We start from the raw sequence: 144179 nt of genomic DNA on the forward strand, positions 1-144179 counted from the left end.
GATGAAAGGAACCCCATTCCTCCTGTAAAACACGGAGGTGGATCGCTGATGTTTTGGGGATGTGTGAGCTACAAAGGCACAGGAATCTTGGTCAAAGTTGAAGGAAAGATGAAAGCAGCGTGTTATCAGCAAATACTGGAGGCAAATTTGCAATCATCAGCCTGGAAGCTGTGAATGGGACGTACTTGGATGTTCGAACGTGACAACGATCCAAAACACAAGGACAAGTCGACCTGTCATTGGCTAAAGCAGAGCAAAGTGAAGGCTCTGGAGTGGCCATCTCAGTCTCCTGACCTCAATGTCATTGAGCCATTATGGGGAGATCTCAAGCGTGCAGTTCATGCTAGAAAGCCCAGGAATTTACAGGAACTGGAGGCTTTTTGCCAAGAAGAGTGGGCAGCTTTACCATCTGATAAAATAAAGAACCTCATCCACAACTACCACAAAAGACTTCAAGCTGTCATTGATGTTAGAGGGGGCAATACACAGTATTAAGAAATGGGGTATGTAAACTTTTGATCAGGGTCATTTGGATGTTTTGGGTTGTCATTACGATTTAAAAAGAGAAAACACAGTAGTTTGACAATAAATGGCTTCACATAGCCACTAACCATGAGTGGAAAAAAAGTTTTGTTCAGCTAGGAATGAACCTTAGCCAGTGGGTGAAGAATAATACAGTAAAATAGACTCATATTATTTTCTCTCACCAGAAACTGAACAATTCCTCTTAGCTGCTGAATTTAAAGGACATTTTTTACCACATTTGACTAAATTAAACTATTAATATGGACATACAGGTTATAGTCAGCTGAAATCAGTCCTCCCTATGTGTCTCATATCAGCAGCGTTGTCGCTGAGAAATCCTCTTTTATCACTTTATATAAGTGACCTCTTCCAGGCTCTGGGGTGGATGGTGCCTGGATATAATTCTGCCCCCAGACCCCCAGAGCTTACTTTAAATATAAGGGGCAGTTACCAGTGTGATATGACATGGCTACAACTGTTACCAGTTTGATGTGTAATGGTTACCACTGTTACCAGTGTGATGTGTAAAGGCTGCTCTCTGCTTTCCTGATCAATAACACATCTGCAGGTTCCTCTCAGCTTCTATCTCACAGGCAGACAAGGCTGCAATATTGTTGCAATAGAGCAAAGCTGAGAGAGAAGCAAAAATGTGTAAGATGACAAATTTGATTTCTCCTGTGGTGGTAGTTACTTTTCTCATACAGGGAACGCCTCCTTCATGAAAAATAAGCTCTGGGGGCAGAGTTATCTCCAGGCACCTTCTGCCTCGGAGCCTGAAAGCGGTCACTTATATAAAGTGATAAAAGATGATTTATCAGCAACCGCACAGCTGATATGAGTCATACAGGGAGGGCTGTTTTTAGCATTCCATAGCCAGCATTCCCATATTAATACACTGCTCAAAAAAAAGGGAACACTTAAACAACAGAATATATCTCCAAGTAAATCAAACTCCAGTGGAATCAAACTGTCCACTTAGGAAGCAACACTGATTGACAATCAATTTCACATGCTGTTGTGCAAGTGGAATAGACAACAGATGGAAATTGTTGGCAATTATCAAGACACACTCAATAAAGGAGTGGTTCTGCATGTGGGGACCACAGACCACATCTCAGTACCAATGCTTTCTGGCTGATGTTTTGGTCACTTTTGAATGTTGGTTGTGCTTTCAGAATCGTGGTAGCATGAGACAGACTCTAAAACCCACACAAGTGGCTCAGGTAGTGCAGGTCATCCAGGATGGCACATCAATGCGAGCTGTGGCAAGAAGGTTTGCTGTGTCTGTCATCGTAGTGTCCAGAAGCTGGAAGCGCTACTAGGAGACAGGACAGTACACCAGGAGATGTGGAGGGGGCCATAGGAGGACAACAACCCAGCAGCAGGACCTCTACCTTCACCTTTGTGCAAGGAGGAACAGGAGGAGCACTGCTAGAGCCCTGCAAAATGACCTCTAGCAAGCCAAAAATGTGCATGTGTTTGCACAAACGGTTAGAAACCGACTCCATGAGAATGGTCTGAGGGCCCGACGTCCACAGATGGGGTTGTGCTCACAGCCCAACATCATGCAGGACGCTTAGCATTTGCCACAGAACACCAGGATTGGCAAATTCGCCACTGGCGCCCTGTGGTCTTCACAGATGAAAGCAGGTTCACACTGAGCAAATGTGACAGATGTGACAGAGTCTGGCGATGCAGTGGAGAGCGATCTGCTGCCTGCAAGATCCTTCAGCATGACTGGTTTGGCAGTGGGTCAGTAATGGTGTTGGGTGGCATTTCTTTGGAGGGCCGCACAGCCCTGCATGTGCTCGCCAGAGGTAGCCTGACTGCCATTAGGTACCGAGATGAGACCCTCAGACCCCTTGTGAGACCATATGCTGGTGCGGTTGGCCCTGGGTTCTTCCTAATGCAGGACAATGCCAGACCTCATGTGGCTGGAGTGTGTCAGAAGTTCCTGCAAGATGAAGGCATTGAAGCTATGGACTGGCCCACCTGTTCCCCAGACCTGAATCGGATTGAGCATATCTGGGACATCATGTCTCGCTCCATTCACCAACGTCACATTGCACCACAGACTGTCCAGGAGTTGGTGGATGCATTAGTCCAGGTCTGGGAGGAGATCCCTCAGGAGTCCATCCGCCGCCTCAACAGGAGCATGCCCATGCGTTGTAAAGTAGGGAGGTCATACAAGCAAGTGGATGCCACACACTATACTGAGCCTCATTTTGATGTGTTTTAACCCCTTCATGACTCAGCCTATTTTGACCTTAATGACCTGGCCATTTTTTGCAATTCTGATCAGTGTCCCTTTATGAGGTAATAACTTAGGAATGCTTCAACGGATCCTAGCCATTCTGAGAATGTTTTTTCATGACATTTTGGGCTTCATGTTAGTGGTAAATTTAGGTCAATAATTTTTGAGTTTATTTGTGAAAAAAATCAGAAATTTGGAGAAAAAGTAGAAAATTCCACAATTTTCCAATTTTTAGTTTTTATTCTGTTCAACCAGAAAGTTATGGGACACAAAATAGTTAATAAATAACATTTTCCACATGTCTACTTTACATCAGCACAATTTTGGAAACAAATTTTTTTTTCGTTAGGAAGTGTGGTGTAGTGACCACTCTGTCCACTAGGGGGCGCTGTGTGGGTGTCCCAGGACAGGCATATAAGCATTTCCAGTGTCCTGATAGGTGTAGGATGCTGAATGATTGTAATGTATCTCAAGGTGGGTGGCCTTGAGATGAAGTCTTGTGTATGTGTGCAGTGTGATTTCTATAAGTGTGTTCTAGAAGTGTGAAGATTAATTTAAGAATTAAAACCAGAAGGATGTATACAGACTGTGCCCTGCTACCTGCCACCATCGCACTCTAACAAGCATCTCTATTCTTCCGACAGGTATGTCCATCCACCAAGCTCTCCTGCTCTCCTGCTGTCTGTCTATGAAGGGCACACAGTGCATCACCCAGCTTTGCACATAGACTTGCCTCTGCACCTAGCATTCACATGGTATGTCCATCCACCCAGCTCTCCTGCTCTGTCCATCCACCCAGCTCTCCTGCTCTCCTGCTGTCTGTCTATGAAGGGCACACAGTGCATCACCCAGATTTGCACATAGACTTGCCTCTGCACCTAGCATTCACATGGTATGTCCATCCACCCAGCTCTCCTGCTCTGTCCATCCACCCAGCTCTCCTGCTCTCCTGCTGTCTGTCTATGAAGGGCACACAGTGCATCACCCAGATTTGCACATAGACTTGCCTCTGCACCTAGCATTCACATGGTATGTACATCCACCCAGCTCTCCTGCTCTCCTGCTGTCTGTCTATGAAGGGCACACAGTGCATCACCCAGCTTTGCACATAGACTTGCCTCTGCACCTAGCATTCACATTGTATGTCCATCCACCCAGCTCTCCTGCTCTCCTGCTGTCTGTCTATGAAGGGCACACAGTGCATCACCCAGATTTGCACATAGACTTGCCTCTGCACCTAGCATTCACATGGTATGTCCATCCACCCAGCTCTCCTGCTCTCCTGCTGTCTATGAAGGGCACACAGTGCATCACCCAGCTTTGCACATAGACTTGCCTCTGCACCTAGCATTCACATGGTATGTCCATCCACCCAGCTCTCCTGCTCTCCTGCTGTCTATGAAGGGCACACAGTGCATCACCCAGATTTGCACATAGACTTGCCTCTGCACCTAGCATTCACATGGTATGCCTTTCAGCTAACCCCAGCTTACCCCAGTGTTATTTATGACCTTGTTTGCTCTGGCTTGACCATATGCATCTGGTCCACTCTTAATTGTCTGACCAAGAAGAGTAGAGACCACTCCTCTCTGCTTCACACCTGACTGCACTTAGTTGTACATATATTGCAGAGCACAAGTCTGCATAAAGACTTCAGTCTGCAGTGTGATTTCTATAAGTGTGTTCTAGAAGTGTGAAGATTAATTTAAGAATTAAAACCAGAATTGAACCAGAAGGGAACTGAAGGTAACTGTACACAGTCACTGTAAACAATGTTTCTGTTTGTTTTCACCCCTATAATCCTTCACTTTCTGCTAATTCCCCTAATCCCTACTCCTAGTAAGGAACTGTTCATCTCTTCTTCAATCCTCCCCATCCACCTCACCTCCACCTCAAAACTGTTCCTTACCATACAATCCTCTGTCTCCAAACACAGACAGCACCCTCATTCCCTCTCCTGTTCCCACCTGCTAACACTTTCTCTGCTCCTTCTCACTGCTGGTGATATCTCCCCAAATCCTGGTCCTCCTCACCACATTCCCACAGTCATTTCTACCTCCCATCCACGCTCTATCACAACCTTCCGTAACCTCTCCAACCTTATACCCATTCACCCAGCCCCCGCTTCCCCAGTCCCACTAACAGGAGCTCTGTGGAACGCTCGCTCTGTCTGCAACAAGCTTTCCTACATCCATGATCTTTTTGTTACTACCAAACTTTCCTTCCTCGCCATCACCGAAACCTGGCTCACCCCTTCTGACACAGCCTCTCCTTCTGCACTTTCATATGGTGGCTTCCACCTTTCTCACACCCCCCGCCCCAGCAGCAAACATGGCGGAGGAGTTGGTTTTCTCCTGTCAGATACCTGCTCCTTCACCCCAATCCCACTGCCACCCTCTGTTACCCTCCCTTCCTTTGAGGTGCACTCTGTGCGCATCTACTCCCCCTCCAACCTCCAACTGGCTGTCATCTACCGCCCCCCAGGGCCAGCCACCACCTTCTTTGACCACTTCACCACCTGGTTAATTCATTTCCTTTCCGCGGACATCCCTACTATCATCATGGGCGACTTCAACATCCCCATTGACACTTCCCTCTCAGCTGCCACTAAACTCCTATCTCTCACTTCCTCCTTCGGCCTCACTCAATGGTCTTCTACAGCCACCCACAAAGATGGCCACACACTGGACCTCATCTTCACCCGCCTCTGCTCCCTATCTTACCTCTCTAACTCACCTCTTCCTCTCTCTGACCACAACCTTCTCACATTCTCTTCCCTCTTCACTCCATGTCTACAATCCCCACCCCACAAACTTTCACACCCTCGCAGAAATCTTAAACACCTTGACCTACACTCATTCTCTGAATCCCTTCTCCCTCTCACAGATATAAGTTCGTTACACAATGCGGATGACGCTGCCGCTCTATATAACACCACAATAGCTGTAGCTTTGGAATCCGCTGCCCCACTTACACATACCAAAGCTCGCAAAATCAACAGACAGCCCTGGCACACCAGCCTGACCAAAGAGCTGAGGCGAGCTTCCAGGGCTGCTGAGCGCAGATGGAAAAGATCCCACTCCAACGAGCACTTCATCGCATTCAAACAGTCCCTCACTACTTTCAAGACCACACCCACCACAGCTAAACAAACCTACTTCTCATCTCTCATATCCTCCCTGTCTCACAACCCTAAACAGTTATTCAACACCTTCAATTCTTTCCTCCGCCCCCCAGCACCTCCTCCCTCCCCACTCATCTCAGCTGAAGACTTTGCCTCATTTTTCAAGCAGAAGATTGATAACATCAGATAAAGTTTTGGTCAACAACCCCCAGAACCCTTCCTCCCGACTTCCCAGCCCTCCACCTTCAAAACCAACTTCTCCACCATTACAGAAGATCGACTCTCCACTCTACTCTCAAGATCACATCTCACCACCTGTGCACTCGACCCGATCCCATCCCACTTCATACCAAACCTCACCACAGTCTTCATCCCAACCCTAACCCATCTCTTCAACCTATCACTAACAACTGGTGTTTTCCCCTCAAGCTTTAAACATGCCTCCATCACACCTATCCTCAAAAAGCCCTCTCTTGACCCATCCTCTGTATCTAGCTATCGCCGTATATCACTTCTCCCCTACACCTCCAAGCTACTGGAACAACACGTCTACCTTGAACTGTCCTCCCATCTCTCTTCTTGCTCCCTCTTCGACCGCTTACAATGTGGCTTCCGGTCACACCACTCCACTGAAACTGCCCTTACTAAGGTCACCAATGACCTCTTAACCGCCAAGAGCAAGCGACACTACTCTGTCCTCCTCCTCCTGGACCTGTCGGCTGCCTTTGACACAGTGGACCATTCCCTATTATTACAGACCCTCTCATCCCTCGGCATCACAGACTTGGCCCTATCTTGGATCTCATCATACCTAACAGACCGGACATTCAGCGTCTCCCACTCACACACCACCTCCTCACCTCGCCCCCTATCTGTCGGAGTCCCACAAGGTTCAGTCCTTGGGCCCCTGCTGTTCTCTATTTACACCTTTGGCCTGGGACAGCTCATAGAATCTCGTGGCTTTCAGTATCATCTCTGCGCTGATGACACACAGATCTACATCTCTGGACCAGATATCACCTCCCTACTAACCAGAATCCCTCAATGTCTGTCCACTATTCCATCCTTCTTCTCCGCTAGATTTCTGAAACTCAACATGGACAAAACAGAATTCATCATCTTTCCCCCATCTCACGTGACCCCCCCTACGAACCTATCAATTACAGTAAATGACTGCCCACTCTCCCCAGTCCCACAAGCTCGCTGCCTCGGAGTAATCCTTGACGCTAATCTCTCCTTAAAACCACATATCCAAGCCCTTTCCACTTCCTGCCAACTTCAACGCAAAAATATTTCACGAATCCGTTCATTCCTCACCCAAGAATCTGCAAAAACCCTAGTCCATGCCCTCATCATCTCTCGCCTTGACTACTGCAACCTCCTGCTCTGTGGCCTCCCCTCAAACACTCTCGCACCCCTCCAATCTATTCTAAACTCTGCTGCCCGACTAATCCACCTGTCCCCCCGCTATTCCCCAGCTTCTCCCCTCTGTCAATCCCTTCACTGGCTCCCAATTGCCCAGAGACTGCATTACAAAACCCTAACCATGACATACAAAGCCATCCACAACCTGTCTCCTCCATACATCTGTGACCTCGTCTCCCGGTACTTTCCTGCACGCAACCTCTGATCCTGACAAGATCTCCTTCTCTACTCCCCTCTTATCTCCTCTTCCCACAATCGCATACAAGATTTCTCTCGCGCATCACCCCTACTCTGGAACTCTCTACCACAACATATCAGACTCTCACCTACCATCGAAACCTTCAAAAAGAGCCTGAAGACCCACCTCTTCCGACAAGCCTACAACTTGCAGTAACCACCGATCGACCAAACCGCTGCACGACCAGCTCTACCCTCGCCTACTGTATTATCACCCATCCCTTGTAGATTGTGAGCCCTCACGGGCAGGGTCCTCTCTCCTCCTGTACCAGTTATGATTTGTATTGTTTAAGATTATTGTACTTGTTTTTATGTATACCCCTCTTTACATGTAAAGCGCCATGGAATAAATGGCGCTATAACAATAAATAATAATAATAAATAATAATAATAATGTGTTGATCAGCAGTGATACTGCTGAGGTTTCGTGCCAATGGGTTAGGGAGAGCCACCTACAAATCCACCCAGGGATGTGGCTAGAATGCCATAGTAAAGAATGTATGAATGCTTGCAGTACCTGTGATGATGTCATAGCCATGTGACCCGGTGAGCGTGGCTACGGACCATATAAGGTGAACAGGGTAGGTCACATGAGTGAATGCTGGGACCCAGTTGGTCCATATGAAAGGTCTCGTCTGGGCTGAAGACCGACTGAAGGAAGAGAGGTCTGCCTTCCTGTACACATGGGACATGTGTGTGAGAGTTCCCTGGAGGGAATGAATGTCTGCACTGAGAAGCAGCCTTTAGGTAAACCCGGACAGGGGATATAACTCTGAGACTAGAGAGCCTGTGTACTGAACATTGCACAACCTGTGTGACCACAGGATAAGCAGAGTGAACCTCTGTAATGGACGCTATGCTGTTTATATGAACTTTCTGTTGCTGTTCCTGGTTGATGATGCCTAATAAACTGCATGGACTGTTGGAGTTATGTTAAGAAACCTGTGCCGGATGTGATTTATTGGCAGCAAAGCGAGTGTCCCCTATCTGAATAACAAGCGCTACCTTACAGGAAGTTATAAGGGTTAAAAGTTGACCAGCGATTTCTCATTTTTACAACAAAATTTACAAAACCATTTTTTTTAGGGACCACATCACATTTGAACTCAGTTTGGGTCTATATGCCTGAAAATACCCAAAAGTGACACCATTCTAAAAACTGCACCCCTCAAGGTGATCAAAACCACATTCCTGAAGTCTATTAAACCTTCAGGTGTTTCACAGCAGCAGAAGCAACATGAAAGGAAAAAATGAACATTTAACTTTTTAGTCACAAAAATTATCTTTTAGCATCAATTTTTTATTTTCACAAGGGTAAAATGAGAAACTGGACCCCAAAAGTTGCTGTCCAATTTGTCCTGAGTACGCTGAAACCCCATATGTAGGGGGTAACCACTGATTGAGTGCATGGCAGGGCTCGGAAGGGAAGGAGCGCCATTTAACTTTTTGAATGGAAAATTAGTTCCAATCGTTAGCGTACATCATGTCGCGTTTGGAGAGCCCCTGTGTGCCTAAACTTTGGAGCTCGCCACAAGTGACCCCATTTTGGAAACTAGACCCCCAAGGAACCTATCTAGATGCATAGTGAGCACTTTGAACCCCCAGGTGCTTCACAGAAGTTTATAACTCACAAACGTGAAAATAAAAAATAATTTGTTATCATCAAAAAATGATTTTTTAGCCCGCAATTTTTTATTTTCACAAGGGTAACAGGAGAAATTGGACCACAAAAGTTGTTGTCTAGTTTGTCCTGAGCACGCTTATACCTCATATGTGGGAGAAAACTACTGTTTGGGCACACGTTGGGGCTCGGAAGGGAGGGAGCACTGTTTGACTTTTTGAACGCAAAATTGGCTGGACAATGGTGGCGCCATGTTGCGTTTGGAGAGCCCTTGATGTGCTTAAAGAGTGGAAACCCCTCAATTCTAACTCCAACCCTAACACCAACACACCCCTAACCACAACCCTAACCCCAACACACCCCTAACCCTAATCGCAACCCTAACCATAGCCCTAACCACAAGCCTAACCCTAATCCCAACCCTAACCCTAATCTTAACCCTAATCCCAACCCTAACCCTAATTCCAACCCTCACCCTAACTCTAATTCCAACCCCAACCCTAATTCCAACCTAAACCCTAATTCAAACCCCAACCCTAATTCCAACCTTAACCCTAAATCTAACCCTAACCCTAATTCCAACCCTAACCCTTAATTCTAACTGTTATGAATGGGTCACCGAGGAGGATGGCAGGATCAGGCTAAGCCACCAGAAAACCAGAGAGGTTGTAACTTAGCGGATTGCAGACCCCTAATCCTATCAGCACAACTAGCAGTAGCCGTAGAGCGTGCCTACGATGCCCTAGATGCCTCGGCATAGCTGGAGAACTAACTAAGCCTAAACCCAGAAAGGTGAAATCTAAACTGCCCTGGAGCAGATCCCCAAAGGAATAGACAGCCCCCAAACATATATTGTCTGTGAGACAAGATGAGACACAAACACAGGCAAAGAACAGACTGAGCAAACGGTGGGGTCCAAGCTGTCTAGACAGGACAGGACAGAAAAGATACTGTCTGCAATCATGCACAAAACCCTAAAAAAAATCCAACACATCTGATATACAAAAAACCTGAGGCCACACGACCTCACCCCCGCTAGATCAGCACTCTGGTATGAACTGGAAGCAAAGCAAAAGATACTAACATAACAGGAGACTGAACAAACTGACACAAGCTGTAACATATGAGAGGGGCCAAGCGCTGCCCCCAGCAGGGAGTACGCTGACCCCTAGCAGCAAAGCAGAAAACAAAAAAAGGCACAACCAGATTAGATGCAAAGGATTAGCAAAAGAATCACTTAACTGAACCATGCAGATCAGGCAGGAGACAAAAGAACTCCAAATGCACAAGGAGGAAATCACCAGCAACCACCAAGGGAAGCCTGCTCAATTATATGCTCCCAGCTAGTAATCCCAGATTCCCAATTATCGTCGTCAGTTGGCAAACTTCCATCAACCTGGCCAGCTCCAATACTCCCAGTAACACCCAGAGGGAGCAGAGGGAGCTCCCACTCAGAAGTCTGAGCAAGGGAATTCACAACACCTAACCCTAATTCCAACCCTAAACTTAATTCTAACCCTAATTCTAGCCCTAACCCTAGTGGAAAAATAAAAATAAATATATTCTCTTTATTTCATTATTTTCCATACCTATGGGGTGATAAAGGGGGGTTTATTTACTATTTTTTTTATTTTGATCACTGTGATATGGTCTATCACAGTGATCAAAATGTACCTGGAATGAATGAATGAATCTGCCAGCCGGAAGATTTGGCAGGCGAACTGCGCATGCAACCAACATTTTGGAAGATGGCGGCGCCCATGGGGGAAGATGGAGGGACACGGGGACTCGGGAGGTATTGGGGAGGGGGAAAGATCAGACCATGGGGGGAGCGGAGGACATGACGGAGGGAAGGAAAGACTGACGGTGGCAGATCACCGCTGTCAGTCATGGGGGCAGCAGATCGCGCTCTCCTGCCATGGCCGATGATATTGCAGCATCAGCCATGGCTGGATTGTAATATTTCATCAAGTTTCAATGGTGAAATATTACAATTGCTCTGATTGTCTGTTTCACTTTCAACAGCCAATCAGAGCGCTCGTAGCCATGGGGGGGGCAAAGCCACCCCCACTGGGCTGGAGTACAAGTCCACCTGTACCTGCGGGTTGGGTGACCTTTCAGTGACCCCATCACCCGACCCGCAGGAACACGATCCCACCATGACGCATATGCTGTGTCACAGGTCGGAATGGCACAGGTTTTCATGATGCATGTGCTGCGTCGCAGGTCAGAAAGGGGTTAAGGACATTACATTCCACTTTAATTTTGTGTGTGACTCCAAATCCAGGCCTCCATTGGTTATTAAATTTGATTTCCATTGATGATTTTTGTGTGATTTTGTTGTCAGCACATTCAACTTTGTACAGAACAAAGTATTCAATGAGAATATTTAATTCATTCAGATCTAGGATGTGTGATTTGAGTAGTGTTCTCTTTATTTTTTTGAGCAGTGTAGTTTAGATAGGTCAAATGTGGTGACAGATTCCCTTTAAAACCCCAGCTCTGCCGACATGCTCTGCCTTACTCCATTTTGGCACCATGATGAGGACATTGGTTGTGTATCCACTTACTCCCTGATCCCCTTTAGTTCCTTACTTACTGGGCTCTGCATACCCTTGCACTAACCTCCCCTAAGATATTTATATCTGCACTGTTATTAACACCTTGATTTATATATAGGGACAATTAGGTATTTAAGCCTAGTGTGCTGCTTATTAGATGTATGTGATTAGGTAATGTGGGTTGTATATTATTAGGTAATCGTGGGTTTGAATGTGTGGTATTGTTGTGATATTACTGTATTAGTGTTGCAGTGTCAATATATGTGTGTGTATATATATATTTGTAGTCACCAGCTTGGGGATTAATATATATCATGTAAGGGACAGTCAAGGAGCCCCTGGTCATGGGTCACCATACAGCAGGGTCGTGACATTAGGGGGCGCCCTAGCTTGCCCTATTCTCTGTGATACTTCTGAAGGTGAAGATGTCGGGCCGCCACCTTTTCCTTATCTCCTGAGTTAGCCCTCCATCTGTTCTCTTCTCCCACCCAGGGAAGAGGGGCATTACTGTACACCGCAGAATACCAACCCAACAAACAAAGGCAACACAAACAAGGTGTAACAGAACACACCAGGCATACACAACATTCACTCACATATAACATAGGAATGCACCTGGGAGTGGAGGAAGGGGAATAAACCAAAGTATAGAAGGGAATTACCACACTTACAAACCACAGAAGAGTCACAGATAACTCTTCCAGAACTCCTCATATGAACTCCTCTCTTCTTAAGTCATGCAGCAAATGCTATCTCTGACAAGGATTTGAATCAGGAGCCAGATTATAAGGGGAACAGGAATGGCTAACTGAGCTCAGCTGAGAGCTCAGGGTTTTCCAACATGACCAATTAACCCCTGTTCTGCCAAAAGGAATAAACACCATTAAAATGAAGGAGAAGTGCTTCTTCTCAGAGCAGGAATAGGTGCAATCAGACACCGCAATCTTCTGGGTACTCTCTGTTGCAGAAATCCCATGAGAGTTGGAGGCAAGTAGCACATAGTAACAATAAGTAATGAGCTGGTTTTGGTACACCCATAGTGTGGCCATGATCGGCTGCATTGTTACGCTTCCACAATTTGTGTCTTGGGGACTGTCTTATTTTGGAATAGACAATGCTCATTCCTAGAGTAAATGCTGCCCCATGTGTGCGTGTATTTACACTGATACTGGCAGTATCGGAAGTCCACACACAGAGTGACTGGTATTCTTCCTGGATCCTCTTTGCTGATGCTGCTTGTACTCTAAGATGTGTAAGAAGCAGTGTCCACAGAGAACCATGTAGTAGAAAGCGCAGTCACTCTGTGACACAGTCAATATCAGTGAGCATGCACACACACGGTGGGCAGCGTTTGCTGTAGAAGTTAGCTCTCTCGATCCAAAACAAGGGCAGTCTTCAAGATGCAAACTGAGGCGTGCAATGGTGCACCAGTCTCATGGCCAAGCCTTGGATGAACCAAAGTGCCCTCATTTGCATATTGATTAAAAGTTATTTTACAGAAACACAGTGCCAGTAACAGCTCCAGTGCTAGTATGATTCTTATAAGAATGAAGCCCCCTATATCATTATATATTTTGTGCAAAATGCATTTTGGAGGTGGGAAACTCCCATTAACTATGGTCTATGATGCTGCTGAAAATCATATACTTGAACAGCTGTTAATTAACAGAGCTATGGGCTTGTATTAATGATGTGCTAGTTGGACCATTTTGGGTTGAGTATGGACTCCAAACAAACTCCCAAATCTGTCAGTTTTAGAAGACCCTTTTTTCAAGCAGCCTTTGAAGAAAACATGATTTTTGATGCAGGACAATGCTCCATCACATACATTGAAGTTCTCCACTGCTCCACAGTAAAGGCTTAAAGATGAAAGAATAATGACATGAACCCTTCCTCACATGACCTAAACCCTATTGAGAACTTGTGGACCCTTCTTAACCCCTTAATGTCCAATGACGGACACAGTCCATCATCAGACATCTCCCCTGCTTTGATGAGGGCTCCGGCGCTGAGCCCGCATCAAAGCCGGGACATGTCAGCTGTTATGAACAGCTGACATGTGCCCGCAATAGACGCGAGCAGAATCGCCATCTGCCCGCGACTATTAACTAGTTAAATCCCGCTGTCAAAGCTGACAGCGGGCATTTAAATAGCATTTCCAGCCACTGGGCCGGAAATGACCTCATCGCCGACCCCCGTCACGTGATCGAGGGTCGGCGTCATGTTGCCTGGACAACCAGAGGTCTCTATGAGACCTCTGTGGTTGTTCCAGGCATATGGCTTTCAGCGCCACCTGGTGGTTGGCGCTGAAAGCACAGCAGTAAATCTGCTACATATGGGCAATCTGCTCATCACCCATATGCAGCAGAGCCGATCGGGTTGCGCATGCTTCTAGCCTCCTATAGAGGCTACTGAAGCATGCCAAAAGTAAAAGAAAAATGTTTAAAAATAAAAAAAAAATTAAACAAACCTAAAAGTTCAAATCACCCCCCTTTCGCCCCAATCAAAATAAAACAGTAAAAAAAAAATCCACATACACATATTAGGTATCGCCGCATTCAGAAACGCCCGATCTATCAATAAAAGAAAAGCATTAACCCCGATCGCTAATTGGCGTAGCGAGAAAAAAATTAAAAACGCCAGAATTACCTTTTTTTGGTCGCCAAGACATTGCATTAAAATGCAATAACGGGCGATCAAAAGAACGAATCTGCACAAATGTGGTATCATTAAAAATGTCAGCCCGGCACGGAAATAATAAGCCCTCACCCGACCCCAGATCATGAAAAGTGGAGACGCTACGGGTCTCGGAAAATTGCGCAATTTTTTTTTTTTAAGCAAATTTTGGAATTTTTTTTCACCACTTAGATAAAAGAGGACATAGACATGTTTGGTGTCTATGAACTCACAATGACCTGGAGAATCATAATGGCAGGTCAGATTTAGCATCTAGTGAACCTAGCAAAAAAGCCAAGCAAAAAACAAGTGTGGGATTGCACTTTTTTTGCAATTTCACCGCACTTGGAATTTTTTTCCCATTTTCGAGTACACGACTTGGTAAAACCAATGGTGTCATTTAAAAATACAACTCGTCCCGCAAAAAATAAGCCCTCACATGGCCATATAGACGGAAAAATAAAAAAGTTATGGCTCTGGAAAGAAGGGGAGGGAAAAGTGAAAATGCAAAACCAAAAATACCCCTGGTCGTTAAGGGGTTAGGCAGGTTTCACATTTGCGTTTAGGGCCGCAGCGTCGGCCTGCGCACGGCCGCCGCTAAGCCCCACCCCCTGCTGCGCCTCCTCCGGTAGCTACGCCTCTGGGCGCATGACGCTACATGAGTCATGCGTCCCCTATCTTTATCACTGAGGACGCAGGCCGTGCGCAGTATGCGTTTGGCGGCGCCTGCGTCCTTTTGACGGTGCACCGAGCGCAACCAAATTGCAACAGGTTGCGTTTGGCACTGGTCGGCGCACCGTCAAAAGGACGCAGGCGCCGCCAAACGCATACTGCGCACGGCCTGCGTCCTCAGTGATAAAGATAGGGGACGCATGATGCATGCAGCGTCATGCGTCCAGGGGCGGAGCTACCGGAGGAGGCACGGCAGGGGGTGGGGCTTAGCGGGGCCATGCACAGGCCGACGCTGCGGCCCTAAACGCAAATGTGAAACCGGCCTTAACTGGGAGATTTGCAGTGATGGCAAACAGTCGCCTCTCTGAACAGTAGCTGTGAGGCTGTGGTTGATGATGCTCAAAAAGTCGATCGTAAACAGAAGAAGAAACTGAGACTCCATGGATACAAGGCTTATGACTGTTACTGAAAAGAAATGTGACTATATTGGTCATGGATATATATTTTTTAAAATGTCAGAAATGTATTTTTGTATATTTTGAGTTGTTTGGTCATTATTCTCAATTTAATATTAAAAGAAACAATTATATTGAACATTTCAGTTCACTGCATTTTCAATATAGTTGGGACTGCGGGATCTCTTTCCAAACATCTGTGATCGGGACACCTTTTCCATTAAACTGTATAGCTACAACAGCGTATACATTGGAGAATGCTCTTGCTTTATATGCCAACAGTGCCCCACAGGCATGGTGCAAATCGAGCCAAAAATATTTAACAATGGTGATTCTGATATAAATCATATGGACATAGAAGGCAATAATTATATCAGATTGAGATGACTCATTCTCTGGCGTCATCCTTCATATTCCACTATACACCATCAGGAATACTTTGCTGTCAGCTCTGCAGGGACAGTATAATCATGCATTATTGTACCATATTGTTGTCTCCGATAATCCCTTTGTCAGGCGCACTAATTACTCTCAAAGTATAGTATAATGTTTTAATAATTATGATTCTAAACTGTGAGTTAACAGTTAAGGCCCTTTTACATTTAGCGATGCACCAGCGATCCGACCAGCGATCCGACCCGGTCAGGATCGCTGGTGCATCGCTAAATGATCGCTAGTAAGCTTTCATACAGAAAGATCTCACAGCGAAGCAGCAGCGACGCAGCGCACGATACTTACCATTCACACACAGAGATCCTGCGTCCTCCCGCCCGCGTCCACGCGTCGCTCGTCGTCACAGCAGGAAGTCTCAGCAGGAAGCGCCCGACGAGAAATGGAGCCGGACATTCTCGCGCGATCAGCGATGGACAGCGGGGGAGCCGGTCGCTGGTAAGTATCACACATAGCGATATCGCTAGCAATATCGCTATAACGTCACAAAACCAGTGACGTTTTAGCGATATTGCTAGCGATATCGCTTAGTGTAAAACCCCCTTTACACTCAGTTTCTGTCAGCTTTGGTAATGACTTCAGTCCTTCAGAAACAGATAAATTGCTCCTTATATTTTAATACCAGCGAATCATTAAAAGACAATCAAATGTAATTGCATTATGGGAGCATATTACAGATATTTTACCTGTAGCGCTCACACCCCTAACATCTGGTTAAGGCACAATTGGAGGAACTGTACCACCAGCAGTGTAATGATAGAACAAATGAGTGACACGCTGGTCGTCTAATTGCCTAGAAGAAGTCAATCACTAACAATCCATATTTCCTGTATTCATAATAGATGTCAAACCTATAATATAACCAAGCAGGAAGTCATGTCTGATCTTTACAAGTGTTATTCTGTTCAACCTGTGTGCCATTTTCAAGTATCAGAAAAATACTGCATACTTTGACAATTTTGGCTGTATGACTGGATGGTAAGTTGCCATGATACAACAGTGAATCTAAAGCTTTTAAAATGTGCTCCATAACTGTGTTAGGTATAGAGATGAGCAAATTAATTTTATGCAAATCGAATTTCTGCCAAATTTTTAGGAGTTTGCGAAACCCATAAAATTTGTGTATTGCCTAAAGTGGTTGTTACTATTTTAAATATTAGGCCGGCGTCACACTAGAGAGAAATACGGACGAGTGAGAGGAGCTAAAACCACGCATTGCACACGGACCAATGATTCTCTATGGGGCAGCTCCCAATTGTCAGCGTACTACGGCCGAAATATGCCAATGCAAGTCTATGAGTGCGCAAAAAATACGCATTACACACGGACCACACTTGTGACTTGTGAGAAATACGCAAGACTTCTCCAGGTGACAGGAAATGGGCCAATCCATTATCAGGAAGCTTAGGCATTCTAATTAGCTCAAATAGCGCTCCAGACATACCGGAAGAACGCCTCCACGGAGTCCAGCAGCATGTCTCCACACATCATTGTGGAGATGTTAATCGTTTTGGTCCAGGAAAGGCCCGAAATTTGGGATCAAAGGGATGCACATTATTCCAACTGGGCCAGAAAAGAGGAGGCATGGAGGCGCGTCTGTGGGCAGATGTTTGCTGACTTTGTGTAACGTCCACGTGAGGAGCAGCAACAAATGAGTAAGTTTGCGCCTTTTTTATCAATCATCTTAAATGCCAGAACTAAGATTTTTCCAAATTAGCCCCTAAAATCCTGTACTGTGTATGTAGTTATCATTGTTTAAATTAGACCCTAATAGGCCACATGACTATGTGAAATTTTTAGAAAGTTCCTTTTCACAATTCACCAAAGTAATTTTAAATTTTTTGTTGACATTGCAGTTGAGGATGTGATGAGACGCTGAAGCAGCATCCGCGACCAGTACCGACGGGAACGACAACAGCAGGCCAGGAGTGGGGCTGCAGCACTGACCAAGTGCAAATACATCTATTTTGACCGCCTGGCTATTTTGGCTCCTATTATGGATCTCAGACCGTAAGTTCAAACATCACACCACATTACACATATGCTATTTAGGGTCAGATCTCCAAACTTTTTCTATTTTGCTTACGTTTTGTAACCGAACAGAGAGGGAGACAGGGTTGGATTCTGAGGCCTTGTGGCGTCCACCCGGGCGGCACTGTTATCATTCAGTGCGGTAAGCAACTGTCTGCTGCACCCTGTGATTGTTAACAGGGCACAACATTCCTTAAGGGTCTACCCCTAGCACCGCAGTAGAGGTTCTGTGCGCCAGTAGGTCTAGAGGGACTCCATCCCCGTGTCCTTGGGGCCGAGTCATGTGACCACTTCACTAGCACTTTTTCCTACGTTATAGCGGTCCTGTGAAGTTAACAGGTTCCAGCATTTGTTGCAGTGGCTCTGTGAGGTAACAGAGTTTGCTCCTCTGCACACAAGGTCAGTGGTTAACCCACCAGGGTGCAGTTAGTACACCACCATTACCGAGCAGCAGTTTACCATCTCTGCACGGTGGACCCCGGGTTGCGATTGTAGTTTTTATATTTAATATTTAGTGCAATCCGCAACCCTAACACGGTCACTGACTAAGAGAATTATTTTGAAAACAAATCATCTACATACATTCTGTAGCTGAGGAATACATACCGTAACGTAAGGAGAAGGCGCTCCTCAGCAGAGATACATTTGCGCATCCTGGTGTCCTGGAAGGTGATCCCTGGGCGCACTGTTTCCAACAAAACATCAAAGGTGGAAATGCTCAACCGACAATAGAGGAAAAACTTGTCAGGATATGTCCGAAGAGATGCATAAAGTGAAAATGGCCTTTATTGAGGCGTTGTCTCAAATGCGGATGCACCCACATTCATCTTCTCCTCCCCGGATTCACAACCACTGGGTATGGCTGGCCAAAGCGGCGGGACAAAACCCAGTTGTACAGAACACGGTCAGTTGTGGTGAACTGAAGTGTGTCTGACATGTTTGCAAACAACCACCAAAACACCAACACAAGCACAGCACCAAAATGGGCAGATTGGAGGCTGGCACCCGTTGTAGAGGCAATAAATAGGGTTGCTGATGGTGATTTCAATTATGTTCAGGCCTCAAAACCGTTAAATGTCCATTTTACAAGGTTGTGAGAAAAATACGCCATACGGATCAAATACGGATTACTTACGGATGCTTACATGCACAGAATATGAGGCCACACCTTGATAACGGATGACATACAGATCACTGTTCAGGGAATATTTCTGCGAATTACGACTGTACAATATGGTCCGCATTTTTATACGTTAAGTGTGACTCCAGCCTTATAGAAGAATACCTCAGCCATAGAAGGCTGACATAAACTCAGGTACAGTCGGGGCAGATTTCACTATTATGCCTGCCTGGAAGCTATCACATCACATAGGACAGCGTAGTAGTTTAGTGCTTAGTGGGTAGCAGTAGCACTGCAGCCTTGCAGCTCTGGAGTCCTAGGTTCTTCTGCAAGGAGTTTGTTTGTTCTCCCGTATTTGCGTGGATTTCTTCTGGGTACTCTGGTTTCTTTCCACACTCCAAAGACATACTGATAGGAAATTTAGAATATGGGGACAGAGGGACAGTGAAGATGATATCTGTAATGTATATCACAGATAATTAGGAAGGATAGCCTCTATAAAAGGAGAAGCAAGGAATGCAGCAGCCATTTTGTTTGAATCTGGATAGTGAGAGGACATCACAGTTCATAGCTTTGCCATCAAGATAGGGAACAAAAACCATAAAACACTGAACAAATTACAGATACTGTCAGTGTGTGTTATAACACAATAGTGAAGATTAATGTTTGAATAAATGAGAATAATAAAGAGATTCAATTGATAGAAAATGAGACATAGGAAAGAAAGCTGACAGTGATTGATCAGCATGGTTATAGTGCTGCTGCATTTCAATTGCACATTTTTTAATTCATGCAGAAGCAGGAGACCATTATTGCTGAAAGAAAACAAAACATTTAACCCCTTCACAACCTGCATTGTACTAGTACTGCGCATGTCGTGTCCCTACCATTAATGTGGGCTTCGGCACTAAGTCCATATTTTCCCGGCACATGTCAGCTGTTTTGGGACCCCTAACAGCAGCGGGTAGAATTGTGATCTACCTGTGGATGATAACCCGTTAAATGCCGCTGTCATTCGCTCACAGAGGCATTTATAGGATTATGCCAGAAGCGTGTCACTAATCCCACCCGTCACATGTTCGCGGGTCACGAATGGGTCGGCATGACAACCAGAGGTCTCCAGCAGACCTCTATGCGTGTCAATGCTGGATCAACGGGCGGCGCTCATAGCAAGTGAGCATTTCTGCTACATACAGGTGATTTGATCGGTTCCATGACAATTGTGTACAAGATAATTGTGTACGGACAATTGTGTACAGAAAATTGTGTACAGGCCAATTGTGTCCAAGGCCAATTGTGTACAAGGACAATTGTGTACAGGGCAATCGCCTTGTACACAATTGCCTTGTACACAATTGTCATTGTACACAATTGGCCTGTACACAATTGTCTGTACACAATAGTCCGTACACAATTATCTTGTACACAATTGTCCTGTCACCGATTTGATCATCGTCTGTGTGTAGCAGAGGCGATCAGGTTATCGCAGCTTCTAGTCTCCCATAGAGACTATTGAAGCATGCAAAATGTAAAGAAAAATAAATTTTTAAAAATATTAAAAAAAACAAAATAAAAGTTCAAATAACCCCCCTTTCGCCCCATTCAAAATTAAACAATTAAAAAATATTTGGTATCACCACGTTCATAATTGCCTGATCTATCAAGCTATTACAAGAATTAATCTGATTGGTAAACAGCGTAACAAAAAAAAGTAAAAAAAAGCCCAAATTACGTTTTTTTGGACGCCGCAAAATTGCATAAAAATGCAAAAGATTGTATCTACACTAAAATTGCATCATTAAAAACATCAGCTTGGCGTGCAAAAAATAAGCCCTCTTCCAGCCCCAGATCATGTAAAAATGGAGACACTACGGGTCTTGTAAAATGACCCAATTTTTATTTTTTTTTATCAAACTTTGAATTTTTTTTTTCACTATTTAAAAAAACCAAAAACCTATAGCTATTTGGTATCTACTAACTCGTAAAGACCTGTGAAATCATAATGATAAGTTAGTTTTAGCATTTGGTGAACACGGTAAAAAAAATCCAAAAAACAGAAGCTTCACACTTCTGTAGACCTCAAGCAGCATGGATTCTGTGCCTTTCCGCTCTTCTCCAGACTCTGGGGCCTTGAATTCTAAGGTCTAGTGTGAAGTATCCACAATCAATGATGGTTTCCGGAGCCATGTCATCTGCTGGTGTAGGTCCACTGTGTTTTATCAAGACCAAAGTCAGAGCAGCCGTCTACCAGGAAATTTTAGAGCACTTCATGCTTCCCTCTGCCGACAAGCTTTTTGGAGATGGAGATTTAATTCTCAGCAGGACTTGGCACCTGTACACACTGCCAAAAGTATCAATACCTGGTTTACAAACAACAGGATCACTGTGCTTGATTGGCTAGCAAACTCATCTGACCTTAACCCCATATAGAATCTATGGGATATTGTCAAGAAGAAGATGAGAGACACCAAACCCAACAATGCAGACAAGCTGAAAGCTGCTATCAAAGCAACCTGGGCTTACATAACACCTCAGCAGTGCCACAGGCTGATCACCTCCATGCCACACTGCATTGATGCAGTAATTGATGCCAAAGGATCCCCGACCAAGTATTGAGTGCATTTACTGAACATACATTTCAGTAGGCCAACATTTCGGATTTTAAAATAATTTTTCAAGCTGGTGTTATAAAGTATTCTAATTTACTGAGATAATGACTTTTGGGTTTTCATTGGTTTTCATTGGCTGTAAGCCATAATCATCAACATTAACAGAAATAAACACTTGAAATAGATCTCTCTGTTTGTAATGACTCTATAATATATGAGTTTCACTTTTTATATAGAACTGAAATAAATTAGCTTTTTGATGATATTATAATTTTGTGAGATGCACCTTTTATTAGTCAAATTTGCTGTACGAGCACCATACCAATACTGTGAACTGTGGCCGCTGATGTATTTTTGTGCATATACCTTGCATTTCTTGATTAGTCCTTTTTGGAAAAGAGGGAATTGTGCTTTAAAAAATAAGTGTGTGACTGTCTGCTTCACAAAGTGTAGCAAACTACTGACTTTTTGCACACCTAATTTATTAGTGAAAGTGGAAGTACAAACACGCCATAATAATTCTGTGGCCTGCTACCGCTGTTGTTTTTTGGACTTATGTTTACCTAGAATTTCTTAGTTGGCCCTTTTTTGGGGTGGGGAAAATCGTCATTCAAAACAGTGAAAAAAGATGATTCTAATGTAGTAAAAAAGTGTGCTAAAAATGGCAATGGTTATAGATGGGATATTGTAAAAGACAAAAATCTCCATGCCATTGTATTTGGCAATAGTGTGAGAGTTGCAACAAGCAGCAGCGCCACCACTATTGGCACCAGGCTTCTAGACAATAGCAAAACCAAAGAAATGAGACAAAACCCAAGATAGAAACAAAACGAGCATATATGTAAGTAATAAATTACACACAAGACCAAAGCAATGCTAATCATCTTATATAAGTATAGGGTTGGTGATAATGATATACTGTATATGTGCATGGAAAAGAATGGCAGACCATTCAGGTCAGTGCAATAGAACCGAGAGAGGAAAATCCGACTAAGTGGTCAAAAGGGAATAATACCAAGGCATAGATGGAAAAATAAAACTTCTTTATTGGGACAAATTGGTGGGAGGGTGGCACTAGCAACAAGAAAAAGTGAATAAGAAATGATAAGGCTGGTTTCACATTAGCGTTTTTTAGCGCAGCGTATCATGCGCGTCCATGCGCATGCGTCATGCGCACCTATGTTTAACATGTCATGCGCATGGTCTAGCATTTGCACGCGTTCCATTTTCGTGCGCATGCTTTTTTTAAGGTGTGTGCCTAGGCGTGCCAGACGCAACCTGTTGCATTTTTGGGTCCGTCCAACGGCATTAAAAAGCTCATGCGCACACTTGCGCACGGAATGCGACAACATAACGCATTACAGTCTATGGGAACGCAGGCGTGTGCATGGACATGCGCACACCTGCATTACAAAACGCATGCGTTTTAAGAGTTAACATGGCTAGAAACTGGTTAAAACGCATGCGCCTAAAAACAGCAAATGCATGCAAAACGCATGATGCGTTTTTTGCATGCGTTTCTATTGCGCACGAAGAGCTGCGCTAAAAAACGCTAATGTGAAAGTAGCCTAAGATACAGTAAAATTAGAGACAAATTAATTGCAATCCACTCAAGATACACACCAAAAACAGGCCAAATGCTCGAAAAACAAACATTTAAATGAGTATAGGGACATTCATGATGGTCATGGTAGATACAATGCATATATCTGAATAATGGTAGGATCAATGTAATATAGTGTGCAAAAGCAAAATATATAAGAAAAGATCAAAAGGCACAGAGCTGTGTAACAGCAGTGTGGGATAATTACTGTAATATGCTGAGACACAACATGAGGTGTGCAGGTAATACAGTATGTGGAATATAAGAATACACAAATGTCAGCAGGACATACTGAAAAATCTATGCATGAACGGGAAAGCTATCACAAGTACTATATGGTACAATCATGATAGGAGTACAAGTGATACACAGTGCCCCTGCAGAAAAAAAAGAGAAAAGGAGGGCTCATATTACCTGCTGTAAGTAAATAGGACTTTTAAATAACAGCGTACTTAGCAAACACTATTTTTAAGCAAAAAAGCGTAAAAGCCAACCCACCGTGACTAGGTGTACCCCAGTCGGGATGGTCCTATCCTCTAGTATTAAAATCTCACCTTATGTCACATGACCTCAATGTAGATGGATGCCGATCCGGACCGAGGCCGGACTGTTCAGCCATGGTAAGCTATAAAAATGAAATGCCTAGCTTAAAAAGGGGGCCACATCCCTGTTTGTACAATGTGCAAGAAACTAAAGCAAAATCAAAGAAATGAGTGGGAACATATATGCAACGTATAAGAGTATGCTCACAGTGTGGTCATTTATCAGACAAAACATAAAATAAACAAAATAAGCATATACCCTGCTTTAAGTAGATAAACAGTAATAATACATATGTAATGCAGGTTATCTGAATGCAATACCGGAGACAACGGGGGGGGGATCAACAATCTACTTTTACTATATTCAGGACTAAATGCTGGAAAGATTATTATCACAGAAAAATCGTACAAGAGCAATATTCACAGTAACATTTACAGGCAAAACACAATTATATGCATAGAGATATATTGGTTAGTACATTACAAGAGATATGTCCTCAAGATAAGTTCGGGGTCTACAGTCCATCCTTGGTCTGACCGGGAAGAGGGCAAAAGCTGTATTTCTCAGGAACAGTCTCTAGGGCACCCTTGCTGTTTTCCAGGCACTGGCAAAGTCTAATAATGCTTTCTGGGCCTTTTTAGAATCATTCAGCCCCCGTCTCATCTGTAGCCTCCCCCTGCCCACAATCAGTGCCGTTAGTCTGTGCAGAAAGCAACGGCCCTGCTCGCTCACGCTCACCAAGTGAGTGGAAAGGTGCACAACCAAGGAGGAGAGGCAAGGTAGGCAAACAGCAGAGGTAGAGGTACGCTGTCAATTTCATGACACCATCCCAGCATCCAGGACCTGATGACTGGGTATTTTTGACAAGGAGGGAAAAGTTTTTAAAGATGGTCAAGAAATACCTTGCCGACCAAACCAGAGTACTTCCTAATTACTCTGCAACATTCAACTTTTGGGTCTCAAAGCTGGACACCCGGCATGAGCTGTCCCTCTGTGCCTTGGAGGTGTTGTGCTGCCCTGCTTCTAGTGTCTTGTCAGAGCAGGTTTTTAGTACCGCTGGGGGGGTCATAACAGACTTGTGCTTTGGCCTGTCAACAGAGAATGCTGACAGGCTCACTCTGATAAAAATGAAGAAAGCCTGGATTAACACCCACTTTTCCACACCACCAGATGACAGTACCACATAAAGGGTATGTGCACACATTGCGGATTCCTGTGCGGATTTTTCCACACAGAATCTGCAGAATCCACAGGTAAAATGACCTACGTTTTACCTGCGGATTTACTGCAGAATTATTGAGGATTTTCTGCGGTTGTTATGCGGATTTGGGCTGCGTTTTTACACCTGCAGATTCCTATAGTGGAATGGGTGTAAAAACGCTGCGGAATCCGCACAAAGAATTGACATGCTGTGGAAAATAAATCACTGCGTTTCTGCACGGAATTTTGTGCAGCCTATGCACATTGGTTTTTGTTTTGCATAGGCTAAAATGGTACTGTACACCGCATGAGAATCTGCAGTGGATCCACAGGGCCAAATCTGCTGTGGATCCGCACACAAATCCGCGACGTGTGCACATACCCAAAGTGTTTTTAATGTTCAATATTTGAATGAGGCCCTCCATTTGTTGCCTTCAAGGGTGTATGGATGACCCTCATTATTTTTGTCTAGCTTTCTACTGTGCAGAGCCTTTTATGAGTGTATACATACCACAACTACACTTTATTCTCAACATTTTAATAAGGCGCTGCAGTTGGTGCCTTCAAGGGTGTATGGATGATCCTGCTTGTAATTTTTGGCAGGCTTTGCACTTAGTGCATAGCCTTTATTAGTCTAGGAGTACCACTACATGACAATTTGCACATAATATGTATGAGGCCCACCTTTATGTCTAATACAGGGTGTATCTGAGTCCCTCTTCCATCTGAATTTTGTCAGTTCTTGCTTCCTTCATAAATTACACTGACATTTCTATAAAAATTTTATAAAAGATTAATGCAAATTTAATAAAAACTAATAAAAAAAAATCAATTTTTGTTTACTTAAATTATTATTCTTTTTAAATCATTTTTAAATTTTGCCTTATATACAAGTCATTATACAGGAGAGAATGTTTCTTAACATTTTTTTTCCTGTAGACTAAAATTTCTAGTTGATTTTAAATGTTTTATTGTCAGTTCTTAAAGTAAAGTAAAAGTATGAAACCATTGTTCTCCGCAGCGATCTGGGAGTCAGAGATGCTTACAGGGGTCTTCCACATGCTTTTCTCCTTCCATTCACCATTCCCCCCTATTTCAACATTTTCACTGCTCTCCAGACCTCCTTGTAGGTCTGCTGGAAAAATACTCGGATTTCCCTTTGACTCAAATTGTAGTCGTTACTTGAAACAAGTTCCGAGAATTAGGAATTGCTTGGTTGGAGTAACAAGCATCCTAGCATTTTAGTGCTAGCTCGTCTCTAATAAGCAGTAATTCTAAAGTTCGGGACTTTCTGATATAATCCACAAGTAGCATCTCTAATTGTGCACCTGTACTGCCACAAACACTAGCAGAAGGCAAAAAGCCCCATAAACTGGTTTATTAGCGGATTCACAAATATGTTTACTATAAATAATAAAGCTTGACCTCTTTTTACAAGCAGCAGTGAACTATGAGGTCTGTTTCCTCATACAAAGAAATATCACCTATTTTTCTCCCCATAAATGTAATGTTACTAATTGAAATCACTTTTGCATGCAGCTAGGAGATAGATGATTGAATCTCTCAGCAGGATCATTTTTCAATGTACATATTTATTTATTTAAATTCCCAGCAGGAGCGCCGTTGTCGTGTGTTTTATCCTTGAAGTGTGCACTTCCATTCTTATTCAATCTTCAGCCTTCCATTAGTGTCAAAAAGAATAAATTAGTTAATCAACATTCTTGTCTGTTTTTAACTAAGATTGCCATAATTAGCTTTCCTGAAATGATTGAATAATGACAGTAAAATACATGACATTAGATTAACTCTTCTGGTGTTGATGCCTTTTTTTATTGCTTCTTACACCATATTTGGCTGCACATAAATATTGTGTATAATGGCGCTGCATCAGCTCTACATGAACTTCATGGCGATCGTTATAGATTGTGCTTTGATTAATGGATGCTGATAGTTCAAAAGGCTGTCGGCCGTTCTTTATTCAGGAGAGCTCATGACTAAAGATGAGCGAACTGTAAAGTTCGGGGTTTGCACTGGACACCTAGTGTCCGGTGCTGAACCCCGAACACGGACTTCTAATGGAAGTCCGTTTTATAGTTCGGGTCAAGAGAGAGACCCACACAGAGCGAGAGAGAGAGAGATTTTAATTTTCCAGCTCCAAAGTTTGGTTCCCCTTTGATTTCAATGGGGTTCAGGTTCAGGCTCAATTTCGGGTGCACTTCTAGTAACCGAACCGAACTTTGACATAACGTTCGGTTGGTCAGAAAATTCGGTCGGTAAAGTTCGGTTGGTGAGAACCTGAACTTCCATGGGTCCGCTCATCCTCACTCCTGCCTGACAGTTCGGGCCGGTAACATGGTTGTGTGGCTAGCTCTAATTGTGCTTTCTACCATGCTGATAGCAAAGATAAATTTGCCTCTGCAGCATTGAAGAAGTGCCATGGATCCAGACAGCTTCATAGCAAAACTTTCAAGCTTGAAAGCAAAGAACATGCAATCACATGCTCCTTGCCTATAAAACCAATCACCTCTGATACACTGCACTGACCAGTAAACTAGGCAATCAACAGTAGACTATAAAGTAAAATTTCCCTCCATTTTTGAGAAAGGAGAGGATTTTTAATAGACAGTAGAGTGTAAAGTTGCTTTGTTTTACCAGCACTTTGCAGTTTTATTCATATATGCTGCGCTCTGAAAAAGGAAATACTTGATTCTTAAAATTCTATTCATGAAAACGTAACATACATTATGTCTTCTGAGGTAAATTATTGCAGAGGCCAAAATATGCAGAATCTGCTACATGCAACATGTTTCTTAGATTCATTAGATTTAAAACTTTAACTTCTTTAGGCAGGGAGACGAGCTTTGATGTACCTATATGTCCAAGGTGCAGGCTACGGCGCTTTTGCCCCATTCAAAATTAAAAAAATAAATAAAAATACAATTGTTGGGTATCTCTGCGTTCAGAAATGTCTCATCTATCAAAATATAAAATAAATTAAATAACGTAAAGAGAAAAAAATCAAACTGCCAAAATTCCTTTTTTTTGGTTGCCACAACATTAAAATAAAATGCAATAACAGGCAATCAAAACATCGCATCTACCTCAAAATGATATCAATAAAAACGTCAGCTCGGGACAGGAAAAATTCGCCCTCACCTAGCCCCAGATCACGAAAAATGGAAATTCTACAGGCCTCTGAAAATGGCGCCTTTTTTTTTTTTTTACAAACTTTTGATTTTCTTTCCCCACATAAATAAACAAGAACCTATACATGCAAAACCTATAAAAAACAAAATGAGCAAAAACCCTACTCTAAATAAATAAGTTTAAAACAAAAGTGCATTTAAATAACACAGAGTTCTTAGTAATGCTGTTTTTAATCAAAAATAGCATAAAAGCCATCCCACAATCGAAAAGGGGACTCTGATCAGTTAATGCAGTCCGTTTAACGGATTGCGTTACACCGCGGCATAACGCGATGTAACGCAATCTGTTAACGCAGCCATTCACTCCCATTAACGGGCGCATCACTAACGCATGCCATAATCATTCTTTGATGGACCCTCAGACGCGGTCTGCAGCGTCCGAGGGTCCTTCACCGCTAGCGCAGATGAAACATCTGCGCTAGCGGTACAGCAAAACACGATAGCGCTATGCTATAGCGTTAACGTAGTCCGTCAACGCTATTCATTGAACGGACTGCATGAATGCAGTATGAACCAGGCCTTATGGTAAATTTAATGCTGTCAAAAGTACAATTCGCCCAGCAAAAAACAAGCCCCCAATTGGCTATATTGACATAAAAATAGAAATGTTATGACTCTAGGAACAAGGGGAGCAAAAAACGAAAACACAAAAACAAAAAATCACAGGGTGGTGGAGGGGTTAAGGCTAGAGTCACACAACATTACAGAAAATTGAGTCTGATTATCATCCCGAAAAGTGGGACGATTCCTTTCACACTTGTTATCCATGTGCAGTATCACGCACAGTCCGTATCCAATACGATTTTTTACTCAGCAACTATTAATCATTTACAGTTTCCTGTATTAAAGAATTGTAATGTATCCATAAAAATTGAATGCTACGTTGTTGCCCCATATGGCATCTGATTTTTTTATCACACCTATAGAGTTGAATGGGCGAATCTCATCCAATTTTTGGAGGAAAATCGTGCGTGCTTCAATTTTTTTTCACATGCAGATTCAGTCAGTGAAAAAAATTGTTCATCCGCACTGCCTTACTGAATAACATTTGTGCGAGTGCGATCTTTTTTTTTACTGATAACACTCAAATGTTATCAGTTATCAGGTATCAGTTATCAGGTATCAGACATCAGGTATCAGGTATGAAAATCAGGTATCAGTTTTCAGGTATCAGACATCAGGTATCAGGTATGAAAATCAGGTATCAGTTATCAGGTATCAGTTATCAGGTATCAGACATCAGGTATCAGTTATCAGGTATCAGTCATCAGGTATCAGTTATCAGTTATCAGGTATCAGTTATCAGGTATCAGACATCAGGTATCAGGTATGAGAATCAGGTATCAGACAGAGTATTTCTGATGTATGATTTTGATATATGATCATGTCCTAAAATGGACACTGTACAAATGGAAAATTTGTTGTGTGCATTGAGGTGTGATGAGGATTGTGTACTTACTTTAAAAAGAAAGCTGGACTGAAAACCCAAGAGGTTTACAGTTCCCTGTGATAAAGCTGTAGTTTGACCTTAGTATACTATTAGCAGGTAGCAATATACACATGTATATGTGGGATATCTGTCTTTGCTTTCGCTATGCTACATCCATCAGTGTCACACCTACCTGTCGAACATTGTATGAAAAGAGCCACTGTACTTTAAAATACATAGTTATTCTACAGTATTTGTGATCATTGAGTACCAATATAGCATCTGTTTCATGGGGCTTTTACCACACACTAGATCAAAGGTGGGCATTTTTAACATAGTAACATAGTTATTAAGGTTGAAGGGAGACTTTAAGTCCATCTAGTTCAACCCATATCCTATCCTAACTTGCCCTAACATGTTGATCCAGAGGAAGGCAAAAAAACCCCATGTGGCAACAGTAAGCTTCACATTGGGGAAAAAAATTCCTTCCCGACTCCACATACGGCAATCAGACTAGCTCCCTGGATCAACGCAATATTAAGGAGACTAGTGTATATACCCTGTAATATTATACTTTTCAAGAAAGGCATCCAGTCCCTTCTTAAATTTTAGTAGTGAATCACTCATTACAACATCATATGGCAGAGAGTTCCATAGTCTCACTGCTCTTACAGTAAAGAATCTGCGTCTGTGAGTATGCTTAAACCTTCTTTCCTCCAGACGTAGAGGATGCCCCCTTGTCCCCGTCATAGGTCTAAGAGTAAAAAGATCATTAGAAAGGTCTTTGTATTGTCCCCACATATATTTATACATTGTAATAAGATCACCCCTAAGCCTTCGATTCTCCAAACTAAATAACCCCAAGTGTAATAACCTGTCTTGGTATTGCAGACCCCCTAGTTCCCTAATAACCTTGGTCGCTCTTCTCTCCACCCGCTCCAGTTCAGCTATGTCTTTCTTATACACCGGAGACCAGAACTGTACACAGTATTCTAAGTGTGGTCGCACTAGTGACTTATATAGAGGTAAAATTATGTTTTCCTCATGAGCATCTATACCTCTTTTAATGCATCCCATTATTTTATTTGCCTTTGCAGCAGCTGCTTGACTCTGGCCACTAAATGTGAGTTTGTCGTCCACTCATACACCCAGGTCTTTTTCAGTGACTGTTTTGCCCAGTGTTTTACAATTAAGCACATAATTATACAACTTGTTCGTTCTACCCAAGTGCATGACCTTACATTTATCCCCATTAAAGCTCATTTGCCATTTATCAGCCCAAGCTTCTAGTTTACATAAATCCTCCTGTAATATAAAATTGTCCTCCTCTGTATTAATTACCCTGCAGAGTTTAGTGTCATCTGCAAATATTGAAATTCTACTCTCTATGCCCCCTACAGGGTCATTAATAAATATGTTAAAAAGAAGCGGGCCCAAAACTGACCCCTGTGGTACCCCACTGCTAACCGTGACCCAGTCCGAGTGTGCTCCATTAATAACCACCCTTTGTTTCCTATCCCTGAGCCAGCTCTTAACCCACCTACACATATTTTCCCCTATCCCCATTGTTCTCATTTTATGTATCAACCTTTTGTGTGGCACCGTATCAAAAGCTTTTGAAAAGTCCATGTACACCACGTCCACTGCATTCCCTTGGTCCAGTCCGGAACTTACCTTTTCATAAAAGCTTATCAGATTAGTCTGACAGGAACGGTCTCTTGTAAACCCATGTTGATATTGGGTCATAAGGTTATTCTTCTCCAGATACTCCAGTATAGTATCTCTTAGAAAACCCTCCAGGATTTTACCCACAGTTGAGGTTAAACTTACTGGCCTATAATTTCCAAGTTCAGTTTTTGTCCCCTTTTTGAATATTGGCACCACATTTGCTATACGCCAGTCCTGTGGTACAGACCCTGTTATTATGGAATCTTTAAAGATTAAAAATAGTGGTCTATCTATGACTGTGCTTAATTCCTGCAGTACTCGGGGGTGTATCCCATCCGGGCCCGGGGATTTGTCAATTTTAGTGATTTGTAGACGCCGCCGTACTTCCTGCTGGGTTAAGCAGGTGACATTTAATGGAGAATTTTTATCCCTGATCATGTTATCCGTCATGGGATTTTCTTGTGTAAATACTGTTGAAAAAAAGTTATTTAGCATATTGGCTTTTTCCTCATCCTCATCCACCATTTCACCCAGACTATTTTTAAGGGGACCAACACTATCATTTTTTAGCTTCTTACTATTTATGTAGTTAAAGAATATTTTGGGATTATTTTTACTTTCTCTGGTAATGAGTCTCTCTGTCTCAATCTTTGCTGTCTTGATTTGCTTTTTACAGAATTTATTTAATCTTCTGTATTTATTTAATGCCTCATCACTACCTACTTGCTTTAATTCTCTAAATGCTTTATTTTTATCTCTTATTGCGCCCCTTACAGCTCTATTTAGCCATAGTGGTTTCCTCCTATTTCTCGCATGTTTATTCCCATACGGTATATATTGTGCACAGGTCCTATTCAGGATGCTAATAAACGTCTCCCATTTTCTTTGTGTATTTTTGTCTCAGGATATCGTCCCAGTTAATTGCACCAAGTTCATTTCTCATCCGTTGGAAATTTGCCTTCCTGAAGTTTAGTGTCCTTGTAACCCCTCTACTACACATCTTATTAAAGGATACATGAAAACTTATTAATTTGTGATCACTAGAGTTGAGCGATACCGTCCGATACTTCAAAGTATCGGATCGGAATGGATCGGCCGATCTTTAAAAAAAGTATCGGTATCGCCGATTCCGATACCGGAAGTCCCATTCAAGTCTATGGGACTTCCGGTATCGGAATAAGAAAAACCCTGTTTTTGCCTTGTACAGCCTCTCTGGGGTCTGTACGGGCCTTTCGGGGGGCTGTGCCGGCCTGCCAGGGGGTCTGTGCAGGCTCCGGTGGTCTGTGCCGGCCTGCCGGGGGGCTGTGCCGGCCTGCCGGTGGTCTGTGCAGGCTCCGGTGGGCTGTGCCGGCCTGCCGGGGGGCTGTGCCGGCCTGCCGGTGGTCTGTGCAGGCTACGGGGGGCTGTGCCGGCCTGCCGGGGGGCTGTGCCGGCCTGCCGGGGGGCTGTGCAGGCTTCGGGGGTCTGTGCAGGCATCGTCCGATGGGACTACAAGTCCCATCGGGCGATGCCTGCTACCATGACAGTGATTGACACATTAGCCAATGATGGGACAGTAGTAGTCCCATCATCCGGCTAATGTGTTAAATGTTAAAAAAAAAAAATACTACATACATACTACATGCTACATACATACTACATGCTACATACATACTACATGCTACATACATACTACATATATACTACATGCATGCTACATACATACTACATGCTACATACATACTACATATATACTACATACATACTACATACATGCTACATACATGCTACATACATAAACCAGGGGAAGAGTCTTGAGGAGATCATTTGCATATTCCCAGTGCCTTCTGGGATAAGTTAAGAGTCTCCGCGAGCTCAACGATCACTGGGTTTTGGCCGTTGCAGCTGAAAAGAGGAAATTGGAAAAACCGCGCGCCGATAGGCGCGCGAAATTTGGCTCATCTTTCATCGTTTTTAAGAAATCTCAAGATGGGAGAGGCCAGGAGCCATTTGGTGAGCTGCATTTCTTGCTACATGTTCACAGATTTACCAGTGGAAAAGCCAAACTTCACATGCCACAAATGCAAGCTTGTGTCCCTGTTGGAGGAAAAGTTGCAAAATCTCGAAGAGAGGTTAGCTACGTTGAAGATCATTAAGGAAGGTGAAGAGTTCTTGGACAGAGCAGAATTATCTCTTCATGTTACAGAAAGAGAAGAAATTCGAAGTGCACCTGAAGAAACAGAGGAATGGAGACATGTGACCCAGAGAAGCAGGAGGATCAGGAGGCAGTCAGCACCCATACTGCTCAGGAACCAGTACCAGGCTCTCACGCAGGAAAACGATGAAGAAATACATCAGGATAAGACTTTGCCAACAAACAGCAACCTTGTACGCCCTCAGAGTCCTCCTGGATGGAGAAAGAAAAATGTTGTGAAGAAGAAACGGAGAGTGGTGGTCATGGGGGATTCCCTGCTGAGAGGAACAGAGGCCACTATCTGCAGACCGGATATAACTACAAGAGAAATGTGCTGTCTTCCAGGTGCAAAAATTAAAGATGTGTCTGACAGGATATCAGGACTCTTCAGACCTACAGATGACTACCCATTCCTGCTACTACATGTGGGGACAAATGACACCGCAAGAAACGACCTGGAAATCATCTGCAGAGACTTTGAAGACTTAGGCAAGAAAGTGAATGAACTGGGAGCGCAGGTGGTCTTCTCTTCCATCCTCCCAGTGGATGGCCATGGAACAAGGAGGTGGAATAAGATTCTGCAGGTGAACAACTGGCTACGTCGATGGTGCCGTCAGCAACGATTTGGATTTCTGGATCACGGAGTGAACTACTTATACGATGGACTACTTGCTAGAGATGGGGTGCACCTTACGAAGACTGGAAAGCATGTATTTGGAAGTCGCCTTGCTACACTTGTAAGGAGAGCTTTAAACTAGAACAACATGGGAAGGGAAGCAAAAGACCAGAAAAAGCCATACACCTGACAAATGCTATTGAGAACTCTGCTATTAGAAGTGGAAAGGAAGAACAAAGACGAAAGAATCTAATTAATAAAAATAATGGAGAAAGAGAAACCAATCACAAACTAAAATGTTTCTATACTAATGCACAAAGCATGGGCAACAAACAAGGAGAATTGGAACTACTAACACAGGAACAGAAATATGATGTAATTGGAATCACTGAAACTTGGTGGGACAATACACATGATTGGAATACAAGACTAGAAGGATACAACTTATTTGCAAGAAATAGACTTGATAAACGAGGAGGGGGTGTCGCATTGTATGTTCGAAACGCGTATATCTGCACAGAGATTGAAGCTTCAGAGACTGGGAGTTCTGTGGAAACTGTTTGGGTAAGAATACAAGGACAGAACAATGGAAAGGACACCATTGTAGGCATTTACTACAGGCCGCCTGTGCAAGCCGAAGATATAGATGAACTCTTTATGCATCAGATGGCCAAGTTCTCCAAAAAATATGACATAGTTGTCATGGGAGATTTCAACTATCCAGACATTTGTTGGGAATCTCTCTCAGGCAAAACTAACAGGTCAAGGAAATTCTTATCCTCTCTTGCTGACAACTTTATCTTCCAAAAGGTAAGGGAGAAAACAAGGGGAACTGCTACCTTGGATCTAATCCTTATAAACAGGGAGGAAATGGTTGAGGAGGTAAAAGTGGCTGGGACCCTAGGAGGTAGCGACCATGCTATTTTAGAATTTTGGATTACTAGAGGTGGAAGACCTGTGAAGACTCAGACGTCAAGGTTAGATTTCAGAAAGGCAGATTTTAAGGGATTCAGAAAGAGAATTGGAGGGATCCAATGGCTGGATATCCTTAAAGACAAAAATGTCCAGGAAGGATGGGAAATCTTGAAAAATGAAATTCTCAAAGCACAGTTGTTAACAATTCCGAAAAGAGGGAAGAATAGGAAGCATTTAAGGAAACCAGGATGGATGAACACAGAACTTAAGCACATGCTAAAAAGGAAGAAAAAAATGTTTATAAAATGGAAAGAGGGAGGCATATCTAAAGAAGAATATAATGCTGTCTGCAGAACCTGCAGGGCACAAATCAGATTAGCTAAAGCTGAAAATGAACTGAGGCTTGCAAGAGATGTCAAAAGCAATAATAAAGGATTTTGGGGATATGTCAAAAGTAAAAGAAAAGTCAAAGATGCTATAGGATTTTTACAGGATGAAAATGATGAAATGGTAAGACAGGATGTTGAGAAGGCTGAACTTTTAAATTCCTATTTTGCATCTGTTTTCTCTCAGAAAGGAAATGCAACATCAACTGTTATTCACTGTCCTATTAAGGGAATAGAAGAATCCAGGATATCTATAAACAGAAAGATAGTGAGGAAACACTTAGCTAACCTAAATGAATTCAAGTCTCCAGGTCCAGATGAATTACACCCCAGAGTACTGAAGGAGATAGCAGAAGAAATTTTTGAACCCCTCTCCATAATCTTTGAAAATTCTTGGAGAACAGGAGAAGTGCCAGAAGACTGGAGAAGAGCAAATGTTGTTCCTATCTTCAAAAAGGGGAAGAAGGTGGACCCAGGCAACTATAGGCCGGTGAGTCTGACTTCTATACCAGGAAAGATCTTTGAACAAATTATTAAACAACATGTATGTCAATACCTGGATAAGAATGAAGTGATTAAACAGAGTCAGCATGGGTTTGTAACTAATAAGTCATGTCAGACTAACTTAATTTCCTTCTATGACGGTATCACTGATTGGGTGGATCAAGGAAATGCTGTAGATATAGTATATCTTGACTTCAGCAAAGCATTTGACAAAGTCTCTCATACAATCCTTATTGAAAAAATGACTAAGTATGGAATGGACAAGGCAACTGTTAGGTGGATTCATAACTGGCTTAGTGATCGGACCCAAAGAGTGGTCGTAAATGGCTGCACATCCAGTTGGAAGAATGTCTCAAGTGGGGTACCACAGGGCTCTGTCCTGGGCCCTGTATTGTTCAACATCTTTATCAACGATTTAGATGAAGGAATTGAGGGTAAACTGATTAAATTTGCTGATGACACAAAGCTAGGAGGGATAGCTAATACTAGAGAAGAGAGAGAGAGGATTCAAAAAGATTTAAATAAACTGGAGAAGTGGGCAGCAACTAACAGAATGGTTTTTAACAGGGAGAAATGCAAAGTACTACATCTGGGCAATAAAAATGAAAAAAGCATATATAGAATGGGAGGAATAGGGCTAAGTGACAGCACATGTGAAAAAGACTTGGGTATACTAATAGATCACAGACTGAATATGAGTCAACAGTGTGATGCAGCAGCAAAAAAGGCAAATGCAATTCTAGGATGTATTAACAGAAGCATACAGTCTAGATCACGTGAAGTCATTATTTCCCTCTACTCCTCTTTGGTCAGACCTCATCTGGAATATTGTGTCCAGTTTTGGGCACCACATTTTAAAAAAGACATCAACAAACTGGAGCAAGTTCAGAAAAGAGCGACCAGAATGGTGACCGGTCTGCAAACCCTGTCTTATGAGGAAAGGTTGCAGGATTTGGGAATGTTTAGTTTGCAAAAGAGAAGACTGAGAGGAGACTTAATAGCTGTCTACAAATATCTAAAGGGATGTCACATTGTAGAAGGATCAACTTTATTCTCATTTGCACAAGGAAAGACTAGAAGCAATGGGATGAAACTGAATGGGAAGAGACACAGATTAGATATTAGAAAAAACTTTTTGACAGTTAGAGTGACCAATGAGTGGAACAGGCTGCCACGAGAAGTGGTGAGTTCTCCTTCAATGGAAGTCTTCAAACAGAGGCTGGCCAGACATCTGACTGGGATGATTTAGCGAATCCTGCTTTGAGCAGGGGGTTGGACCAGATGGCCCAGGAGGTCCCTTCCAACTCTACGATTCTATGATTCTATGATTCTATGATACTGCATGCTACATACATACTACATACATACTGCATGCTACATACATACTACATACATACTACATGCATGCTACATGCATGCTACATGCATGCTACATACATACTACATGCTACATACATACCACATACATACTACATACATACTACATGCATGCTACATACATACTACATACATACTACATGCATGCTACATACATACTACATGCATGCTACATACATACTACATGCTACATACATACCACATACATACTACATACATACTACATACATACTACATGCTACATACATACTACATATATACTACATGCATGCTACATACATACTACATGCTACATACATACCACATACATACTACATACATGCTACATACATACTACATATATACTACATGCATGCTACATACATACTGCATGCTACATGCATGCTACATACATACTACATGCTACATACATACCACATATATACTACATACATACAATACATTCATACAATACATACATAGACATACAGTACATATAACATAGAGTAACATACTTACCAATACTTGTCACATTGTTCCCCGAAGCCATTGTCTTTTCCGGAATAAATATTAACATAACAAACCACAAAAATACTCACCCACGATCCGAAGCAGTCCACGAGTGTGTCCCACGACGATCTTGGGTAGAGAACGGCAGCATCAGATGATGCTGCCGTTCTCTACGGGCTGCAGGAATCCAATGACGGAAGGTAGGTATCCTTCCGCACTGTATTCCTCCGCCACTTAAAAAAAAAAAAAGTCCCTAGTCTCACTTTATGCCATTGCTGCGTGGGAAATTCCCACACAGCAATGGCATAAAGTGAGACTAGGGACTTTTTTTTTTTTAAGTGGCGGAGGAATACAGTGCGGAAGGATACCTACCTTCCGTCATTGGATTCCTGCAGCCCGTAGAGAACGGCAGCAACAGCTGATGCTGCAGTTCTCTACCCAAGATCGTCGTGGGACACACTCGTGGACTGCTTCGGATCGTGGGTGAGTATTTTTGTGGTTTGTTATGTTAATATTTATTCCGGAAAAGACAATGGCTTTGGGGAACAATGTGACAAGTATTGGTAAGTATGTTACTCTATGTTATATGTACTGTATGTCTATGTATGTATTGTATGAATGTATTGTATGTATGTAGTATATATGTGGTATGTATGTAGCATGTAGTATGTATGTAGTATGTATGTAGCATGCATGTAGCATGCAGTATGTATGTAGCATGCATGTAGTATATATGTAGTATGTATGTAGCATGTAGTATGTATGTAGTATGTATGTAGTATGTATGTAGTATGTATGTAGTATGTATGTGGTATGTATGTAGCATGTAGTATGTATGTAGCATGCATGTAGTATATATGTAGTATGTATGTAGCATGTAGTATGTATGTAGTATGTATGTAGTATGTATGTGGTATGTATGTAGCATGTAGTATGTATGTAGCATGCATGTAGCATGCATGTAGTATGTATGTAGCATGCATGTAGTATATATGTAGTATGTATGTAGCATGTAGTATGTATGTAGTATGTATGTGGTATGTATGTAGCATGTAGTATGTATGTAGCATGCATGTAGCATGCATGTAGTATGTATGTAGCATGCATGTAGTATGTATGTATGTAGTATGTATGTAGCATGCATGTAGTATGTATGTAGTATGTATGTAACATGCAGTATGTATGTAGCATGTATGTAGCATGTATGTAGTATATATGTAGTATGTATGTAGCATGTAGTATGTATGTAGCATGCATGTAGTATATATGTAGTATGTATGTAGCATGTAGTATGTATGTAGTATGTATGTAGCATGTAGTATGTATGTAGCATGCATGTAGTATATATGTAGTATGTATGTAGCATGTAGTATGTATGTAGCATGCATGTAGTATATATGTAGTATGTATGTAGCATGTAGTATGTATGTAGCATGCATGTAGTATATATGTAGTATGTATGTAGCATGTAGTATGTATGTAGTTTTTTTTTTTTTTTTAACATTTAACACATTAGCCGGATGATGGGACTACTACTGTCCCATCATTGGCTAATGTGTCAATCACTGTCATGGTAGCAGGCATCGCCCGATGGGACTTGTAGTCCCATCGGACGATGCTTGCACAGACCCCCGGACATCAGCACAGCCCCCCGGCAGGCCGGCACAGCCCCCCGGCAGGCCGGTACAGACCCCCACAGGGTGCACAGACCACCGGCAGGCCGGCACAGCCCCCCGGCAGGCCGGTACAGACCCCCACAGGGTGCACAGACCACCGGCAGGCCGGCACAGCCCCCCGGCAGGCCGGTACAGACCCCCACAGGGTGCACAGACCACCGGCAGGCTGGCACAGCCCCCCGGCAGGCCGGTACCGACCCCGGGCAGTCCACACAGCCCCCCGGCAGGCCGGCAGAGACCCCCGGAAGGCCCGAAATGACGGCGCATCATGATGCGCACACACCGCGCATCATGATGACGTCAGGCCGTCAATCAACTTTGAACTTCCGATTCCGATGCCGAATTCCGATATTGAAAAAATATCGGAAGTCGGTATCGGAATTCCGATACAGCAAGTATCGGCCGATACCCGATACTTGCGGTATCGGAATGCTCAACACTAGTGATCACTATTACCCAAGTGACCCTCAACCCTTACATTTGATATGCGGTCTGGCCTGTTGGTTAATATTAGGTCTAGCAGTGCCCCCCCTCTTGTTGGGTCCTGAACCAGTTGTGAAAGGTAATTGTCTCTCATCGTTGTCAGAAACCTATTACCCTTGCTGGAACTGCAGGTTTCGGTTCCCCAATGTATTTCAGGGTAGTTGAAGTCCCCCATAATAATGACTTCTCCTTGAGTCGCTGCTTCATCTATTTGCTTTATGAGGATATTCTCTGTAGCTTCCATTATTTTTGGAGATTTATAACAAACCCCTATCTGTAATTTATTATTTTTCCCCCCTCCCCTTATCTCTACCCACAGGGACTCTACATTTTCATTAGATTCATATATATTATCACGAAGGATGGGTTTTAAGGATGATTTTACATATAAACACACGCCTCCCCCTCGCTTATTTGTTCGGTCATTTCTGAACAGACTATAGCCCTGTAAATTAACAGCCCAGTCATGGCTCTCATCCAGCCATGTCTCAGATATCCCCACCATGTCATAATTATGTTCCAACAACATTAACTCCAATTCCTCCATTTTGTTGGCGAGACTTCCGGCATTAGTATACATGCACTTTATGTATCTCTCTGTATATCTATTCTTTCTTAAATTATTAACTGTTCTAACCCCACCCCCCATGCCACCTCCACCCCCAATGTCATTATTTGTGCCCAGGTCTCTATCTGCACTGTCTTCCCCTCCTATAAAAGGAATACCCCCCCTGTCCCTAGTTTAAACACTCCTCCAACCTTCTAGCCATTTTCTCCCCCAGCACAGCGGCACCCTCCCCATTGAGGTGCAGCCCGTCCCTAGCGTAGAACCTGTAGCCAACTGAGAAGTCGGCCCAGTTCTGCAGGAACCCAAACCCCTCCTTCCTACACCAATTCCTGAGCCACTTATTAACCACCCTAATCTCCCGTTGCCTCTCTGGCGTGGCACGTGGTACAGGAAGTATTTCCGAAAATACCACCTTGGAGGTCCTTGCTTTAAGCTTACAGCCTAATTCCCTGAAATCATCTTTAAGGACCTTCCACCTACCTCTAACTTTGTCATTTGTGCCAATGTGCACCATGACCGCTGGATCCTCTCCAGCCCCTCCCAGTAATCTGTCAACCCGATCAGCGATGTGTCGGACTCGAGCGCCAGGTAGGCAGCACACCGTTCGACGATCCCTGTCTTTGTGACAGATTGCCCTATCTGTTCCCCTAATAATTGAGTCTCCCACTACCAGAACCTGTCTGGCCTGCCCTGCTCTCCTATTTCCCCCCTTACTGGAGCAGACACTCCTCCGGCTTTCAGAGGACATGCCTTGCTGCAGCGGTGCTACTCCTGCACTAACACTCCCCTCATCTGCCAACTTAGCAAACTTATTGGGGTGTGCCAGATCAGGACTAGCCTCCCTGGTGCTCTTCCCTCTACCCCGCCTTCTAACTGTCACCCAGCTAGCTGCTTCATTGTCCTGCAGCTCCAACCTAGCATCCCCCCCTCATCTATCCCATTGAGCGTCTGCTCAGTGAGCAGAAGACTCCTTTCCATATTGTCTATGGATCTCAGTGTTGCCAGCTGCACATTTAGATCCAGTATCTGGGCTTCCAAATGCACAACGTGCTCACATCTCGCACAGCAGTATGCACCCTCGACCGGCTGTTCAAGGATTTCATACATGCGGCAAGACGTGCACTGGATGGCATTGGCAACAGTGGAGCACATCCTAATGGGGATTGCACCAGACAATAAGATAAGCAAAAATAAATTAAAAAAAAAAAAAAAAAAAAAAAAAAGTATTAATATAACAGCAATTCAGTAAGACCTCCCTTGGAAACTCCCTGAATCTAAAGTCACTGAATTTCAAGTCACACACTTACCACAGTTCGCACTTACACTCAGGTCACACTCAGCTCGTTCACACTCACTCAGGAAGAAGATTTAAAAGAGTTGTTTTTTTTTTTTTTTTTTTCCCCTTTTACCAGCACACCACCTTGCTGCTCAATGCACTTCCAAAAGGAGTTGAGCCCCAACCAGCTGCCCCTTATAAACCCTTAATTACTGTATGAACTCCCACCCTTAATTAACCCCTTGTGAATATAGTTACACCTCAAGATTTAAATGCAATATAGTTTACCCTTAAAAACACAGATAGTAAAATAAGAGATTAACCCTGAAGAGAGAAAATATAGGTTAAACAAGCCCCCAAAGCCCCGCAAAAATTGAACAGGTAGAAAGCACTCAGCAACTTACAATTCAGCAACTCACACAGGTATTTGTTAAAGGTTTTCCAAATACCTCTTCACTGAATTTCAAGTCACACACTTACCACAGTTCGCACTTACGCTCAGGTCACACTCAGCTCGTTCACACTTGCTCAGGAAGAAGATTTAAAAGAGTTTTTTTTTTTTTTTTTCCCCTTTTACCAGCACACCACCTTGCTGCTCAATGCACTTCCAAAAAGTCCCTTAATAATAAAGACCTTCATTTAAAAACTGCATTTTGTGTTTACTTCTGTTATCTTTGTCTAATATTTACACTTGTTTGGTGATCTGAAACATTTAAGTGTTACAAACATTCAAAAGAATAGGAAATCAAACACTTTTTCACACAACTGTATATACAGCAGGAGCCCACACATTGCCTCCTACATACAGCATAAGCCTCCACATAGCCTCCTATATACAGTATGAGCCCTCACATAGCCTCCTATATACAGTATGAAACCCCACACAGCCTCCTATATACAACATGAGCCCCCAAATAGCCTTCTTTATACAGCATGAGCACCCCACATAGCTTTCCTATATACAGCATGTGCCCCACATAGGCTCCTTATATACAACATGAGCCCCACATAGCCTCCCTATATACAGCACAAGCCCCACAAAGCCTATCCATGTCTAGCATGGGCCCCACATAGCCTCCCCATGACCAGTAAGAGCCCCACATAGCCTGCCCATGACCAGTAAGGGCCCCACATAGCCTCCCCATGTCCTGCATGAGCCCCACATAGCCACCCTATGTCCTGCATGAGCGCCACATAGCCATCCCATGTCTAGCATGAGAGCCTCATAGCCTCCCCATGTCCAGCAGGAGACCCACACAGCCTTCCCATGTCCAGCATGAGAGCCCCACAACCTCCCCATATCCAAGATGAGAACTCAATAGCCTCTTCATATCCAGCATGAGACCCACACAGCCACCCCATGTCCAGCATGAGAGCCCCACAGCCCCCCCATAGCCTCCCCATGTCTAGCATCAGACCCTGACTGCCTCACCATGTACAGCCAAACATCCCATACACATGAAAAAAACACCACATACTCACATCCATATGGTGCTCTGCTCCTGTCTCCAATGCACTAACTTTCCGCAGTGCACAGCTGACGCAATCAAATTACATCATGGCATCAGCTGCTTCACTCTCTGTTTGGTGGAAGAAGGGGTCGGTGGCCCCTCCTCCACCAATGCATTCACCGCTGTCTGCATCCAAAGGATACAGAAAGCGGTGACAGTGGGTGGCAGAGAAGGGCATGCAGCCTGTGGGCCACTGTTTTCAGCCTTTCGGATGACATTACCCTATGCTGCTCTAGACCAATTTATAAATTAAGTTATAAGTTGAACTTGATGGATTTCTCTGGCATAAGACTTTGGCTCTCAGATATCAAGGTACCATTTTATTCATCTCTGTATAATCTACCTGCCCATGTAAACGGTTTAGGAGGGTTGATCCTACTGACAGATTCCCTTCAAAAACTATGAAACTATGAAGCCATAATACATAATACTTTATTGATTTAGCTATTTCCCTCCAACCAACTTTTTCCTGTTCAACAGGTAGGCTGAATGTTTCTGGGCTTCCTTCATTCTCCCTTCACCTCATTAGTGATTGAGTACTCTTGCCTTAAGCTACATATGTCTCATTATTGTAATCCATCATGATACCAAGCTACTTCTTTAATGAGTTTTGAGAGTAATGTATCATATGGAGCCTTGCCCACCAATAATGATACATTTCTGCAGAGAATATGAAACTTTATATAAAAAATGAGGCCCCTGGATCAAATTCAATAATAATTACGGAATAAAAATACAAAAATGCATGGCATACAGAAAATTGTTCCCATTCGTGTGAAATGTATAATAACCCATCCATCAGCTTGACAACAGTTTACAGGGCGAAATGTTTGCTGGAATGTCACTACATCTAATTTATACACATCTTGTACATGCCTCAATGTTGATTCTTGAAACAGTAAAGTTTCATAACTTATCGTGACTTAGTGGTGACATATTGTTTTCATTATTGGCTTGGAGAAATGATTTACTTTTCTTTATGTCATGGCTTATTAGATAAAAAATGCTTACAATGATGTCTATTTATGTGTTATATGACACTGTGTTTTCCAAAACAATAGCTGGAACTGCTTTTCTGAATTAGTATCTTAACCCCTCAGCGACATACAACAATTTGACAAAAAAATAAACATTTTTGCAGTTTTCAAAATTTCAATTTTTATGCCCTTAAATCAGATAGTTATACCACACAGAGAAATTAATAAATAACAATTCATATGTGTCTACTTTACATCTGCATCATTTTTTAAACATCATTTTTTTGTTAAGAAGTTAGAAGGGTTCTACACTGATCAGCAATTTCTCATTTTTCCAACTAAATTTACAAAACCTTTTTTCAGGGACTTAATTTGAAATGACTTTGGGGAGTCTACATGACAGAAAATACCCAAAAGTTACACCATTCTAAAAACTGAAGCCCTCAAAGTCATCAAAACCACATTTAAGTTTATTAACTCTTCAGGTGTTTCACAGGAATTAATGGAATGTGGAGGAAAAAAAAATTCACAAAAATTTTATATAGCCCCCAATTTTTTTTTCCACAAAGGTAACAGGAGAAAATGATCCCCAAAATGTATTGTGCAATTTCTCTTGAGTATGCTAATAACCTATATGTGGGGAAAAACTACTATTTGGGCACTCAGCACGGCTCACAAAGGAAGCTGCACCATTTTACTTTTTGAACACAAAAATGCCTGTAATATGAAGCAGATGCCATGTCACATTTGAAAAACCCCTGATGTGCCTAAACAGTCAAAATCTCCCACAAGTGACCCCATTTTGGAAACTAGACCCCTCAAAGAATGTATCTAGATCTGTGTGATGAGCACTTTAAACCCCCAGGTGCTTTACAAAAGTCTATAACATAGAGCTGTGAAAATAAAAAAATCACATTTTTCCCTCAAAATGTTATTTTGGCCCAGAATTTAGCATTTTTACAAGGGTATTAGGAGAAAATGGACAACACAATTTGTTGTGCAATTTCTCCATAGTATGCTGATACCACATATGTGGTGGAAAACTACTGTTTGAGCACACGGCAAGGCTCAGAAGGTAAGGAGCACCATCTGACTTTTTGAACGCAAAGTTTGCTGGAATCATTAGTGGAGCCCCTGATTTGCCTAAACAGTGGAAACCCAACATAAGTGGCCCCATTTTGAAAACTAGACCCCTAAATGAACTTATATAGATGTGTGGTGAGCACCTTGAACCCACAGGTGCTTCACAAGTTTAGAATGTTGAACTGAGAAAATGAAAAAAAAAAAATTTCCTCCAAAAATGTTGGTTTTGCAACAAATTTTAATTTTTACAAGGGTAACGGAGCAAATTTGAACATACAATTTGTTGTGCAAATTTCATGAATTCACTGATACCACATAGGTATCAGTCCCTGAGGTGTCAGAACAGCAGAAACCATCCATAAGTGACATCATTTTACAAACTACATTTCTCAATGAATTTATCTAAGGGTGCTAAGGGTGCCTTGAGCATACTGACACCACATGTGCCTCACAGATATTTATATACTTGGGCGGTGAAGAAAGAATAATTACAGTTTTACTGCTAAAATGTTATTTTAGCCCCAAATTTTTTATTTTTATAAGTCTTTTAGGAAAAAATGGACACAGTTTGTTGTGCAATTTCTCCTAAGTGTATCCTACATGTAATAGGAAACTACTTTTGAGACACAGTGCAAAACTGAAAAGGGACGGAGCACAATAATTTAATGCAGATTTTACTGTTATGGTTTGCGGGTGCCATGACTAGAGATGAGCGAATTTGTTTGGATTCAGTTCCAAATACGATCGGACTTGAATATTGTTTTTGCAATATTCGTTGAACACAGCCAAACATCATTAGAACCAATGGGAGTAAAAATTACCGAATATGTTCGGAACCGATCATAAGGCATACATTCGGCACGAATAGTGTTCGAATATGGCCCGAATATGTCTAAATCCGATTCGGGGCCAAAATCCGCACAAATTCACTCATCTCTAGCCATGACCCACTGGAAGAGTGGACTTTGAGGGGCCTAGATATTTTAAACTTCCCAAAAGAGATACCATTTTAAAAACTGCACCCCTCAAATACTTTAAAACTAGTGATGAGCGAACACTATACTGCTTGGATACTTAATACTTGAGTCAAGCAAATCGTAATGCTCAGGTGCTCAATCCGAGAAAAAAGTATAGTAGAAGTCAGCAGGAAACTGAAGCATTTTTCCGACCCCTGGGGGTCTGGGGGGGGTCTAAAAGTTGCTGAACATGATGGAAACAGCGCTGATATGGCATGGGAACAGCATGGGGAAGACTCTAAATCCCAGGTCACTGCTGAGAACAATGATATCAGAGTATTAGGTCACTTTTACTGACTGACAATAAAACATACAAAATGACAGTTAAAATGGATTTGACTGGAAAAAATGTTAAGAAACATTCTTTCCAGGATAATGACTTTTATAGAAGGCAAAACAAATAATAATAAAAAAAAGCTTCTCCACACCTTGGGCTATGTTCACACGTAGTGTTTTGCACATTTGTGTTGTTTTCGATAGTGAAAAAAATATTCTACTTGAAATTTAAATTTATCATTATAATACCTTATCTGGCCATGTGCTGTGTGAGACATGATCAGACACATCCTGTTTAACCCCTTCACTACCAAGGGTGGTTTGCACGTTAACTCCCTGGCCAATTTTTACAATTCTGACCACTGCACCTTTATGAGGCAATAACTCTGAAACGCTTCCATGGATCCCGGTGATTCTGACACTGTTTTCTCGTGATATATTGTACTTCATGTTAGTGGTAAAATTTCATTCAAATAACTTGCGTTTATTTGTGAAAAAAATGGAAACTTGGCGAAAATTTTTAAAATTTTGCAATTTTCCAACTTTGAATTTTTATGCCCTTAAATCACAGAGATACAGCACACAAAAACTTAATACATAACATTTCCCACATGTTTACTTTACATCAGCACAATTTTGGAACCAAAATTTTTTTTGTTAGGAAGTTATAAGAGTTAAAAGTTGACCAGCGATTTCTCATTTTTGCAACACCATTTTATTTTTACGGACCACATCACATTTGAAGCCACTTTGAGGGGTCTATATGATAGAAAATACCAAAAAGTGACACCAATCAAAAAACTGCACCCCTTAAGGTGCTCAAAACCACATTCAAGAAGTTTATTAACCCTTCAGGTGCATCACAGGAATTTTTTTGAATATTTAAAAAAAAAATTAACATTTAACTTTTTTCCACAAAAAAAATACTTCAGGTTCAATTTTTTTTATTTTACCAAAGGTAACAGAAGAAATTGGACTGGAAAAGTTATTGTGCAATTTGTCCTGAGTATGCTGATACCTGATATGTGGGGGGGGAACCAATGTTTCGGTGCATGGCAGAGCTCAGAATGGAAGGAACGTCGTTTGACTTTTTCAATGCAAAATTGGCTGGAATTCAGATCGGACGCCATGTCACGTTTGGAGAGCCCCTGATGTACCTAAGCAGTGGAAACTCCCCACAAGTGACCCCATTTTGGAAACTAGACCCCACCCAAGGAACTTATCTAGATATGTGGTGAGAACTTTGAACCCATAAGGGCTTCACAGAAGTTTATAACGTACAGCCGTACAATTAAAAAATCATATTTTTTCCACAAAAATGATCTTTTCACCCTCAATTTTTATTTTCCCAAGGGCAACAGGACCCTAAAAGTTATTGTGCAATTTGTCCTGAGTACGCTGATACCCCACACATGGGGTAAACTACTATTTGGGCGCATGGCAGAGCTCGGAAGGGAAGCAGCACCATTTGACGTTTTTGGCTGGAATTGAGATCGGACACCATGTCGCGTTTGGAAAGCCCCTGATGTATCAAAACAGTGAAAACCCCCACAAATGACACCATTTCGGAAACTAGACCCCCCAAGGAACTTATATAGATGTGTGGTGAGCACTTTGAACCCCCCAGTGCTTCACAGAAGTTTATAACGCCCGAGCTTGAAAATAAAAAAAATCGTATTTTTCTCACAAACATGATCTTTTAGTCACCAATTTTTTTATTTTCCCAAGGGTAACAGGAGAAATTGGACCCCAAAAGTTGTTGTCCAATTTGTCCTGAGTACGCTGATACCCCATATGTGGGAGAAAACTACTGTATGGGTACATGTCGGGGCTTGGAAGGGAAGTAGTGATGTTTTGGAATGCAGACTTTGAGGAAATGGTGTGCGGGTGTCATGTGTGTTTGGAGAGCCCCTGATGTACCTAAACTATTGAAACTTCCAGTAAGTGACCCCATTTTGGAAGCTAGACCCCCCACGGAACTTATCTAGATGTGTGGTGAGCACTTTGAACCCCCAAGTGCTTCACAGAAGTTTATAACGCCCGTGCGTGAAAATAAAAAAATCATTTTTTTCCACAAAAATGATATTTTTGCCCCCAATTTTTTATTTTCCTAAGGGTAACAGGAGAAATTGGACCCCAAAAGTTGTTTTGAAATTTGACCTGAGTAGGCTGATACCCTATATGTGGGAGTAAAACACTGTTTGGGCGCATGGCAGAGCTTGGAAGGGAAGGAGCACCATTTGACTTTGTCAATGCAGAATTGGCTGGAATTGAGATCAGACACCATGTTGCATTTGGAGAGCATCTGATGTGCCCAAACAGTGGAAACCCCCCAATTATAACTCCGACCCTAACCCCAACACACCCCTAACCCTAATATCAGCCCTAACTCTAGCCTTAACCCTAGCCCTAACCCTAGCCCTAACCCTAGCCCTAACCCTAACCCTAGCCCTAATGGGAAAAAGTAAATAAATGCATTTTCTTTTAATTTTATAATTTTCGCTAACTAAGGGGGTGATAACGGGGGGTTTGATTTACCATTTATGGCGGTTTTTATATTTTGCAGCTGTCACACGCTAAAAGACGCTTTTTATTGTAAAAATAGTTTTTACATCACCACATAATGAGAGCTATAATTTTAACATATTTTTACCCACCGAGTCATGTGAGGTCTTATTTCTTGCAGGACGAGTTGACATTTTTATTGGTATCATTTTCGGGCACGTGACATCTTTTGATCGCTTTTTATTCCGAATTTTGGGACGCAGAATGAACAAAAACCAGCGTTTCATGAATTTCTTTTGGGGGGTGCATTTACACCGTTCCTCGTGGGGTAAAATTGATAAAGCGGTTTTATTCTTCGGGTCAGTACGGTTACAGCAATAACTCATTTAGGTCTTTTTTTATGTTTTGACGCTTTTATGCAATGAAAACAATTTTATAGAAAAAATAAATATTTTGCATCACTTTATTCTGCGAGCTATAACTTTTTTATTTTTTTGCTGATGATGCTGTATGGCGACTCATTTTTTGCGGGACAAGATGACGTTATCAGCGGTACCATGGATATTTACATGTGTCTTTTTGATCGCGCGTTATTTCACTTTTTGTTCAGCGGTATGATAATGAATCATTATTTTTTGCTTCATTTTTTATTTTCATTTTTTAAGGAGTTCTCTAAAGGGGTTAACTAATGGGACAGTTTTATAGGGTGGGTCGTTACGGACACGGCGATACCAAATATGTGTACTTTTATTGTTTTTTTTTATTTCCAGAAAATGAATTTATTAGGGAATTTTTTTTTTTAATTTATTTAGTGATTTTTTTTAAATTATTTTTACACTTTTTTTTTTAACTGTATTACATTGTCCCAGGGGGGAAATAACTGTCCTGTGACAGATCGCTGATCTGTCACATCACAGATCACTGTGACAGATCACTGCATAGATGCAGACTTCCTCATGCCTGCGCTTTGCAGGCACTGAGGAAGTTAGCTCCCTGCAGGCCCCCGAAGGTCCCCGTCGCCATCTTGGATCAAGGGACCTTCAGGGAAAGAGCCCCCCGCAGCAGCGCTGCACATTGCGCTGCTGTTGGGGGCTCAGGGAAGCATGGAGGGAGCCCCCTCCCTGCCGATGCTTCCCTTTAACCCCCGGTACACCGCGATCGTGTTTGATCGCAGTGTGCAAGGGGATAACGAGTCGGGGGCGGTCAGTGACCGCGCCTGACACATTGTGCCGGGTGTCAACTGTGATAATCAGCTGACACCCGGCTGCGATCAGCGGCGCTCACCACGTGGGCGCCGCTGATCTCTATGACGTAATATTCCGTCCGTGGGAATTAGGGCCCAGGTCACATGGACGGAATATTACGTCCAATGTAGGAAAGGGGTTAAGGCTAGGTTCACATTTTCATTTGAGTCCACAGCATATCATCCGCATTCCCATACGCATGCAAAAATGCATGCATGTTAACGCAGCATTTTTTATCCGCATCATTTTTACCATGGCACAAAAAATGCAGCATTTGCATGCGTGTGTATGCGTTTTTGCATGCGTTTACTGTTGTGAGCTCATTTTCTCGTTCACCTTTGATGTCCGATGAACTCCCTCTGCTGATGAAAGGAGGTGGTGAAACTGATTTGGATGGGAGAAACCTGTCACCTTAACAGGTGGATTACGATTGGACATCCGGAATCTCTGAGTGGATATAAGGCAGCAGATGCCCTGTAAGGTTGCTGGTGATTTCTCTGCTCTGAGCTTTGGCCTCCAGTTCAGTTCCTGTCTTCTAAAGCTAAGTTATGCTCTGTTATTGTTCCTTGAGATTTTGTCTGATTTGCTTAGTTTTGTGTTCTGCCAGCCCTGGCTGGGGCTCTGCTGAATTTCCATTTTTGTCCCTGATCGGTTAAATCTCTTTTGCTCTGTCTTCAGAATATATCGGAGTGCTGATATAGGGATTTTGAAGTCTAGTGATTTCAGGGCCATTTTTCCTATCAGACGTGTTGGGACATTTTTGGTAGGGTTTTTGCGGATTGCAGCCAGCATCTTTTCTGTCCTTTCCTATCTAGTTAGTTGGGCCCCATCGTTTGCTCTGCCTGTCTTTCTGTCTGTGTTTTCATCTGTTTTCACCGACAATACATGTTGGGGGCTGTCTATTGCTTTGGGGTCTGCTCTGGGGCAGTTTAGATTTCCCCTTTCTTTCTTTAGGCTTATTTAGTTCTCCGGCTGTGAAGAGGCGTCTAGGACCACCGTAGTAACGCTCCACGGCTACTGTTAGTTGTTGTGAATAGGATCAGGGGTCTGCCATCCGCTAGCTACCAACCTCTCCGGTTTTCTGGACTTAGCTTGCATTTTTGTTTTTTCCTCCTCCGGTGACTCATTCATAAAAGAATCACCAGCCATACCGCAGATTCTAGGGTACTCAATAGCAGGAAAGAATTGTAAAAAAAAAAAAAGTGTCAGAATTTATTTTTTAAAGTATATTTTTTCCTCTTTTTCTCTGGGGCCGTAGGAGGAATTTTTTTTAATGGAGATTAAGCAATTGTCTGATCGTGTGGAGCAGCTCGCTGCTGAAGTGCGGGGAATTTCCGCCTATCTTGCTCGTTCACATGCTGCTGAACCAAAGATCCCTACTCTTGATTTGTTTTGGGGATCGGTCTAAATTTTTGAATTTTAAGAATAATTGTAAATTATTTCTTGCCTTGAAGCCTAGCTCATCGGGGAGCTCTGCGCAGCAGGTTAAAATTGTCATCTCTTTGCTGCGCGCGATCCCCAGGATTGGGTGTTTTCTTTGACACCTGATGATACTATTGTAACTAATGTGGATGCATTTTTTCAAGCCTTGGGGCTGTTGTATGATGAACCTAATGCTATTGATCAAGCTGAAAAAACCCTGTTGGCATTGAGCCAGGGTCAGGATTCTGCAGAGTTGTACTGTCAAAAATTCCGAAAGTGGGCGGTCCTTACTACCTGGAATGATGGTGCCTTGGCAGCTCTCTTTCGGAAGGGTTTGTCAGAAACTGTAAAAGATACTATGGTGGGATTTCTTGTTCCCTCTGGTCTTGACGATTCTATGTCATTAGCCATTCAGGTTGATCGGCGTTTATGTGAACGTAAAATTACACGAGAAATGTTGCCACCTGTTGAACAAATGTCTGAACCTATGCAATGTGATAGAGTTTTGTCTAGGGCGCAACGTCAGGAGTTCAGAACGCGTAATAAGCTGTGTTTTTTCTGTGGAGATGCCTCTCATAATATTTCTGTCTGCCCTAAACAAGAGAAACGTTTTCACACACATTTGCTGTGGGTGGTGTACAACCTAAGTTTCTTCTGGCAATTACTCTGATCTGCTCCCTGTCCATATTTTCCGCTAAGGCTTTTGTGGATTCAGGAGCGGCTCTGAACCTGATGGACTTGGATTTTGCTAAACGTTGTGGGTTTCCTATGACACCTCTGTGGACGCCTATCCCTTTGAGGGGTATTGATGCTACTGCTTTGGCGAAGAATAAACCTCAGTTTTGGACCCAGGTGGTAATGAGGTCGCCCCAGACCATCAAGAAAATTGCAGATTTTTGGTGTTGCATAATTTGCGTGATACCATTGTTCTGGGGTTTCCCTGGTTGCAAATCCATAATCCAGTTTTGGATTGGAAATCTGTATCTGTGGTGAGTTGGGGTTGTCAGTGTGCTCTTAGTGACACTCCTGTTTTCTGCACCTCTCTCCAGTCGCATGAAGTTCCTGACTATTTGGCTGATTTTTATGATGTATTTAGTGAGAATAAGTCTGCGTCTTTGCCTCCTCATAGGAGTTATGACTGTGCAATTGAGCTGAGCCCTGGGTGTAAATTTCCCAAGGGTCGACTTTTCAATTTATCTGTCCCCGAGCATGAGGCTATGCGATCTTATATTAAGGACTCGTTGGAGAAGGGTCATATTAGACCATCCTCTTCACCCTTGGGTGCTGTTTTTTTTTCGTGGCCAAGAAAGATGGTTCATTAAGGCCTTGTATTGACTATCGTTCCCTCAACAAAATTACTGTTAAATATCAGTATCCGTTACCCCTGATTTCTGATCTATTCTCCAGAGTTAAAGGTGCTTGCTGCTTTACCAAGCTTGACCTCAGGGGGGCGTATAATCTTATTCGCATTAAGCATGGGGATGAATGGAAGACGGCGTTTGATACTCCGGAGGGACATTTTGAGTACCTGGTGATGCCTTTTGGGCTCACTAATGCCCCTTCTGTCTTCCAGTGCTTCATGAATGATATTTTCTGGGACTTTGTGGACAAATTTTTGATCATCTATCTGGATGATATTTTGATCTTTTCCAGGGATTGGGACTCTCATGTGGAACATGTTCGGACTGTGTTCCGGATTTTGAGGGAGAATTCTCTGTATGTTAAGGGGTTGAAATGCCTTTTTGGTGTACAGAGGATTTCATTTTTGGGATTTATTTTGTCTCCGTCAACTATTGAAATGGACCCGGCCAGGTACAGGTCATTTATGATTGGGTTCAGCCCACTTCTTTGAAGGCCCTCCAGAAGTTTTTGGGTTTTGCTAATTTTTATCGTAAATTTATAGCTATTTTTTCTGGTATTGCCAAACCATTGACTGATTTGACTAAGAAGGGTGCTGATGTGCTGAATTGGTCTCCAGAGGATGTTTCTTCCTTTCAGGAGCTGAAGCGGAGGTTCACTTCCGCTCCGGTTTTGCGGCAACCTGATGTCTCACTCCCATTTCAGGTAGAGATGGACGCTTCTGAGATTGGTGCAGGAGCTGTTTTGTCCCCAAAAGATCCGGTAACATCTAAAATGAATCCCTGTGCTTTCTTTTCCCGAAAGTTCTCCCCATCTGAACGCAACTATGATGTGGGGAATCGGGAACTGTTAGCCATGAAAGGGGCATTTGAGGAGTGGAGACATTGGTTGGATGGAGCTAGACATCAAGTCGTGGTCCTCACTGACCACAAGAATTTGATTTACCTTGAGTCGGCCAAATGCTTGAATCCTAGACAGGCTAGGTGGGCCTTGTTTTTCACACGTTTTGATTTTGTGGTCTTTTTTCTTCCAGACACTAAGAATGTCAAGGCAGACGTCCCCTCTCTAGGAGTTTCTTTGCTGATTCTCCTATTGTGACCAAGCCTGCTACCATCTTAGGTGAGGGGGTAGTTCTTTCTGCCATCTCGCCCGATTTGAGACATGCTCTGGAAGAGTTTCAGGAGGACAAACCTGAGCATTGTCCCATTGGAAAATTGTATGTTCCTGACCAGTGGAGGAAGAGAATAATGTCTGAAGTTCATTGCTCCACATTGGCTGGTCATCCAGGTAATTTTGGTACTAGAGATTTGGTGAGTCGGTCTTTTTGGTTGCCCGCCTTATCTCGTGATGTCAGGAATTTTGTGCAGTCCTGTGGGACTTGCTCCCGGTCTAAACCTTTTTCTCGCTCTAGTGGGTTGTTGATGCCTTTGCCAGTGCCCAGGAGGCCATGGACCCATATTTCAATGGATTTTATTTCTGATCTGCCTGTCTCTCAGAGAATGACTGTTATCTGGGTGATTTGTGATAGATTCTCTAAGATGGTCCGTCTTGTACCGCTCCCTAAGTTGCCATCTTCCTGAGAGTTGGTGCCCTTGTTTTTGCAACAGGTGGTTCGCTTGCATGGGATTCCTGAGAACATTGTATCTGACAGAGGAGTTCAGTTTGTCTCTAGATTTTGGAGGACTTTTTGTTCCAAGCTGGGAATTCAGTTGTCCTTCTCCTCTGCGTTTCACCCTCAGACCAATGGGCAGACGGAGAGAACAAACCAGACTTTGGAGTCTTATTTGAGATGTTTTATCTCTGCTGATCAGGATGATTGGGTCTCATTTTTGCCCTTGGCCGAATTTGCTTTAAATAATAGAGCTAGTTCTGCCACTTTGATGTCACCATTTTTTTGTAACTTTGGGTTTCATCCTAAATTCTCTTCAGGGCAGGTGGAGTCTTCGGCCTGCCCAGATGTTGACACTGTGGTGGAGAGAATGCACCAGATTTGGGACCAAGTGGTGGATAAGTTGTCTCTCTCCCAGGAAAAGGCCCAGCAGTTTTCCAACCGGCATAGGACCATTGGTCCCCGGTTTAAGGTGGGTGATATGGTTTGGTTGTCATCAAAGAATATCTCTATGAAGGTGGCTTCTCCAAAGTTTAAACCTAGATTTATTGGACCTTACAAGATTTTGGAGATTCTTAATCCGGTCTCTTTTCGATTGGCTCTTCCTGTTACATTTAAGCTCCATAACGTGTTTCATAAGTCTCTGTTGAAGAGGTTTGTTGAGCCAGTAGTTCCTGTGGTGGCACCTCCTGACCCTGTATTGGTTGAAGGTAATGTGGAATATGAGGTTGAGAAGAAACTGGATTCTCGTCTGGTTAGACGGAGACTCCAGTATTTGTTTAAGTGGAAGGGTTATGGCCAGGAGGATAATTCTTGGGTCTCTGCATCTGATATTCATGCCGAAAGATTGGTTCATGCTTTTCATCGGGCCCATTCTGATCGGCCTGGTGGCGTGGATGAGAGTTCGGTGACCCCTCCTCAAGGGGGAGGTACTGTTGTGAGCTCATTTTCTCGTTCACCTTTGATGTCCGATGAACTCCCTCTGCTGGTGAAAGGAGGTGGTGAAACTGATTTGGATGGGAGAAACCTGTCACCTGAACAGGTGGATTGTGATTGGACAGCCGGAATCTCTGAGTGGATATAAGGCAGCCGATGCCCTGTAGGGTTGCTGGTGGTTTCTCTGCTCTGAGCTCTGGCCTCCAGTTCAGTTCCTGTCTTCTAAAGCTAAGTTATGGTCTGTTATTGTTCCATGAGATTTTGTCTGATTTGCTTAGTTTTGTGTTCTGCCAGCCCCGGCTGGGGCTCTGCTGAATTTCTATTTTTGTCCCTGATCGGTTAAATCTCTTTTGCTCTGTCTTCAGAATATATCGGAGTGCTGATATAGGGATTTTGAAGTCTAGTGATTTCAGGGCCGTTTTTCCTATCAGACGTGTTGGGACATTTTTGGTAGGGTTTTTGTGGATTGCAGCCAGCATCTTTTCTGTCCTTTCCTATCTAGTTAGTTGGGCCCCATCGCTTGCTCTGCCTGTCTTTCTGTCTGTGTTTGTGTTTTCATCTGTTTTCACCGACAATACATGTTGGGGGCTGTCTATTGCTTTGGGGTTTGCTCTGGGGCAGTTTGGATTTCCCCTTTCTTTCTTTAGGCTTATTTAGTTCTCCGGCTGTGAAGAGGCGTTTAGGACCACTGTAGGAATGCTCCACGGCTACTGTTAGTTGTTGTGAATAGGATCAGGGGTCTGCCATCCGCTAGCTACCAACCTCTCCGGTTTTCTGGACTTAGCTTGTATTTTTGTTTTTTCCTCCTCCGGTGACTCATTCATAACAGTTTACGTTTTTTATGTGGATGCGTTGGAAATTTCCATTTTTTCCAGTAGCTTTTCCTTGACATCAGATGCCCAGTAGGCATGTCTCATGGAATTTCTATATATATATAGACTCACTGCACTGAGGAAATCCTTGTCTTTGGCTGCTGTATCTAGCTGCAAGATGGATCTTGACCTTTACAGCTTCCTAGAAGATCTGGAGATCTTCTTTGCTCCGGTCTTGGAAATCTAATGGGTGAGATGACCTTTCTATTTCTTTGTCCTAAGATCTCTGTGGGGTGAGAGGCAGCGCAGCTGAGTTTAACTGTGTTACATTGCAAACATTTATGTCAGCTGTCTTCTTTTTTAGCACTGTCTGCTTTGCTGTACTGCAAATGCATATAATCAGTTTTGCTAAACTTTGTATTGGCTTGTAGTGTTGTGGATTGATAACATTGAAGTGTACTGTATTGTGATAACTTATCCAACAGCGCCATCTGTTGTCAATGTTCTGATTACAGCTTTACTTTCTGTTTCATTTGTTGCTGTGCAATTATTCTTTGCTCATCAAGGCTTCTGTAATTTCTCATCAGCCTCTGCATTAGCCTTGCCCCCTTCTTTTCCAGCAGCCATCTTGGCCTTGTGGATGCTGACATGCTGATTAACTCTCCCTGATTTTCAGACCATCTGAAACAGTCAATGGGTTATTATTTTCCCCTTGTTAAAGCTCACCATATTTTATTATGCAGCGACTTTGTTCTACATGCTTTATATCAAAGTAGTCTTTTGATATTAGAGATATTTTCACTGTCCGCCATGTTGGGTGATTATGCCATGAATGTCCTGTACCATGTATAACACTATGTAATTTAGATATGTTGTATGCCTTGTACTGAGTACTTTCATTTTTCTTGTAGTTTTACACTGCTCCTATCAATGAGAGTTGTAAAGAACCCCCTGCGTCTACCTCAATGCATCGATAGGAAAGAGTTTAGCTGTCTGTCAACTTGCTTTTCTTAAGCACAAAGTTGAGGGTGCCAGAACATTTATGTCTACGGTGCTCACCTTGCAATTGCTCTGCAGTGAGATTATAACAGGCTGTCATTATTTCTCACAAAAGAGCAGTCCAGAAGAGACTGCTGTTGTGAGACATATAATGACTTCCCTGATCTCACTGCAAAGCAATTGCAAGTTGCTGAAGCACAATAGACATAAGTGTGATGACACACTAAGGCCGGGGTCACACTAACCGACGCAAAATACGGTCCGTAGTTTAAATGCGTAATACGGATGAATGACCCCTAAATAGTGCTCCGTATGTTATCCGTAAGTAAGGTGAGGTCGCGTATTTTGCGCATGTAAGCATCCGTATCTAATCCGTATGGCATCCGTATGCCGAGATTTTCTCGCCGGCTTGCAAAATGGACATATAATGGAGCCCTATGACAGGGTTTATAACAGAAACGAAATAATAGATATAGACACATAGAATGTGTGTGTATATATATATATATATATATATATATACAGTATATATACACACAAGTCATTGAGATAAACATATATATATATATATATATATTTATATTTCATAGAGTTCTTCATAGCAGAATAGCCGCTAATTCAATTGCCGGCTTCTATCAAATCATTCCCCAACCTGACATGAAATGACACATGGCTTACATTCAGTAAAGCATTTCATTTCATGTTTTTTTATATGTCCCTGACTAATAATTAGATGAGGGTTTGTGTGCAAAATTTGGGAGTTGTAGTTGTTAGTTTAAGGGGTTAATTCGTTGTTAAAAAATGTGTGGGCTTGCCATTGCCCTGTAGCGGTGGCGAATGGGTTAATCTAACAAAGGGTTAATGTCACCTTACAATCGAATGGTGACAAAAACCCTTTGTTAGATTAACCCATTCGCCACCACTACAGGGCAATGGGAAGCCCACGCATTTTTTTACAACGAATTAACCCCTTAATTTTAACGCCTCCCACTCGTCCGTATTCCTCTCTAGTGTGACCCCGGCCTAATAAACCTGTTCCAAGCTATAATGGGGTGTGTTCTTCTTTCCTTTGAGTGTTTCTGTATGCTTAGGATTGGCCATTGTCATCCAAGGTGAAAAGTACACGCCCCCAGTGAAAACTATCTGACAACACCCACGTGGAATTAAAGGGACTCTCTCATCAAATGCCTTTGCTTGGTTTGAACCGTCCTTCTTTGCTGACAAAGTCCCTTTAAAAAAAGTTAGCTCTGCACATGCTAGTTTGTGTACTAATTTCTCTGCATGGGAGGTGGAAAAAAATGTTTTATTTAGCTCTGCAGCCCCAATTATGTCGTATGTCCAGTTCAATATGTAAAATTTCATGAAAGATCCACTTTATATACGTGACTGTGTGTGGTCTCTATGTATTTCAATGTATTTTTTTATTTACTGTTCGCTGTTATATCAACACCATAGTAAAGATAGTATATAAAGTTTTGCCACCTAAATCACTTGATGTAAGTGGCAAAACTTCTTAAACAAAGTCTCTGATCAATAGCTAGTATTTCTCACTGCGAGTCCTGTAGCTTATGGATGTGTGAATCACACCTGCCACATTGAGTCAAGAAATCCCTTATTTCTACTGTAGTCTGCCAATCAATTACAGTGTACTATTAGTTGTACTTACCACTATAAGAAGTAATGGCGTCCATATGTCATGTACGGACAATCACATTTATCCTACTATAAGCCTCCGGTGTTAATGGAGGAAAGAGCTTTCCTTATGACTCTGTCACTCCTGTGTCTACAGCTGTGGATCGACTGATTGTTAAATGCTCAATAAATCTCTATGTTAATGTTCTGGGTGAGTAGCAGGGTTTCTTGAAAAATGTGTTAAATTTTCTCTCTGAAATCCTTCTGCTAAAAGCTCACAATATAAAAATAAAACATGGTTGTTCTTTTTAATGTACCAATATCACTAAAAAGAATATCGCATATTATCAGGTGCCAAAAGGTTAAATCACGTTTTATAGTGACCACCAATCACTGTCAATGCTTATCGAAGTTCTAGCTTGCCATGGACCACAGTGACAATTCTTCACTGTGCGCTATGTCTGGGACATTGAACCAACGGCTCTAATGACTGTTCATAAATCCTGTGCTATAACTTGAGATATAAGGGCTTGCTGGGGTCACAAAATGCCATCTTGTACTGTTATCACCCATAAAGAATCACTGATACTTTGTTTCGGAAATGATATTTTCCTGTAATACATGCGCACAAGCCGGAAAACTAATAATGTTAATGGGAACATTAAACAAATTCTCCAGCTGATATTTTTTTTAAAGAATACTCACCTCCACTAATACTTCACCTCTGCTATTTTAATGATCCCCCACCCTATTGTCAGCTTATTGACCTCATTTAAACACACTGAAAATAAGAAACCAATGCGTAGCTAATAACTGCAATTTCTGGTGACCAGGATTTGATGAATTGATTGGCATTTTTTGTTTTGGTAGGGACTAGATAGTAGAGAATAGCAGTGATCAGAGAAGTATCATAGTGGGAGCAATGGGAGATCTGTAGAGGGAAGTATTGCATCTTTATTTTTTTTTTAAATTTTTTGCCAATTAAACTCTTGAGCACAAAAAAAAATATTAGCCAGGGAACCTCTTTCCACATGATAACAGAGTAGTTCACTGGTTAATTATTTTCTTGTATTGCATTGTAGCAGCGTATAAATTCTATGTAATCCTACCTCTTAGAATATTAGCCAAATTATGACTAATGTTTTTCTAGTAGAGCTGATCGAATCTTTTGAACTTCAAATTTTCCCTAAAATTTGATTCTATGTGAACAGAGGCATAGCTTGTAGTAATGATGAGCAAGTGTGCTCGTGACTCGAGTTTTCCGAGCATGCTCGGGTGTTCTCCGAGTATCTTGTGCGTGCTCGGAAATTATGTCTGAGTCCCAGGAGTTGCATTATTTGTGTCTGTTAGACAGCCTGAATACATGTGGGGATTCCCTGACAAGCAGGCAATCCCTGCATGTATTCAGGTTGTCTAGCAGCCGCAAATCATGCAGCTGCGGGGACTCAGACATAATTTACGAGAACATTCAAGAAACTCAGAGAACACCCGAGCATGCTCGGAAAACTCGAGTAACGAGCACACTCGCTCATCACTAATAGCCAGGGGTTTAGCTCAGGAGTGGAAGGCGAAACATCTGAGTGGGCCTCTAACCGGTAACCTTGATTACAACTATGGTGGTGCACTGATATTACCACCATATGGTGACATACAGTAGTAGATATGTAATTATGTAGCTTACCGCGTTATACTGAGCAGAAAAAAACGGGGAGAGAGGTCTATAATTGTGGGTGGATAAGAAGATAATTAGTTCAGTTTAGTACTTCAAATGAAGGAGTTGTAGAATATTCTGTGTAGTTTGAGGTGATTATCTAGGGAATAACTCGCCAATGGTTTTGTGATGATGTTTTCTTGTAGTAGTCGGTAATGCTGATAAAGTAATAAAGGTAAAATTAAAATAAGAGTAGTGTTAAATTCCCACACTGAACCTTTTCCATTAGCTATACTCACTAGTGATTTCTAATCGTTTGTATTCCCTTAGGAGTAGTACAGTGGTACTTGCTGATGGCCCGATATCACAATGCTGTACGGGAAAAGGGTTGGATTTAATTAGTACCAGTGGCCGTGAGCTGGACACTAAGTCACAGTTACAGGGATATGTCTGCACTTACTTGCACTTGTTTTATGTTGAAAAAAGTAGGCAGGAACAATATCCACTAGTCTGAGTATTGTGGTAAGGCTTTGGCTGTACAAAGGATTATATTCACTATATGGATGATAGAGGCCACCGAGTGGGCAGTGAATTCTGATAGAATGCTTATGGTGATTCCTGCTGGCTGAACCGGAGCAGGAGCGATATTCGCTGTTGTGCTCAATATGGCAAGGCACTAGATAGAAAGATCATCCACTTAATATAGTATTGTTGTAGCGATCAGTCAGTCCTAATAGGACTCGTGTGGACTTACTTGTACCGCTTCTTGTATACCGCAATTGACCCAGGCGGTAGCTGCTAGCATAAAGGATGCGGCTGTGCAGCGCGTGGCGGGGTAGCGGTTGGACGCCAGCACCTCGTGTACTCCGGCCGGAAGTAACGACGAGGACGCGGCGAGATCAGGGGGCAGAGCTAGTGTGACGTCACAAGCAAGGCAGAGGACGGGTGCGCGGAGGGCACAAACCAATGCGTTTTGAGGGGGACTTGCCTCTTCGTCAGGGCTGTAATGGGTGCCTGTCAACCCATCCTTATATAGTGGCTCACCCGGCTGCAGCCAGTACCTTTAAACAAGCCCCGGCACTAATAGATAGTTATTGATGTCTTGCGGTATCCCTCATATATTATGATTGGTGGATCTGATAGGATTATTGTACTTATTCTATTGTGATCAGTCTGTCTGCTTTATCTATTGAAGATGAATATGTACTGATCGTGCACCTATTTTTAAAACATAACTTTTATTTCTAACAAATTTAAATGAATTTTAACCATCCTAATACATGACTAAAAAATAAATAATAAATAAATAAAGACTAAAAACATATAGACTCCCCAAATAAAATATATACCTCCTTATGTAATAAAATACATACACTGCCCACTTTAATAATGCAGCAGTTTATTTTTATAAAATGGAAGTCTATGACTAGAACCAGGGACTAAAAAAGGAATAATAAAAAGAAATAATGAGGAGAAATAAAAGAAAATAATAGGGAAGGGCTCTCATTAACCATATGATCCTTGTTGTGATGAGCCTCTGTAAGTAGCAAGGACAAAAGGGAAGGGGGACTAATAAAAGAATATAATATATGTGTGCTTAATTTTGTGTGCCATAAGTGGAAAGATAGAAACAATGAGTATTAGAAAAGTAAGATTTAATACTTAAAATTAGAAAGCATGTAACTCAATCTCATAGTTAAGGCCTTTCGGGGCCAAGCTGTCAAGGGTAAAAATCCACTTAGACTCAACTCTTGACACAGCTTTCAAATAGTTACCCTTCCTGTGATTTTGGGGGACCACCTGGATTCCACAATAGGATACCCCCTTATAGGATTGATTATGTTTGTCCAAAAAATGACGTGATAAGGGGTGACCTTTAAATCCTTTTTTAATGTTATCCAGGTGTTCCTTTATTCTATCCATTAGGCGTCTCTTGGTTCTGCCTACATAAATTTTATTGCGGGGCACCTGAGTACATATATCACCCCTTTGTTTGGCAAGCTATTTCATCTCTAATAGGGAACTCGTTATTTGTCATATCTGCAAAGGAGGTATATAGTTTCCTTTGTGTCATTGTCCTTTTGCGACACGAACATCTCCCACATGCCAAAAAAACAGACGCTTGAGTATTCAGGTTAGTGATAAGTGTTTGACGTAGGGATGACCCTGTTACAGGTTTGATGGCTTTTGTAGTAGGTGCCACCAGAAGCCCAAGATTTTGGGCTCTAGTGTACACAAATCTAGGATGTACAGGCAACAAATCCCCTATATGTTTGTCCCCCTGTAGTATTGGCCAATATTTCCGAATAGAGTTGAGCGACTTTGGTCGGATCGGGTTTCATGAAACAAAATTTGTTTCAGATGAAACTCATCCGACTAGGGCAAAAAAAGTCGGAGTTTCGTTCGAAACCCGACCCCAATGCAAGTCAATGGGGAATAAAAGTCAGCATTGAGTGGATGAATGTCATCCGCTCAATGCTGACTTTTATTCCCCATTGACTTGCATTGGGGTCGGATTTTGGAAGAAACTCCGACTTTTTTTGCCCTAGTCGGACGAGTTTCATCTGAAACAAATTTTGTTTCATGAAACCCGATCCGACCAAAGTCGCTCAACTCTATTTCCGAATAATGTTATTAAATTTTTTGTGGCCTGCATGAAACTGTGTGATGATTGGTAATTGTTTTATTTGGTCTTGAATGGTTGGCAGAAGGTTCCTATTGCGAGGTTTATATATTAAAGATGTTCTAGACATATTTTCCACCTCTTTTTTAGTTTCATTTAATATTTGAGGATCATATCCCTTTTCCTTAAACTGATCTGTCAGGCGTTCTGTTTCCTATGGAAATCTTTGATATTTGTACAATTCCTTTTTACCCTCATGTATTGGCTTTTGGGTATGTTTGTTAGCCACACTGGTAGGTAACAGCTATTAATATGGATATAGCTGTTTGAATCCACCTCCTTGTGGTAACCTTTGGTAATTAATCTATTATTTTCTACACAGATGGTTAGATCCAGGAAGTTTACACTGGTCTTACTATAAGTAGGTGTAAATTCCAGCCCGAATGAATTTGAATTTAGGCTGGAAATAAAGATTTGTAGATCTATAGGTGTGCCATCCCAAACAAAGAGTATGTAATCAATAAATCGTTTCCACAATCTTGCCATGCACCACAGTGACAATTCATCACTGTGCGCTATGTCTGGAATATTGAACCAACGGCTCTAATGACTGTTCATAAATCCTGTGCTATAACTTGAGATATAAGGGCTTGCTGGGGTCACAAAATGCCGTCTTGTACTGTTATCACTAGTGTTGAGGGATACCATCCGATACCCTAAAATATCGGATCGGATGGTATCGGCCCGATACGAAAAAGTATCGGGTATCGCCGATTCCGATACCGGAAGTCCCATTCAAGTCTATGGGACTTCCGGTATCGGAATAAGAAAAACCCTTTTCTGTCTTTGTACAGCCTCTCGGGGGTATGTACGGGCCTTCCGGGGGTCTGTGCCGGCCTGCCGGGGGTCTGTGCAGACTCCCCGGGGGTCTGTGCGGACTGCCGGGGGTCTGTACCGGCCTGCCGGGGGGCTGTTCCGGCCTGCCGGTGGTCTGTGCCGACTGTCCGGGGGTCTGTGCAGGCTGTGGGGGTCTGTGCAGGCATCGTCCGATGGGACTACAAGTCCCATTGGGCGATGCCTGCTACCATGATGGTGATTGACACATTAGCCAATGATGGGACAGTAGTAGTCCCATCATCCGGCTAATGTGTTGAATGTAAAAAAAAAAAAAAATACATACTACATACATGCAACATACATACTACATACATGCTACATACATACTACATATATACTACCTGCATGCAACATACATACATACTACATTTATACCACATGCATGCAACATGCATACTACATATATACCACATATACAGTATACTACATGCATGCAACATACATATATACTACATATATACTACATGCAACATGCATACTACATATATACTACATGCATGCAACATACATACATACTACATATATACCACATGCATGCAACATGCATACTACATATATAGCACATATATACTACATGCATGCAACATACATACATACAACATATATACTACGTGCATGCAGCATGCATACTACATATATACCACATATATACTACATGCATGCAACATACATATATACTACATATATACTACATGCAACATGCATACTACATATATACTACATGCATGCAACATACATACTACATATATACCACATGCATGCAACATGCATACTACATATATACCACATATATACTACATGCATACTACATATATACCACATGCATGCAACATACATATATACTACATGCATGCAACATACATATATACAACATATATACTGCATGCAACATACATATATACTACATATATACTACATGCAACATACATACTACATATATACTACATGCATACTACATACATACATACTACATACATACTACATATATACTACATGCATACTACATATATACCACATGCATGCAACATACATATATACAACATACATGCAACATGCATACTACATATAGATTCAAGATTCAAAGAAGCTTTATTGGCAGGACTAAATACACATTAGTTTTGCCAAAGCAAGTGTACAGAAGGGAATAGGGATAGGGACTGTAGGGATGTTGGGAAGGGGCTGTAGGAAAGGTGGATGGGGCAGATCCAGGATGGGGCTATAAAAGTCCATAGCATAGGGAAGGTGGATGGGAGCATGGGGCAGATCCAGGATGAGGCTATAGAAGTCCATGGCATAGGGAAGGTGGATGGGGGGTTGGGGCATATCCAGGGTGGGGGCCATAGAAGTCCATGGCATATCATAGTTCTCTTTCTCGCAGTCTATGACATTCGCTCACATATTGCGCTGCTATCTCCACTGCTCTCTCTTCTTCCCCCAGCAGGATATATGCTTTCTCTTCCTCCTTCATGGTGGTGAAATCCGGGAAGAGATGTGAGAGTCTCCTGAAGTGAGTGTCCCTCACTGCTGAGTACTTAGAGCAGTGTAGCAGGAAGTGGGTCTCATCCTCCAGGGCCTCCTGGTCACAGTGTTGGCACAGTCTTTCCTCCCTGGGCTTGTAGCTCTGCCTGTGTCGGCCGGATTCGATGACCAGACTGTGGGCACTGAGTCTATACCGGCTCAGGATCTTGCGGTCTTTGGGGTCCGGGAGTTTCTCCAGGTATGGAGCCAGTCTGTAGTCTCTCTGTAGACTCTGGTACATGGTCAGTTTCTGTGAGCTGATGATGTCGCTCTTCCAGTCACTTACGTACCTCTCCTGGCCTTCGTCTACCATCTTCCTGATTCCGGCTTTTGTCAGGTTGTTGTGATTGGTGTTCTGGTCAGGTTGGGTTTGGGTGAGCTGTTCCAAGGGTCCTGGTTTTTCTGTTTCCCCTACATGTATCAGGGCTTTATGGTGATGGGAGCTTGGATTGCTCCTACGTAGGTGAGCCCGGAATGACAGTGCCCTCTTTAGAACCGTTAGGTGTAGAGGGAATCTGCCCAGCTCGGCCCGGCAAGCACTGTTGGAGGTGCTCCGATGGACTTGGAGAAGGTGCTTGCCGAATTCCAGGTGGAATATTTCTGTTGGGCTTGAATCCCACCTTGACTAGTCTGGGTAGGTGTGAGGACCCCAGACTTCGCTGCCATACAGGAGGATTGGGGCAATGATAGAGTTGAAGATTTTTAACCAGACCCTCACTGGTGGCTTTAGATGGTAGAGTTTCCTTCGGATGGCATAGAAGGTTTTGCATGCCTTGTCTTTCAGGGTCTCTATGGCTTGTTTGAAGCTCCCTGATCGGTGAATCTCTAGGCCCAGGTAGGTATATTTGTCCGTTCCTGTAAGGGCGCAGTTGTTGAGGATAAATGAAGGGTGCTGGTCTGATTTTCTCTTTCTCTTCTGGAACACCATGATGTTGGTTTTCTTTAGGTTGACCGGTAGAGCCCAGGTGGAGCTGAATTTCTCTAAGATTTTCAGGTTGTCTTGGAGGTCTTTCTCGGTTGGTGACAGAAGCAGCAAGTCATCTGCATACAGCAGGAATTTCACCTGCGCGTCATGGAGGGTGAGACCTGGTGCTGTGGAAGATTCCAAAACGGTAGCCAGCTCGTTGATGTAAATGTTGAAGAGCATTGGGCTTAGGCTGCAGCCTTGTCTGACTCCCCGGCTCTGCTGGAAATAAGCCGTTCTTCTGCCGTTCACACTCACACTGCAGAGGTTCTCGGTGTAGGAGCTTTTGATAACATCATAGGTCTTTCCTCCTATTCCGCTCTCCAGCAGCTTCAGGAATAAGCCTGGGTGCCACACCGAATCAAAGGCCTTTTTAAAGTCCACGAAACAGGCATATATCTTCCCGTTCTTTGTATTGTGGACGTGGCTCTGAATGAGGCTGTGCAGGGTGTAGATGTGGTCAGTAGTGTGGTGGTTTGGCATGAACCCTGCTTGGCTCTTGCTGAGGACGTTATGCTCGGTGAGGAAACTGAGGATCCTCTTGTTCAGGATGCTGTTGAACAGTTTTCCCAGGTTGCTGCTGACACATATTCCTCTGTAGTTGCCTGGGTCATACCTGTCCCCATTCTTGTGGATGGGTGTGATGAGGCCTTGATTCCAGGTACGAGGGAAGTAGCCGGCACTTAGCACAATATTGAAGAGTTTAACCATTGTGGCCTGTATTTCTGGTGGGCTGTACTTCAGCATTTCTGGTAGGATTCCGTCCAGGCCACCGGCTTTTCTACATCTTATGGAAGAGATTCTCTCTGCTACTTCCTGTAATATAATAGGTGTATCCACGGGGTTTTGGAATTTTTTTACTTTTTGCTCCATTGCTTTTAGTTTTGCCATTATGCTTTCCTGCTCTTGGCTTAGTTCTTCCTTTGGAATGTCTTTATAGAGGTCTCTGAAGTACTGGAGCCAGATGTTGCCATTTTGGATATGGATGTTGTTTTTCTTGTCTTTTGTGCCCATGTGGTTCCATAGTTCCCAGAAGGAGTTGTCTTGGAGGGCGTCTTGGAGTTGGTTAAGTTCGGTGGAGATGTAACTCTGCTTCTTCCTCCTGAGGATGGTTTTGTACTGCCTTTGTATGGTTTCATAGGCTTCCCTCAGACCCGGGTGGTTGGGGTCTCTGTGTTTCTTGTTTGAGGCTGTTCTCAGGGTCTTCCGTACGGCTTTACATTCTCTGTTAAACCATCCGTTGATCTGTTTTTCTTTTGGTCTCTTGTAGTTGACTTTTTTAAGGTCGGACAGTCTGGCCATTGCATAGAATATATTGTTGAGGTCTTTTGCAGCTTGACTCACTCCCTCTGGGTTAGGCTGGTACTCGTAGTTGTAGAAGTGGTGGAGCATCCGCTGTATTTCAGGTCTGCTGGGAGCCTCTTTATACTTTAATGCCGACGTTTTGGGCCATTTATAGGATGGAGGCCGGGTGAAGAGGCCGCTCTGCTGAGGCTTTTGAGTGGATGGTTTCGCTGTAGATTTCAGGTACAGAAGAAGTTGGCTGTGGTCTGACAGGTGCGTTTGTGGGGAGACTATGAAGGCGCTGATATTTGCCAGGTTCATATCTGTAATGGCATAATCTACTACACTCCTCCCTACATGGGAGTTTAGTGTGCACATCCCTAAGGAGTCTCCTTTGGTTCGTCCGTTAAGAATATGAAGTCCTAAACTTCTGCATACGTTCAGGAGCTTTTTACCACTTTTGTTGACTGTACTGTCATAGCTGTTTCTCTCTGTGACTACTGAGTCTTGGCTGTTATTCTCTGCTCCAAATATGTAGATGTTCCCATCCGTGGTCAGGAAGTCGTTTTCTCTCCCTGTTCTTGCATTGAGGTCTCCAAAGATGAGAACTTTGCCCAGGCCCTGATAGTTTGGGCGGCTTCTCTTTGTAAGATCTCGAAGCAGTCTGGATTGAAGTAGGGTGACTCTGGCGGTGGTATATAGGTAGCGCAGAGATAGACATCAGACTGAGAGGTGAGGATGGAGCTGCTGATCCTGATCCATATGTGGCTGCCTCCTCTCTTCACCGGTTTGATGTACTGGTGGAGCTCCTCTTTATGCCAGATCAGTATTCCTCCTGAGCTCCGGCCCTGTTTGATGTTTTTATTTTTCAGGGCAGGGACAGAGATTTCCCTGTATCCGATGGGCACCAGAGATTCGTCTTCGGCTCTGGTACATGTTTCCAGGAGGATCTGAATGTCTATATTTCTCAGTCTTTGTATAAAGTCAGGGTCATTTGTTTTACATCCAAAGGCCGAGGTGTTGAGACCCTGAATATTCCAGCTGCTGATTGTAAGTGAGGTCATTTTTTTTTCTATATATCTTGGGTGTATATACGTTGTAATGAGTATGGCTGTGTAGGACACACCGGATCTCTGACTGGTTTATTAATGGTGTTGTTTCCATCCAGTCACGTTAGTTTCCTGCACACTGTATTGAGTAGAGTCTTTATCTCCTCCATATCTCTGCTCTGTATGCCTCTGTTTCGCATGTCTCTGTGTGAGGTCGGTGAACTCCTCCATGGTGGTCTCCTCCTCTGACGGTCCAATTTTGGGTGAGGGTGTATGTTTTCAGCTTCCTTTGATATAATTGTTGTTTCTTTCCTTCTTATTGTCGGGGGTCTTGTCATGGGATTCTGGTTGGTGTTGGCTCCAGGCCTAGGGTGGTCTCTGTTTAGTACAATGTCCTTCAGCTCTTTGGCCAGAAGGCTGACCCCTGATTTGTTCAGGTGCTTACTGTCATAGAGGTGATGGTGATTTATGGAGGGGTGTTGGGCCAGAATCACTCCTGGCACAGATTTCATTCTTGCTGTTAGGTCCATATTGATGTTCTGGATGGTGTGGTTGGGTATATCCTTTCTTGGGAGCAGAGATGACAGAATGATTTTGCTGTCTGGGAATCTTAGTTGTGCCGTCTTTGCTAGTTGGGCCAGTTGTCCTGAGATCTGCTGGTGCTGGTCTGGCAGATTGTTTGTGCCGGTGTGTATAATGATATGGTTTGGGTTGGAAAACCGTGGATTATTGATGACCGCTGTCACCTGCTCAATAGTTGCACAGCGGATTTTTTCACCCTTTTTCCTGGGAATAGCCGCCTTGTATTCAGGTATTTCCCATTTGAGTCCATTATGAGGACGGTGTCAGGACTTTGTGATGTTGTTGGTGGGGGATGTGGCTGCTGATGGGGGTCTGTGCTGGAGATTATGCTGGTAGCAGGTTCTCTTCTCTCTTCTATGGGTCTTGTTTCTGGCTCACTTTGATTAGACTCCGGTTCCTCCATATTGGGGTTGTTTGGCCTCTCGGCCTCCTGGCCAGTGGATGTCATGTCCTCTGCACTCCTCGTTTCCATGGCCCCTTCCTGGCTCAGATGTCCAGGTGTTGGTGCTTTCAGCTTTTCTATCTCCTGTCTCAGAAATTTCCCACGCAGCTTTTGCCATAAAGTGAGACTAGGGACTTTTTATTACAGTGGCGGAGGAATACAGTGCGGAAGGATACCTAACTCCCGTCATTGGATTCCTGGAGCCCGTAGAGAACGGTAGCATCAGCTGATGCTGCTGTTCTCCACGCAAGATCGTCATGGGACACTCGTGGACTTCTGCGGATCAGGGGTAAGTATATTGGTGGTTTGTTATTTTAATATTTATTCTACAGATGACAATGGCTTCGGGGAAGAAAGTGACAAGTGATGGTGAGTATGTACTCTATGTTATATGTACTGTATGTCTATATGTATGTATTGTATGAATGTATTGTATGTAGTATATATGTATGTTGCATGCATGTAGTATATATGTAGTATATATGTAGTATGCATGTTGCATGCATGTGGTATATATGTAGTATGTATGTATGTTGCATGCATGTAGTATATATGTAGTATGCATGCTGCATGCATGTAGTATATATGTTGTATATATGTATGTTGCATGCATGTAGTATATATGTTGTATACATGTATGTTGCATGCATGTGGTATATATGTAGTATGCATGTAGTATATATGTGGCATATATGTAGTATGCATGTTGCATGCATGTGGTATATATGTAGTATGCATGTAGTATATATGTGGTATATATGTAGTATGCATGTTGCATGCATGTGGTATATATGTAGTATGTATGTATGTTGCATGCATGTAGTATATATGTAGTATGCATGTTGCATGTAGTATATATGTATGTTGCATGCATGCAGTATATATGTTATATATGTAGTATGCATGTTGCATGCATGTATTATATATGTTGTATGTATGTATGTTGCATGCATGTAGTATATATGTAGTATACATGTAGTATGCATGTTGCATGCATGTGGTATATATGAAGTATGTATGTTGCATGCATGTAGTATATATGTAGTATGCATGTTGCATGCATGTAGTATATATGTTGTATATATGTATATTGCATGCATGTAGTATATATGTTGTATATATGTATGTTGCATGCATGTGGTATATATGTAGTATGCATGTAGTATATATGTGGGATATATGTAGTATGAATGTTGCATGCATGTGGTATATATGTAGTATGCAAGTAGTATATATGTGGTATATATGTAGTATGCATGTTGCATGCATGTGGTATATATGTAGTATGTATGTTGCATGCATGTAGTATATATGTAGTATGCATGTTGCATGTAGTATATATGTATGTTGCATGCATGTAGTATATATGTAGTATGCATGTTGCATGCATGTAGTATATATGTTGCATGCATGTAGTATATGTGGTATATATGTAGTATGCATGTTGCATGCATGTAGTCTATATGTTGTATACATGTATGTTGCATGCATGTGGTATATATGTAGTATGCATGTAGTATATATGTAGTATGTATGTAGTATGTATGTTGCATGCATGTAGTATATATGTAGCATGTATGTTGCATGTAGTATATATGTAGTATATATGTATGTTGCATGCATGTAGTATATATGTTGTATATATGTATGTTGCATGTAGTATATATGTTGTATATATGTATGTTGCATGCATGTAGTATATATGTTGTATATATGTATGTTGCATGCATGTGGTATATATGTAGTATGCATGTAGTATATATGTGGTATATATGTAGTATGCATGTTGCATGCATGTGGTATATATGTAGTATGCATGTTGCATGTAGCATATATGTAGTATATATGTATGTTGCATGCATGTAGTATATATGTGGTATATATGTAGTATGCATGTTGTATGCATGTGGTATATATGTAGTATGTATGTATGTTGCATGCATGTAGTATATATGTAGTATGCATGTTGCATGTAGTATATATGTAGTATATATGTATGTTGCATGCATGTAGTATATATGTGGTATATATGTAGTATGCATTTTGCATGCATGTGGTATATATGTAGTATGTATGTATGTTGCATGCATGTAGTATATATGTAGTATATATGTTGTATGCATGTATGTTGCATGCATGTAGTATGTATGTAGCATGTATGTAGTATGTATGTTGCATATATGTAGTATGTATGTAGCATGTAGTATGTATGTAGTATGTATTTTTTTTTCTACATTCAACACATTAGTCGGATGATGGGACTACTACTGTCCCATCATTGGCTAATGTGTCAATCACCGTCATGGTAGCAGGCATTGCCCGATGGGACTTGTAGTCCCATCGAACGATGCCTGCACAGACCCCTGCAGCCTGCACAGACCCCCGGACAGTCGGCACAGACCACCGGCAGGCCGGCACAGCCCCCCAGCAGGCCGGTACAGACCCCCGGCAGTCCGCACAGACCCTCGGGCAGTCGGCACAGACCCCCGGCAGGCAGGCACAGACCCCTGGCAGGCCGGTACAGACCCCCAGGCAGGCCGGTACAGACCCCTGGGCAGTCGGCACAGACCCCCCGGAAGGCCCGAACTGACGGCGCATCATGATGCGCACAGACCGTGCATCATGATGACGTCATTTCGGCAGCCAATCAGAGCCACAACAGTGGCTCATTGCATTATGGGAACTTCCGATTCCGATATCCGATATTGAAAAAATATCGGTACTCGGTATCGGAATTCCGATACAGCGAATATCGGCCAATACCCGATATTTGCAGTATTGGAATGCTCAACACTAGTTATCACCCATAAAGAATCACTGATACTTTGTTTCAGAAATTATATTTTCCTGTAATACATGCGCACAAGCCGGAAAACTAACAATGTTAATGGGAACATTAAACAAATTCTCCAGCTGATATTTTTTTTAAAGAATACTCACCTCCACTGATACTTCACCTCTGCTATTTTAATGATCCCCCACCCTATTGTCAGCTTATTGACCTCATTTAAACACACTGAAAATAAGAAACCATGCGTAGCTAATAACTGTAATTTCTGGTGACCAGGATTTGATGAACTGATTGGCATTTTTTGCTTTGGTAGGGACTAGATAGTAGAGAATAGCAGTGATCAGAGAAGTATCATAGTGGGAGCAATGGGAGATCAGTAGAGGGAAGTATTGCATCTTTATTTCTTTATAAATTTTTATGCCAATTAAACTCTTGAGCAAAAAAAAAAAATTAGCCATGGAACCTCTTTCCACATGTTAACAGTGTAGTTCACTGGTTAATTCTTTTCTTGTATTGCATTGTAGCAGCGTATAAATTCTATGTAATCCTACCTGTTACAATATTAGCCAAATTATGACTAATGTTTTTCTAGTAGAGCTGATCGAATCTTTTGAACTTCAAATTTTCCCTAAAATTTGATTCTATGTGAACAGAGGCATAGCTTGTAGTAATGATGAGCAAGTGTGCTCGTTACTCGGGTTTTCCGAGCATGCTCGGGTGTTCTCCGAGTATCTTGCGCGTGCTCGTAAATTATGTCTGAGTCCCAGGAGTTGCATTATTTGTGTCTGTTAGACAGCCTGAACACATGTGGGGATTCCCTGACAAGCAGGCAATCCCTGCATTTATTCAGGTTGTCTAGCAGCCGCAAATCATGCAGCTGCGGGGACTCAGACATAATTTACGAGAACATTCAAGAAACTCAGAGAACACCCGAGCATGCTCGGAAAACTCGAGTAACGAGCACACTCGCTCATCACTAATAGCCAGGGGTTTAGCTCAGGAGTGGAAGGCGAAACATCTGAGTGGGCCTCTAAGGCCGGGGTCACACTGGCGAGGAATACGGCCGAGTGAGAGGCGCTAAAAGCACGCATTAGACACGGACCAATGATTCTCTATGGGGTCCCTCGCACCAGCCGTATATTTCTCGGGCGTATTCTATGGTCCGTGCCAATCGCAGCATGCTGCGATTGTCAGCGTACTACGGCCGTAGTACGCCAATGCAAGTCTATGGGTGCGCAAAAAATACGGATTACACACGGACCACACATGTGACTTGCGCGAAATACGCACCCAGTGTCTTTTAGCAAAGGCGGCAATTCAGTGCGCTATACAGTAAACTCACACTGACAGGTTTAATAAAGAAACGAAAGAATAGATATAGACACATAGAATGCATATATATATATATATATATATATATATATATATATATACAGTCATGGCCAAAAGTATTGACACCCCTGCAATTCTGTCAGATAATACTCAGTTTCTTCCTGAAAATGATTGCAAACACAAATTCTTTGGTATTATTATCATCATTTAATTTGTCTTAAATGAAAAAACACAAAAGAGAATGAAGCAAAAAGCAAAACATTGATCATTTCACACAAAACTCCAAAAATGGGCCAGACAAAAGTATTGGCACCCTCAGCCTAATTCTTGGTTGCACAACCTTTAGTCAAAATAACTGCAACCAACCGCTTCCGGTAACCATCAATGAGTTTCTTACAATGCTCTGCTGGAATTTTAGACCATTCTTCTTTGGCAAACTGCTCCAGGTCCCTGATATTTCAAGGGTGCCTTCTCCAAACTGCCATTTTTAGATCTCTCCACAGGTATTCTATGGGATTCAGGTCTGGACTCATTGCTAGCCACCTTAGAAGTCTCCAGTGCTTTCTCTCAAACCATTTTCTAGTGCTTTTTGAAGTGTGTTTTGGGTCATTGTCTTGCTGGAAGACCCATGACCTCTGAGGGAGACCAAGCTTTCTCACACTGGGCCCTACATTATGCTGCAAAATTTGTTGGTAGTCTTCAGACTTCATAATGCCATGCACACGGTCAAGCAGTCCAGTGCCAGAGGCAGCAAAGCAACCCCAAAACATCAGGGAACCTCCGCCATGTTTCACTGTAGGGACCGTGTTCTTTTCTTTGAATGCCTCTTTTTTTCTCCTGTAAACTCTATGTTGATGCCTTTGCCCAAAAAGGTCTACTTTTGTGTCATCTGACCAGAGAACATTCTTCCAAAACGTTTTAGGCTTTTTCAGGTAAGGTTTGGCAAACTCCAGCCTGGCTTTTTTATGTCTCGGGGTAAGAAGTGGGGTCTTCCTGGGTCTCCTACCATACAGTCCCTTTTCATTCAGACGCCGACGGATAGTACGGGTAGACATTGTTGTACCCTCGGACTGCAGGGCAGCTTTAACTTGTTTGGATGTTAGTCGAGGTTCTTTATCCTACATCCGCACAATCTTGCGTTGAAATCTCTTGTCAATTTTTCTTTTCCGTCCACATCTAGGGAGGTTAGCCACAGTGCCATGGGCTTTAAACTTCTTGATGACACTGCCACGGTAGACACAGCAACATTCAGGTCTTTGGAGATGGACTTGTAGCCTTGAGATTGCTCATGCTTCCTCACAATTTGGTTTCTCAAGTCCTCAGACAGTTCTTTGGTCTTCTTTCTTTTCTCCATGCTCAATGTGGTACACACAAGGACACAGGACAGAGGTTGAGTCAACTTTAATCCATGTCAACTGGCTGCAAGTGTGATTTAATTATTGCCAACACCTGTTAGGTGCCACAGGTAAGTTACAGGTGCTGTTAATTACACAAATTATTTTTGATTTTTCGAACAGTGCCAATACTTTTGTCCACCCTCTTTTTTATGTTTGGTGTGGAATTTTATCCAATTTGGCTTTAGGACAATTCTTTTTGTGTTTTTTCATTTAAGACAAATTAAATGAAGATAATAATACCAAAGAATTTGTGTTTGCAATCATTTTCAGGAAGAAACTGAGTATTATCTGACAGAATTGCAGGGGTGTCAATACTTTTGGCCATGACTGTATATATATATATGCATTCTATGTGTCTATATCTATTCTTTGGTTTCTGTTAGAAACCCTGTCATAGGGCTCCATTATATGTCCATTTTGCAAGCCTGCGAGAAAATCTCGCCATACGGATGCCATACGGATTACATACGGATGCTGACATGCGCAAAATACGCGACCACACCTTGATTACGGATGACATACGGAGCACTGTTTAGGGGCCATTCATCCATATTACGCATGTAAAATACTGACCGTATTTTGTATCGGTTAGTGTGACCCCGGCCTAACCGGTAACCTTGATTACAACTATGGTGGTGCACTGATATTACCGCCATATGGTGACATACAGTAGTAATGAGTCTTGCAGAACATACAAGTGATAAGAGTATCGTTACAGATAGTGACTTGAAGCGGACATTCTTTCTGATGGAATCGTTCACTTTTCCTATCTTTTCCATCGATTTCAGACCGTCATGACAACTTCTTCCAGCCAGGGTCAAACTGGAGTGTGCAGGGTCCACAACTTAGAGGAATCGATTTCACAGGGCCCAACCTACTGCTACTCTACATAGCCATATTACCAGTTCATACACCAGTGTCATGCACATGTACTTGAGGCACAACACACAATTCAGTGTGTAAAACAGTGTGTGCCTCCTAATGAATTTGGCACATTTTTCAGCTTACATGCGCCATCACAAAAAATGTCCTACACTCAGAGACTGGCCAACATTTCTGTTTTCATTATACCACTTTTTGTGGTGAGACAGATCAGAGGTTTTTATTTGGTCTTATGCATCATGTATAGTGACGTCAGTCCCGGTAATGTTGCTGAGGCTGGAGACAAGATGGTTTGTCTGGCTCAAAATTTTCACTGATCTAGGCAGTTACAGCCAAGGCCGCCATCAGGACATCAATGCCCTGACTTGCATATGGGGTCCAATCAAAAGAGGGGGAATGCATCGGACTCCGTCTCTTCTGGTCATCGGGCACCAGCGGCAGCGTTCTGCCGGTGCAGAAACTGAATCTGCGTCTGAGATGAAGGTTCAGTTAAACTCTATTGCCATGCGGTCCCGGGCCCGCACAGCAATAGTTAAAAGCCGCTAGCCAATCGAAGGCTGGCAGATGATGTCAGCGCCCACGTTGCCGGCGTATGACATCATTGTCATTCACTGGTGAGTGCGCACTTGAACTGCATGGAGGGAACATCGCTGCAGGAGTGCGGCAAGGTAAGGAGAAAGTTTTTTAAAATTTTTATTGAAAGCGACACGGGGGCAGGATGGGAGACAGGGGGAAGAATGGAGACACAGGGGGCAAGAATGGAGACACAGGGGGAGTAATGGAGACACGGAGGAATAATGGAGACACAGGGGGGCAAGAATGGAGACACAGGGGGAAGAATGGAGACACATTGGGCAAGAATGGAGACACGGGGAAGAATGGAGACACGGTGGGGCAAGAATGGAGACACAGTGGAGCAAGAATGGAGACACGGGGAAGAATGGAGACACGGGGAAGAATGGAGACACAGGGGCAAGAATGGAGACACAGAGGGCAAGAATGGAGACACAGGGGGCAGGATGGAATAACACAGGGGGCAGGATCATGGGGCAGAATGGAGACATGGGCAGGATGGAGACAAATATGGAGGATGGATACAATGGAGACAGATTGGGCAGGATCATGGGGCAGATGGGGCAGGATCATGAGGCAGGATCACAAGGCAGATGGGGCAGAATCATGGGGCAGATGGGGCAGGATCACGGGACAGGCAGAGCAGGATCATGGGACTGATGAGGCAGGATCACGGGATATCATATGGGAGCAGAATGGATACTCATGAGGGCAGGATGGGAGAACACATGGCTGGAGCCAGGAATGAGACACATGGGGGTCAGGATGGGGATATTATTACTATAGGGGCTAATTAAAGGATATTATTACTGCAGTCATGTATTTATTTTATTTTTTGAGTATACTGTTTTAAATGGGGGGCGGTCCTGTTACTGTGCAGAGTGACACTATGTCACCTTTTTTCATCTGGTGTAGTGTAGATGTTGGGGAAATATCTGACACTATACACTGTATACTATATACAGCGGTCCTGTGTACAATGTCACCAGCGATCTTTACACTGATACTATATACAGAGGTCCTGTGTATATTCTCATTGATCACTGTATAACCTGTACAATATATACAGAGCTCGTGTGTATAATGTCACTGTTCATCTCTATATTACCTGTACGCCGATACTGTATACAGAGCACCTATGTATAATGTCACTGGTGATCACTGTATTACCTGTGCACAGACACTGCATACTAAGTACAGATCTCCTGTGTATAATGGCACTTAGGGTGATATTAGTATTTTTTTTTATTAATGATTAGTAGTATTCATTTACTATGTCATGGTAATATGTTGTCTGACCATGGTGTGGCGGTATTTGTTCCTTGTATGTGCTGTTATTTGGTCACTATGTGGTGGTAATATGTGGTCTGGTCGTGGTGTGGTGGTATTTGTTCCTTGTATGTGCTGTTATTTGGTTTTTGGTCACTATGTGGTGGTAATATGTGGTCTGGTCATGGTGTGGTGGTATTTGTTCCTTGTATGTGATATTATTCAGTCACTGTGGTGGTTATATGTGGTCTGGACATGGAGTGGCGGATCTGTCCCTTGTATGTTGTATTATAGGTCACTAAGTAGTGGTAATATGGTGTCTGGTCATGGTGCAGTGGTATTTGTCCCTTGTATGTGATATTATTGGTCATTTTAAAATTTGAAAAATAAATAAAAATATACCAAAATTGTATTGGATGTTTTAACAAATGATTAATAGGATAGAGTAGAGTAGTGCGCGGCCAAAAGAGTCTACATTGTTGTGGTGGCAGCTTAATAAATCTTTTGGCCAAAGCAAAAGCTGCTGGCTATGTGTGTGATATGGTGGTGGTAACTGTTAATGAGAGATTGGTGAGAAGTGGAGTTTTTCCAAGAGAGAGCGGAGGGGCTGTGGACAGTTCGAGGGGTGGAGCCTGGGCAGAGTCTCAAGGGGGCCCCGAAAATTTTGCCAATATGGGGCCCCGAAATTCCTAGTGGCAGCCCTGGTTACATTAGGAGTGCAGCTGTTTATTACAACCATCCTCCTCTTGTTGTTGATGCTGTGAACATAATGGCAGTATCTGCACCATCACCTTGATGTCATAGTATCTTAGAACTACTTTGCGGCACATGTAATGTAAATTTTTACTTTTGTTACATTTTTCTTACAGAGAATGGTAAAAAAATAACAAAACCATTTTTTGACGCACGTGAATTCATTGTATCTTTATTATATCAAGGTGCGACAGCCAAGACTAACTGTGGTATGTGAGTGGTTTTCCACAGTGAATTACCAGAAGGATCAGCACCAAAATCATGCAATGCAAATTTGGTGTTATTGTGGTTTTCCTTGCAGATTCTTGTTGATTTGCTCTGATTTCTATGGAAATTCTCCACAAAAAAATCTGCTACATTTGAACAGATCTTTAGGCCTCATTCAGACATCTTTAGTTTACTGGTACATAAAAATCACATATGATGTTTCTGTGATCTATAAAGTAGTCCTCCTCCTCATACATTGCATACACTATATATACAATTACAATAAAGCTACTACCATAAAATCAATTTATAGAGGATACAACTGCCCCCACTTACCACATACAGCCAAGTCCCCTCCCCCACATATAGCATAGATTGCAAAGTCCCCCTCCCCAATAAAGCATATATAGCCAATACTCCCTCCCCCACATATAGCATACATTATATAGCCAAGTCTCCCTCCCTCACAAATAGCATATATATCAAAGCCCCCTTCCCCCACATATAGCATATATAGTCAAGTCCCCTTCCCCCACATATAGCATATACTGTATAGCCAAGTCTCCCTTCCCCACATATTCCATACAGTATATAGACAAGACCCCCTCCCCTACATATAGCGTAGAGCATATAGACAAGTCCCCCTTCCGCCATACTTAGCATAGAGTACATAGACAATCCCCATCCCCCTTCCATAGTATATACAGCCAAGTCAACCTCCTCCACATATAACATATAGCCAAGTGTCCCTCCCCCACATATAACATACAATCCCCCTCCCAATGTGTAGCACAAATAGCCAAGTCTCCCTCCCTCATATATAGTATACATAGCCAAGTCACCCTCCCCCACATATAGCATACAGTATATGGATAAATTCTGCTCCCCCACATATAGAATATACAGCCAAGTCCCCCTTCCCCACATATAGCATATGTAGCCAAGTCTCCCCTCTCCGACATATAGCATATATAGCAAAGTCTCCCTTATCCATGTATAGTGTGACAAGGTCAGCTTACGCTGAGTCGACTTTTTCTTTAGAGTGGACCCTCTGGGTCATGGCACCCACCCACCTAGGGCGAGCTGACCTTGTGAGGAACCACCCCCTATACAGGGAGTGTCAGGGGCAAGACCAAGGGGGTGAGCCACCACGACTGCTGGCACCAAACGGCGAGTGTCTGACTAGGTGCGAGTGTCTGACGACAAGGAAGAGCAGGAAGCAAGACAAAACAAGACGTAAGTTCAAGGTATCTTCATTAAGACAACTTCAGGATAACATTCAGTGCAAAAACGTGAGAACAAGCGAACATGGCAAGGTGCGTGTGTGGGCATGCCAAGGTCCATAGCATGGTACATGCCAGGTGGCACGCCTGGGTCTCAATGGCATCGGACTCCGGACAGCGAGCAATGATCAACAGGGTCATCATGTTCTGGAGCTCTGATGGCGATCGGCAGGATTTGGGCATCCGGCAAACCAGGGTACAGGCAAGGAGGCACGACAGATATCCAGGCATGGTGCGTGTTAGGGAACACGCTGAGGTCAAAGGCAGGATTCCAGGCAGGGTGCGTGCTAGGGGCATACCAGGGTCCAGGACAAGGTGCAAGGCAGGGTGCGTGTGTAGGGGACATGCCAGGGTTCAAAGCAAGGTGCAAGGCAAGGTGCGTGTGTAGGGGACATGCCAGAGTTCCAAGTTCAAAAAACAAGACAGGGTGCGTGTGTAGAGTCTCACCAAGGCACAATGTACAAGGCAGAGTCCTGCGTGTGCAGAGAGACACGCCAGGGGTTCAAGGCAAGAGTCCTGCACATGCAGAGAGACATGCCAGGGTCAGGTTCAAGGCAAAGTCATGCGCGTGCAGAGTGGCACGCCAGGGTCAGGGTTCAAGGCAGAGTCCTGCGTGTTCAAAGAGACACGCCAGGGTCAGGTTCCAAGGCAGAGTCCTGCGTGTGTAGTGAGACACGCCAGGGTCAGTGTTCAAGGCAGAGTCCTGCGCGTGCAGAGGGCACGCCATGGTCAGGGTTCAAGGCAGAGTCCTGCGTGTGCAGAGGACATGCCAGGGACAGAGTACAGGCAAGGACCTGTACGTGCGAGAGGGCACAACAGGGTACCTGGCAAGACCTGTGCGTACTTTTACAGAAGCATGGGGAGGTATGCCACGGGGCAGGTGAAGGCCTGCGCGTGATAAGAGAAGCACGGAGAGCACAGTGCAGAAACAGCGTGCGTGCAAGGAAGCACAGAGAGCACTGCTGGGGCACTGGCTAGCTGGACGGGCTGCAGCAAAAACAGGCGGGTAAGACTCCAGCAAACCCGGCTGGGGCATAGCAGGCGACACAGCTGTCACTGACCGACGAGCACGGCTGAGGCACAAGCAGGCGGGCACGGTTAGGGTGGGCACGGCTGAGGCACAAGCAGGAGGCTAGGAAGGCCAGGCGCATGCAAAGGGCACACGAAGAAACAAGGCAAGGCAAAGCAAGAAACAAGGCAAGGCTAGGCGAGAAACAAGGCAAGACAGGGCACAGAACACGGAGCAGAACATAGGCAGAAACACAGAGCCAGGTCAGAGCGAGAAAAGAGCTAGCAGCGGAGCGGAGGCCAAAGCCCAGAGCCGGGTCAAGGGAGAACCTTGAGACTAGCGTGTTAATGTGCAAGAGAGCATGATAGGACAGAGTCTAGCAGCGGAGCGTAGGCCGAAGCCCAGAGCCGGGTCAAGGAAGAACCTTGAGACTAGACATGGAAATGTGCAAGAGAGCACCATAGGGCAGAGTACGGAAAACCAGGCAGAGACAAGAAACATGAGAAGCACTACAAGACTCCGAATAGCAAAGATCAGACATGGCGAAACAGGCAAGGCAGAGACAAGGACACAACATGGCGAAAGCAGGCTAAAGCAGAGAACAGCAGAAGTACTACAAGGCAAAGCAAGGCAAGGACAAACATGATATGAGAGACAACACAAGACATGGCACGAGACAAGAGGCAGAGTACAAGCACATAGCGTGTGCAGAGATGCACTACAGAGCAGAGTGCAGGGGCACAGAATACAGGGAGCGACCGAGCAGACCCAGCACCATGCAGGGAAGCAACACGATACTCAGGCCCCGACCATAGGAAGGGGCGGTCTGCTATAGCACCATAGCACCTGCACTTCCGGGTGAGGATCAGGGAAAGACTTCCGGTTCAGTTCCTCCAGGATCATAGAGAGCGTTGCTAGATCAGACTGGGCTGAACCATAGAGAACGTCACATGATCAGGGGTTCCAGGAATACATAGAGGATTGCAGAATCAGACAGTGCTAGAACATGGGAAAGGTCACATGATCAGGGGTTCCAGGAATACATAGAGGATTGCAGAATCAGACAGTGCTGGAACATAGGAAGGGTCACATGATCAGGGGTTCCAGGAATACAGAGGATTGCAGAATCAGAGCAGAGATGGATGGTTACCTAGCAACGGCATGCAGCCATGAGGTAAGGCGCGCATGCAAATTGCTCCAGGCATCTTGCAGCATGAGACATAACGGGCATGAGAATTCAGTGCATGTGCACACCACTCCAGGAGTCATGCGACATAACAGACATGGCGGGCATGACAGGCATAACGGACATGACAGGCATAACGGACATGGCGGGCATGACATATAGCATATGTAACAACCCTTCCAGCAACACTGCATGGCCTCCCATCCTCCACCTGCCTTACACAACAACTTACTCACTACTCCGGGTCATGCGGTGAGTTCTGTCTTCTGCCGGCTCCATGCTAGGTGCCTCTTGCCTCCTGCCTGCTCTCTGCATACTTCCTGGCTGTGTGCATAGGGGGTGGCGCCGGCACTCTCTGGCTCTTATTGAGTCAGTGTGCTCCTTCCTAAGGTGTCTCCAGCCAATTGTCTAGAGGTCTCAACTACTTAAGGCATCCCTGCCCATAGGAGGATTCCCGAGCAACTATTTCCCTCTGTCAGTGTATTGTTGCTGAGGTGCCAGGTCCTGTCTTGTTTCCGCCTTCTCTGGGGGCTGCATTCTCAGACCTGTTACTGGGCACTTTTGTGTCCTACGTTACCGCTTCCCTGAGGGCTGCATACTCAGGCCTGTGTCCTTGTTCTGTATCTGTTCCCATGTCCGTCCTTGTCTGTATTGTGTCCTATTCCTGTATCTTATCCTGTTCCTGTACCTTACCTAGTCTGAACTCAGTCCTACCCTCTGTCTGTTTTTCTGCCCTGCTCTTGTTCCAGACTCCTGCCCTTCTGCCTTTGCTCTGCTCTCCTGCGGTTCTGCCTTTGCTTCACACTCCTGCAATTCTGCCTTTGGTCTGCACTCCTGCGGTTCTGCCTTTGCTCCGCACTCCTGCAGTTCTGCCTTTGCTCCACACTCCTGCGGCTCTGCCTTTGCTTCACAATCCTGTGGTTCTGCCTTTGCTCCATGCTCCTGTGGTTGTGCCCTTGCTCCGTTCTCCTTGCGGTTCAGCTCGCTGCACTGCAACCAGCGACTCTGTTCTGCTCTCCGCTCCGCAACCTTGTGGTTCTGCTCCGCTCTCGTTCCGCTTCCTGCGGCTCTTTATCTGTCCCTGCTCCTCCTGTCTGAACAGGTCCCTACCTGTTCCTACACACTACTCTTACCTGTCTGTGTTTCTGTCCTTCCCAAGTCTGTTCCTGCTTCTCCAGTCTGAACAGGTCTCTACCTGTTCCCATACACGGCTCATGCCTGCCAGGGTCTCAGCCGTGCCTGCCTGCCAGTTTCTCAACCGTGCCCGCTACCCACCAGAGTACCAGCAGTGCTCTCTGCCTGTCCTCCAATCAAGCCCGCTCCTGTGCTAGCATTCTGTCCCTCAGTGGGATCAGCAACCACAGCTAGACACCACCCTGGAGTGATACCTGGCAGCTGCCTGCCACACAAGCCTGACCTCACTATCAGAGGCTCCAGTGAACACCAAGGTAGCTGCTTAGTCACACCTGTTATGAATGAGTCACCGGAGGAGGAAAAAACAAAAAAGCAAGCTAAGTCTAGAAAACTGGAGAGGTTGGTAGCTAGCGGATTGCAGACCCCTGATCCTATTCACAACAACTAACAGTAGCCGTGGAGCGTTCCTACAGTGGTCCTAGACACCTCTTCACAGCCGGAGAACTAAATAAGCCTAAAGAAAGAAAGGGGAAATCTAAACTGCCCCAGAGCAGACCCCAAAGCAATAGACAGCCCCCAACATGTATTGTCGGTGAAAACAGATGAAAACACAAACACAGACAGAAAGACAGGCAGAGCAAACGATGGGGCCCAACTAACTAGATAGGAAAGGACAGAAAAGATGCTGGCTGCAATCCGCAAAAACCCTACCAAAAATGTCCCAACACGTCTGATAGGAAAAACGGCCCTGAAGTCACTAGACTTCAAAATCCCTATATCAGCACTCCGATATATTCTGAAGACAGAGCAAAAGAGATTTAACCGATCAGGGACAAAAATGGAAATTCAGCAGAGCCCCAGCCGTGGCTGGCAGAACACAAAACTAAGCAAATCAGACAAAATCTCATGGAACAATAACAGAGCAAAACTTAGCTTTAGAAAACAGGAACTGAACTGGAGGCCAGAGCTCAGAGCAGAGAAATCACCAGCAACCCTACAGGGCGTCGGCTGCCTTATATCCACTCAGAGATTCCGGATGTCCAATCGCAATCCACCTGTTCAGGTGACAGGTTTCTCCCATCCAAATCAGTTTCACCACCTCCTTTCACCAGCAGAGGGAGTTCATCGGACATCAAAGGTGAACGAGAAAATGAGCTCACAACAGTACCTCCCCCTTGAGGAGGGGTCACCAAACCCTCATCCACGCCACCAGGCCGATCAGGATGGGCCCGATGAAAAGCACAAACCAATCTTTTGGCATGAATATCAGATGCAGAGACCCAAGAATTATCCTCCTGGCCATAACCCTTCCACTTAACCAAATACTGGAGTCTCCGTCTAGCCAGACGAGAATCCAGCATCTTCTCAACCTCATATTCCACTTTACCTTCAACCAATACAGGGTCAGGAGGTGCCACCACAGGAACTACCTGCTCAACAAACCTCTTCAACAGAGACTTATGAAACACGTTATGGATCTTAAATGTAACAGGAAGAGCCAATCGAAAAGAGACCGGATTAAGAATCTTCAAAATCTTGTAAGGTCCAATAAATCTAGGTTTAAACTTTGGAGAAGCCACCTTCATAGAGATATTCTTTGATGACAACCAAACCATATCACCAACCTTAAACCGGGGACTAGAGTTGAGCGACTTTTGCTTTTTTAGGGTCGCGTTTCGTTTCGTGAAACCCGACTTTTCCAAAAGTCGGGTCGAGCAAGATCGTCCGATTATAGGGAAAAGTCGGGGTCGTCCCGAAAAACGAAACCCAATGTAAGTCAATGGGGAATAAAAGTCGGCAGTGAGAGGAGGACAGGAAACACACCTACAGTGCCCATTTGAATGCCAAAAGCATCAATTCTTCTTACTTAAGCTTGTCAACCTTAATTAACTTCATAATACAAGTTACGCACTGAAAAATGGGGGTTATTTGGCTAAATTTGTGGGGGGGGAGGGCTGGCTGCAGGTTTTCATGTGCCCTGGGCGAAAGAGCGCCCCTTTAACACATACCACAACTCATCATGCTCCGATACGGCAGAGAAATAGCGGTATAGTACAATGAAAAATACCTCACTTTTTACATCTCATGACGAGGCCCATCTATTTCTCCATACAAAATCATTGGTCCCATATAATGTTTGAAACAGTATATGATGAGCTCCACATAATGCTACAGTATATGTTGGTCCCCATGGATGAAGCTCCACTGTCTTATGGGCCCAAATAATGCTCCAAACATAATGGGCCCCATTTCTACTGCTCTAGTGTATAATGGGCCCTGTAAATGCTGCTCCAGTGTCTGATGTCCACCTTTGGAATGTTCCAGTGTATGGTGGGCCCCATCTATCATTCTCCAGAGTATAGTGCTCCCCAAAAATTGCTGTCCCAACATAGAAAACAATCAAATAAGTCTCCTCGCTAGGGAATCCCTGTACTTGTCTGGACAGGTGCTGTAGCTTGCTTAACAGCTCGCCAGCCGTTCTCACGCCCAGTATGGATTGCACGTGATTGCACAAAGGTTAGAAAGGGTACCGTATCCCTGGATAACATGTATGGATAGCGTACACATTCAAAATATATGTCTATACAGCATGAGGCAGGCTCAGACGGTGTTAGGCCCAGTATGGATTGCACGTCATTGCACAAAGGTTAGAAGGGGTACCGTATCACCGGATAACATGTATGGATAGCGTACACATTCAAAATATATGTCTATACAGCATGAGGCAGGCTCAGACGGTGTTAGGCCCAGTATGGATTGCACGTCATTGCACAAAGGTTAGAAGGGGTACCGTATCCCCGGATAACATGTATGGATAGCGTACACATTCAAAATATATGTCTATACAGCATGAGGCAGGCTCAGACGGTGTTAGGCCCAGTATGGATTGCACGTCATTGCACAAAGGTTAGAAGGGGTACCGTATCACCGGATAACATGTATGGATAGCGTACACATTCAAAATATATGTCTATACAGCATGAGGCAGGCTCAGACGGTGTTAGGCCCAGTATGGATTGCACGTCATTGCACAAAGGTTAGAAGGGGTACCGTATCCCCGGATAACATGTATGGATAGCGTACACATTCAAAATATATGTCTATACAGCATGAGGCAGGCTCAGACGGTGTTAGGCCCAGTATGGATTGCACGTCATTGCACAAAGGTTAGAAGGGGTACCGTATCCCCGGATAACATGTATGGATAGCGTACACATTCAAAATATATGTCTATACAGCATGAGGCAGGCTCAGACGGTGTTAGGCCCAGTATGGATTGCACGTCATTGCACAAAGGTTAGAAGGGGTACCGTATCCCCGGATAACGTATGGATAGCGTACACATTCAAAATATATGTCTATACAGCATGAGGCAGGCTCAGACGGTGTTAGGCCCAGTATGGATTGCACGTCATTGCACAAAGGTTAGAAAGGGTACCGTATCCCCGGATAACATGTATGGATAGCGTACACATTCAAAATATATGTCTCAGGAGGCAGGCTCAGACGGCGTCAGGCACAGTATGGATTTGACGGCCCAGATTACACAGCGGAGGAGCAGGGAGAGGTAAAGATTGCAAATGCTGGGGCCCTGGCCAAGCAAGGGGGACCCACTCGTGGGCGTCGGTACTGGCACTGGGCCCCTCATAGTACAGCGGTGTGTCTGACGGCGGGTGTGCACCACCACCGTCAGAGACACTTGATTGCACTATGAGGGACCCTGTGCCAGTGCCCGCGCCCAAGAGTCGGCCTACCCACCTGTCCAGGGCAACGGCACTCGCACGGTGTCGTGCGCTAGGTGGTGACCCCGGCCATGGGGGGGGAGGCAGCACAGTTAGGGAGTTTTAGAAAGTGGCATATGTTGATGTTGGACATTCAACTGATGCAAAAGGCGAAATAGGTGAAGTACCAGGAAGAGGTCGACCAAAGCAAGCCATTTTTCTGTCACCCTATGTGTCATCAGGGGAAGGTGGGACAAAATCCTTGGAAACCCATGCGTGGTTCATTTTAATGAAGGTTAGATCATCCACATTTTGGGTTGACAGACGGGTCCTTTTTTCTGTCAGGATTGATCCAGCTGCACTGAAGACTCTTTCCGATAGCACACTTGCAGCTGGGCAAGCGAGCTCCTGTAAGGCATATTGGGCCAATTCAGGCCAGGTGTCCAGTTTAGCGGCCCAATAGTCAAAGGGGAATGACCTGTGTGGGAGAACATTGATATGGGAGGAAAAGTAGTTTGTAACCATAGTTGACAACTGCTGTCTCCTGTCACTTTCCATCGATGCAGTATTACCAGTTGTTTGAGCGGTATTTGAAAAATCAGTCCACAACATTGTCATGAAACCCCTGTCTCCAACGCCACTTCTGCTGTGTGCACCACGAACACCTCTGCCAAGCTGCCCCCGGCCCGTACGGCTCGTGTGAGAACCATCACCGCTGCTGTGTGCTGGGAATGCCTCAAGCAACCGATTTACCAGAGTTGCTTGTTTATTAGCCAATATTAGGTCAAGGTTCTCCTGTGGCATGATGTTTTGTAATTTGCCTTTATAGCGTGGATCCAGGATGCTGGCCAACCAGTAGTCGTCATCGTTCATCATTTTGGCAATGCGGGGGTCCCTTTTTAGGATCCGCAAGGCATAATCTGACATGTGGGCCAATGTTCCCGGTGTCAATGATGCACTGCGAGTGCTGGGTGGAGGAGCACTTTCTGGCAAATCCACATCCCTCCAGTCACGCACAAACCCTGTACCAGACTTTGCCACGCCAACATTTTCACTTGCCCCACGAGATGCATCCTCCTCCCCTAAGTAATCATCCCCATCATCCTCCTCCTCCTCCTCCTCTTCCTCCTCCACCTCGTCCAGGAGAGGTCCCTGAGCAGACAATGGCTGAATGTCATCAAGGATTCCCTCCTCCTCTTCCTCCTCATCAACATTGGCTGCAGACGCCTGCTCCTTAAGGTGCGTCAAAGTTTGCATGAGCAGACGCATAAGTGGGATGCTCATGCTTAGGATGGCGTCGTCTGCGCTTACCAGCCGTGTGCATTCCTCAAAACACTGAAGGACTTTACAAAGGTCTTTCAGCTTCGACCACTGCACGCCTGTCAACTCCATGTCTGCTCTCAAAGTGCCTGGCCGTGTATCCTCCCACAAATGCATTATGGCCTGCCTCTGCTCGCACAGCCGCTCCACCATGTGCAGGGTGGAGTTCCACCTTGTTGCAATGTCGATAATGAGGCGGTGGTTGGGAAGGTGGAGCAATCGCTGCAGCTTCTGCATACGAACGGAGTGTACAGGCGACCGGCGGATGTGCGCGCACAGTCTTCGCACCTTCTGGAGCAGGGCTGTTAACTCCGGATAATTTTTGAGGAAGCACTGCACCACCAGGTTCAAGGTGTGAGCCAAGCAAGGTATGTGGCTGAGTTTTGAAAGGGCTATGGCTGCCACAAAATTACGGCCGTTATCACTAACTACCTTGCCTGCCTCAAGATGTACACTGCCCAGCCATGACTCAGTTTGTCGCTTCAAGTACTTGGCCAGCACCTCGGCGGTGTGTCTGTCGCCCAAACACATCATCTGCAACACAGCCTGCTGACGCTTTCCACTAGCTGCTCGATAGGGGGACACATCGTGTGCAACAGTGGCAGCTGCAGATGGAGTGCTCGTACGACTGCGCTCTGTGGACGAGCTGTCGCTTCTGGAGGAGGAGGAGGAGGAGGAGGGTCGAACGCCTACAGCCAACTGTTTCCTATACCGTGGGCTAGGCAGCACTGTCCCACCACCGCTGTCCCCTGTGGACCCTGCATCCACCACATTAACCCAGTGCGCAGTGATGGACACGTAACGGCCCTGGCCATGCCGACTGGACCATGCATCAGTTGTGAGGTGCACCTTTCCGCTCACTGACTGCTTGAGTGCATGGACAATGCGGTCTTTCACATGATGGTGGAGGGCTGGGATGGCTTTGCGAGAGAAGAAGTGGCGACTGGGTAGGTCATAGCGTGGTACTGCATAGGCCATGAGTTCGCGGAAAGCTGTGCTTTCCACCAACCGAAAGGGCATCATCTCAAACGAGATTAGTTTGGCAATGTGGGCGTTCAAACCCAGTGTACGCGGATGAGAGACTGAGTACTTTCTTGACCTACTCATAGTGTCTGGGAGGGTGAGCTGGACTTGAGAGCTGCATATGGTGGAAGTAGCGGTGGACAGGGCGGACTGAGAGAGGGTTGATGATGGTGATGGAGTTGGTGTTCTTTCTGATGGCCTAGAATCAGTCTTTCGTTGATATAACAGTGGGATTCCCTGACTGCTGTGGCCTTGCAACGACACCTCAACATTTGCTGCTGTGCTAACCGGTGGGCTTATAGTGGGGGAAACAATGTAGCGTTGCTGACTACCTTCGTTGTGATCAGTTGCACATGTGGCACTTGAGGTTTGGTGTTGTGTCCACGCTTGCAAGTGCATGCTGGTTAAATGTCTAAGCATGCAACTGGTATTCAAATTTTTCAGATTTTTCCCTCGGCTAAAGGTCTTTGCGCACTTCTTACAGATAACCTTGGCCTGATCATGAGGATTTTGTTCAAAAAAGTGCCACACTGCACTCTTCCTACTTTGGCAGACATTTTGCGGCCTAGCACGCTGTGATCTTTTGACCCTCTGGACAAGCTGTCCAGCAACTCTTTTGATGTTTGGAACCTGTCTTTGGAGTGCTCCGGGCCTGCCAGATAACAGCTGTTGCGATGTCGATGTCTGCTGTGGATGCTCCTCATCTGAGCTATTGGAAGCAGCACCCTCTTCCCCCAATGGATGCCAATCTGGGTCAACAACTGGGTCATCCATCACCTCCTCTTCTATGTCATGTGCACCTTTCTCTGTGTCACCGTGTATGATGGTATAGTGTGCGGGAAGGGGCACCTGAGTCTCATCAGGGTCAAAATCTGGCTCTGTACACTGCGAGGACAATGTAGTGCTCTGAGTGAATGTACCAGCAGAATCATCCATCAGTGGCTGTGCATCAGTGTACTCCATGTCAGATTCATCTTGGCCTGGGTAATTCACCATTTGACTTGATAATCCAGGCATGGTATGTGAAAACAGCTCCATGGAGTAATCAGTAGTATGGCCTGCGTCATCCTTCAATCTTGGTTGGGGTGAAGGACACAAGGAAAGGTGTGGTTCATGAACATGAGCCTCCAATGACGACTCAGTGCTTTTACTTTTTACAACTGAAGAAGAGGAGGCGATAGAGCTGGAGGCTGAGTCAGCAATGTAAGACAAAACTTTTTCCTGATGCTCTGCCTTTAAAAGTGGTTTGCCAACTCCTAGAAAACTAAGCGTTCGAGTCCTTATTAGAGTTGAGCGATACCGTCCGATACTTCAAAGTATCGTATCGGATGGTATCGGCCGATCTTTAAAAAAAGTATCGGTATCGCCGATTCCGATACCGGAAGTCCCATTCAAGTCTATGGGACTTCCGGTATCGGAATAAGAAAAACCCTTTCCTGCCCTTGTACAGCCTCTCTGGGGTCTGTACGGGCCTTTCGGGGGGCTGTGCCGGCCTGCCAGGGGGTCTGTGCAGGCTCCGGTGGTCTGTGCCGGCCTGCCGGTGGTCTGTGCAGGCTCCGGGGGGCTGTGCAGGCCTGCCGGGGGGCTGTGCAGGCTCCGGTGGTCTGTGCCGGCCTGCCGGTGGTCTGTGCAGGCTCCGGGGGGCTGTGCCGGCCTGCCGGGGGGCTGTGCCGGCCTGCCGGGGGGCTGTGCAGGCTCCGGGGGGCTGTGCCGGCCTGCCGGTGGTCTGTGCAGGCTCCGGGGGTCTGTGCAGGCATCGTCCGATGGGACTACAAGTCCCATCGGGCGATGCCTGCTACCATGACAGTGATTGACACATTAGCCAATGATGGGACAGTAGTAGTCCCATCATCCGGCTAATGTGTTAAATGTAAAAAAAAAAAAAAAAAAATTACATGCTACATACATACAACATGCATACTACATACATGCTACATTCATACTACATACTACATACATGCTACATTCATACTACATACATACTACATATATACTACATGCATGCTACATACATACTGCATGCTACATACATACTACATACATACTACATATATACTACATACATACTACATGCATGCTACATGCATGCTACATGCTACATACAGAACACATATATACTACATGCATGCTACATACATACTACATGCTACATACTACATATATACTACATGCATGCTACATACTACATGCTACATACATACTACATATATACTACATGCATGCTACATACATACTGCATGCTACATGCATGCTATATACATACTACATGCATACTACATGCTACATACATACTACATGCATACTACATGCTACATACATACTACATGCATGCTACATACATACTACATGCTACATACTTACTACATATATACTACATACATACTACATACATACTACATGCTACATACATACTACATGCATACTACATGCTACATACATACTACATACATACTACATACATACTACATGCTACATATATACTACATACATACTACATACATACTACATGCATGCTACATGCATGCTACATACATACCACATACATAACACATATATACTACATGCATGCTACATACATACTACATGCTACATACATACCATATACATACTACATGCATGCTACATACATACTACATGCATGCTACATACATACTACATGCTACATACATACTACATATATACTACATGCATGCTACATACATACTACATGCTACATACATACTACATATATACTACATGCATACAATACATTCATACAATACATACATAGACATACAGTACATATAACATAGAGTAACATACTTACCAATACTTGTCACATTGTTCCCCGAAGCCATTGTCTTTCCGGAATAAATATTAACATAACAAACCACAAAAATACTCACCCACGATCCGAAGCAGTCCACGAGTGTGTCCCACGACGATCTTGGGTAGAGAACGGCAGCATCAGATGATGCTGCCGTTCTCTACGGGCTGCAGGAATCCAATGACGGAAGGTAGGTATCCTTCCGCACTGTATTCCTCCGCCACTTAAAAAAAAAAAAAGTCCCTAGTCTCACTTTATGCCATTGCTGTGTGGGAATTTCCCACACAGCAATGGCATAAAGTGAGACTAGGGACTTTTTTTTTTTTTAAGTGGCGGAGGAATACAGTGCGGAAGGATACCTACCTTCCGTCATTGGATTCCTGCAGCCCGTAGAGAACGGCAGCATCATCTGATGCTGCAGTTCTCTACCCAAGATCGTCGTGGGACACACTCGTGGACTGCTTCGGATCGTGGGTGAGTATTTTTGTGGTTTGTTATGTTAATATTTATTCCGGAAAGACAATGGCTTCGGGGAACAATGTGACAAGTATTGGTAAGTATGTTACTCTATGTTATATGTACTGTATGTCTATGTATGTATTGTATGTATGTAGTATATATGTGGTATGTATGTAGTATGTATGTAGCATGCATGTAGTATATATGTAGTATGTATGTAGCATGCATGTAGTATATATGTAGCATGTATGTAGTATGTATGTGGTATGTATGTAGCATGTAGTATGTATGTAGCATGCATGTAGCATGCATGTAGCATGCATGTAGTATGTATGTAGTATGTATGTAGCATGCAGTATGTATGTAGCATGTATGTAGTATGTATGTAGCATGCATGTAGTATGTATGTAGTATGTATGTAGCATGCAGTATGTATGTAGCATGTATGTAGTATGTATGTAGCATGCATGTAGTATGTATGTAGCATGTAGTATATATGTAGTATGTATGTAGTATGTATGTAGCATGTATGTAGTATGTATGTAGTATATATGTAGTATGTATGTAGCATGTAGTATGTATGTAGCATGCATGTAGTATGTATGTAGTATTTTTTTTTTTTTTTTTTAACATTTAACACATTAGCCGGATGATGGGACTACTACTGTCCCATCATTGGCTAATGTGTCAATCACTGTCATGGTAGCAGGCATCGCCCGATGGGACTTGTAGTCCCATCGGACGATGCTTGCACAGACCCCCGGACATCAGCACAGCCCCCCGGCAGGCCGGCACAGCCCCCCGGCAGGCCGGTACAGACCCCCACAGGGTGCACAGACCACCGGCAGGCCGGCACAGCCCCCCGGCAGGCCGGCAGAGACCCCGGGCAGTCCACACAGCCCCCCGGCAGGCCGGCACAGCCCCCCGGCAGGCCGGCAGAGACCCCCGGAAGGCCCGAAATGACGGCGCATCATGATGCGCACACACCGCGCATCATGATGACGTCAGGCCGTCAATCAACTGAACTTCCGATTCCGATGCCGAATTCCGATATTGAAAAAATATCGGAAGTCGGTATCGGAATTCCGATACAGCAAGTATCGGCCGATACCCGATACTTGCGGTATCGGAATGCTCAACACTAGTCCTTATGTAGCCAGACGATGACGCAGGGTCAGCACCTCCTGCATTCGGTCCTATTTTGCTCTTGCCACTACCATCAGATCCACCACCAACACCATCATTACCAGCTGCCAACCCCCGCCCAATTCCACGGCCTCTTCCACCAGCCTTCCTCATTTTTGGTAGAAATGTAGACAAAATCCAACAAACTATATAGTAATGTAAAACAAGGTACAAGGTGTCTATAGGACAGGGGAGTTTTAGAATTTCTGCACACACTTGTGGACAGTGGACACTTGTGGATTGTGTGCGGCCCACTGATATCTGAGCGCTATGTGACACGCTCGATGGCACAGCTGCCTGTGACCAAAGTGACGAGAGGATAATGGAGATTTTGAATCTCTGCGTACACTTTTGGACAGTGGACACTTGTGGATTGTGTGCGGCCCACTGATATCTGAGCGCTATGTGACACGCTCGATGGCACAGCTGCCTGTGACCAAAGTGACGAGAGGATAATGGAGATTTTGAATCTCTGTGTACACTTGTGGACAGTGGACACTTGTGGATTGTGTGCGGCCCACTGATATCTGAGCGCTATGTGACACGCTCGATGGCACAGCTGCCTGTGACCAAAGTGACGAGAGGATAATGGAGATTTTGAATCTCTGCGAACACTTTTGGACACTGGACACTTGTGGATTGTGTGCGGCCCACTGATATCTGAGCGCTATGTGACACGCTCGATAGCACAGCTGCCTGTGACCAAAGTGACGAGAGGATAATGGAGATTTTGAATCTCTGCATACACTTTTGGACAGTGGACACTTGTGGATTGTGTGCGGCCCACTGATATCTGAGCGCTATGTGACACGCTCGATGGCACAGCTGCCTGTGACCAAAGTGACGAGAGGATAATGGAGATTTTGAATCTCTGCGTACACTTGTGGACAGTGGACACTTGTGGATTGTGTGCGGCCCACTGATATCTGAGCGCTATGTGACACGCTCGATGGCACAGCTGCCTGTGACCAAAGTGACGAGAGGATAATGGAGATTTTGAATCTCTGCGTACACTTGTGGACAGTGGACACTTGTGGATTGTGTGCGGCCCACTGATATCTGAGCGCTATGTGACACGCTCGATGGCACAGCTGCCTGTGACCAAAGTGACGAGAGGATAATGGAGATTTTGAATCTCTGCGTACACTTGTGGACAGTGGACACTTGTGGATTGTGTGCGGCCCACTGATATCTGAGCGCTATGTGACACGCTCGATGGCACAGCTGCCTGTGACCAAAGTGACGAGAGGATAATGGAGATTTTAAATCTCTGCGTACACTTTTGGACACTGGACACTTGTGGATTGTGTGCGGCCCACTGATATCTGAGCGCTATGTGACACGCTCGATGGCACAGCTGCCTGTGACCAAAGTGACGAGAGGATAATGGAGATTTTGAATCTCTGCGTACACTTGTGGACAGTGGACACTTGTGGATTGTGTGCGGCCCACTGATATCTGAGCGCTATGTGACACGCTCGATGGCACAGCTGCCTGTGACCAAAGTGACGAGAGGATAATGGAGATTTTGAATCTCTGCGTACACTTTTGGACAGTGGACACTTGTGGATTGTGTGCGGCCCACTGATATCTGAGCGCTATGTGACACGCTCGATGGCACAGCTGCCTGTGACCAAAGTGACGAGAGGATAATGGAGATTTTGAATCTCTGCGTACACTTGTGGACAGTGGACACTTGTGGATTGTGTGCGGCCCACTGATATCTGAGCGCTATGTGACACGCTCGATGGCACAGCTGCCTGTGACCAAAGTGACGAGAGGATAATGTAGATTTTGAATCTCTGCGTACACTTTTGGACACTGGACACTTGTGGATTGTGTGCGGCCCACTGATATCTGAGCGCTATGTGACACGCTCGATGGCACAGCTGCCTGTGACCAAAGTGACGAGAGGATAATGGAGATTTTGAATCTCTGCGTACACTTTTGGACAGTGGACACTTGTGGATTGTGTGCGGCCCACTGATATCTGAGCGCTATGTGACACGCTCGATGGCACAGCTGCCTGTGACCAAAGTGACGAGAGGATGATGGAAATTTTGAATCTCTGCGTACACTTGTGGACAGTGGACACTTGTGGATTGTGTGAGGCCCACTGATATCTGAGCGCTATGTGACACGCTCGATGGCACAGCTGCCTGTGAGCAAAGTGACGAGAGGATAATGGAGATTTTGAATCTCTGCGTACACTTTTGGACACTGGACACTTGTGGATTGTGTGCGGCCCACTGATATCTGAGCGCTATGTGACACGCTCGATGGCACAGCTGCCTGTGACCAAAGTGACGAGAGGATAATGGAGATTTTGAATCTCTGCGTACACTTTTGGACACTGGACACTTGTGGATTGTGTGCGGCCCACTGATATCTGAGCGCTATGTGACACGCTCGATGGCACAGCTGCCTGTGACCAAAGTGACGAGAGGATAATGGAGATTTTGAATCTCTGCGTACACTTTTGGACACTGGACACTTATGGATTGTGTGCGGCCCACTGATATCTGAGCGCTATGTGACACGCTCGATGGCACAGCTGCCTGTGACCAAAGTGACGAGAGGATAATGGAGATTTTGAATCTCTGCGTACACTTGTGGACAGTGGACACTTGTGGATTGTGTGAGGCCCACTGATATCTGAGCGCTATGTGACACGCTCGATGGCACAGCTGCCTGTGACCAAAGTGACGAGAGGATAATGGAGATTTTGAATCTCTGCGTACACTTGTGGACAGTGGACACTTGTGGATTGTGTGCGGCCCACTGATATCTGAGCGCTATGTGACACGCTCGATGGCACAGCTGCCTGTGACCAAAGTGACGAGAGGATAATGGAGATTTTGAATCTCTGTGTACACTTGTGGACAGTGGACACTTGTGGATTGTGTGCGGCCCACTGATATCTGAGCGCTATGTGACACGCTCGATGGCACAGCTGCCTGTGACCAAAGTGACGAGAGGATAATGGAGATTTTGAATCTCTGCGTGCACTTGTGGACAGTGGACACTTGTGGATTGTGTGCGGCCCACTGATATCTGAGCGCTATGTGACACGCTCGATGGCACAGCTGCCTGTGACCAAAGTGACGAGAGGATAATGGAGATTTTGAATCTCTGCGTACACTTGTGGACAGTGGACACTTGTGGATTGTGTGCGGCCCACTGATATCTGAGCGCTATGTGACACGCTCGATGGCACAGCTGCCTGTGACCAAAGTGACGAGAGGATAATGGAGATTTTGAATCTCTGCGTACACTTTTGGACACTGGACACTTGTGGATTGTGTGCGGCCCACTGATATCTGAGCGCTATGTGACACGCTCGATGGCAGAGCTGCCTGTGACCAAAGTGACGAGAGGATAATGGAGATTTTGAATCTCTGCGTACACTTGTGGACAGTGGACACTTGTGGATTGTGTGCGGCCCACTGATATCTGAGCGCTATGTGACACGCTCGATGGCACAGCTGCCTGTGACCAAAGTGACGAGAGGATAATGGAGATTTTGAATCTCTGCGTACACTTTTGGACAGTGGACACTTGTGGATTGTGTGCGGCCCACTGATATCTGAGCGCTATGTGACACGCTCGATGGCACAGCTGCCTGTGACCAAAGTGACGAGAGGATAATGGAGATTTTGAATCTCTGCGTACACTTTTGGACACTGGACACTTGTGGATTGTGTGCGGCCCACTGATATCTGAGCGCTATGTGACACGCTTGATGGCACAGCTGCCTGTGACCAAAGTGACGAGAGGATAATGGAGATTTTGAATCTCTGCGTACACTTTTGGACACTGGACACTTGTGGATTGTGTGCGGCCCACTGATATCTGAGCGCTATGTGACACGCTCGATGGCACAGCTGCCTGTGACCAAAGTGACGAGAGGATAATGGAGATTTTGAATCTCTGCGTACACTTGTGGACAGTGGACACTTGTGGATTGTGTGCGGCCCACTGATATCTGAGCGCTATGTGACACGCTTGATGGCACAGCTGCCTGTGACCAAAGTGACGAGAGGATAATGGAGATTTTGAATCTCTGCGTACACTTTTGGACACTGGACACTTGTGGATTGTGTGCGGCCCACTGATATCTGAGCGCTATGTGACACGCTCGATGGCACAGCTGCCTGTGACCAAAGTGACGAGAGGATAATGGAGATTTTGAATCTCTGCGTACACTTGTGGACAGTGGACACTTGTGGATTGTGTGCGGCCCACTGATATCTGAGCGCTATGTGACACGCTCGATGGCACAGCTGCCTGTGACCAAAGTGACGAGAGGATAAGGGAGATTGGATTGCTTTTAAAAAAGCAGTTTGCGGAGCAGTGGGTAAACAGCAATGCCAGCGTGTCAGGAAGCCTTAAAAGGCAGCCCAACAACCAACACCACTGATACACCACAATATAGCCTCCCCTTGCACTGCACACACAGTGACTTGTGTGTTGTGCAGGCCAAATCGCTAGCAGCAGAAGCAGTTTTTTTGTCTTCTTCCCTGCCTAACGCTCTCCCTACAGAATCAGCAGCAACCTCTCCCTATACTAAGATCGGCAGAAGTAAGATGGCGGTCGGCGTGCACGCCCTTTTATACCCCCTGTGACGCCCACCAAAGCAAGCCAATCACTTGCATGCCCTTCTGAAAGATGGTGGTGACCCGTGCCTATGTCATCACGTTGCCCACAGTGTACGTGGATCCTGATTGGCTGAAAAAGAGCGCAAAACAAACTTTTGAAACGCGACTTTGACTTTTGAATTTTTTCGACCCGTTTCGCTCAACTCTACCGGGGACCAATGGTCCTATGCCGGTTGGAAAACCGCTGGGCCTTTTCCTGGGAGAGAGACAACTTATCCACCCAAATCTGGTGCATTCTCTCCACCACAGTGTCAACACCTGGGCAGGCAGAAGACTCCACCTGCCCTGAAGAGAATCGATGATGAAACCCAAAGTTACAAAAAAAAGGTGACATCAAAGTGGCCGAACTAGCTCTATTATTTAAAGCAAATTCGGCCAAGGGCAAAAATGAGACCAAATCATCCTGATCAGCAGAGATAAAACATCTCAAATAAGACTCCAAAGTCTGGTTTGTTCTCTCCGTCTGCCCATTGGTCTGAGGGTGAAACGCAGAGGAGAAGGACAACTGAATTCCCAGCTTGGAACAAAAAGTCACCCAAAATCTAGAGACAAACTGAACTCCTCTGTCAGATACAATGTTCTCAGGAATCCCATGCAAGCGAACCACCTGTTGCAAAAACAAGGGCACCAACTCTGAGGAAGATGGCAACTTAGGGAGTGGTACAAGATGGACCATCTTAGAGAATCTATCACAAATCACCCAGATAACAGTCATTCTCTGAGAGACAGGCAGATCAGAAATAAAATCCATTGAAATATGGGTCCATGGCCTCCTGGGCACCGGCAAAGGCATCAACAACCCACTAGAGCGAGAACAAGGTTTAGACCGGGAGCAAGTCCCACAGGACTGCACAAAATTCCTGACATCACGAGATAAGGCGGGCCACCAAAAAGACCGACTCACCAAATCTCTAGTACCAAAAATACCTGGATGACCAGCCAATGCGGAGCAATGAACTTCAGACATTACTCTCTTCCTCCACTGGTCAGGAACATACAATTTTCCAATGGGACAACGCTCAGGTTTGTCCTCCTGAAACTCTTCCAGAGCATGTTTCAAATCGGGCGAGATGGCAGAAAGAACTACCCCATCACCTAAGATGGTAGCAGGCTTGGTCACAATAGGAGAATCAGCAAAGAAACTCCTAGAGAGGGCGTCTGCCTTGACATTCTTAGTGCCCGGAAGAAAAGAAACCACAAAATCAAAACGTGTGAAAAACAAGACCCACATAGCCTGTCTAGGATTCAAGCGTTTGGCCGACTCAAGGTAAATCAAATTCTTGTGGTCAGTGAGGACCACGACTTGATGTCTAGCTCCCTCCAACCTATGTCTCCACTCCTCAAATGCCCATTTCATGGCTAACAGTTCCCGATTTCCCACATCATAGTTGCGTTCAGATGGGGAGAACTTTCGGGAAAAGAAAGCACAAGGATTCATTTTAGATGTTACCGGATCTTTTTGGGACAAAACAGCTCCTACACCAATCTCAGAAGCGTCCATCTCTACCTGAAACGGGAGTGAGACATCAGGTTGCTGCAAAACCGGAGCAGAAGTGAACCTCCGCTTCAGCTCCTGAAAGGAAGAAACAGCCTCTGGAGACCAATTCAGCACATCAGCACCCTTCTTAGTCAAATCAGTCAATGGTTTGGCAATACCAGAAAAATTAGCTATAAATTTACGATAAAAATTAGCAAAACCCAAAAACTTCTGGAGGGCCTTCAAAGAAGTGGGCTGAACCCAATCATAAATGGCCTGTACCTTGGCTGGGTCCATTTCAATAGTTGACAGAGACAAAATAAATCCCAAAAATGAAATCCTCTGTACACCAAAAAGGCATTTCGACCCCTTAAAATACAGGGAATTCTCCCTCAAAATCCGGAACACAGTCCGAACATGTTCCACATGAGAGTCCCAATCCCTGGAAAAGGTCAAAATATCATCCAGATAGATTATCAAAAATTTATCCAAAAAATCCCGGAAAATATCATTCATGAAGCACTGGAAAACAGAAGGGGCATTAGTGAGCCCAAAAGGCATCACCAGGTACTCAAAATGTCCGTCCGGAGTATTAAACGCCGTCTTCCATTCATCCCCATGCTTAATGCGAATAAGATTATACACCCCCCTGAGGTCAAGCTTGGTAAACCTGCAAGCACCTTTAACTCTGGAGAATAGATCAGAAATCAGGGGTAACGGATATTGATATTTAACAGTAATTTTATTGAGGGAACGATACAAGGCCTTAATGAACCATCTTTCTTGGCCACGAAAAAAAAACCAGCACCCAAGGGTGAAGAAGATGGTCTAATATGACCCTTCTCCAATGACTCCTTAATATAAGATCGCATAGCCTCATGCTCGGGTACAGATAAATTGAAAAGCCGACCCTTGGGAAATTTACACCCAGGGCTCAGCTCAATTGCACAGTCATAACTCCTATGAGGAGGCAAAGACGCAGACTTATTCTCACTAAATACATCATAAAAATCAGCCAAATAGTCAGGAACATCATGCGACTGGAGAGAGGTGGAGAAAACAGGAGTGTCACTAAGAACACATTGACAACCCCAACTCACCACAGACACAGATTTCCAATCCAAAACTGGATTATGGATTTGCAACTAGGGAAACCCCAGAACAATGGTATCATGCAGATTATGCAACACCAAGAATCTGCAATTTTCTTGATGGTCTGGGGCGACCCGCATTACCACCTGGGTCCAAAACTGAGGTTTATTCTTCGCCAAAGGAGTAGCATCAATACCCCTCAAAGGGATAGGCGTCCGCAGAGGTGTCATAGGAAACCCACAACATTTAGCAAAATCCAAGTCCATCAGGTTCAGAGCCGCTCCTGAATCCACAAAAGCCTTAGCGGAAAATGTGGACAGGGAGCAGATCAGAGTAATTGCCAGAAGAAACTTAGGTTGTACACCACCCACAGCAAATGTGTGTGCAAAACGTTTCTCTCGTTTAGGGCAGACAGAAATATTATGAGAGGCATCTCCACAGAAAAAACACAGCTTATTACGCTTTCTGAACTCCTGACGTTGGGCCCTAGACAAAACTCTATCACATTGCATAGGTTCAGACATTTGTTCAACAGGTGGCAACATTTCTCGTGTAATTTTACGTTCACGTAAACGCCGATCAACCTGAATGGCTAATGACATAGAATCATCAAGACCAGAGGGAACAGGAAATCCCACCATAGTATCTTTTACGGTTTCTGACAAACCCTTCCGAAAGAGAGCTGCCAAGGCACCATCATTCCAGGTAGTAAGGACCGCCCACTTTCGGAATTTTTGACAGTACAACTCTGCAGAATCCTGACCCTGGCTCAATGCCAACAGGGCTTTTTCAGCTTGATCAATAGCATTAGGTTCATCATACAACAACCCCAAGGCTTGAAAAAATGCATCCACATTAGATAGAATCGGATCATCAGGTGTCAAAGAAAACGCCCAATCCTGGGGATTGCCATGCAGCAAAGAGATGACAATTTTAACCTGCTGCGCAGAGCTCCCCGTTGAGCGCGGCTTCAAGGCAAGAAATAATTTACAATTATTCTTAAAATTCAAAAATTTAGACCGATCCCCAAAAAACACATCAGGAGTAGGGATCTTTGGTTCAGCAGCATGTGAATGAGCAAGATAGGCGGAAATTCCCCGCACTTCAGCAGCGAGCTGCTCCACACGATCAGACAATTGCTTAATCTCCATTAAGAAAAAATTCCTCCTACGGCCCCAGAGAAAAAGAGGAAAAAATATACATAAAAAAAAAATTCTGACACTTTTTTTTTTTTTACAATTCTTTCCTGCTATTGAGTACCCTAGAATCTGCAGTATGGCTGGTGATTCTGTTATGAATGAGTCACCGGAGGAGGAAAAAACAAAAATGCAAGCTAAGTCCAGAAAACCGGAGAGGTTGGTAGCTAGCGGATAGCAGACCCCTGATCCTATTCACAACAACTAACAGTAGCCGTGGAGCGTTCCTACGGTGGTCCTAGATGCCTCTTCACAGCCGTAGAACTAAATAAGCCTAAAGAAAGAAAGGGGAAATCTAAACTGCCCCAGAGCAGACCCCAAAGCAATAGACAGCCCCCAACATGTATTGTCGGTGAAAACAGATGAAAACACAAACACAGACAGAAAGACATGCAGAGCAAACGATGGGGCCCAACTAACTAGATAGGAAAGGACAGAAAAGATGCTGGCTGCAATCCGCAAAAACCCTACCAAAAATGTCCCAACACGTCTGATAGGAAAAACGGCCCTGAAGTCACTAGACTTCAAAATCCCTATATCAGCACTCCAATATATTCTGAAGACAGAGCAAAAGAGATTTAACCGATCCAGGACAAAAATGGAAATTCAGCAGAGCCCCAGCCGGGGCTGGCAGAACACAAAACTAAGCAAATCAGACAAAATTTCATGGAACAATAACAGAGCAAAACTTAGCTTTAGAAGACAGGAACTGAACTGGAGGCCAGAGCTCAGAGCAGAGAAATCACCAGCAACCCTACAGGGCGTCGGCTGCCTTATATCCACTCAGAGATTCCGGATGTCAAATCGCAATGCACCTGTTCAGGTGACATGTTTCTCCCATCCAAATCAGGTTCACCACCTCCTTTCACCAGCAGAGGGAGCTCATCGGACATCAAAGGTGAATGAGAAAATGAGCTCACAACACACACCCCTTCCAGGGTAGTCTGGTTTGTGACACAGTGGAGCCACACCCCCATGCTCATGCCAACCAGTCAGGGTACAAGCGTTACAGCACATATAGCCAAGTTCCTCTTCCTGACATATAGCACATAAAGCCAAGTCCCCCTCCCACACATATACTCAAGTTTCACACTCCCACATATAACATATATAGCCAAGTTTCCCTCCTCCATATACAGTTAGGTCCATATATATTTGGACAGAGACAACATTTTTCTAATTTTGGTTCTAGACATTACCACAATGAATTTTAAACAAAACAATTCAGGTGCAGTTGAAGTTCAGACTTTCAGCTTTCATTTGAGGGTATCCACATTAAAATTGGATGAACTGAAAACCACCGCAGTGAAGGCCTGGCAGAGCATCAAAAATGAGGAAACATAGCGTCTGGTGATGTCCATGAGTTCAAGACTTCAGGCAGTCATTGCCAACAAAGGGTTTCCAACCAAGTACTAGAAATGAACATTTTATTTACAATTATTTAATCTGTCCAATTACTTTTGGTCCCTTTATAAACAGGGTGGCACATGTTAAGGAGCTGAAACTCCTAAACCCTTCATCCAATTTTAATGTGGACCTAACTGTATAGTATTTATAGCCAAGTCCCCCTTCCACACATATAGAAAAGAGACACTCTCCCACATATCTAATATATAAAGCTCAAGTGTGTGTATGTATGTATGTGTGTATGTGTGTGTGTATGTCCGGGATTGGCATCTGCACTGTCGCAGCTACAGCTACTAAATTTGGCACAGTCACACGTCTGGACCACGAGAGTGTCCTAAGCTATGTTGTGAGGCGAAATTTTATCCCTGCGCATTCCAATTCACCAATTTTGCCCCTATCTACATAATGGGGAAAAAGTGTGTGTGTGTATCAAGCCCCGCCCCTCATTATGATGTCATAATGGTTGCCATGGCGACGCTGATGTCGTCATAGGTTGCAAGCCCCGCCGCTCATTATGATGTCATAATGGTTGACTATGGGATGGAGGATGTGTGATGGGTATATGGGCACTGGACTATGGGATGGAGGATATGTATGACGGGTATATGGGCACGGGACTATGGGATGGAGGATGTGTGATGGGTATATGGGCACTGGACTATGGGATGGAGGATATGTGTGACCATTATATGGGCATGGGACTATGGGATTGCGGATATGTATGATGGGTATATGGGCACGGGACTATGGGATGGAGGATATGTATGATGGGTATATGGGCATGGGACTATGAGATGAAGGATGTGTGATGGGTATATGGGCACTCGACTATGGTATGGAGGATATGTATGATGGGTTTATGGGCACGGGCTTATGGGATCGTGGATATGTATGATGGGTATATGGGCACGGGACTATGGGATGGAGGATAATTATAATTTGTTATAACTAACCACAGTTAGTTACTATGCCCGGGCAGCGCCGGGCTCTTCAGCTATTCTAATATATAAAGCTCAAGTGTGTGTATGTATGTATGTATGTGTGGATATGAGGGATTGGCATCTGCACCGTCGCAGCTACAGCCACAAAATTTGGCACAGTCACATGTCTGGACCCCGAGAGAGTCCTAGGCTATGTTGTGAGGCGAAATTTTAGCCCCGCGCGTTCCAATTCACCAAACAATTTTGCCCCTATCTACATAATGGGGAAAAAGTGTGTGTGTATCAAGCCCCGCCCCTCATTATGATGTCATAATGGTTGCCATGGCGACGCTGATGTCATCATATGTTGCAAGCCCCATCGCTCACTGTGATTGTCATAATGGTTGACTATGGGATGGAGGATGTGTGATGGGTATATGGGCTTTGGACTATGGGATGGAGGATATGTATGACGGGTATATGGGCACGGGACTATGGGATGACGGATATGTATGATGGGTATATGGGCACGGGACTATGGGATGGATGATATGTATGATGGGTATATGGGCATGGGATTATGAGATGAAGGATGTGTGATGGGTATATGGGCACTCAACTATGGGATGGCGAATATGTATGATGGGTATATGGGCATGGGACTATGGGATCGAGGATGTGTGATGGGTATATGGGCACTCGACTATAGGATGGAGGATATGTATGATGGGTATATGGGCACGGGCCTATGGGATCGTGGATATGTATGATGGGTATATGGGCACGGGACTATGGGATGGAGGATAATTATAATTTGCTATAACTAACCACAGTTAGTTACTATGCCTGGGCAGCGCCAGGCTCTTCAGCTAGTCTAATATATGAAGCTCAAGTGTGTGTATGTATGTATGTATGTACAGTATGTATGTGTGTATGTCCGGGACTGGCATCCGCACTGTCGCAGCTACAGCCACAAAATTTGGCACAGTCACATGTCTGGACCCCGAGAGTGTTCTAGGCTATGTTGAGAGGCGAAATTTTAATCCCGCGCATTCCAATTCACCAAACAATTTTGCCCCTATCTACATAATGGGGAAAAAGTGTGTGTATCATGCCCCACCCCTCATTATGATGTCATAATGGTTGCCATGGCGGCGCTGATGTCATCATAGGTTGCAAGCCCCACTGCTCAATATGATGTCATAATGGTTGACTATGGATGGAGGATGTGTGATGGGTATATGGGCACTGGACTATGGGATGGAGGATATGTATGACGGGTATATGGGCACGGGACTATGGGATGGCGGATATGTATGATGGGTATATGGGCACGGGACTATGGGATGGAGGATATGTATGATGGCTATATGGGCATGGGACTATGTGATGAAGGATGTGTGATGGGTATATGGGCACTTGACTATGGGATGGCGAATATGTATGATGGGTATATGGGCATGGGACTATGGGATGGAGGATGTGTGATGGGTATATGTGCACTCGACTATGGGATGGAGGATATGTATGATGGGTATATGGGCACGGGCCTATGGGATCGTGGATATGTATGATGGGTATATGGGCACGGGACTATGGGATGGAGGATATGTGATGGGTATATGGGCATGGGACTATGGGATGGAGGATGTGTGATGGGTAAATGGGCACTCGACTATGGGATGGAGGATATGTATGATGGGTATAAGGGCACGGGCCTATGGGATCGTGGATATGTATGATGGGTATATGGGCATGAGACTATGGGATGGAGGATAATTATAATTTGCTATAACTAACCACAGTTAGGTACTATGCCCGGGCAACGCCGGGCTCTTCAGCTAGTAGTATGTAAAGCCAAGTCTCCCTTCATCACATATAGCCAAGTCACCCTCCCCTATTTATAACATATATAGCTAAGTCTCCACTCTGTGACATATAGCATATAAAGTCAAGTCCCCTCCCACACATATAGTCAAGTTCCACTTCCCCACATATAGCATATATAGATAAGTCTCCCTCCTCCACCTATAGCATATGTAGCCAAGTCCCTCTTCCTGACATATAGCATATATAGCCAAGTCCCCCTCCCACACATATACTCAAGTTCCATTTCCCCATATTTAGCATATATAGCCAAGTCCCCTCCTCCACATATAGTATATATAGTCAAGTCCCCTCCTTCACATACGGCACATGTAGCCAAGTCTCCGTTCCCAACATATAGCATTTACAGTTGTGCTCAAAAGTTTACTTACCCCAGTAGAATTTTTGCTTTCTTTGCCTTTTTTCAGAGAATATGAATGATAATACCAAAATTTTTCTCCACTCATAGTTAGTGGTTGGGTGAAGCCATTTATTGTCAAACTACTGTGTTTTCACTTTTTAAATTATAATAACAATCCAAAACATCCAAATGACCATGATTAAAAGTTTACATAGCCCATTTCTTAATACCACTTATTGCCCCCTCTAATATCAATGACATCGTGAAGTCTTTTGTGGTAGTTGTGGATGAGGTTCTTTATTTTCTCAAATGGTAAAGCTGCTCACTCTTCTTGGCAAAAAGCCTCCAGTTCCTGTAAATTCCTTGACTGTCTAGCCTGAACTGGGTGCTTGAGATCTCCTCAGAGTGGCTCAATGACACTGAGGTCAGAAGATTGAGATGGCCACTCCACAACCTTCACTTTGTCCTGCTGTAGCCAATGACAGGTCTACTTGGCCTTGTATTTTGGATCATTGTTATGTTGGAACATCCAAGTATGTCCCATGTGCAGTTCCTGGCTGATGACTGCAAATTTGCCTCCAGAATTTGCTGATAATGTGCTGCATTCATCTTTCCTTCAACTTTGAACAAGTTTCCTGTGCCTTTGTAGCTCACACATCCCCAAAACATCAGCGATCCATCTCCGTAGGAATGGTGTTCCTTTCATCATAGGCCTTGTTGACCTCTCTCCAAATGTAACATTTATGGTTGTGGCCAAAAAGTTCAATTTTGGTCTCATCACTCCAAATTACCTTGTTCCAGAAGTTTTGAGGCTTGTCTCTGTTCTGTTTTGAGTATTGTAGATGGGATACTTTGTGGCATTTGTGCAGTAATGACTTTCTTCTGGCAAATCAACCATACAGCCCATTTTTCTTCAAGTGCCTCCTTATTGTGCATCTTGAAACAGCCATACCACTAGTTTTCAGAGAGTCTAGTATTTCAGTATTTCAGCTGATGCTATTTGTGAGTTTTTCTTTGCATCCCAAATAATTTTCCTGGCAGCTGTGGACGAAATCTTTGTTGATCTACCTGACCGTGGTTTTTTTTTTACAGGGCCCCTGATTTTCCATTTGCTATTCACAGTTTGAATGCTGCTGACTGGCATTATCAATTCCTTGGATATATTTTTGTATCCCTTTCCTGTTTTATACAGTTCAACTACCTTTTCCCATACTTCCATTGACAATTCTTTTGCTTTCTCCATGACTCACAATCCAGAAACGTCAGTGGCTGGATGAAAGATGCAAGAGTCTGTCTAGATCCCAGAAACTCACTCCTCTTTTATGCACACACACTGATTACAAGCAAACGGGTCACAGGTGAGGATGCTTCTTTTAGTAGCCATCCAAACCTATTTGTGTCAACTTCTGTGCATGTAATCAGGCCAAAATCACCAGGGCATGTGAACTTTTGGTCAGAGTTATTTGGATGTTTTGGGTTGTCATTATGATTTAAAAAGAAAAAACACAGTAGTTTGACAATAAATAATAAACCACTTACATATTCTGTTAAAAAAGGCCAAGAAAGCAACAATTCTGCCGGGGTATGTAAACTTTTGAGCACAACTGTATTTGTCATAGCATGTTACCATAAATTTACTATACTGATGTACATGTATGGATGTAATGAATTACATTTTATTTTTCTATGTCTAATTTTGTTACTTTAATTTGTGTATAGTTAGTACAAACAGCAGCTATAGTTTCTGATTTTTGTAATTTTTATTTTAAATATTCTTTTTTATCACTGCTTTTTCAGTTTGCAGATGGAGCTGCCATAGTGTCTCCGTTTATATGATAAATGTTATATTACTGTAGCTAAACGAAAAAAGTGGTTTGGTACCGTGTTAGCCAGAAGAAAAAAATATATAAAATGCTCTCAGTGAGGGAGACAAAATAGGAATCTTGTGGGTATGATACCTTTTAATGGCTAACAAATAATAGTGAATGTTGTTACAAAGCAAGCTTTCGGGAGTGCTAACGTCCCTTCATCAGGCTGATATGACAAAATATTTGAAGAAACCTTATTTATATACAGTTTAAAGCACAACATTTCAATAAACAAACAATGAGCTTGGAGAGAGAATCCTTAATTAGGTAAGATTAGATAGTGTGAAAAGTTCTGTGAGATCAAAGGGCTACTTGGCGGAGATAGCTCAGATATGGTAATGGGTCATAAAACCTTCTGACAAATTGAGTCCTGTGTGAATAGAATCCAAGATTGTAATGAATTTGTGTTCCCACACTCTCTGATGTGTCTATGATTTAAAATTGCCTTTTAAAATGGCAACTTTCACACTGCCTATGTTGTGTCCTGGATCACAGAAATGTTTAGCCACAGGTAAATGTTTTTTTTTTTTTGTCTAATTGTATGACGATGAGACCTCATCCTTGCTCTCAGTCTCTGTCCTGTTTCTCCAACATAGAGGCCACCACAGGACATATATTGCATAGAATTAAATACACCACATTGGAAGAGGATTACTGTAGCTAGTTCAGTAAATTCCAAGCAGTTTTGACAGAAAGAAGGACATTACATCCAAGGAAACAGCAATGCCTTCTCATTTATACGGGTAGTGGTTAAAAAGCACAGCATTTTGCATCACCGTTCACACTACTGGACTTTTCAAAACATCCTTGCAAAGTTTCTACTTTTGAGTAGTCAAAAGGTTGAAAGAAGTGACATTTTTCATATACCATGGATATTTGCTTTACATTAGTTATAGACATTCTTTTCGATTCTGCAGATGAACATTTAGCTGAGATTATCTTAGAAAAAATTGGACAGGACAAGATACAGTCAATCGATCATTCAGATTCATGTTACTCCCCCAGAGATCATGGGCATCTTGATAATGGATCTTTTCGAAAATGGCATCGGACTATGTTATTTTTGAAAATCCCAGAAAGTTTGGGAACTTTTTTCATCTTTATAATAACTACTATTTGTAACTTATTATCACTTATTAAGTGTTGATTATCCTTTTTGCTTCCATTCTTTTTCTTGATGTTATTTACTAAACCTGTATAAATTTTACAAATCAGCATACACACAAGTAGAAAACATGTCGATAGACAAGCTATTTATCCCTACACCACTAATTTCATAATATTAGATTATAATTATCCATGTATGAATTTGGCATATCTTTAAACCAGCAAAGTATAATATTACAGCTATCATCATTTGTATGGATGCTTTCCATTGTTGTGGGCTATATAACTTGTACGTGACCTTGCAGATTCTCTATCTGTTCATACATTTTAATTATGTGCTGTTTTAATCTATCGTATTTCAGCTTTGAAAACCCAGAAGTCTATTAATGTTTAATGGAAGAAATGTGGATTAATGAAGTGCCGTAAGTCTCAATGGAGTCATAAATATGTGTCTAGTCTGTGGGATACAGAGCTGTTTTCTGTTCAGCAATCTATCCATAAGCAAGGCTGTGGTTTCTAAGCTTTCAATACATCTCTGTGCATCAATCGTAATTTTATCGCCATTCAAAACTTTGATTTACATGTATGAAACTTTTTTTTTATTATTCCTGTTTATTGCATTGAAAGTCTCCAAATGATTATACGCAAAATCAATTTCTGTCTTAGCCAACAGACACCTGTTTACTTATTACACGTTATTATTACATTATATTTTTCGGCTTTACACATATAAGCAGAAGGCTATGATCATTTCACTTTATGGATGGATAGATGATAACTGATCAAGATAATGTGAGTATTTTAAAAATGATAATGGGGACTCCTAAGTCAGCAATAGCAGCTAGTATGATAGAGAACGATAACACAATAATTTTGATATTTAAATGTTTGAAAAATGCATTTTTTTTAAAAAAATATGGCATGCTTCACACTCCATGTCCACATTTGTGCTTTTTCCCTGGAAATGGCTGTAGGCAAACAATGCTGGGCGTGTAAGTATGTTTTCATCATTTCTACTGCCTCCCATTTCCTGGCAAGAAAATAAAATCACTGAGATGGGAAAACCCTTGTATTTGTACACGTTTCTGAAAATTTTACATTATACTCTTGTGTGAGGAAAATATTTGATTGTTTTTCTTTTCTCTGTGTTTTTGCATTTGGAAACATATTAACGTGCTTTATCATAAAGTTGACTTTTTAGTTTTAAAAGCATTTATTAAATTATTTCCCACTAGAAAATTCCAATTACAGACATTCTACTTTTATTGTCCAAGTATAGTTCAGAACAGCTGCAGGTCTCCTGACCCAAACTCAATGACCTCATATCTTCAGTCCATACTTGTATCATAAAAGACAGATATTTCAAACCGGACTGAAATTGGTTATTGCTTTCTTCATAAAATAAATGAGCAAAGTGCAGTATGATGCTCTCCCTGCTGACACATTTTAAATGCCACCATCAGAGATTGACAGCGGTATTTAAACGGTTAATAGCAGAGGGTGGAGCTCCGCGCCACCTGCGGCTGTTAAAGGCAAGTGATGACTGATTACATGGAAAGATGCAAGTTAGGCATGCTATGGCAGAGACATGACTTTTTGATGTACATGTACGTCAAAAGTCGTGTAGGTGTTAAAGGGTGATATAAACTTTCAGGTAACCTTTCAGAATAAGCTGTTGTATATACTCGTACATGAGAAATAACACGATCTCTGATCATTATATGACTTGCACTCGTATCATGCATTCTCACCAATTTTTCCTTCTGCAGTCTATTTTACTATTTTGCAATTAATGCTGAGCTGGTAGGAGGAGACTAGCTCCTATTAAGTTTCCCATACACGGCCTGCAGAGGAGCGGGACCTATGCTCTTTATTGCATAGTTAGCACAAAGACAGAAGCAGCAAAGAGGAAATTATACCGCTATACTAAACATTGTAAATCCAGTTTGCTAGAGCACTCATCGATCGCTTAGGCTACTTTCACACATCAGGTTTTCGGCGTCAGGCGCGATCCGGCGTCGTGCCGGAATGCCGGATCCGGCAAATGTTTTGTAAAACCTGATGTGCCGGATCCGGTTTTCTGCCGGATCCGTCTTGTTCTTGACAGACAAAACCGGATCCGTCTCATCCGGTTCATCCGTTTTTCTATCCGTTTTTCGACGGATTACGCCGGATCTGGTTTTTAAAATTGACCCTCAAGGCAGAGTACACTGGCAGGATGACAGAGTGTGAAAGATTTGTGCCCTAACCAAACTTGTGTACCTTCTGGACCAACAGTATATACCTTTGCCAACCAAAGTTGGCTATCTTGTCATGTCTACTATTTTTAGCTTTAGGCCACAGGTGTGTACCTGGTTGTGTTTTATGCAAAGTATTTCACCTTTTAACAAAAGTTGTGTACATTGTTAGGAAATCACCAACAATAAACACAACTTTTTAGGTGAAATACTTTGCTTCAAACACAACCAGGAACACAACTGTGGCAAAAAGCTAAAATTTACCCACAGTTATATACCTGGTTTTGAATACCTTTTTACCTTTGAAATACCCTGTATTTAACCTTTTTTTTAAACATAGTTCGCCGCAGAAAGAAAAGACAGACAACCATTGTGAAACGATAATTTAACTTTTATTTAAAATTTTTTTTTTTTGGAAAAATGTTTTTAAAGTGCAAAAAACTTTTTTAATAAAGGTTTTAAACCCAATGGGCATTTTTATTACAAAACACATCATAAATCTGTGTAGTGTGGGGTGGAAATACTGCTGGAGGGGCTGCGGGACACTTCGACACTGGGTGTGTGGAGAGAGGACTGGGATCGTGGTGGGGAAGGAACAGTTAGAGGTGAAGGTGTGGAAAAAGCTACAGAATGGGTGGACATGTTGGAGGCAGAAGAGGTGGTGGGCGGTGGAGTGGAGGGTTGGGCAGGGACTGTAGGAGCAGATGATGTTGATGGAAAGTTGTATGGGGAAGGAGTTTGATACGGGGAAGGAGTTTGGTACGGGGAAGGAGTTTGGTACGGGGCAGGTTGCTGGAAGTGGGGAGATGTCTGGTACTGGGGAGGTTGCTGGTACTGGTGAGGTTGCTGGTATGTAATAGGAGGGGGAGGATGGAAAGTGGCTGAAGGGGGTGCAGATGTAATAGGAGGGGGAGGATGGAAAGTGGCTGGAGGGGGTGCAGATGTAATAGGAGGGGGAGGATGGAAAGTGGCTGGAGGGGGTGCAGGTGGAGGAACTACAGTGGTGGGAGGTGGAGGTTGGGAGGTAACCTGCTGTAGAGCACCGTGGCACGAATGCATTACATGCATCTGCTGGGTAGGAGATAGTGTTGCCATGCGCTCCACAACAGACCTGAAAAAGGTGTGGTTTGGCGAAGATCTTGCTTCTGAATGCATGGTTTGCAGAAGTGTCTTCACCTCCAGAATGCTGGAGTTGATCTGCTGAAAGCCTGCGGAGATTTGCTCTGACAAGACTTTTAGACAGTTCTGGAAAGATGCATTCAGATGCAAGAACTCTTGCGCATAACTCTTTTCCTGACCCCTCTGCCGCTGCCGCCCAGTACCCGCAGGTGTACTAGAGGTGGCAGGGGCAGAAGGGTGGGGTAAAGGGAAAGCGATCTCCTCACCAGCAGCTTCATGTAATGTAGGCGGCCACGATGCTCCTGTGCTGGTGGATGGGACAGATGGGTCGAATGTGTGGGAAGGCTGGGAAGGTGCAGATGTACCGGGGCGGTCGAAGTGTCCCTCGGTGCCGGTCTCCTCAGGGATCGCCTCAGAAGGGTCCAATCGTGCAGGCTCCCAAGTGCTGCTCACCGTGCTGTGGAATAAAGAGAAAAAAAAACAATTAAAATACTGACATGGTATGGCCCTGGCTGAAAAAAAAAAGTTACATCTAACATTTTTTTTCACATGTGGTGTGTAATATTTACCTTCTGGTGAGCATTGTTTCCCGGAGGAACGACAGGGCTTGTGCGTACTTGTACTTGCTCCTGCGTCCTCCAGATCCACTCGGGGCCCGCATCTCTTTATTGAACTCCTTCTTGAAACGATCCCTCACAGACCGCCACCGATTCACAATTCTGTTCCCTGAAACGAGAAAGGAGTGGTTAGTATACAACATCAGTGTTTCACAAACTCCAGTCCTCATGGTCCCCAGGGGTCATGTTTTCAGGATTTCCATAGTAAATAGAAATCCTGAACACATGATCCGTGGGGACCACGAGGACTGGAGTTCGGGAAACACTGGTTTACATCAAGCAACCGGTACTGTATATACTTACGCTCTTTAATCTGGGCCCGAACATCGAGGTCCTCCCAGCGGCCCACAAGGAGCGAACAGATTTCCTCCCAGAGTCGTCAGGTAACGATCAGGTCAGCGTGGCGGCGGTCAGCCATATTCCAGAGCGGCTCCCTTTCTCTGACGAGATCGATGAGGCGGTCCACATCAATCCCTCCATCCTCACCGTCAGAGTCGGGAGCATGCTGTGAAGGCTGTTAAAGAAAAAGACAAAAATAACATAATTAGCCTCCACAAAAGAAATGAAATAAAAAGTGCAAAAAAAACAAAGCAAAAATATTTATACTTACACGCTGGTGACCGCCGCGTTGCTGTCGCCGACGACCCTGGGAGGCACTGCGAGGACCTCTTGGCCGAGCACCAGATTGGGAAGACTAGAGAAAAAAACAAAAAATGTTATGTCTTTGGATGTAGGCATTTGTTTGCTGTGTGTGGTCTGCAGAACGTTGTTTTCTATGTGTTGTGTGTAGTGTGATGTTGTGTTTCTGCGTTTGATGCAAAAAACTTACCAATTGTGAGCCCACTCCAGGTGTCTGTCCACCCCTTCCTTCTTCTTCTGGGAGCTCCTCTTCATCTTGTGATTCCTGTTTTGAAATAAAAGGCAATGAATAGACATATATTACAGAGATGATGGATTTTGGAAATAAAAACTTACCGTCAAACGCTGACGATGCGAGGGAGGGCTCCCAGAAGAAGATGTGCTGTCCTATTGATGGCCAGACTCCATGGCTGTGGGTATTGCTGCTGCTGTTGCTGCTGCCAGTGATGCCATTTCTGCTGCTGCTGCTGCATCTCTTTGGCGGCTGTTGAATAAAGAGAAACAAAGGGCCAATGAATATCTTGATATTCCATGGCCCTAGTTTGGAGGAATGGGGGATTTGATAATTACCGTCTCTCATCTGCTGCTGGACTCCCCTCCTCAGCATGTTCCATTTGCTGCTCCATTTGTGGTGGTGCTGATGGTGCTGCTGCTGCAGATGTCTGCTGCCTTCTCCTGCTCCTGGTTCTTGGCTTGGGTGGCATGTTGGGTGTGGCTGAGGGTCCCATTGTCTTGCTTTTATATATCTCCTGTGGGCAGAGCTACTGAGCATGCTCAGACCAAAAAACCGGATCCGGCGCTCATAGGCTTTCATTGTGTGAAAAAGCCGGACGCGCCGGATCCAGCGTGTCCGGCTTTTTCGCCGGAGACAAAAAACGTTACAGTAGCCGTTTTTTCCAGACGCCGGATCGCGACACATTGCCGGATCCGGCGAAAACCGGATGAAACGCATGGCCATCCGGCGCGATCCGGCGCAAATGCAAGTCAATTGGGGGGAAACCGGATCCGGCATTGCATTTCGCCGGATCCGGTTTCTGTCAAAAGCGCCGGATCGCGCCTGACGGCGAAAACCTGATGTGTGAAAGAGGCCTAAATGTCTCCCTCTGCTTGTTTTCTCTCTGGTTTTCATGCCCCCTCCCTATATAAAGTAGAATAAGGGTACGTTTCCATGTACCATAATCACAGCGCTTTGGACGGAGCGGAAAACCCGCTCCGCCCAAAGCCCTGCGCCCTTCTGTCCGTGCGGTGATTCTGGATATGCTTATTGAACACATCCCACATCCAGAATCGACGCAGGGTAGCCATAGTGTAGGCTGTTTACCTTGCAGAGACTGAGCATCTCCGCTAGGTAAACCAACATGCTGCGGTATAAAAAGACGCGCCGCATGTCCGGTTTAGCAGGCGTGTCACCCGCGTAATCGGACGCATAGTGGAGACGGGATTTCATAAAATCCCCTCCACTATGCAGGAATATCTGGCCGCTGTGGATTAAACGCTGCGGCAGGATGCAGCGTTCAATCCGCAGCTAACCATGATGCAATCCGCCATGTGGAAACTCGCCTTAAGAGGTACAGTTGTGGCCAAAAGTATTGACACCCCTGCAATTCTGTCAGATAATACTCAGTTTCTTCCTGAAAATGATTGCAAACACAAATTCTTTGGTATTATTATGTTCATTTAATTTGTCTTAAATGAAAAAACACAAAAAGAATTGTCCTAAAGCCAAATTGGATATAATTCCACACCAAACATAAAAAAGAGGGTGGACAAAAGTATTGGCACTGTTCGAAAAATCATGTGATGCTTCTCTAATTTGTGTAATTAACAGCACCTGTAACTTACCTGTGGCACCTAACAGGTGTTGGCAACAACTAAATCACACTTGCAGCAAGTTGGCATGGATTAAAGTTGACTCAACCTCTGTCCTGTGTCCTTGTGTGTACTACATTGAGCATGGAGAAAAGAAAGAAGACCAAAGAACTGTCTAAGGACTTGAGAAACCAAATTGTGAGGAGGCATGAGCAATCTCAAGGCTACAAGTCCATCTCCAAAGACCTGAATGTTCCTGTGTCTACCGTGCGCAGTGTCATCAAGAAGTTTAAAGCCCATGGCACTGTGGCTAACCTCCCTAGATCTGGACGGAAAAGAAAAATTGACAAGAGATTTCAACGAAAGATTGTGCGGATGTTGGATAAAGAACCTCGACTAACATCCAAACAAGTTCAAGCTGCCCGCAGTCCGAGAGTACAACAGTGTCAACCCGTACTATCCATCGGCGTCTGAATGAAAAGGGACTGTATGGTAGGAGACCCAGGAAGACCCCACTTGTTACCCCGAGACATAAAAAAGCCAGGCTGGAGTTTGCCAAAACTTACCTGAAAAAGCCTAAAACGTTTTGGAAGAATGTTCTCTGGTCAGATGAGACAAAAGTAGAGCTTTTTGGGCAAAGGCATCAACACAGATTTTACAGGAGAAAAAAAGAGGCATTCAAAGAAAAGAACACAGTTCCTACAGTCAAACATGGCAGAGGTCCCCTCGATGTTTTGGGGTTGCTTTGCTGCCTCTGGCACTGGACTGCTTGACCATGTGCATGGCATTATGAAGAAAGAAGACTACCAACAAATCTTGCAGCATAATGTAGGGCCCAGTGTAAGAAAGCTGGGTCTCCCTCAAAGGTCATGGGTCTTCCAGCAGGACAATGACCCAAAACACACTTCAAAAAGCACTAGAAAATGGTTTGAGAGAAAGCACTGGAGACTTCTAAGGTGGCCAGCAATGAGTCCAAACCTGAATCCCATAGAACACCTGTGGAGAGATCTAAAAATGGCAGTTTGGAGAAGGCACCCTTCAAATATCAGGGACCTGGAGCAGTTTGCCAAAGAAGAATGGTCTAAAATTCCAGCAGAGCATTGTAAGAAACTCATTGATGGTTACCGGAAGCAGGTTGGTCGCAGTTATTTTGGCTAAAGGTTGTGCAACCAAGTATTAGGCTGAGGGTGCCAATACTTTTGTCTGGCCCATTTTTGGAGGTTTGTGTTAAATGATCAATGTTTTGCTTTTTGCTTCATTCTCTTTTGTGTTTTTTCATTTAAGACAAATTAAATGAAGATAATAATACCAAAGAATTTGTGTTTGCAATCATTTTCAGGAAGAAACGGAGTATTATCTGACAGAATTGCAGGGGTGTCAATACTTTTGGCCACAACTGTATAACCTGACACCTCACTGCCCTGGCAGCAGAATTGAGCGAGATGGTGTAGTGCCAAGTTTTTCAGAGTGCATGGTAATTGGGGAAGGGAAGAAGAGGTTCATAAAAAGAGAAGGAATCAGTATTCTCTGACAAGATGTAACACAAAATGTCATATTCTCTTGTAAAATTGATTTATGTAAATGTTTCTGAAGGAACAGTTCTTATTTAATTTCCAATCTATCAATAGTGGAGGTGGGTAAATTTTACTTGAGTGGAATTGAATTCTGCTTGAATTTTGCAAAAATCCGAAAATCTTCCACAGCATTCATCATTCAGGAGGCAAGATGTCTTCATAGGGGGCGGTGATTGCAACTGCTGGAAAAAGAATGTAAGGGCGCACTGCAAATACTCAATGAAATAATTAATGTCGGGGGTGCAAATGGTCACATGAAGAGTTAATGCAACAAAAAAGGAAAGAAGACCACATAAAAATGCACACCACCGATATATATAATAATAACAGGAAAAGCTTTATTGACAACAATATAAATTTAACCCCTTCCTGACATCAGACGTACTATCCCGTCCATGGGACCCGGGCCCCTATGCCCATGGACGGGATAGTACGTCTACCGCGATCAGCGGCACCCACGTGGTGAGCGCCGCTGATCGCGGCCGGGTGTCAGCTGATTATCACAGCTGACACCCGGCACAATGTGTCAACGGACCGCCCCGACATGTTCACCCCTTGCACACCGCGATCAAACATAATCGCGGAGTACCGGGGGTTAAAGGGAAGCATCGGCAGGGAGGGGGTTCCCTCCGTGCTTCCCTGAGCCCCCCACGGCAGCACAATGTGCAGAGCTGCTGCGGGGGGCTCCTTTCCTGCAGGCCCCCGAATCCAAGATGGCGACGGGAGCCTTCGGGGGCCCGCAGGAAGCTGACTTCCTCAGTGCCTGCAAAGCGCAGGCATGAGGAAGCCTTCGGCACTGCCTGTGACAGATCGCTGCGATCTGTCACAGGACAGTGATGTCCCACATGGGACTATTTAATAAAGTTAAAAAAAGATAAAAAAAAAGTGTTAAAATAATTTTAAAAAAAATCGCCAAATAAATTAGAAAAAAAAAAAATATTCCCCCAAATAAATCCATTTTTTGGAAATAAAAAAACAAACAAACAATAAAAGTACACATATTAGGTATCGTCGCATTCCATTAGTTAACCCCTTTAGCGAACCCCTTAAAAAATAAAAATAAAAAACGAAGCAAAAAATAATGATTTATTATCATACCGCCAAACAAAAAGTGTAATAACGCACGATCAAAAAGACGCATATAAATATCCATGGTACCGCTGAAAACGTCATCTTGTCCCGCAAAAAACGAGCTGCCAAGCAGCATCATCAGCAAAAAAATAAAAATGTTATAGCTCGCAGAATAAAGCGATGCAAAAATAATTATTTTTTATATAAAATAGTTTTCATTGCATAAAACCGACAAAACATAAAAAAACCACCTAAATGAGGTATTGCTGTAACCGTACTGACCCAAAGAATAAAACCGCTTTATCAATTTTACCACACGCGGAACGGTGTAAACGCACTCCCCCAAAAGAAATTCATGAAACGCTGGTTTTTGTTCATTCTGCATCCCAAAAATCGGAATAAAAAGCGATCAAAAAATGTCACGTGCCCGAAAATGGTACCAATAAAAACGTCAACTCGTCCCGCAAACAATAAGACCTCACATGACTCGATGGGTCAAAATACGGAAAAATTATAGCTCTCAATATGTGGTGATGCAAAAACTATTTTTACAATAAAAAGCGTCTTTTAGCGTGCGACAGCTGCCAAATATAAAAACCGCCATAAATAGTAAATCAAACCCCCCGTTATCACCCCCTTAGTTAGCGAAAAATAATAAAATTAAAAGAAAATGTATTTATTTCCATTTTCCCATTAGGGTTAGGGTTAGGGCTAGGGTTAGGGCTAGCGTTAGGGTAGGGTTAAGGCTAGGGTTAGGGTTAGGGCTAGGGCTAGGGTTAGGGCTAGGGTTAGGGTTAGGGCTGAGATTAGGGTTAGGGGTGTGTTGGGGTTCGGGTTGGAGTTAGAATTGGGGGTTTCCACTGTTTGGGCACATCAGGGGCTCTCCAAATGCAACATGGCGTCTGATCTCCATTCCAGCCAATTCTCAGTTGAAAAAGTCAAATGGTGCTCCTTGCCTTCCAAGCTCTGCCATGCTCCCAAACAGTGTTTTACCCCCACATGTAGGGTATCAGCCTACTCAGGACAAATTGAAAAACAATTTTTGGGATCTAATTTCTCCTGTTACCCTTAGGAAAATAAAAAATTCGGGGCAAAAATATCATTTTTGTGGAAAAAAATGATTTTTTTATTTTCACGTCCGAGCGTTATAAACTTCTGTGAAGCACTTGGGGGTTCAAAGTGCTCACCACACATCTAGATAAGTTCTGTGGGGGGTCTAGTGTCCAAAATGGGGTCACTTGTGGGGAGTTTCAATAGTTTAGGTACATCAGGGGGCTCTCCAAACGCACATGACACCCGCAGACCATTCCATCAAAGTCTGCATTCCAAAACGTCACTGCTTCCCTTCCGAGCCCCGACGTGTGTCCATACAGTAGTTTTCTCCCACATATGGGGTGTCAGCGTACTCAGGACAAATTGGACAACAACTTTTGGGGTCTAATTTCTCCTGTTACCCTTGGGAAAATGAAAAAATTGGGGACTAATTGATCATGTTTGTGGAAAAAATACGATTTTTTTATTTTCATGCCCGGGCATTATAAACTTCTGTGAAGCCCTTGGGGATTCAAAGTGCTCACCACACATCTAGATAAGTTCCTTAGGGGGTCTAGTTTCCAAAATGTGGTCATTTGTGGGGGGTTTCCACTGTTTAGGTACATTAGGGGCTCTCCAAAGGCAACATGACACCCGCAGAACATTCCCTCAAAGTCTGCATTCCAAAACATCACTACTTCCCTTCCGAGCCCCGACGTGTGTCCATACAGTAGTTTTCTCCCACATATGGGGCATCAGCGTACTCAGGACAAATTGGACAACAACTTTTGGGGTTCAATTTCTCCTGTTACCCTTGGGAAAATAAAAAAATTGGGGACTAATTGATCATGTTTGCGGAAAAAATACGATTTTTTTATTTTCATGCCCGGGCATTATAAACTTCTGTGAAGCCCTTGGGGGTTCAAAGTGCTCACCACACATCTAGATAAGTTCCTTAGGGGGTCTAGGTTTCAAAATGGGGTCATTTGTGGGGGGGTTTCCACTGTTTAGGTACATTAGGGGCTCTCCAAAGGCAACATGACACCCGCAGACCATTCCATCAATGTCTGCATTCCAAAACGTCACTACTTCCCTTCCGAGCCCTGATGTGTGTCCATACAGTAGTTTTCTCCCATATATGGGGTGTCAGCGTACTCAGGACAAATTGGACAACAACTTTTGGGGTTCAATTTCTCCTGTTACCCTTGGGAAAATAAAAAATTGGGACTAATTTATCATGTTTGTGGAAAAAATACGATTTTTTTATTTTCATGCCCTGGCATTATAAACTTCTGTGAAGCCCTTGGGGGTTCAAAGTGCTCACCTCACATCTAGATAAGTTCCTTAGGGGATCTAGTTTTCAAAATGGGGTCATTTGTGGGGGATTTCCACTGTTTAGGTACATTAGGGGCTCTCCAAAGGCAACATGACACCCGCAGAGCATTCCATCAAAGTCTGCATTCCAAAACGTCACTACTTCCCTTCTGAGCCCCGACGTGTGCCCATACAGTAGTTTTCTCCCACATATTAAAGTTGACTCAACCTCTGTCCTGTGTCCTTGTGTGTACTACATTGAGCATGGAGAAAAGAAAGAAGACCAAAGAACTGTCTAAGGACTTGAGAAACCAAATTGTGAGGAGGCATGAGCAATCTCAAGGCTACAAGTCCATCTCCAAAGACCTGAATGTTCCTGTGTCTACCGTGCGCAGTGTCATCAAGAAGTTTAAAGCCCATGGCACTGTGGCTAACCTCCCTAGATCTGGACGGAAAAGAAAAATTGACAAGAGATTTCAACGAAAGATTGTGCGGATGTTGGATAAAGAACCTCGACTAACATCCAAACAAGTTCAAGCTGCCCGCAGTCCGAGAGTACAACAGTGTCAACCCGTACTATCCATCGGCGTCTGAATGAAAAGGGACTGTATGGTAGGAGACCCAGGAAGACCCCACTTGTTACCCCGAGACATAAAAAAGCCAGGCTGGAGTTTGCCAAAACTTACCTGAAAAAGCCTAAAACGTTTTGGAAGAATGTTCTCTGGTCAGATGAGACAAAAGTAGAGCTTTTTGGGCAAAGGCATCAACACAGATTTTACAGGAGAAAAAAAGAGGCATTCAAAGAAAAGAACACAGTTCCTACAGTCAAACATGGCAGAGGTCCCCTCGATGTTTTGGGGTTGCTTTGCTGCCTCTGGCACTGGACTGCTTGACCATGTGCATGGCATTATGAAGAAAGAAGACTACCAACAAATCTTGCAGCATAATGTAGGGCCCAGTGTAAGAAAGCTGGGTCTCCCTCAAAGGTCATGGGTCTTCCAGCAGGACAATGACCCAAAACACACTTCAAAAAGCACTAGAAAATGGTTTGAGAGAAAGCACTGGAGACTTCTAAGGTGGCCAGCAATGAGTCCAAACCTGAATCCCATAGAACACCTGTGGAGAGATCTAAAAATGGCAGTTTGGAGAAGGCACCCTTCAAATATCAGGGACCTGGAGCAGTTTGCCAAAGAAGAATGGTCTAAAATTCCAGCAGAGCATTGTAAGAAACTCATTGATGGTTACCGGAAGCAGGTTGGTCGCAGTTATTTTGGCTAAAGGTTGTGCAACCAAGTATTAGGCTGAGGGTGCCAATACTTTTGTCTGGCCCATTTTTGGAGGTTTGTGTTAAATGATCAATGTTTTGCTTTTTGCTTCATTCTCTTTTGTGTTTTTTCATTTAAGACAAATTAAATGAAGATAATAATACCAAAGAATTTGTGTTTGCAATCATTTTCAGGAAGAAACGGAGTATTATCTGACAGAATTGCAGGGGTGTCAATACTTTTGGCCACAACTGTATAACCTGACACCTCACTGCCCTGGCAGCAGAATTGAGCGAGATGGTGTAGTGCCAAGTTTTTCAGAGTGCATGGTAATTGGGGAAGGGAAGAAGAGGTTCATAAAAAGAGAAGGAATCAGTATTCTCTGACAAGATGTAACACAAAATGTCATATTCTCTTGTAAAATTGATTTATGTAAATGTTTCTGAAGGAACAGTTCTTATTTAATTTCCAATCTATCAATAGTGGAGGTGGGTAAATTTTACTTGAGTGGAATTGAATTCTGCTTGAATTTTGCAAAAATCCGAAAATCTTCCACAGCATTCATCATTCAGGAGGCAAGATGTCTTCATAGGGGGCGGTGATTGCAACTGCTGGAAAAAGAATGTAAGGGCGCACTGCAAATACTCAATGAAATAATTAATGTCGGGGGTGCAAATGGTCACATGAAGAGTTAATGCAACAAAAAAGGAAAGAAGACCACATAAAAATGCACACCACCGATATATATAATAATAACAGGAAAAGCTTTATTGACAACAATATAAATTTAACCCCTTCCTGACATCAGACGTACTATCCCGTCCATGGGACCCGGGCCCCTATGCCCATGGACGGGATAGTACGTCTACCGCGATCAGCGGCACCCACGTGGTGAGCGCCGCTGATCGCGGCCGGGTGTCAGCTGATTATCACAGCTGACACCCGGCACAATGTGTCAACGGACCGCCCCGACATGTTCACCCCTTGCACACCGCGATCAAACATAATCGCGGAGTACCGGGGGTTAAAGGGAAGCATCGGCAGGGAGGGGGTTCCCTCCGTGCTTCCCTGAGCCCCCCACGGCAGCACAATGTGCAGAGCTGCTGCGGGGGGCTCCTTTCCTGCAGGCCCCCGAATCCAAGATGGCGACGGGAGCCTTCGGGGGCCCGCAGGAAGCTGACTTCCTCAGTGCCTGCAAAGCGCAGGCATGAGGAAGCCTTCGGCACTGCCTGTGACAGATCGCTGCGATCTGTCACAGGACAGTGATGTCCCACATGGGACTATTTAATAAAGTTAAAAAAAGATAAAAAAAAAGTGTTAAAATAATTTTAAAAAAAATCGCCAAATAAATTAGAAAAAAAAAAAATATTCCCCCAAATAAATCCATTTTTTGGAAATAAAAAAACAAACAAACAATAAAAGTACACATATTAGGTATCGTCGCATTCCATTAGTTAACCCCTTTAGCGAACCCCTTAAAAAATAAAAATAAAAAACGAAGCAAAAAATAATGATTTATTATCATACCGCCAAACAAAAAGTGTAATAACGCACGATCAAAAAGACGCATATAAATATCCATGGTACCGCTGAAAACGTCATCTTGTCCCGCAAAAAACGAGCTGCCAAGCAGCATCATCAGCAAAAAAATAAAAATGTTATAGCTCGCAGAATAAAGCGATGCAAAAATAATTATTTTTTATATAAAATAGTTTTCATTGCATAAAACCGACAAAACATAAAAAAACCACCTAAATGAGGTATTGCTGTAACCGTACTGACCCAAAGAATAAAACCGCTTTATCAATTTTACCACACGCGGAACGGTGTAAACGCACTCCCCCAAAAGAAATTCATGAAACGCTGGTTTTTGTTCATTCTGCATCCCAAAAATCGGAATAAAAAGCGATCAAAAAATGTCACGTGCCCGAAAATGGTACCAATAAAAACGTCAACTCGTCCCGCAAACAATAAGACCTCACATGACTCGGTGGGTCAAAATACGGAAAAATTATAGCTCTCAATATGTGGTGATGCAAAAACTATTTTTACAATAAAAAGCGTCTTTTAGCGTGCGACAGCTGCCAAATATAAAAACCGCCATAAATAGTAAATCAAACCCCCCGTTATCACCCCCTTAGTTAGCGAAAAATAATAAAATTAAAAGAAAATGTATTTATTTCCATTTTCCCATTAGGGTTAGGGTTAGGGCTAGGGTTAGGGCTAGCGTTAGGGTAGGGTTAAGGCTAGGGTTAGGGTTAGGGCTAGGGCTAGGGTTAGGGCTAGGGTTAGGGTTAGGGCTGAGATTAGGGTTAGGGGTGTGTTGGGGTTCGGGTTGGAGTTAGAATTGGGGGTTTCCACTGTTTGGGCACATCAGGGGCTCTCCAAATGCAACATGGCGTCTGATCTCCATTCCAGCCAATTCTCAGTTGAAAAAGTCAAATGGTGCTCCTTGCCTTCCAAGCTCTGCCATGCTCCCAAACAGTGTTTTACCCCCACATGTAGGGTATCAGCCTACTCAGGACAAATTGAAAAACAATTTTTGGGATCTAATTTCTCCTGTTACCCTTAGGAAAATAAAAAATTCGGGGCAAAAATATCATTTTTGTGGAAAAAAATGATTTTTTTATTTTCAAGTCCGAGCGTTATAAACTTCTGTGAAGCACTTGGGGGTTCAAAGTGCTCACCACACATCTAGATAAGTTCTGTGGGGGGTCTAGTGTCCAAAATGGGGTCACTTGTGGGGAGTTTCAATAGTTTAGGTACATCAGGGGGCTCTCCAAACGCACATGACACCCGCAGACCATTCCATCAAAGTCTGCATTCCAAAACGTCACTGCTTCCCTTCCGAGCCCCGACGTGTGTCCATACAGTAGTTTTCTCCCACATATGGGGTGTCAGCGTACTCAGGACAAATTGGACAACAACTTTTGGGGTCTAATTTCTCCTGTTACCCTTGGGAAAATGAAAAAATTGGGGACTAATTGATCATGTTTGTGGAAAAAATACGATTTTTTTATTTTCATGCCCGGGCATTATAAACTTCTGTGAAGCCCTTGGGGATTCAAAGTGCTCACCACACATCTAGATAAGTTCCTTAGGGGGTCTAGTTTCCAAAATGTGGTCATTTGTGGGGGGTTTCCACTGTTTAGGTACATTAGGGGCTCTCCAAAGGCAACATGACACCCGCAGAACATTCCCTCAAAGTCTGCATTCCAAAACATCACTACTTCCCTTCCGAGCCCCGACGTGTGTCCATACAGTAGTTTTCTCCCACATATGGGGCATCAGCGTACTCAGGACAAATTGGACAACAACTTTTGGGGTTCAATTTCTCCTGTTACCCTTGGGAAAATAAAAAAATTGGGGACTAATTGATCATGTTTGCGGAAAAAATACGATTTTTTTATTTTCATGCCCCGGCATTATAAACTTCTGTGAAGCCCTTGGGGGTTCAAAGTGCTCACCACACATCTAGATAAGTTCCTTAGGGGGTCTAGGTTTCAAAATGGGGTCATTTGTGGGGGGGTTTCCACTGTTTAGGTACATTAGGGGCTCTCCAAAGGCAACATGACACCCGCAGACCATTCCATCAATGTCTGCATTCCAAAACGTCACTACTTCCCTTCCGAGCCCTGATGTGTGTCCATACAGTAGTTTTCTCCCATATATGGGGTGTCAGCGTACTCAGGACAAATTGGACAACAACTTTTGGGGTTCAATTTCTCCTGTTACCCTTGGGAAAATAAAAAATTGGGACTAATTTATCATGTTTGTGGAAAAAATACGATTTTATTTTTTTATTTTCATGCCCTGGCATTATAAACTTCTGTGAAGCCCTTGGGGGTTCAAAGTGCTCACCTCACATCTAGATAAGTTCCTTAGGGGATCTAGTTTTCAAAATGGGGTCATTTGTGGGGGATTTCCACTGTTTAGGTACATTAGGGGCTCTCCAAAGGCAACATGACACCCGCAGAGCATTCCATCAAAGTCTGCATTCCAAAACGTCACTACTTCCCTTCTGAGCCCCGACGTGTGCCCATACAGTAGTTTTCTCCCACATATAGGGTATCAGCATACTCAGGACAAATTGGACAACAACTTTTGGGGTCCAATTTCTCCTGTTACCCTTGGGAAAATAAAAAAATGGTGACTAAAAGATCATGTTTGTGGAAAAAATACGAATTTTTTATTTTCACGCCCGGGCGTTATAAACTTCTGTGAAGCACTGGGGGGTTCAAAGTGCTCACCACACATCTAGATAAGTTCCTTGGGGGGTCTAGTTTACAAAATGGTGTCATTTGTGGGGGGTTTCCACTGTTTAGGTACATCAGGGGTTTTCCAATCGCGACATGGTGTCCGATCTCAATTCCAGCCAAAAACGTCAAATGGCGCTGCTTCCCTTCCGAGCTTTGCCATGCACCCAAATAGTGGTTTACCCCCACATGTGGGGTATCAGCGTACTCAGGACAAATTGCACAATAACTTTTAGGGTGCTGTTACCCTTGGAAAAATAAGAATTGAGGGTGAAAAGATAATTTTTGTGGAAAAAAATATGATTTTTTAATTGTACCGCTGTACGTTATAAACTTCTGTAAAGCCCTTGGGGGTTCAAAGTTCTCACCACATATCTAGATAAGTTCCTTGGGGGTCTAGTTTCCAAAATGGGGTCACTTGTAGGGGGTTTCCACTGTTTAGGTACATCAGGGACTCTCCAAACGTGACATGGCGCCCGATCTGAATTCCAGCCAATTTTGCATTGAAAAAGTCAAACGGCGCTCCTTCCATTCTGAGCTCTGCCATGCGCTGAAACAGTCGTTCCCCTCCCACATATCAGGTATCAGCGTACTCAGGACAAATTGCACAATAACTTTTCCAGTCCAATTTCTCCTGTTACCCTTGGTAAAATAGAAAAAATTGAACCTGAAGTATTTTTTTTGTGAAAAAAAGTTAGATGTTCATTTTTTTTTAAATATTGAAAAAAATTTCTGTGACGCACCTAAAGGGTTAATAAACTTCTTGAATGTGGTTTTGAGCACCTTAAGGGGTGCAGTTTTTACAATGGTGTCACTTTTGGGTATTTTCTATCATATAGACCCCTCAAAGTGGCTTCAAATGTGATGTGGTCCTAAAAATAAAATGGTGTTGTAAAAATGAGAAATCGCTGGTCAACTTTTAACCCTTATAACTTCCTAACAAAAAAAAATTTTGGTTCCAAAATTGTGCTGATGTAAAGTAAACATGTGGGAAATGTTAGTTATCAAGTTTTTTGTGTGCCGTATCTCTGTGATTTAAGGGCATAAAAATTCAAAGTTGGAAAATTGCGAAATTTTCAAAATTTTCGCCAAATTTCCTTTTTTCTCACAAATAAACGCAAGTTATTTGAATGAAATTTTACCACTAACATGAAGTACAATATGTCACGAGAAAACAATGTCAGAATCACCGGGATTCATGGAAGTGTTTCAGAGTTATGACCTCATAAAGGTACAGTGGTCAAAATTGTAAAAATTGGCCCGGTCATGAACGTACAAACCACCCTTGGGGGTGAAGGGGTTAAAAACATGTAAAAACAAAAAGGGAATACAATCCCCCTGTTAGTCCTGATCAATACAATAATGAATTGAGTCTCATGCATATATCATCAGCATAAATAAAGGAACAAAAAAAGGAAAAACATCCACAATAAGGTGTATCCATATGATAGATGTAAATATATAATTACACCAAAGAGCACCTAATGGCGCGCAATCCTGATCAAATCGCCCTAATGCTGGAGACTCACACAATAAAATAGCCTTCATGTGGAAAGATACCATGGATCTCATGTCAATCACAGCTGAAGTGCCACATAGTCTAATAGAATATATAACATCCACAATACTTGAGATGAAGGTCCAGAAAAAATATATATAGACCAGCGCACAACATGTGCAAAAAATGGTTCAATCCCATAAAGATGAATAAATAAATAACCGCACTGGATGCTGAGCTGCACACATAAAACCACTTAAATGAGTGGTAATAAAGTATCAAACAGGCAAACAGGCAGATATTATTCAAGAAGCCATGATAATACCAAGTGAAAACCACACTAATGTGGATCTGCATGAAAGACGCCACATAAATAAGTGGCAATAAGATATCAGGCAAAAAACGCTGGTGAAAAACAGCCAAGTATGCCCAGTGAATGGCAGCCCTCTCACGGTTAGAAGCAACAGCTCACATGTAAAACAGGTATAATGAAATGCATGAAAGGTCCATACCAAGGCAACAGTACAGACAGGACGGCAGAAGGGAGGAAACCCAACGCTTGTCGCCGTATCAAGACGGCTTCGTCAGGGGAAGTATGCATGACATTGCAACGCAGTCCCTTGGTGACATTTTGTTCCAGGAGGGGCAATGGATGCTGCCGAGAATGAGTGCAGCCCCAGCCTCCTACAATGTCATATTTGAGACTCCTCTCAAACGAAACTTCACAGGAAATGTCACTGGAAATACAGAGATAAAACACGTTTAGGTATTAGCTACATAGGTAGAAGTATATGGTATTTTAAAGTATAACAAATTACAAAAGTGGTTAGATTGTGAGGATAGATAGAAAAAATAGTCGGAATATACATTTAAGGTACCAGACCACTCCTTTAGCCCTGCATTCACAGAACTTTTTTCGCTCTTAAAATAATTTCACTAAAAGAGTAAATGTCAAAGTATTTTCACCAGAAAGCTAGTTGCTAAATTTTCACGAGACATGGAGTTGCAAAGAAATATTGTGATTTAGATGCAAGAAGATGCACGCCAAAGAGAAGATGTGCCAAACTCACCACATGGCATGCACCTCTTAATGACATTGGCTCATGATACTCCAATGAGTCCTTCATCAAGCCTGGTGCCCACAACACCAGTCATAATGAATCGGCCCCTTACAGTTCATCATGCTTCTAGCATATCGAAACTGCATGTTTATGCTTCCATTTAGTTTGCAGTTGCATAGTTAAGTTGATTGCATATCTCGTCAGTCTTGTAGCTATATTACCACATTCTCAGCATCTGAATGTTGAAATTCAGATTGTAACTAGTCTGCTTCCCAAAAAGAAGGTCATTTTATCTCTTGATCAGCTCGTTCATAAAGCCAATTAAGAAGCCTGTTGCTTGTAATGAATTCTCCACTGGATATTCAAAGGTTGTGAAGTTCTCTGTAGGACTCCAGAGTGTAAGTCATGTGGAGACAGAAATCATTTATCTTGGCTATTAGTTGTTAAGTGAGTTCTATGCGCAACTGCACATTCTATACATCAGCAGGCCAACGATTCAGGAGGATTGGATAAGATATAGGCCAAAGTGTAGACTTATCCAAATCAAATCACAGGAGGGAAAGGAAAGATGTTTGTCCTGGGGCGGTTAAAGGAAGCCTTGCAGACATCTTTATGTATCAATGCCATTTCCTTTTTTATTATTATTTTAGAAAAGGATGTAATGTCAGAAAAACAACAGCTGTGTCAACAAAAAAGGAGAACATAAAAATGAGGGGAAAAGTTAGTATGGCACTAAAAGTTCCTCTGTACTGTAAAACTGTCAGGGAACAGTAAAATGTCTTTGAACTTTAAGTATAATAAAGTAAGGGCAAAGTGAAGGATTGTGGTGTAAGGATTAGAAAGTTTGCCTTAATTGGATACATAAAAAAATGGTTGACATCTTTTTTCCCTATGTCCTGTTAGTGCAAATGTTCTTCATAGATGAAGGTCTCGAGCATGGATTTTTGCAGTGGAGATGTCAGAGGACTAGCACATGAATTAGTCGCATTGTCATTCAATTCTCTTCTTCCACTTATCTGGATGAAAGGTGCACAATTAAAGGGTTAAGGCCCCATCACACTAAGCAAGATCGCTAGCGATCTCGCTTAAGCGTCACCGATTTTGTGACACAGCAGCGATATCGCTAAGTGTAATACTTGCCTCCGACCGGCTCCCCCACTGTCTATCGCTGATCGCGAGAGAGCGTCCTGGGCCGTTTCTCGTCGGCCACTTCCTGCTGGGCTTCCTGCTGGTGCTGACGAGCGTCGCGTGGATGCGGGCGGGAGGACATCTTCATCGTCGCGTCTGACAGGTAAGTAACAACCGCCGACCGCTGCTGCATCGCTGGTGAGATCTGCCTGTTTGGCAGCTCACTAGTGACCATTTAGCGATGCACCAGCGATCCTGACCGGGTCATATCGTGGTCGGGATCGCTGGTGCATCGCTAAATGTGACGGTACCTTTAGTCTAAGATAATTTACTCCTTGTTTCATAACCATACCTCTGATGCTTCCTTTCATTTATGTTTACTGCCCTCATCAGAGCCCATGCACCCTACGTTATCAACACTTAATAAGTGAAAATAGGTAACATACTGTCCCTCTGGGCGTGGATAATCTGCAATGTTAAAAAGGAGGCCAGTGAAAAGAATAATAGTATAAAATTAGAGGGACACGGAGAAAACTGTGTCTGTAAATGAATCATGGAGAAAATAATTAATCTGTTAAAAAAAAAAAAGATTAATCCCGATTAATCCCTCACACAGTATGATGTCCATCATAAATCCATGCACAGTATACTGGCCCCCATAATCTACATAAGGTATTATTGACCCCACTGCTTCCCACACATTATAATGCCCTCACATAGTATGATTTAACTAGAGCCCCCATAGTATGATGGCCTCCATAACCACCTTCAAACATAATATGATGCCCCCAGAGCCACCACACACACTAGTGTAAGACAGCCAGGGTGGTAGTCGTGGGAACTGGCTTTACTGTTCCCACACCCTGGCACCTCACAGATAAAGCAACAAGTGATCTCTCCTGTGTGTGACAAAACACTTATGGTCACTGCCAGATTCTCCTCAGGTTCCATCACTCCAGCTTCACAGAAGATTTCAGAGTCACAAGTCTTTTTAAACAACACAACTTTACTGGGCAATGGCATCTTCATCTCAGAGACAGCACATCTCATACAATGTCTCACATCCTGCGCTTTCCCTGTCATTAGGACAGACCTTGTTCTTTTACCAGTAGCTTCTCCTACCCGGCAATCCCAGCCGTATCTTTGTGGACAATCTGTGTCCCTCCTGTTCCTTCCTGTCACCAGCTCTTTATCAGCCCTCTTGTCCGGCTCCAATGGGAAGAGGTGCCAGGAACGCTTAAACTGTGGCTCCAGCCCCAGTCTTAAGGTCCCCGTTACATTTAGCGAAGCACCAGCAATCCCGACAACGATACGACCCGGTCAGGATCGCTGGTGCATCGCTAAATGGTCGCTAGTGAGCTGCCAAACAGGCAGATCTCACCAGCAATGCAGCAGCTGTCGGCGGTCGTTACTTACCTGTCAGATGGCAGCTCTGCTGATGACTTCCGCCCATGTCCATGGAGTCCCTCGATGACGAGAAATGGACCAGGATGATCTCGCGTGATCAACAATAGCCAGAGTGGGGCCGGTCGGAAGTAAGTGTCACATGTAGCGATATCGCTGTTTCATCACAAAATCGGTGATGCTTTAGCGACATCGCTAGCGATCTCGCTATGTGTGAAGGGCCCTTTAGACACTGGATCCTGCTTAGGGATGATCTTTCTAGCTGGTGCCTGTCAACACTGTCTTCAGCTTGGGGCCCCTTCAGCTTCATCCCCACAGTCTCAATCCTGTCACCGCTCACAGGTCCTGACTAAAAAGTACTCTGCTCTGTGCTGCCCCTCCCATCAGGTTAATGCCTGTGCTGCCTGTGTTCTTCTCTATTCTACACTATGCTCACAAATGTGCCCCCCTCTATCCTAGCCCCACTATGGTACTATACTGCCCTATATACTATTCTATCCCTAATTCTACAAACAGTACATTCACATTACATGACATAACAGTATATGAACATTAATAAGCCATGAGGTGCAGCATGTGACCGTGCGAATAGAGTCCTGAAGAAAGGAGGCACGTGAGGTTCCCTGCCACCTCCTTACACTCCTCCCTCCTAGAATATAGTCATCCCTGACCATGGCGGCACCTGTAAATTTAAAACTGTTAGAAATTTTTAAAAAAAAACATATATGCAATCAGGGGCGGGCTGGCTGGCACTTTTCAGCCTGGGGGGCAATCACAAGGCAGTGGCCCTCCAGTTGCAGTGCTTTTGCCCTGCTTATCTCTGGCCGCTGCATTAAAGCAGCAGAGACAGCAGGCTTTAATAACAGGCTGGTACATAGATATGGGAACAGAACGGAGCTAGCTGCATATACTATATATGGGAGCAGAACCACGTTTGCTGCCTACATAGATACTGTAACAGAAGCAAGCTGACTATATAGACACGAGAACGGAACCAAGATTGCTACGTAGACAAGGAAACTGACTGGAGCTTACTACAGAGATATGGGAGCAGAACCAAGCTTACTACAAAGATATGGGAGCAGAACCAAGCTTACTACTGAGATATGGGAAAAGAACAGAACTTACTACAGAGATATGGGAACAGAAAGGAGCTTACTACAGAGATATGGGAGCAGAACCGAGCTTACTACAGAGATATGGGAGCAGAACCAAGCATACTCCAGAGATATGGGAGCAGAACCGAGCTTACTACAGAGATATGGGAGCAGAACCAAGCTCACTACAGAGATATGGGAGCAGAACCAAGTTTACTACAGAGATATGGGAGCACAACAGAGCTTACTACAGAGATAAGGGTGCAGAATCAAGCTTGCTGCCTACATAGATAATGTAACAGAAGGAAGCTGACTACAGAGATATGGAAGCAGAACAGAACTTACTACAGATATATGGAAACAGAACGGAGCTTACTACAGAGCTATGGAAGCAGAACCAAGCTTACTACAGAAATAAAGGAGTAGAACAGAGCTTACTACAGTGATAAGGGAGCAGAACTGAGCTTACAACAGAGATAAGGGAGCAGAATCGAGCTTACTACAGAGATATGGGAGCAGAACAGAGCTTACTACAGAGATAAGGGAGCAGAACAGAGCTTACTACAGAGATAAGGGCGCAGAACCGAGCTTACTACAGAGATATTCGAGCAAAACAGAGCTTACTTTAGGGATATGGGAACAGAACCGAGCTTACTACAGAGATATGGGAGCATAACCGAGCTTACTCCAGAGATATGGGAGTAGAACGGAGCTTACTCCAGAAATATGGGAGCAGAACCAAGCTTACTACAGAGATATGGGAGCAGAATGGAGCTAACTCCAGAGATATGGGAGCAGAACCGAGCTTACTACAGAGATATGGGAGCAGAACCAAGCTTACTACAGAGATATGGAAACAGAACGGAACTTACTACAGAGATATGGGAGCAGAACCAAGCTTACTACAGAGATATGGAAACAGAATGGAGCTTACTACAGAGATATGGGAGCAGAAAGGAGCTTCGGAGCTTACTCCAGAGATATGGGAGCAGAACGGAGCTTACTCCAGAGATATGGGAGCAGAATGCAGCTTACTCCAGAGATATGGGAGCAGAACAGAGCTTACTCCAGAGATATGGGAGCAGAACAGAGCTTACTACAGAAATAAGGAAGCAGAACAGAGCTTACTATGTCTACTACAAGATACAGAAACAGAACCAAGCTTATGGTATACATATTATACCAAAATCTAGATTACTACATTAATACAGTATCAGAACCAAGGTTACTGCTTAGATATGGTACCATAACTGAGCTTACTTACAAACATACATACAACTTCAGAAACACGGACATTTAACATTTAAACACACAATATGGCAGGGACATTGCCAGGGTCCTTAAAGCTCGAGGGTCCAAGCCCAAAAAGCATGTCTCCCCATAAGACCAACCTTTAGCCATTTAAAATAGCATGTATATATAATTACAGTATACCACTGTTGCTACCCAAAAACACACAATGCAAAGACCAATGTGATATTACTACTATAAAAGGCCAAAACAATACGTCTGCACAATGCCCACTATCATCACCACCACCACACCGCGAATACATAATATAATATGACCATTACCTCTACATAACAAAACACTCTAATCAGAACAATGACACCACCATACACCTTCTACTACATAATGACCAAAACACATTAAGCTGTTACTAAATGAATAAAACAAAAGCTACTAAAAAGAGCACTAGTCCCACCTTAGAGGAACCGTATATTGGTAGATACCAGTCGTGCAGAACACACACATGATTACAGTCAGGGCTGCCACTAGGAATTTCGGAGCCCCATACTGGCAAAATTTTCAGGACCCCTTGAGACTCCACCCAGGCTCCACCCCAGATCTGCCTCCACACCTCGAGCCTTCCACAGTCCCACTGCCCGCTCTTGGAAAAACTCATCTTCTACACCACATCCTCATCAATCTATTAACAGTTCCCAGCAAACACCAGATCACATACATAACCAGCAGCTTTTGTTTTGGCCAAAAGAATTTTTAAGCCACCACCACAACAAGGTAGACTCTTTTGGCCAGGCCATATTCTACTCTTACTTATTGAACATTTCCTAAAATATCCAACACTCTTTTTAGGTTTATTTTTATTTATTTTTCTTAAAGGGAATGAGTCGCATATATTTTTTAGAATGACCATTAATACCACATACATGGGACAAAAACCGTCACACCATGTCCAGACCACATATTACCACCACATAGCGACCGAATAACACCATATATAAGGAACAAATACCTCCATACCATGACCAGACCACATATTACCATCACATAGTGCCAAATAATACCACATACAGGGAGAAATGCCGCCACACCATAACCAGATCACATACTACCACCATATAGTGACCGAATACTACAATACAGATCATTAATAAAAAAAAACAACACTAATGCCATTATACACAGGAGCTTTGTATATAGTGTACAGGTAATACAGAGCTCACCAGTGACATTGTACACAGGAGCTCCGTATATAGTGTCAGTGTACAGGTAATACAGAGCTCACCAGTGACATTATACACAGGAACTCTGTATATAGTGTCAGTGTACAGGTAATACAGAGCTCACCAGTGACATTATACACAGGAGCTCTGTATAGTGCACAGTGAACAGGTTATAGTGTATAGTGTCAGTGTACAGGTAGCACACTGACTCACCAGTGACGTCTCCAGCTGAAGTCCCTCATCTTTGCTTTTCTTTTTTATGCAGCTCAGACCGCCATCATTTCTTTCAGCCAGGACTCATCTCTGCATAAAATAACACAAAGTTACTTAGAGCACGGCTTCCAGAGCACAGTCCCCATTTTTCCCCTTTCTTCTACACTACACATTTAAATACAGATGTGCACCCACCATTAATATATAATAATCCACCATTCCAAATACAAATTATAATTCACCACCGCGCCCCCACCAACAATAAATAGCAATTTCCCCACCCAATAAATATATACATTAATTAGCCCCTGTACTCTTCCTCCAATTCATTACCAGTCACTGCATCCTCAATGTCCCCCACTATGTGCCTCCCCCTCCCCCAATTCATTATATTTATATGCCCCTTCCGCCCCAATTCATTGTCATGTCTTTCTCTCCCACCCTCTATTCATTATCAACTGCTCTACCCCACACTCAATACATCATTTACTCCCATCACCCTGAAAATTCATTATTTGCTCTCCCCCAGGTCCTCATTTGTTCTCCCCATCCCCCACCTTCAATTCAATTGCTTTCCCCGTCCCTCATTTCACCATTTGCAGTCCCCCTCACTTCATCATTCGCTGTCCCCCTTCCCCCCTCTCTTCATCATTTGCAGTCCCCCTTACCCCCTCACTTCATCATTTGCAGTCCCCCATTCTCCCCCCACTTCATCATGTGCAGCCCCCCTCCATCATTTGCAGCCCTTCCAACATTTAAAGGCCCCATTCCATAATTTGAAGATTGCAGCACCCTCCTCCATCATTTGCATCCCCGATTTCATCATTATTCACACCCCCTCCATCATTGGCAGCCCCGCTGTCATCATTGGCAGCACCCCCTCCATCATTTGCACTGCAGCACCCCCTCCATCATTTGCAGAACCACCTTCCATCATTGGCAGCACCCCCTCCATCATTGGCAGCCCCCTCCATCATTTGCACTGCAGCCCTCCCTCCATCATTGGCAGCCCCCTCTATCATTTGCAGCCCACTATCATATCCAGCTCCCCTCCATCATTTCCAGCACCCCTTCCATCATTTGCAGGCCTGCTCCATCATTTCCAACCCCCCTCCATCATTTGCAGGCCTGCTCCATCATTTCCAGCCCCCCCATCATTTGCAGCACCTCCTATCATTTGCAGCCCCCTCCATCATGTCCAGCACCTGCTCCATCATTTCCAGCACCTGCTCCATCATTTCCAGCACCCCTCCATCATTTGCAGCCCCCTCCATCATTTCCAGCCCCCTCCATCATTTGCAGCACCTGCTATCATTTACAGCCCCCTCCATCATGTCCAGCACCCGCTCCATCATTTCCAGCACCCCCTCCATCATTTTGAGCACCCCCTCCATCATTTGCAGCCCCCTCCATCATTTCCAGCACCCCTCCATCATTTCCAGCACCCCCTCCATCATTTGCAGGCCCGCTCCATCATTTGCAGCCCCCTCCATCACTTCCAGCACGCCCTCCATAATTTGCAGGCCTGCTCCATCATTTCTAGCACCCCCTCCATCATTTGCAGCCCCCCTCCATCATTTGCAGGCCCCTCCATCATTGGCAGCCCCGCTGTCATCATTGGCAGCACCCCCTCCATCATTTGCACTGCAGCACCCCCTCCATCATTTGCAGCACTACCTTCCATCATTGGCAGCACCCCCTCCATCATTGGCAGCCCCCCTCCATCATTTTCACTGCAGCCCTCCCTCCATTATTGGCAGCCCCCTCTATCATTTGCAGCCCACTATCATTTCCAGCTCCCCTCATTCATTTCCAGCACCCCTCGATCATTTGCAGCCCCACTTTATCATTTCCAGCTCCCCTCCATCATTTCCAGCACCTCCTATCATTTGCAGGCCCCTCCATCATTTGCAGGCCCCTCCATCATTTCCAGCACCCCTCCGTCATTTCCAGCACCACCTCCATCATTTGCAGGCCTGCTCCATCATTTCTAGCACCCCCTCCATCATTTGCAGGCCCGCTCCATCATTTACAGCCCCCTCCATCACTTCCAGCACCCCCTCCATAATTTGCAGGCCTGCTCCATCATTTCCAGCACCCCCTCCATCATTTGCAGCCCTCTGCATCATTTGCAGCCCCTCCATCATTTCCAGCACCCCCTCCATCATTTGCAGGCCTGCTCCATCATTTCCAGCCCCCCCTCCATCATTTGCAGCCCTCTGCATCATTTGCAGCCCTCCTCCATCATTTCTAGCCCCCTCCATCATTTGCAGCCCCCTCCATCATTTGCAGCACACCCTCCATCATTTGCAGCACACCCTCCATCATTTGCAGGCCCCTCCATCATTTCCAGCACCCCCTCCATCATTTGCAGGCCTGCTCCATCATTTCCAGCACCCATCCATCATTTCCAGCACCCCTCCATCATTTGCAGGCCTGCTTCATCTTTTCCAGCACCCCCCTCCATCATTTGCAGGCCCACTTCATCATTTACAGCCCCCTCCATCATTTGCAGCTCCCTCCATCACTTCCAGCACCCTCTCCATAATTTGCAGGCCTGCTCCATCACTTCCAGCACCCCTCCATAATTTGCAGGCCTGCTCCATCATTTCCAGAACCCCCTCCATCATTTGCAGCCCTCTGCATCATTTGCAGCCCTCCTCTATCATTTGCAGCCCCTCCATCATTTGCAGCCCCCTCCATCATTTGCAGCACACCCTCCATCATTTGCAGCCCCCTCCATCATTTCCAGCACCTCCTCCATCATTTGCAGCCCCCTCCATCATTTCCAGCACCCCTCCATCATTTGCAGCCCCCTCCATTATTCCCTGCACCCCTCCATCTTTTGCAGCCCCTTCTATCATTTGCAGCTCCACTTTATCATTTCCAGCACTCCCTCCATCATTTGCAGCCCCCCCTCCACCATTGGCAGCCCCCCTTTCATCATGTGCAGCCCCCCTCACCCATTTAATTCATTTTATAAAGAAAAAAAACGTTATTCATACTTACCTCACAAGTGATCCCCAGCAGGCACAGCTCCTCTTGTCATGGTAGATGCTGTACCATACATTGTATCATTGTCCGCAGTGAATCAGCTAGACTGTATGGGCTGCTGAGAGGACTTGACAGGATCCCATACAGCCTAGCAAATTCACTACTGAGACAGCTAGAATGTATGGGCTGTAGTCAGGACCTGCAAGGAGCCCCTACATTCTAGCTACAGCCTTGTCACATAACCATTCCAGGGAGGGCTGAGGAAGAGAGTCGGAGCTGCGCAGCTATCAAGGTAACTATGCGCAGCTCAGACTCAGAGAAAGCTGCCGGACAACGTGTGCGCCTGGGGGAGCAGCCCGGGGGGCATATGCCTCCCTGCCACCCGGCCCAGCCCGCCCCTGTATGCAATTAAGACAGTCTTTATTTTGTGGGTCAACCGTGACCCTGGCTCCACTTGCTTACAGCCCTGGAACAAAGAGTCCAAGTTCTTTTAACTCGGGTCCAACTGACCCCGGTCCCGTAGCTCCTGGGACTCGGACACATACGGTGTCGCACAACAACAATTCAGGCCCATGGGCCAGTCCTTTCCTGCTCCCGGTAGCCAAACACAGGAAGTTACTTTAAACACATGGCCCAATGGCCCACTTAGCAACAGTCTATTTAATCCTGACCTGGCTCGCTCTTCAGGTCCTCCTGCACAAGTTCTCCCCCTCCTTTTAGTGGATTACATGTCCCAAACACAAGTGAGCTGCTTTAGCAAGGAACAGTTAAAGGATAAGACAGGTAAAATTCATGGCTTGGAAAGGGTAAAATGCAGTCCATAATAATTAACCCTTTCAGGTTTTTAGTCCTGTAATCCAGCAGGGGATGTGTAACGCATGCAAATAAACTTGGATGAGGAATAGGGGGGGAACCAATCATCTCTTTTTTCCTGATGACCATTTGGGTCACCTTCTGGCACTCAGTCCTGGTGCTGTCCTGGGCTTCCGGCCCAACTATAGATGCAGAACAGTCTCATCACAATTTCTTTTTCAGGTGTAACTGCCACGCTTTTTTTGCAAATAAGGCCACATTAATCTATGCATGGCTGCTGGGTAGCATAGTGGGCCGCATTCAGACCCTGCACAACAATGTAGGTATGGGCTGAAGACCTGCTGGAGGAGGACTCCCCCGCTATTCCTCCTGCTCCTCCTTACCTACAGCGGCAGATCCAGGGAGCTCGGAGCCTCCGGCTCCCTGATACAATTGTGGGCCCTGTATCTACTGTCCCCTGACTGGTTACAGGGGCTGCGACCATTGCTGTTGGCCGCACATCATATTGGACTGCAGGCGGCAGTCGCTCCTCTGGACTAGAAACTATCTGGATGGACACAGCATATGGTCCTCGAGGTCCCTGTTCTTTAGCGAAAGTCACTTGGTTGCACTCCTGTATGGGACCATCATATTGAATAGAACTGGCATTTACATAGATCTTTTCTCGGGTCTCAGGCTCATAGATAAATTCATATTGCTGCATGGGATGAAAATACTTGATGTAGCTGTGGGTTACCCGGCCTGATATGGCTCCCCCGTCGGGGCATTGCAGCTCTCTCACAATTTGGCGTTCGCACCGCTTCTGCACCTCTATGACTTCCCTTATCCACCGAGCCTTCTCTGCAGTGGGCACCCGCGGTCCTTCCAGGTATACGTTGCTGGTGGCGGCAGAGACCGGAGCAGGCCGAGGGGCCAAGAAAGGTGGTGGGGCCAAGGAAGGTGATGGGACTCCTCACAAAATGGCTTCCAGTGCCTATTGGGCCTCTTCCAGTTCCGGTTCTTCAGGTCTCATGATGCTCAGGCTCTCAACATTCTCCTTCCTCCGCTGACTGAAATGGAAACATTCTTCCATCTTCCTCAGCTGCCAGCTTCCAAGACGTGGACCCATCTCCGCCCGGGCCAGACCCCTTCAAGTCCTGGCGTCCTATACCTCCTTGGAAGGACATGCTCCTTCCTTGCATCACGTCAGGTAATGGCATATTCTTTTCAAGCACTCTGGCTTGTTCTTCTGAGACCCACCCGTTCGTAGGTGGAGACACTTCCAGCTGCCCCACCCATTCCCTTAGATTCTGTTGTTGTGATCGGGACCTTCTCTTCTGCCGCCCCCCATCTTGGGCGGGCACCAACCACAATGGGGTGTGGCCTCGACTCAGGCCCCTGCTTCTTCCATCTTGACGCCCTTTTCTTCTCAGGATGCCCACGAAGGGCGGCACTGCCCCCCAGTTTTCGCACCACTGACTATCTTCTTGTCAGTGTTCAGAGCTATCTTTAAGCCACTATCAGCCACCATCTTTAACTTTCTCACAGCTGCCATTTCTAGGGTTTCTCCGATCTTTACACATAAGGTATCAGCAGCCTGTTTCAAAACTGAGAGGCATTAAATACTTGAACGAGAGACTTTAGTTTATTCCTCTAGCATGTCACAATGTACATAGTCCAAGATGTCATTTGCACAACATTGCCATATGTCCAGCCACATTGCTGCATTGACATCACAGCACCGCTCTCAAAAGCTATAGGTTGTGGAACAAAATGAGAAAAGGAGATGAAATGGAGTTTGATCATCTTCAGTAAATGTCTTGAATGCAGTTATAGCTGGATATAGTTTTGGAAACTAGATGGGCAACTCCATGAAGAAGCCTTCAAGAGGAAATGTCATATTGGTCTTACCTCAGGATTATGGTGTGGGATGACATAATGTATGGTAGCCGAATTCGTATGGGTCACCATTCCAGGTACAGTAATAGCTCAGTTTTACATTAATTTGGTTGTAAAACTAGTGCTGTGGTAATTTCTTCACACGGTCTCTGGAGCCATTTTTTAAAACTACAACAGTAGGCAGCATGTTGCTCAAACTTTTGTGAGCACTATGTGTGGCCTAAATGGATTGCAGGACTTGTCTCCCATCTAGTATACACTACCTTTCAAAAGTTTAGGGTCACTTAGAAATTTCATTATTTTTTAAAGAAAAGCACATTTTTTTTCCAATGAAGCTAACATTAAATGATTCAGAAATAAACTCTATACATTGTTAATGTGGTAAATGACTATACTAGCTGCAAACTTCTGGTTTGTAATGCAATATCTTCATAGGTGTATAGAGACCCATTTCCAACAATCATCACTCCAGTGTTCTTATGGTACTTTGTGTTTGCTAACTGTGTAAGAAGGCTAATGGATGGTTAGAATACTCTTGAAAACCCTTGTGCAAGTATGTTAGCACAGCTGAAAACAGTTTGGCTGATTAGAGAAGCTATAAACCTGACCTTCCTTTGAGCTAGTTGGTTCCATTAAACTCTCAAAATGTCAAGAAAAAAAGAACTTTCATTTGAAACTCGACAGTCTATTCTTGTTCTTAGAAATGAAGGCTATTACATGTGAGAAATTGCCAAGAAATTGAGGATTTCCTAAAACAGTGTGTACTACTTCCTTCAGAGGAGAGCACAAACAGGCTCTAACCAGAGTAGAGAGAGAATAGGGAGGCCCCGCTGTACAACTGAGCAACAAAACAAGTACATTAGAGTCTGTAGTTTGAGAAATCGACACCTCACAGGTCCTCAACTGGCATCTTCATTAAATAGTACATGCATGACACCAGTGTCAATGTCTACAGTGAAGAGGCGACTCCGGGATGCTGGCCTTCAGGGCAGAGTGGCAAAGAAAAAGCCATATCTGAGACTGGCTAATAAAAGGAAAAGATTGATATGGGTAAAAGAACACAGATATTGGACAGAGGAAGATTGGTAAAAAGTGTTATGGACAGACAAATCCAAGTTTGAGGTGTTTGGATCACACAGAAGAACATTTGTGAGACGCAGAACAACTGAAAAGATGCTGGAAGAGTGCCTGACGCTATCTGTCAAGCATGGTGGAGGTAATGTGATGGTCTGGAGTTGCTTTGGTGCTGGTAAAGTGGGAGATTTGTACAAGGTAAAAGGGATTTTGAATAAGGAAGGCTATCACTCCATTTTGCAACTCCATGCCATACCCTGTGGACAGCGCTTGATTGGAGCCAATTTCATCCTACAACAGGACAATGACCCAAAGCACACCTCCAAATTATGCAAGAACTATTTAGGGAAGAAGCAGGCAGCTGGTATTCTATCTGTAATGAAGTGGCCAGCGCAGTCTCCAGATCTCAACCCGATTGAGCTGTTGTTGGAGCAGCTTGACAGTATGGTATGCAAAAAGTGCCCATCAAGCCAAACCAACTTGTTGGAGGGGCTTCTGGAAGCATGGGGTAAAATTTCTCCAGATTACCTCAGCAAATTAACTGCTAGAAAGCCAAAGGTCCGCAATGCTGTAATTGCTGCAAATGGGAGCATTCTTTGACGAAAGCAAAGTTTGAAGGAGAAAATTATTATTTCAAATAAAAATCTTTTTTTCGAACCTTGTCAATGTTTGGACTAGATTTTAAATTCATTTGGCAACTTATTTGATTAATAAAAGTGTGAGTTTTCATGGAAAACACAAAATTGTCTGGGTGACCCCAAACTTTTGAACGGCAGTGTATCTTGGACATCATTGGTTGGTAATTATCCTGCCAGCAGTGGATCTTGATGATTTGTGTGCACAGGTGCCTTCAAAGTGGCATGACATTCCTCAAACAACCATTGATAAACTCAACGATAGCATGCCAAGCGTGTTAGCATTTGTATTTCTGTGTGTGGCACTCCTATTAGATATTGAATAAATGCTTGGAAGCTGTTCAATTTTTTTCATCATTTGCATATCACTAATATATCAATATTGTAGTTTCAATAATTTCACATTTTTTCTTTCTTCTTTAATGTTCAGGAGTGTA

This window comes from Dendrobates tinctorius, unplaced genomic scaffold (assembly GCF_039654945.1).
Source record: "Dendrobates tinctorius isolate UK_male_01 unplaced genomic scaffold, ASM3965494v1 ptg000003l, whole genome shotgun sequence".
Classification (NCBI taxonomy): Eukaryota; Metazoa; Chordata; class Amphibia; order Anura; family Dendrobatidae; genus Dendrobates; species Dendrobates tinctorius.